This window comes from Rhinoderma darwinii, chromosome 2 (genome assembly GCF_050947455.1).
Source record: "Rhinoderma darwinii isolate aRhiDar2 chromosome 2, aRhiDar2.hap1, whole genome shotgun sequence".
In the NCBI taxonomy this organism is placed as follows: Eukaryota; Metazoa; Chordata; class Amphibia; order Anura; family Rhinodermatidae; genus Rhinoderma; species Rhinoderma darwinii.
Window position 1 is genome coordinate 120,568,726 of NC_134688.1, and position 144,179 is coordinate 120,712,904.

Genomic DNA, 144,179 nt, shown 5'->3' on the forward strand with positions numbered 1-144,179 from the left:
TCTAGAGAGTCAGAAAAGGGATAGCTAACTAACAGGTCTTTCAGGGCGTTCGACAGACCCAATCTAAACTGGCACCTCAAGGCAGGGTCATTCCAGCGAGAAGCTGCAAACCACTTCCTAAAGTCAGAACAGTACTCTTCAACGGGTCTCTTACCCTGACGTAAGGTCACCAGCTGACTCTCGGCAAAGGCAGTCTTGTCAGTCTCGTTTTAGATGAGCCCGAGAGCGGGAAAAAAAAGGTCAACAGAGGAAAGTTCAGGGGCGTCAGGAGCCAAGAAGAAGGCCCATTCTTGGGGGCCGTCCAGGAGCCGGGAGACAATAATACCCACTCGCTGGCTCTCAGAACCTGAGGAGTGGGGCCTTAGACGGAAATAGAGTCTACAACTCTCCCGAAAGGAGAAAAAAGTCTTCCGGTCCCCTGAGAACCGGTCAGGCAACTTGAGATGGGGTTCAAGAGGTGAGGTGGAGGGCACTAGCTGGTTAGCATCACGCTGGTCGCACCACTGAGCCAGGGCTTGGACCTGTATGGAGAGTCCCTGCATTTGCTGAGCCAGGGTCTCAAGGGGGTCCATCGTAGTAGGAACCAGGGTAGAAAAGGTATATGGGCCTGTGATTATGTAATGACGGGGTAGGGAGACAGACAGGTGAGCCCTAATCTACCCGCCACTCAGTCCCTGCCTACTTGCACGACTCGTCCTAGGCGACGGCGTAAAACTGGGCGACGGTCCCTATGCTTAATACGTGCAAGACAGACAAACTGACAAGGGTACACAGAAGGTAAGGGAAATTGGGCAGTTGCCCACGGCAACACCATGAACAACAAGAGTAGTGAACGAGCCGAGTCAAACCAGGAGTGTACGAGGTACCAAACGCAGAGCAGGAGCGTAGTCAGTAAAGCCAGGATAAAAATGAAGCAGAGATCAAAAGTAATAGGTGGAGCAGCAGAGCCAGGAAACAAGATAGAATCACAGGCAAAGACAAAAAGCAAATTAAGGTATACATAGACCGAGGACGGGAGCTAGAACCGTCTGGCAAGGCTGTGATAGGTTCTCCCACTCCTCAGCCTACCAGCCTGAGTGGTAGCTGATCGAGTCACTCTATCAGACCTAGGAGCAGATGCAGACTGATTAACCACGGGCGTCGACACAGAAGCTGTGTCTGGCAAATCCTTTACAGCTGTATGGCGTTATCTACAGGGGGGGGATTTGGTGCTGTATGGTGTTATCTACAGGGGGGCTGTATGGCGTTATCTACAGGGGGGCTGTAAGGCGTTATCTACAGGGGGCTGTGTATGGCGCTATGTACAGGGGGCTGTGTATGGCGCTATCTACAGGGGGCTGTGTATGTTGCTATCTATAGGGGGCGCTGTGTGATGGAATCTATAGGGAGGCACTATCTACAAGGGGGGGTTGTGTGATACCCAGCGGAGGGGGTGCCCCAGTCAAAAGTTTGCTATAGGGCCCAGTGTCTCCTAGTTACGCCCCTGCCAGCGATCGCTAGATCGCTTGCACGATATAGTGCAATACTAATGTATTGCAGTATATCGTGATTCTGACAGGCATCTATTAAGCAGGGCTCCAGCAGGGCTTAATAGGTGCACAAAGATGGCGGACCTGGGGGCCTTCATTAGGCCCCCAGGCAGCCAAAGCAACTATCACCCCCCCGCGATTGCATTGCGGTGGGCGCGATGAGCTGTTACAGGGGGTCGCCCCCCTCTTTCTAACGATTTAAATGCTGCGGTCGCTATTGACCGTGGCATTTAACGAGTTAAACGAGTGGGATCGCGCTCGAGCGGGATCCCGCACGTTACTCTGAAGTGTCGGCTGTAACAAACAGCCGACACCCGCATCGTATGAAGCGGGTCCACTCCGTGAGCCCGCTCCATACTTCCCCTACCCGACTTTGGCGTATGGATACGTCAAATGTCGGGAAGGGGTTAAACCAAAACCCAGACAACTCTAGCCGCTACTATCTCATAACCCACCCGAACAGACCCCCCTCCCCGGACAAGCTCCCCTTCTAGTCCCATTAAAAAGGCCCAATCCACCAACCCTACTCCCCCCCCCCCCCCCCGGATCGGAACCTATGCGTACGATAAGTATTCATCAGACTCACAGAAGCCTTTTCACTCCTTCCACAGTAAGCTCACCCTCCTAAATGACCCATCCTGTGGCTGCGTAGCCTCCTCCATTCTCTGCAGATGTAATATTTTCTGGAACCATTCCGTAATCGTGGGAGCACGAACTGTCTTCCAAAGCCGCGGTATAACCGTTCAAGCTGCAATCAAAAGGAAGCTAACCAGAGTTTTCATATATGTTTGAAGTGAACCAGGGAGCATGGAAAGAAGCAACACCTCTGGAGAGTTGGGCAACACCTGACCCGTAATTCTACGAATCAGGTCCACCACCCTAGACCAAAATGCGTGTATTAAGGGACACTTCCACCATATATGCAACATCGTACCCCCTGTACTCTTGCAATGCCAACATTCATCTGGCACCGCCGTATAAAATGCATGCAGCAGCATCGGAACCCTATACCACCGGGATAAGATCTTATAATTAGTCTCCTGAGCTTTACAAGAAATAGAGAATTTATGACACAGGACGAAAGCTTTCGACCAGTCAGCCACTGACGGGGTAGAGGCCAGGTCCCTCTCCCACCCCTTTACAAAGGATGGAAGAGCATCAATACTCAAGTCTTGTAAAAGATTATAAATGAGAGATATAGTCTTAACCGGTGCAACAGAAGCAGTACACAAACGCTCCAGGGGAGTGTGACCCCTATGTAGAACTACTGTCCCGTACTGAAAACATGATTACAGTACGGGACAGTTGTCCTGCAGAGAGGCAGGGACTCCTAGCATCGTATATAACTATGATGCTAGGAGCACGGCTCCCTGCACTGAGTTCGGTCCGGGACTTCCGGCCGAAATACGTCCGTCCATTACGGACGTTAATGTGCTCGTGTGAACCCAGCCTTCATTGGAGTCTATGAGAAACCGGCTCCAAAAACGTCCCAAGAAGTGTCCTGCGCTTCTTTTGACGAGGCTTTAATTTTATGCGCCGTCTTTTGACAGCGACGCGTAAAATGACAGGTCGTCGGCACAGTACATCGTAAAGTCCATTGAAAGTAATGGGCAGATGTTTGCCGACGTATTGGAGCCGTTTTTTCAGACGTAATTCGAGGCGTAAAACTCCTCCATTACGTCTGAAAATAGGTTGTGTGAACCCAGCCTTAGAGAGATTCATCTTATAATTACTAAAGTAACTATATGTTCGGATGGTTTTCAACAGGGACGGCAGAGATAAGTGTGGCTGCGTGATATAGAACAACAAATCATCCGCAAAAGCAGACACTTTAAATTGCAGCTCGCCCACCTGGACACCCTGTATGTCACCATTGTTCCTCTCCGCAACCAATAAATGTTCCATCACCACGGCGAACAACAATGGTAAGAGTGGGCATCCCTGCCTAGTGTCATTCCCTATGCTAAACGGAGCAGACAAAGACCCATTGATCCTAATGCGTGCCTGAGGATGCGTATAAAGAGACATTATGTGCGTCATCAACAACCGACCCACCCCCATCTGATGCAAAGTCGCCTCCAGAAATCCCCAATCCACCTGATCAAAGCACTTCTCAGCATCCAATGACAAAAGCATACAAGGGATGCTATTCTGTTTGACATGGTGTATCAATGAGAAGGTCTTGAGCATATTATCACGTGCTTCACGCTTTGGCACAAAACCCACTTGATCAGGATGGACCAGCGACCCCAAGAACACGCTCAGTCTATTTGCTATCAGCTTAGCGTACATTTTAGCATCAGTATTTATGAGGGAGATTGGTCTATAATTAGCACAGTGTTGTGGTACCCTACCCTCCTTTGGAAAGACCGTAATATGGGCCTGTAAAAATGAAGACAGGAATTTAGTGTGCTCAGAAACTGAATTAAACGACTCTAACAATGGTGGCACCAGCTCCTCCACGAATGACTTATAAAAACCCGCCGTATACCCATCCAGCTCAGGGCTCTTTCCGGCTGGCAGGGCCTTAACCCCTTCAGGACTGAGCCTGTTTTGGCCTTGTGGCATAGCCGATTTTTTCAAATCTGACATGTGTTACTTTATGTGGTAATAACTCCGGAATGCTTTTACCTATCCAAGCGATTCTGAGATTTTTTTTTTCTCGTGACATATTGTACTTTATGATAGTGGAAAAATTTGGTTGATAAATTCAATATTTATTCGTGAAAAACACCAAAATTTAGAGAAAATTTGCAAAAATTTGCATTTTTCTAAATTTAAATGTATCTGCTTGTAAAACCGATAGTAATACCACACAAAATAGTCACTAGTTAACATTTCCCATATGTGTACTTTATATTTGCATGGTTTTTTGAACATCCTTTTATTTTTCTAGGACGTTACAAGGCTTAGAACTTTAGCAGCAATTTCTCAAATTTTCAAGAAAATTTCAAAAGGCTATTTTTACAGGGACCAGTTCAGTTCTGAAGTGGTTTTGAGGGCCTTATATATTAGAATACCCCAATAAATTACCCCATTTTAAAAACTGCACCCCTCAAAGTATTCAAAACAGCATTCAGAAAGTATTTTAAGCTTTTAGGCGTTTCACAGGAAATGAAGCAAAGTAGAGGGGAAATGTACAAATTTCTTTTTTTTTTGCCGAAATTCATTTGTAATAAAAAAAATTGTGTAACAGAAGGTTTTACCAGAGAACCACAACTCAATATTTATTGCCCAGGTCCTGCATTTTTTAGGAATATCCCACATGTGGCCCAAGTGCCCTAATGGACTGAAACACCGGCCTCAGCAGCAAAGGAGCACCTAGTGGATTTTGGGGCCTGCTTATTTTTAGATTATATTTTAGGCACCATGTCGAGTTTGAAGAGGTCTTGTGGTGCCAAAACAGTGGAAACTCCCCAAAAGTGACCCATTTTGGAAACTAGACCCCTCAAGGAATTTATCTAGGGGTATAGTTAGCACTTTGACCCCACAGGTATTTTGCTATATTTATTGGAGTTAGGCCTCATTTACACGAGCGTAATATACGCGCGTGCGACGCGCGTGCTTTTCACGCGTGTCTTACGCACCTATATTACTCTATGGGGCAGTGCAGACAATGCGTGAATTTTGCGCAGCGCGAGTGCATTGCGTAAAACTCACGACATGTTCTATAATCGTGCGTTTTTCGCGCATCACGCACCCATTGAAGTCAATGGGTGCGTGAAAACCACGAAGGTCGCACGGAAGCACTTCCGTGCGAACTGCGTGATTCGCGCAAGAGCTCTCAAACTGAATGTAAACAGAAAAACACCACGTGCTTTTCTGTTTAGAAACATACGAACGGAGTGTCTTAGAGATGAGCGAACCGAACTTCACCGGGTTCGGCCGAACTCGTTTTGACCGAACCCGGCAGGAGACAGTCACTGTCCAGGGTGCTGAAAGAGTTAACTGTTTCAGCACCCTAGACAGTGACTTCCGATCCCAATATACGTGAACGTGTAAAAAAAAAAAGTTCTGACTTACCGATAACTCCCGGCTTCTTCCTCCAGTCTGACCTCCCGGGATGACAATTCAGTCCAAGTGACAGCTGCAGCCAATCACAAGCCAAGCACAGGCTGCAGCGGTCACATGGACTGCCGCGTCATCCAGGGAGGTGGGGCCAGATGTCAAGAGAGGCGCGTCACCAAGGACGCGTCACCAAGGACGCGTCACCAAGGCAACGGCCGGGAAGTTCTCGGTAAGTACGTACCTCTTTTTTTTAAACAGGTTACTCGATATGGTGATCGGAATTCACTGTCGAGGGTGCTGAAAGAGTTGCTGCCGATCAGTTAACTCTTTCAGCACCCTGGACAGTGACTGACGTCGACTAGCCTCATCTCTATGATGGCGGCTGCGCGAAAATCACGCAGCCGCGCATCATACACTGATGACACACGGAGCTGTCAAGTGCCTTTTGCGCACGCAAAACGCTGCGTTTTTTTGCGTGCGCAAAACGCACACGCTCGTGTAAATCAGGCCTTAGTCTGTAAAAATGAAAATCTGAAATAACATAGACATTTTTAATATTTACAAGGAATAAAGAAGTAAATTCACCCCAACATTTGTAAAACATCTTCTCCCGATTACGGAAATACCCCATATGTGGTAATAAACTGCTGTTTGGACCCACAGCAGCGCTCAGAAGGGAGGGAGCGCCATTTGGATTTTGGAGCGCAGATTTTGCTGGATTGGTTTTCAGTGCCATGTCGCGATTGCAACCCCCTGGAGGGAACAAAATAGTGGAAACACCCCAAAAGTGACCCCATTTTGGAAACTAGACCCCTCAAGGAATTTTTCTAGGGGCTTAAAGAGGCTCTGTCACCAGATTTTGCAACCCCTATCTGCTATTGCAGCAGATAGGCGCTGCAATGTAGATTACATTAACGTTTTTATTTTTAAAAAACGAGCATTTTTGGCCAAGTTATGACCATTTTTGTATTTATGCAAATGAGGCTTGCAAAAGTACAACTGGGCGTGTTGAAAAGTAAAAGTACAACTGGGCGTGTATTATGTGCGTACATCGGGGCGTTTTTACTACTTTTACTAGCTGGGCGTTCTGACGAGAAGTATCATCCACTTCTCTTCAGAACGCCCAGCTTCTGGCAGTGCAGACACAGCCGTGTTCTCGAGAGATCACGCTGTGACGTCACTCACAGGTCCTGCATCGTGTCAGACGAGAGAGGACACATCGGCACCAGAGGCTACAGTTGATTCTGCAGCAGCAACAGCGTTTGCAGGTAAGTCGATGTAGCTACTTACCTGCAAACGCTGATGCTGGCCTTCCCGGCAGTAACTGTACGTCCCTGTGCCTTAAGACACTGGCCGCAGGGACGTACAGTTGCGTCCTGGTGCGCCTAGGGGTTAATAACCTGAGACAACTCCTCTTTAGTAAAAGATGCATCCAACGCCCTAGCGTCATCTCCAGACACGGTAGGAAGGGCAGTAACCTGTATATAATCGGACAAAGAGAGCAACGGTTCTGAGGATGCATTGTCGGTAGTCGGCGAGGGTAGATTGTATAACGTGGAATTTTAAGCGCAAAAGGATGACGCTATGTCTTCCGTCTTATATGCCAATTACCCCTCCCCATTTCTAATAGATGGTATAAAGGAGACAGCAGCCATATCCATCATTGCCCTTACCAATGCCTTGCCCGCCTTATTACCCCATTCATAATAATAACGCGAACAAACCTGGCGCAATCTTGCCCCTTTCTTATCTAAGAGAAGCTGAATATCATGTCGCGTTCTAGTAAGCTCCCGAGTCTGTAACTGTGTGAGTAGAGTATCAAGCTTTGCACCCTGCTTCCTTTTAATACGAGCACCATGCTTAACCCCTTCCCTCTTTGGCCGCTTTTGACCTTCCTGACAGAGCCTCATTTTTCAAATATGACATGTTTCACTTTATGTGGTAATAACTCCGGAATGCTTTTACCTATCCAAGTGATTCTGAGAATGTTTTCTCGTGACACATTGGACTTTATGTTACTGGCAAAATTTGCCCGATACATTCAGTATTTAATTGTGAAAAACACCAAAATTTAGCGAAAAATTGCAAAAATTTGCATTTTTCTCAATTTAAATGTATCGGCTTGTAAGACAGGCAGTTATACCACACAAAATTGTTGCTAACTAACATCCCCCATATGTCTACTTTAGATTGGCATCGTTTTTTGAACATCATTTTATTTTTCTAGGACGTTACAAGGCTTAGAACTTTAGCAGCAATTTCTCACATTTTCAAGAAAATTTCAAAATGCTATTTTTACAGGGGCCAGTTCAGTTGTGAAGTGGCTTTGAGGTCCTTAGATATTAGAAACCCCCAATAAGTCGCCCCATTTTAAAAACTGCACCCCTCAAAGTATTCAAAACAGCATTTAGAAAGTTTCTTAACCCTTTAGACATTGCGCAGGAATTAAGGCAAAGTAGAGGTGAAATTTACAAAGTTCATTATTTTTTTCCAGAAATTCATTTTGAATCCATTTTTTTTTTGTACCACAGAATGTTTTACCCAAGAAATGCAACTCAATATTTATTGCCCAGGTTCTGCAGTTTTAGGAAATATCCCACATGTGGCTCTAGTGTGCTACTGGACTCAAGCACTGGCCTCAGAAGCAAAGGAGCACCTGGTGGATTTTGGGTCTCCTTTTTATTAGAATATATTTTAGGCACCATGTCAGCTTTGAACAGGTCTTGTGGAACTAAAACAGTGGAAACCCCCCAAAAGTGACCCCATTTGGGAAACTACACCCCTCGAGGAATTTATCTAGGGGTGTAGCAAGAATTTTGACCGGCCAGTTTTTTTGCAAAAATTTTTGGAACTAGGCCATGAAAATGAAAATCTACATTTTTTCAAATAAAATGTAGGTTTAGCTAATTTTTTTTCATTTCCAAAAGAACTAAAGTAGAAAAAGCACCACAACATTTGTAGAGCAATTTCTCCCGAGTAAAACAATACCCCACATGTGGTAATAAACGGTTATTTGGACACACAGCAGGGCTTAGAATGGAAAGAGCGCCATTTGGCTCTTGGAGCTCAAATTTAGCAGGAATGGTTTGCGGGGGCCATGTCACATTTGCAAAGCTCCTGAGGGGACAAAACAGTGGAAACCCCCAACAAGTGACCCCATTTTGGAAACTACACCCCTTGAGGAAATTATCTAGGAGTACAGTGAGCAGTTTGACCCCACAGGTGTTTTACAGAACTTATTGGAAGTAGGCCGTAAAAATGAAAATCTACATTTTTTAAAATAAAATGTAGGTTTAGGTATTTTTTTTTCATTTCCACAAGGACTGAAGCAGAAAAAGCACCATAAAATTAGTAAAGCAACTTCTCCCGAGTAAAACAATATCCCACATGTGGTCATAAACGGCTGTTTGGACACACGGTAGGGCTCAGAATGGAACTAACACCATTTGGATTTTGGATAGTGTCTGGGCGCCATGTCACATTTGCTGAGCCCCTGTAGTACTAGTACAGTGGAAACACCCCAAAATTGACTCCATTTGGGAAACTGCACCCCCTGAGGAATCATCTAGGGGTATAGTGAAAATTTTGATCCCAAAGGTTTTTTGCTGAATTAATTAGAATTAAGCTATGAAAATGAAAAAAAATTTTTTTTTCCAACAAGATGTAGTTTTAGATCAACATTTTTCATTTTTACAAGGAATAAAGAAGAAAAAGCACCCCAACATTTGTAAAGTAATTTCTCCCGAGTACGGGAACACCCCATATGTGGTTATAATCAGCTGTTTACATATATGGGAGCATTCAGAAGAAAAGGAGCGGTATTTATCTTTTGGAGCGTAGATTTTTCTGGAATGGTTTGCAGACGCCATGTTGCATTTGCAAAACCCCTGATGTACCAAACAAAAGTGACCCCGTTTTAGAAACTACACCCCTAAAGGCATTTATCAAGGGGTGTAGTGAGAATTTAGACTCCACAGGTGTTTTTCAGAAATGAATACGCAGTGGATGGTGCAAAGTGAAAATTGCAATTTTTCCACTGATCTGCCCATTCACCGCACAAGATGTTGTGCCCCTAGAGAATCTTACCCCATAAATTGTTAAGCGGGTTCTCCCGGGTATGGTAATGCCTTACTTGTGGCCATAAATTGCTGTTTGGGTACACTGTAGGGCTAAGAAGGAATAGACCGCCATTTTGAGCATGGATTTTGCTTGGTAGTTTTGTTTGAGTTTTGCTGGTTGAGTTTTGTTGTTTTTTTTTAATTTTTACGGTTTTTCCCATAATAAAAGACTTACTATGGGAAAAAAGTCAGTTTAGCTTTATTTTTATTTGAAATGTGTGTGTTTTTATTGTTTTACCACATTTTTATTAACTTTTTTTTACTTTTCTGACTTGTCCCACTAGGGGACATGAGGGCCTGATGCCCCGATCGCTACTCTAATACACTGCACTACATACGAAGTGCAGTGTATTAGCGCTGTCAGTTATTCACTGACAGCAAGCCTATGAGGACACGCCGAAGGCGGGTCCTCATCGGCTCCCGTACAAGGCAGACTCGGACGCCATTTTCTGGCGTCCGATTGCCACAGCAACCCAGCGATTGCATCACTGGGTTGCCGATCGGGTGAAAACCTATCAGATGCTGCGCTCTATTGAGCGCAGCATCTGAGGGGTTAATCTGCCGGATCGGAGAGTAGCTCCGGTCCTGGCAGTTACAGGAGGGTGCCAGCTGTATAATACAGCTGTCACCCCGCAGTGATGGTGCCGGCTCTGCTTCTGAGCCCGCACAATCACTGCGCCGTACATGTACGGCACTTTGCGGGAAGCACCTCCCGACAGCGCCGTACATGTACGGCGCATGTCGGGAAGGGGTTAATCAAAACTCCGCTAAGCACACACTTAAGAGCCTCCAATTTAACTGCTGGATCAGTCGTGTCCAGTGCATGATCCACCTGAAAATTCTCAGCTGACCTCTTCATCTCTGACATACACAAGGAATCCTGCAATAAAGGTTCGTTGAGACGCCAGGTGAACTCCCTACGCCGTATTGGGGAAAAACACAGCTCGTAGTGCACGGGCGCATGATCCGACAAAAACACTTTACCTATAGAGGAATCAACCACAAAAGAAAGTAAACTATGATGGACCATGATATAATCTAATCTACTGTAAGAGTTATGTGCAAACGAGAAAAACGAGTAGTCCCTATCCTCTGGATGAGATGAGCGTCATGCATCACACAACTGCATATCCCTGAGCCTCTTCCTTAACTTATTCAACTTATTATAAGCCAATGAAGTCCGCCCTGAAGAAGTGTCAAGTAAAGGGTTAATGGCCAAATTAAAATCTCCACACAAAACCGGAGTACCGGAAGAAAAGGCACCCAATTCGTCTAGTATTCTAAGGAAAAAAGCGACTTGGTGAGTATTAGGAGCATATATATTGGCAACCGTAACCATCCGATCCCCAATTTCACACTTAAGAAAAATATATTGTGCCTCCGCATCCATGAGGGAATCTACCACCTTACCCTGAAAGGATTTATGCAAAAATATTGAGACCCCTCTAGTCTTACCAGACGGATTACTACAATGATAGCCTATTGGGTAGTACTTATTTTTTATTATCGGTATATGATCAGCTTGGAAGTGGGTTTCCTGTAAACAGAGAACCTGGGTTTTACGTCTATGAAAAGAATATAAGGTCTGTGACCGCTTCTCTGGAACATTAAATCCCTTCACGTTCAGGGAAGCAATAGTAAAATCAGCCATTATCCAAGAACGTGAAGGAACCCAAAAATTGTCCAGTCAAAAAACAATGTCCGAGCAGACCAGTCGCCGCGATGCTCACCCCAACACAAATGACACAAATTCTCCACATCGTATGCCGTGTATACATGTCAAGTAAATAGATCAGCATAACATAAATGAAAAAAAGAAAAACATAAGGACATAAAGACAGGCAAAACATCCTGTCTAAGAAAGACTATTATATCGTGCTTCTAAGCACTCAAATCACTAATGAGAACCCAAGGATTCTCAGTGAAAGCCTATGTGGGGAACACAGAAGACTGCTGTCAAACAGAAAAAAATCCACTCAGAGCAGTAAGAATCGTGCATGGGTCTACACTCCTCGGCCTATCAAACCACTGCAACCTGAAAAAAGAAAAGTTAGAAACATACATTCCAAGGGACAAACCGGCATTACAATGATAGCTTCTAGGTAGAGGAAGCAAACGAGCCAGGCAGGGGGCCTCAGAAACGCCCTCATCCCTTAAAGTGTAACTAAACGTTCGACAAACTTCTGACATGTCAAAGTGACATGTCAGAAGTTTGAATTGGTGGGGGTCCGAGCACGGAGACCTCCACCAATCGCTAGAACGAAGCAGCTGAAGCACTCGTGTGAGTACTCAGCCACTTCGTGTCTGTTCGGCTTTTTCCGTTCTAGAGATTGGTGGGGGTCTCCGTGCTCGGACCCCCACCAATACAAACTTCTGACATGTCACTATGACATGTTAGAAGTTTGTCGAACATTTAGCTACACTTTAAGCACTAAGAGTCCAGCACCAAACCCCAGCACTATCAGAACGTCAAGACCAAATATCTCAGCCGGCGTCCCGCATCCCGAGGTAAGTGTCTCCCCAGCTCTCCAATCGGCCCCTCACTTGCCATGTCTGTCGGGATCTCGTCCATCCAATCTCTGGTCCCAGGGGACCCGGTCTGCTTCTCCAATTGAGCAGACTGTGCAGGGCTCTGCTCGGCACACACTGCCGGAGTGTGCAGTAATGGCGGCGTCGCTGTGAATCGCTCTCCCCCAGGTCGCCGAGCGACTGAAAAAAGTTTGAAATCGGGGTATCCGATCCCCCTGTCATCTGGGACCCTCTGGTAAGTTTTTTAGATCAGGTCTTCCCCATTTTGCCATGGGTTTGTCCCTGGAATGCCGAGGCCTAAGCGGAGCTCTCCTCACTCACGCCTGCTCTCCAGCGCGCCTAGCTACGCCCCCCTACATGCTACTTTTGATCACTTTTTATTACGCTTTTTGGAGGTAAAATGACAAAAAAAATGAAATTCCGGCATTGTTATTTATTAAATTTTTTACTGCATTCACAGTGCTGTATAAATTATATGTTACGTTTATTCTACAGGTCGATGCGATTATGGCGATGCTCAATTCATATCATTTATTTTATGTTTCACTACTTTTACACAATAAAACCACTTTCTAAATAATAGAAATAGTTTCTGTTTGTGTGTCAACATATTCTGTGAGCCATAACTTCTTTATTTTCCATCGATGGAGCTCTGTGAGTGCTTGTTTTTTGCGGGATGTAGTTTTTCTTGGTACCATTTTGGGGTACATACGACTTCTTTATCACTTTATATTCCGTTTTATTGTAGGCGAGGTGACAGCAATTCTGGCATTCTTCTATTTATTTCTCTTACAGCGTTCAACCGCGCGGAATAAATACCTTTAATATTTTTATACTGTAGGTCATTACAGATGCAACACGTGCGTGCTGTACCAGTATGGCAAATTGCGTAAACGCCTTTCCAGACATGACGTACCCATACATGGGAAGGGGTTAAAAGACAGATGATAACCACACTTGTCAGAGCAGCGGACAGGGGCATAACTATAGGGGGTGCAGAGGTTTTTTGATGCGGAACCGTGTCGGAAACTGTGCCAAAAAATTTCCGAAAACTCTTAACATTGATTTCAATGGGCGGCGGAGGCGTTTTTCTTCCCTGCAAACGGAAAAAAACACGGTAAAAAAAAAGCAACATGACCTATCTTGAGGCGTTTTCCACCTCAAAAACCCCATTGAAATCAATAGGATGGAAAAAACCGCCACAAACGGCCATAATATATTCTTACGCGTTTTTTAGAAAAAAATTCTGGCGGTTATTTGCTATGCCTGTTGAAGAAAGAGGTAAAAATAATAAACTCCTCAAAAAGCGCAGCAAAAAATGCATCAAAAAAAGCCTGTGGTGCAAAACCATTTCAAAAAAATCGGAGCTTAGTTTTCCAGGCAGAACTCTGTGTGAACTAGACCTTTGGGGGGACCAAAAAGTCTCTGCCCCTTATGCAGACCAGCAATATAAATCACTTGTCATAGTGGGGGGCCCTGTTAAGAGATTTTGCATTAAGGCCCATGAGCATCAAGTTACGTCTCTGGACTGATTCGAGGGCATATTTACTGACTGGCGTTTCATACACTGAATGTTGCAAATAGTGGTTCTTTTTCATATAGGAACCAATAGTGGTTCCTAAACAATATAATGGAAAGATTTGCACCTCTTCAGTGTTTTGGACCCACTCCTGGTTTTGGCTTACAAATAATCAAGCAAAACATACTGTGTGAATGAGGCCTTAGTGTAATATTTGCAGGGATGAAAACAGAAAAAGTGAGCACCAGTATTTTTTCCTAGATCTATCTTACTAAACAAAAATGACATAATCCGATTGGCTGAAGACAGTGAGCGCCTCCCCTCAGCACCAGATCACGGAACGATGAGAGCACCGCCCCTTTATCATTGTTACGCGCGACTAACAAAACGAAGCCATGACGTCACTAGTAGTAGCCGCCAGTTCTCCACACTCGCTGTTGTGACGTTCCAGAAGTAGGGCGGAGCTAGCGGTACCCTGCGTCAGTGCCGCCGGCTCTAGTGGGGACCTGTAAGGACATAGTAACAGCTGATGTGGGACCTCGGCGTCGATGACTACGGACCCTCAGGTTGGAGGTGCGGTCTGGTAGCGGTGAGTTGTGTGGAGGGTTGGCGGCATTGTTTATATACCCTGAAAGGTAACATGGAGTAGGTGTCGTTATTATCCCTGGTTTGGGCTGGGCTGAGCTGCAGCTGACAGATTAATCCTTGTTATTAATGTTCGTGCGAATAATCAACACATGCTGCGGGAACCACGTGATCGCTGTCGGCTTGCTCATTTACATGCGATCGTTCTTGTGGTTAGTACATGGTTTCCTGCAGACTTGGCGGTTGTCTTGTACGTGACATTGTTCTTCCTTCATATAGTGAATTACATTTGCTGGACATTATTTGTGGTTTTTATGTGTAGTGTCTATAGTGAGGTCATCGATAGTGAGGTCACTGTGGACTTGACACCTCACACATGGAGATGCTGACGGCGGGGCTGTATATTCCGGGCTGTAGGGGCTCCATGTGCTGCCACATTAGGGATATATTGTCCTCTGGTAGCAATGCTTCTAGGGAAGAACATGTCATCATCGTCCAATGTCACACGACGCTCTTTATGCTAAATAACCTGTTAACCCCTTCCCGCCGTAGCCATTTGTCACACTTTCATTTTCGTTTTTTCATCCCCACCTTTCCAGAGCCAACTTTTTTTTATGTTTTTGTCAATATAGCCGTATCAGGGCTTGATTTTTTGCGGGACGAGTTATAGTTTTTTTAATTTTTATTGTACCATATAATATACTAGGAAACCGGAAGAATAATTCTTTGTGTGGTGGAACGGGGGGAAGATGGATGGACGGACGGACGGACAATTCCTCTATTGTCTTTCGGGTTTAGTTTTTACGGCGGTCACTGTGCAATTAAAACGACATGTTAACTTTATTCTACGGGTCAATACGATTATAGTGATGCCAAATTGAACTTTTTTTTTTTTTAAAATATATTTTACTACTTTTACAAGGAAAAAAGCTAATTGTTAAAAATGCTGTTTATTTTTCTGTTTGAGCGTCACATGGTCTTTATTTTTTGTGGGACGAGTTGTCGTTTCTAATGGTACCATTTTGGGGTATGTGCAAGTTTTTGATCACTTTTTATTCCATTTTTTTTTTTTGTGTGGGATGAGGTGGCCAAAAAACAGCTATTCTGGCGTTTTTAATATTATTTTTTTAGGGCGTTCACCATACAGGCTACATAATGTTATATCGTGATCAGATTTACGGACCCCGCAATACAAATTTATATTTACTTTTTCTTTACAAAGCTTTAGGCTACATGCACACATTGCGGAAACCGCAGGTAAAATCTGCACGTTATAGTTTTTTTTTACATTTTCTTAAGAACTAGTCAGATACATTTTGCAAGTGGGAACGCAAGATAAATTGACATGCTTCGCATTCTAAAATACGCACCACAGGTAAATTTACGCCCACAAGAAATCCGCAACATGTAGATGAGATTTCTTGAAATCTCATTTACTTTTCTGGTACTGTATTACGCTGCGGATTTGCACAAAAAAATGCTTGGCAAATCTGCACGAAATACACATCATGTGTGTTTGGCCACAGGCTCTATTCACGTGACCGTGTCGGCCGATTAAAAACAACCGTTTTGGTCCGCTTTTAACGGCCGATTTTGCCCCGTTTTAAAAACGGATGAATTTAATTTGTAATTTTTTTTGCCAAACACTTACCTCTGCAGATACTGCCACGCACTGCCCTCTGTAGATACTGCCACACAGCCCCCCCTTGCAGATACTGCCACACAGCCCCCCCCTTGCAGATGGTGCCACACAGCGCCCCTTGCAGGTGGTGCCACACAGCGCCCCTCTTGCAGGTGGTGCCACACAGCGCCCCTCTTGCAGGTGGTGCCACACAGCGCCCCTCTTGCAGGTGGTGCCACACAGCGCCCCTCTTGCAGGTGGTGCCACACAGCGCCCCTCTTGCAGGTGGTGCCACACAGCGCCCCTCTTGCAGGTGGTGCCACACAGCGCCCCTCTTGCAGGTGGTGCCACACAGCGCCCCTCTTGCAGGTGGTGCCACACAGCCCCCCCCCTCTTGCAGGTGGTGCCACACAGCCCCCCCCCCTCTTGCAGGTGGTGCCACACAGCCCCCCCCCCCTCTTGCAGGTGGTGCCACACAGCCCCCCCCCGTCTTGCAGGTGGTGCCACACAGCCCCCCCCCTCTTGCAGGTGGTGCCACACAGCCCCCCCCCCCTTGCAGGTGGTGCCACACAGCCCACCCCCCTCTTTCAGGTGGTGCCACACAGCACCCCCCCCCATAAATGGCACCCCCTTACCTTTCTGTAGATAGCGCCACTGTAGGGGACCGTTCCAGGAGAAGTCCCTGACTTTAATGTCCATATACCGGCCACAGCGCTGGGGATTCCGCTTCAGGAGTAGGGGACTGCTCCAGGAGAAGACCCTGACGTTACTTTCCATATATGAACAGTGAAGTCAGGGACTTCTCCTGGAGCGGAATCCCTGGCCACGGCTTCGGCAACGCTGTGGCCGGGGATTATGGATTCCACTCCTACAGGGAGCAAAAAAATACCCTCCTCCTCCTGTGAGGAGGGGAAGAGAGCGAGCCTCAGAAAGCTTGGCCATCACTCGGATCACATCCGAGTGACAGCCGTACATTACACGGCCCCATAGACTTCTATGGGTGTCGTGCGGCTGGAAGAATGGCCGAAAATAGGTACATGGACAGTGACTTCTCCTGGAGCGGAATCACCGGCCACAGGGACGTCTGTGACCGGGGATTCCGCTTCAGCAGAAGTCCCTGACGTCACTGTCCATATATGGACTGTGAAGTCAGGGACTTCTAAGGGAGCGTAATTACCGGCCACAGCTTCAGCAACGCTGTAGCCGGGGATTAGGATTCCGCTGCTGCAGGAAAAAAAATCTCCTCCTTCTCCACCTCACATGCATTTCGCACTGTGAGAAGGGAGCGAACGAGTGGCAGAAAGCACGGCCGTCACTCTGAGCACATCCAAGTGGCAGTCGTCGTGTGAATAGGGCTTTAGGGTGAAAATGGGAAACGTTTTGTTTTTTTTTACTTTTAATATTCTTTTGTGAATTGTATCTTAGTCCTTTTTTAAAAAAAAATTTGTCCCCCCTATGGGACTTGAACAATTCAGGTTGGTTCGCTTGTGCCATTGTCTGCAATACTATTGTTTTGCAGTATATTGTGATTCTGACAGTCTGCTATTAAGCCCTGTTGGAGTACAAAGATGGCAGAACTGGGGGCCTACATTGGGCCCCAGGCTAGCTGGAGGCGATGTCTGGTCATTCTCCCGACACTCCAGTGAAGTTACTGTGGGAGCAAGTGACAGCACCGCGAGATCACGCTGCGCTGCGAGTACAGCAGGACATGAATGGAGAGAAGTGTATGATGCTGATTGGTCAGCGTCATAGACTTTTCTTTACAACGCCCACTTGGTTAAAACCTTAAAAACTCCCAGTTGAGCATTAAGAACAAATTTGCATAAATCTTAAAATCTTCATAACTTTGTCAAAAATAAGTTTTTTTTCTAATAAAAAAACACCCCCAATAGTTCTTTACATCAAAGTGCCTATTACATTAGGTAGGAGACAGGGCAGTTATAAACTGATGACAGAGCCTGTTCAGCACAGGAGCTGTCAGTGACACTGGAGCGCGCTCATAAGCCTTTTCTACAGCGACGCCAAGAGTTGCTGTAGACTCCAGACCTTCACCGTCCGCTGTCAAGACAGTGGGCGGTCCGGAATGGGTTAATAGGATTGCTATAGGAGGCTTTTATTAGTAATGTTTCATCAAAATGTATATCTAGGAGCAATGTTTTGAATCTTATTATAATATAAGTAAAAATTCTCCCAAAATGGGAAGAGTATGCAACCAGTGCTAAGTACAGCAAGACTTGACACTAAGGCCCCATGCACACGACCGTGCCCGCAATCACGGCCCGCGATTGCGGGCACGGCCGGCCGCTGACTGACAGCCGCATTTTCGGGCCGTGCTCCCATACAAAGTATGGGAGCACGGCCCGCAAAATGCGAAAGAACGGACATGTTCCATAATTCCCGGAACATTTCCACGGCACTGACACCCTTCCGTAGTGCTACGGAAAGGTGTCCGTGTTCAATGAAAGTGAATGGCTCCGTTTTTGCGGACCACAATTGCGGTCCGCAAAAACGGAGGTTTTTTGCTGTCGTGTGCATGGGGCCTTAGGCGCCGTGCACACGACAGTATTTTTCATCAGTAATTACTGACAGTAATTACGGACCCATTCATTTCTATTGGCCACGGACACCTTTCAGTATTTTTACTGATGGGTGTCCGTGCTGAAAAAATGATAGAACTTGTCCTATTCTTGTCAGTAATTACGGCCAGGACTCTCCTATAGAAGTCTATGGGAGCTTCCGTGAATACGGACGGCTACTGATGTGCATCCGCAAACCGTCAATATTTATGGAAGCATTGCTAGGCAACATGTTGATGACATCATTGCAACCTCCCTCTTTTTGTACGGGTCCGTATATACGAATGGAATATGGATGCAATACGGACCGTATTTACGGACACCCTTCCGTATATATGGATGAAATACGGATGCCTACTGATCCGTATTTACGGACAGTATATCGGGATAGATGAAAATACTGTCGTGTGCATGGGGCCTTAGCCTTTATTATGTTTTTTTGGTACCTCTCCCGTCAGGTTTCCGTTGCTCTTTGATGTCATGGACATGGGTTTTATTTTTTATTTACCGTTGTTGGTATAGTGCCAATATATTCCACAGCACTTGACTGGAAATGTCACCATGCACATCAGTCCCTGTCCCCTCCATTTCCCGATTTCAAACACACACAACAATTGTGTGAGCAAACCTGAAGAGAGACCATACATACTCCATGGAGATGTTGTCCTTGGTCGGGTTAGAACCCTGGACCCCAGTGCTGAGGCGTTACCAGCCTGGTTTTGACGTCCGTGTGTATGGGGCCTGTCAAGGCAGTTTTTTTTTTTGGACTAATATTGTAGATTCAGGACACTCTGTAACATTGCATGTCTGAAGTCTGATGCGATTTTCAGGTGCTGTTTCTGAGCACATCTTTGAACGTTACAAATCCTGCTCCTCGGAGACGTCTTCCTGTGTGTACTCCAGGAAGGAAGACGAAATTCTAGAAGGTCTCCCTGAAGATGCCAATAGTTCTATGTAGGATATCCTGTGTCAAAGGAAATGGGTTTAAATATTTTTTTCACGCACGTCGCACGGACCTATGCAAGTCAATGGGGCCATTCAGACATTCTGTGAAACTCACTGCATGTTCTATACTTAAGCGTTTTTTGCGCATCACGCACCCATTGAAGTCAATGGGTGCGTGAAAATCACGGACAGCACATGGACGCACATCCATGTGCTGTGTGTGATTCGCGCAACAGTTGCTCAAGAAATGATGGGAAAAAGAAAACCACCTCCTTCATTTTATTTTGTAAACGTCAAAACCGTGTGACACAAGGATGGCATACGCAAGAAAATAACGCAGACACGCACCAAACACTGATGACACATGGAACTGCAACGCGCGCAAAACGCTGCGTTTTTTCGGATACGTTCGTGTGAATTATGCCAAAGGGTATGTTCAGACGTAGCGTAAACACTGCGGATTTTCTGCAACGGATTTCATTGTGGAAAATCCACAGTAGCAGCAGAGTGGATGACATTCGATCAAATCTCATCCACAAGCTGCGTAAAACAATTGCCAAAAAAACGTTCATAAAATTTAATCCGTAGCATGTCAATTTATTCTTCGGAATTGCTTCTATTCTGTTGTGGGTTTTCTCCATTTGAATTCAATGGGAAGGTAAAACCGGCAACAAATAGCAAGTGTTGCAATTTTTGCAGTGGAAAAATGCGATTCCATCGGGGAGAAAAAACACCTTTTTTAAAAAAAAAAAAAATGAATGAAAAGGTTAAAACTTACCTCGGGTGTTGTCATAGTGAAGCTTTCTTCTGTTCTCCGTCCAGGCCGGCCTCCTGGGATGACGTTTTATCCCATGGGACTGCTGCAGCGTAATCCCAGGAGGCCAGGCAGCACGGAGACCATAGGGTCGCAACGCTATGACAACGGAGAACGAGAAAAACTGCACCATAATTTGTTGCGGTTTTCCAGCGGAATTCCCTGCGGGTTCCAGGATGATTACGATGTGTACTTTTACGCAGCGTATCCACCCTGTGTGAACATGGTCTAATTCTAATGCAAATGTAATAGAAGTTCAAGCAGAGTAAACCAGATGGTATAATCCATAAGGTGGGACAAAACTATGTCTGTGTTGCGGAGGGAGAGAAGATAGCCGTCTGAAATACAATGCTTATAGCAGCAAAAATGTTGACATGGTCACCAGATTCTTTCTCCCACATATAATATCGGGGTTGCAGTAACCAACGATTTTATCACTACTTGTGAGCAACCAAAAGTCACCTTGGAGTCTGCATAATTTTTTATTTTTATTAAACTTGCAGTTGGTTTTGTTTTTATTCAGTTGCATTAGATATAAAATAGTGTAAGTTTTTGATTACTGTCCTTGCCATATGATCTAGAGTTCTTCCATAATACAGCTTCTAACCCTAAACCCAATCTAAACAATCCGATCTGCCAGAGTTCTATCTTTAGTAGTTATGCCAGCACATGCATGGGTAACAGAGCGGGCGGTACAATCGATTTATTCCTTGTACCTGTATTAAGACCTCCTTTGGTTTTCGCTGGTGCAGGACTGGAAGCTGTCGCTGAAGAACCCCAGATGACAAGTAAAGTGTTTCAAAACAAAATCACAGATGAGGAATTTTCTTTCAAATGTCACCAGAAAAATAATGCCATACATTTCTTGTAAAAGGTACAAAATAAAAGAAAAATGTAACCTAAGAAGACTTTGTGCAAATTGTTACTAACGGTTTTTTCTTCTCTTTTCTAGACGTTTTTGGATGGAACAGCTAATATTTTTTTGTCAAGCAATGTTAATAATGTCTTATTGAATGGCTGCAACACATATGACCGTCCATGATAAACCGGTAGAGAACACAACATACAGAAGATGATGTCATGTGAGCTGCTGTCCATTTGAAGTTCAGACGTTGCAGGTATTTTCCGCTTCGGATTTCGCTGTAAATCTGCGTAGAATCTGCGGTACAATGCAAATGGTGAAATCTGCGGTGAAAATCCTCAACAAATGTTGCCGTTTTGAAAATCCGCAGCATGTCCTAAATTCCACACAGATTTTTCCTTTTAATATGGATTGAGTTTTGAAAACGGGTAGGCAGGGGATGTGCTGAAACCACAAAATAAGTAACACTCATCTGGTAAATCCACCACCGCTCCGGCGCTGCCACACCTGTGGTCTCCGCCCGTCTATTTACTTTTACAGGAAGTGATGACGTCCCCTTCCATCTATGTGCCTGCTGCAGCTAATGGCGCTGCTTTTTTGCCAGCATCACCGCTGAGGCCAGTTGTTATTTTCAGTTGTCACACGGATGGAACGGGAAATAATCACTTTTTGTAAAAGTAAACAGATCGGCAGGGAGCGGCGGCGCATTTACCAGGTGAGTATTACTGATTTTGTTATTTCAGCATGTCCACTTCCTTCAGCCAGCCTTTTAAATGTCCTGAAAACCCCTTAAGCCACCGTGAGGTAACTGTACGTCATGGTTTGGGTTACATTAAGCCACTAGAAGACACAGTTACGTCATGGTGGTGACGCGGGCACAAGAGCTGTGCTCCAGCAATCACCGCAAGAGACTGGCGTTAACTGACAGCCAGGCTCCTACTGCAACGGCCAGGATCGTAGATAACTCCGATCCCGGACGTTTAACCCCTTAAATGCAGTGGTTGCTATTGACCAATGCATTTAAGTGGTTTGACAGAGAGAAGGGCTCCCTCTGTCACCGATCGGTGGCCTGTAATCGCGGGCCGCTGATGGGTTGCAATGGCAGCTGGATGCCATGGCTGCATGCCTATTAGGCCGTGCCTCAATAGATTGCCTGTCTTTTCTGTGAGATTTCCAGCAAGGGAAACAAAATCTCGTTTACCTCGTAATCTCGCGAGATTACGCGCGGCTTGCTGGAATCTCACAGAAAAGGTTCAGAAGTGTCAGGATTCTGAATACACATGACGTCCAGGCTGGATGGTCATGTGTATTCACTATCAGGACACTTGTGTATGTGGCTGCACATCGATCTAGTAAGAACACTATGTGCTGTGTAAATGAATTGAGGAGTGTATGACGCTGACTGGTCACTGATTGGTCAGCGTCATACACGTAAACACGCCCAGTCAAAAACACAATACACGCCCAGTTGGACATACAAAAAAAACAACACCCAGTTGTCCATTTCAAAGCTCATTTGCATATATATATATATATATATATATAATATAAGCTCATAACTTGGCCAAAAATGAACATTTAAAAAAAAAAAAAAAAAGTTACTGTTCTCTACATTGCAGCGCCGATCACATGCAATAGGATATAAGGATTTGAGAATCTGGTGACAGAGCCTCTTTAAGCAGCTAGAAGCACTTGTGTGAGTGCTGAGCCGCTTCGTTTCTGTTTGGCTTTTCTCGGAAAGCAGAAGTAGCGGTGTGTGGGCTCAATAGAAAGTGTATGGGCCCGTACACCGCTACATCGGCTTTCTGAGAAAAGCCGGAGACAGAAGCTATGTGGCTCAGCGCTCACACGAGCGTTTCTGCTGTTTCGTTTTAGCGAATGGTGGGGGTCTCAGTGCTCAGACCCCCCACCGACCAAAGCTTCTGACATGTCACCATGGCATGTCAGAAGTTTGAACGTTTAGTTACCCTTTAATACAGTACAGTGTTGTACGGACTCTGCAGAACCCATATTACATGTTTTGCTGTACTTTAGCCCTAAGTCTACATTTTTTCTCACTTTTTTTTTTCGCAGAGACTGTCGCGAAAATGTTATTACGGTAATTTTGATACGTTTTTGCTCCAGTCGTAGTAAATAATTGAGACTTGATCGCACTGAATTTACCCTTACATCTTAGGGCTTATTCACCATGAATATGTCCGTGTGACAGCCGTTAAAACAGCCGTCACACGGACGCATTTATTTCAATGGGGCCGTTCACATGGCCGTTGTTTCAAGGGTCCGTTGAAAAATAGAACATGTTCTATTTTCTTCCGTTTCCACGGATCTTGTAAAACTCAAGTCTATAGGGATCCGTGAAAATGGGTCCTGCACAGGTGAAACTCAGACGAGTTTCCCTACGTTCGTGTGAATAAGCCCTTAGGAGCTCAGATGGCAAGTTTATGTATCTTCTATAAGTTGCTGAGCAGATGGAGAAAATCCTGGCATTTTACTAAGGAAAATCTGCTCCGAGAAGCATGGTCGTTCTAACCAGAAAGTAATCTACATGTTTTTTGTTTCAGGTCGTGGGGTTGTAATTTCGGCGTACACGAACAATGGTAGACGTTGGAAAATGGCCAATATTTGCACTTTGCACTCAAGAAGATCTAAAGTTTATAAGAAAGGCTTGTGTGTTTGGTTCTGGAAATGAAGTGTTATACATCACAAAAAATGATGAGGTACGGTTTCTGCTTAAACATAATGGTGGGATTTACTAGTGAAGTCGTTACTATATTTAGCGCTGTGATCAGCTTCATATATTCGTGCCTCGCTGACCGGTATTGCCGGGCTGTCTCCTCTCTATCGTTGCTCCATAGTCTGACTGACTGTCATCATGGTGACATAGGAACTACGATTTGTGCAGCCTTGATGAGTGATATTCCCCAACAGGAGTGGAGTTTTTTGGGGCATATGGCGCATGCTACATGGTAAATTCCTACTGTATAACTTGGAGTAGGTATACTAGGCTTTGTAACTCTCCCACTATGGGCATATAAAGGGAAAAACACTTCCGATAACATCCAATCTACTGATACACATCAGAGTATGATGGTCTGCCGGCTAAAAATACACCGCAGGCGAGATTAAAATGTCAATTGGTTGTCTGTTGGCTATTAGCAGACAAATGGTAGTAAAATTCTGAATGCTACTTTCCGGCTGACATTTCATGTCTATGGTCAGCTTGAAAACATGACCAGGGTATCCGCTAACCGGATACAAGCATCCGAGGACAGATCTATTTGTATTCGCGGCCTCGTCATCCTACAGGTTTCCGGTTTGCAATGTAAGGTGCCGTAGTAGTTATTAACGTACTTTTCCCAGTGAGCATTAACTCTTTAAACTTGTTGTTTTTCTTTCTTTACAGGTTTTCGTCATGGGTACAAACAGCAGCGGCTGTTTAGGAACAGGAGATGCGCAGAGTATAATTGAACCTAGGTGTCTTAATGTTCTCTCAGGGAGGAAGGTAGTCAGTCTGAGCTGTGGAAGTGGCCCTCATGTTGTAATTGTTACCTCAGGTAAGGATTAAAAAGAAAAAAGCTTGTGAATGGAAATAATCAAAGTCTCTTTCTGTCAGTTGAAGACCTTGTATGGATTCAAATCGCCATTATTAAAACAATCATACATTATTATTCACTGTATATTATACTTGTACACCTATAGCCATGTATTTAAGGCTATGTACACCTTTTTGAGGGGCATTTTTTTTATTTTTTATAAACGGGTCAGTCTGTGCCTGGTGTAACTTTCTAAATAGTTTTTATTAAAAATTAGTTTTACTTTTTGAGATACAGCTGCTTTGTATTCTCTATACAGAGCAGCTGTGTATTTAACCTGAATCCATCAGTCCCGCTGACCTGACGGGTTCGGTGTCAGCGGGTCCTGCATGTCTCTGACACACAGGATCTACCTGTAATCTATCACATCTAAGTTTTGAATTTAGATGTGATAGATTATGCGCGGATCTCTGACACACAGGACTCGCTGTCACTGAAGCCATCCGTTCCGTGGCCTGATGGAAATAGGATTTAGCGCTACATACAGCTGCTTCGTATAGAGAATACAGAGCAGCTGTATCTAAAAAAGTAAAACTCGCCTACACTGGCCTTCTTCCTGCTCGATCTGTGCGAGGAGCCACATTATCTATGTACCGTTACTCTGTGGTTTGCCATCTGGTGAATGCAGCTAGAGCGTGTACCCCGGCGCTGTGGAGACAAACTTGCCCTCCATTGATTGGTATGTGGTTCGGTAAGATCCAGGAGATTATAAGAATGGAGGATCTCACAGCATCCATGAGAGGGACCCATGCTACATTTCTCAAAACTTGGTATGACTGGGTCCGATTCCAATACTCTATCGAGTTCAGGAATATTATGGCTTCATGAATATATTTCTGAGGCATAGTGGGCATTGTGTGTTTTCTTCCCTCCATTTCCTCACTCTGTCTTATCATCTTTTTTGTTTTTCTCTCTCTCTGTCTACCCACGGACCTTTGTGCATGGCTGCGGGTTCAGGGTACATAGGGCGTCCGTTTCAATTACTGTATCAGATGTACGTTATTGTTCTTTTTTGCACTTAATGTGAAATTACACTGGCCTGCGAGCCGATGTTTGTGCTGCTGATGTTTGTTTATTGGAAAACGGAAAAATATAAGCATTAAAAAAAAAAAGTAAGTCTAAAGTTAGACAAAACACACTGGCTGACCTGTTTATTAAAACATAGCCTTTGAAATGAAGGCTTTATTCCAGGTATTTGTGTTCCAGAAAATAGACGCGTTGACTGGTACAACTGAAAAGGCCATAAACACTAGTAGTGTCATGTGGAACATTAATAGTCATACATATTTTGTAACTTGCAGATATGTCATGCATTTTTGTATCTGTAGATGGAGAAGTATATAGCTGGGGTCATAATGCCTACAGCCAGTTGGGAAATGGGTCTACGAATCAAGCTTTAATTCCATGTCAAGTGTCCACCAATTTGGTAAACAAGAAAGTTGTGAATGTGGCTTGTGGTTCACATCATTCTATGGTGACTACAACTGACGGAGAGGTAAGAATGTTTCCCGGTACAACGTGCTCCAGAATTTATTTCTGCAGGGCCCAACATTCTGATCCCTTAGAGGGGTTTTCTGGGACTTCAATTTTGATTAGCCTATCTGAAAGATCGGTCAATCAGAGTTTGATCTGAGCGGACCACCGCTGATCCTCAGGGTTTGAAATCAAAATTTAAGCCCTGGAAAACCCATTTAAGGGATCAGAAGGTCTAATGTCGGGATGTGGGTGGGGGTGGGGGAAGTTGTATGTTTCTTTTGATGTCATGATGATGTAGGCATAATAAACTTTTAATTTGGTTAAAATGTGCGTTTTAAGTGTGTTTTTTTTTTTTTTTTTACACTTGTACAAAATGGTTAAAATAAGGGGAATATATCTCCTATATATTTTTTTGTCTAATAATACCAGATTGGGAAACATTCATCTTTTCTTTTAATCTGTTTTTTATTTTTCTGATTATATAATTTTTTTTGTTCTAATTTTTTGTACGTTATTATGGGGCAGCCATCTTGCCGGATCTCCTATTAACAGCATTTAGAGATCTGCTTTACAGAAGCCACATGGACCATAAGAACTTGTTGTGTGGAGCTGACTAATTGACTTCTATGGAAGAGTTTTCTAGGCATGCTCTGTGACCTGTGCAGAGGTCATTGTACAGGAAGGGATAGGAGGGGAGCTGTGTCCACCTTATCAGTGGTGGATCCTGTGTTATCTATAGCGAGGTGTTACCTCTCATTGTAATCCTGCCTGTGATGATGAGATGTCTGAGAAGTGATCTCTACAGAACAGGAAGTGTCTGTCTATTATGAGGCGCAGTGGCCAGCGTGAAAACTGCAAGATTTCAGAATTATTTTTTAATATAAATACGAATTTTTGGTACTATTTTTTTTTTTCATTAACTCTGTTTAATATAAAGAAAACTTTATTTTAAACGATAGGTAATTTTCTGATGACACTATCCTTTCAAGAGACTTGTGTTTTTAAAATCTAAATTATGGTAGTCTGTATATACTACATATATGCTTTACTATAGCGAACATATTTCTTGACGTTAGTACTTACAGCGGTCTTATCATGGAGGAAACTCCATTTAATGACAGTTGTTTCCTCCATAATGTCAAAGGGGGAGGAGTCTTTGATGTACCCTGAGGTATTTCTGATCTGTGGCGTTCAGGCATACATGACCTAATTATGATTATTCTTTTTTCCCTCAAGGTAACTTGGCACCCAAAATGTGTCCAGATGCTTTTTTTTATATTAAAGCCTTGTTCACACGGCGCTAAAAAAAACCGACGTGTAAACGCGTCAAAAACGCTAGTGGTTTTGCAAAGCGCTTTTTAAAATACACGTGTTTTTGGCATGTAATTAGGACTCCCATTGACTATGGGAATTAGGCGTGTTTTACTCGCCAAGAATTGGCCTAATGTTTCTTTTTTTACCCGATGCGCTTTTTCAAACATTAGTGTAAAAAAAACTGCGTCGTATGTACTCCAATGCGTTTTTCCATTGATGTTAATAAGCATGCTTTTTTTGGCGCGGGAATTAAACGTCGTGTGAACAAGGCCTAATTGGACACGTGTAAATATCTTTATGTACTCCAATATCTTTAATAAAACACTTATCTTTATTACAAAAGGTGTATGCTTGGGGATACAATAATTCTGGGCAAGTTGGATCTGGCTCTACGGCAAATCAGCCAATTCCTAGAAGAGTAACTAGCTGTCTACAGAACAAGATTGTTGTTGGCATTGCTTGTGGTCAGATGAGCTCCATGGCTATAGTGGAAAATGGGGAGGTAAGAGACTTTTTGCTGCTTTTTATTTGCTATGCTCTGCTAATTGGCTTACATAGCTTTTACACAGATGATCTGCCCTCCAGCAATATGTGAAGTTGGGTGATAGCATAAAATATTTTTATTTGTTCTACAATAAAGCTCTGTAGAAGTACTTTCACAAAGCGCTGTTGTGACCTGTGGATTAATTTGTAAAGAAAGATGTAGCTTAAAGGAGTTGTTCACTTTTACAATTTGTTAGAAAGGTCCCATGGTGAGGGTGTCCCGCTTCTGGGGCCAGAATAATTAGCTGTAATCTGTGATGGTATCTGGCAGCAAGTGTCCTCCTCCAAAGGGTCGCCCACACATATTTTTCAGCGTGATACAAAAGCGAGAGCACTACCCCCCCCCCCCCCCAACTCTAGACCCGCTGTCATAACTGCTGATAAGATGCTTTTGTTGTTAACCCCTTCCTGCAATTTCACGTACAGTTACGTCATGGGAGATGGCCTATTCCCGCATCTCCATGTAACTGTACGTCATGGAGATGAAGCTGGCTCAGGAGCTGAGCCAGCGACATCACCGCCGGGTGACAGCTGTATGTTACAGCTGGCACCCTGAGGTATCGGCCAGGACCGGAGCTAGCCTCCGATCCGACCGATTAACCCCTCACATGCTGCGTTCAATAGAGATCGCAGCATGTGAGGAGTTTATAGCCATCGGCACCCAAGCAACGTGATCGCTGGGTTGCCGGTGGCTGCAAAGGCGATCGGAGGGCTAATGCTTACCTCCCGGTCCGCCAGCAACGGAATCCTCCTATGCCCCGTCGTCGGCGGGGCCCAGGAGGCTTCCGGTACCATCGGCAAGATGGCGCCGGCTCAGCTTCCGGCTCAGAAGCTGAGCCGGCGTCATCAGCAGTGGGTGTCCGCTGTATGTTACAGCGGACACCCCGATCTATCGCCAGGAACCGGAGCTAGCTCCGATTCCTGGCATTAACCCCTTCGATGCAGCGATCCATTGTGATCGCTGCATCCTAGAGGTTTGTAGCAAATCGGCAGCCTTGCCACGCGATGGCAAGGCTGGCGACTGCTACCATGGCAACAAGAGCCCTAACAATGGACTCCTGTCTGCCATTACGTAAGCTGATTAGGCCCCGCCCAGAGGCGGAGCCTGATCGGCTTGCTGTCAGTGAACAACTGACAGTTCTATTACATTGCACTACATAGGTAGTGCAATGTATTAGAACATCAAACAAACAGTTGGACCTTCAAGTCCCCTAGTGGGACTAAAGAAAAGTGTAAAAATAAAAGTTGTAAAAAATACAATAAAAGTTTCAAATAATAACACAAAACACAATCACCCTTTTTCCCTTAAGTCATTTATTATTGAAAAAAAAAATAAAGCCATACATATTTGGTATCGCTGCGACCGTAACGACCTGAACTATAAAAATATTATGTTATTTATTCCGCACAGTGAACGCCGTAAAAAAAATAACTAAAAAATACTGACATAATTGCTATTTTTTGGTCACTTTGTCTTCCAAAAATTGAAATAAAAAGTGATCAAAAAGTCGCATGTACCTAAAAATGGTACCTATAAAAACTACAACTCGCCTCGCTAAAAACAAGCCCTCATACAGCTCCGTCGACGAAAAATTTAAAACCGTTATGGCTCTCACAACTTGGCGACAGAAAAAATCCATTCTCTTTACAAAAGTTATTTTATTGTGCAAAAAGTTGTAAAACATAAGTGCTATAAATTAGGTATCACCGGAATCGGACTGACCCGCAGAATAAAGGTAACATGTAATTTATAACGCATGGTGAACGCTGTATAAAAAGAACTAAAAAAATATGCCAGAATTGCTGTTTTTTGGTCACCTTGCCTCCCAAAAAAAAAGGATAACAAGTGATCAAAAAGTCGCATGTACCCCAAATTGGTACCAATAAAAACTACAGCTCGTCACACACAAAAAAAACAGCCCTCATACCGCTACGTCTATGAAAAAATAAAATTAGTCAAGGCACCAATAAGCCAGGAAATAAAAATATGCAGTTGTGCCGGCCCGAGGGGAACATTTCTTCTGTTTCAAGTGGCGATTTATCAAGGCCCCTAAAATTAGGGATCCAGGAAGGGGAGGGCCCAAACATATCTGCTGGAAGTGAGGGCGCCCGTATTATACCAGGACAACACTTTCCCAGCAAAATTCCCCAAACTTCAAAGGCGCGGAGTGTGGATCAAAAGGGGGATAATAAAGGACGCCATATATCAGTGTGACACCGGCCTGTGCAGAAAGGATTGTGTCACAGCGTAACACACATGTATGGATTATTTTATTGTTTTTTTTACCCCACTATACCACCTGACTATGCCCCTTATATACTCCGCCCGCCTTACATGTGCCCCCACATTATAAACGGAAACACCAGTAAGACTCCAAACAAAACTACTACAAGCAAAATCCACGCTCCAAAAGCCAAATGGCGCTACCTCCCTTCTGAACCCTACAGTGTGCCCAAACAGCAGTTTACTTCCACATATATGGCATCGCCATACCCGGGAGAACCCTTTTAACAATTTTTGGGGTGTGTTTTCTCCAGTGGCACAAGCTGGGCGCCACATATTGGCATATCTATTGAAAAAAACATTTTCACTCTGCAACCTCACGTGCACACCAATTTCTGCCAATCACCTGTGGGGTTACTACACCCCTAGGTGAATACCTTGAGGGGTGTAGTTTCCAAAATGGGGTCACTTCTGGGGGGCTATCCACTGTTTTGGTCCCACAGGGACTTTGCAAATGCGACATAGCGCCCAGAAACCAATCCAGCAAAATCTGTACTCCAAAAGCCAAATGGCGCTCCTTCCCTTCTGTGCCCTACTCTGTGCCTAAACAGAAGCCGTACACAGGAGAAGTTGCTTTACAAGTGTTGGGGTGCTCTTTTACATTTATTTGTTGAGAATATGAAACCTTTTCAGCTAAAACGACGTCTTATTGAAGAAAAAGGATTTTTTTTATTTTCACTGCCCAATTCTAATAAAATCTATGAAACACCTGTGGGGTCAAAATGCTCACTACACCCCTAGATGAATACCTCTAGGGGTGTAGTTTCGTGAATCGAGTCACTTTTGGGGAGTTTCCACTGTACTGGTACCTTAGGAGCTTTGCAAAAGTGACATGGTGTCAAGAAACCAATCCAGCAAAATCTGTGCTCCAAAAGCCAAACGCCACTCCTTCTCTTCTGATCCTTGCCGTATGCCCAAACAGCAGTTTATGACCACAAATGGGTTATTGCCGTACTCCAGAGAAGTTGCTTTACAAATGTTGGTGTTCTTTTATTCCTTTATTTGTTGAGAAAATGAAAAATGTTGAGCTAAAGCTACGTCTTATTGGAAAAAAAGGATTTTTTTTATCTTCACTGCCCAATTCTAATAAAATCTATGAAACCCCTGTGGGTTCAAAATGCTCACTGCACCCCTAGATGGATTCTTCAAGGGGTGTAGTTTCCTAAATGGAGTCACTTTTTTGGTGTTTTCACTGTTTTGGTCCCTTAGGGGCTTTGCAAATGCGACGTGGTCTCCGCAAACCATTCCTGCTAAATTTGATCTCCAAAAGCCAAATGGCGCTCTTTCCCTTCTAAGCTCCGCCGTGTGTCCAAAAAGCTGTTTATGACCACATGCGGGGTATTGTTTTACTCGGGAGAAATTGCTTTACTAAAGTAGTGGTGCATTTTCTCCTTTTAGTCCTTGTGGAAATTAGAAAAAATTAGCTAAACCTACATTTTCTTTGAAAGAATGTAGATTTTCATTTTCACGGCCTACTTCCAAGAATTTCTGCAAAAAACCTGCAGGGTCAAAATGCTCACTATACCCCTAGATAATTTCCTCAAGGGGTATAGTTTCCAAAATGGTGTCACTTTTGGGGGATTTCCACTGTTTTGGTGCCGCAAGAGCCTTTCAAACCCGACATGGAGCCTAAAATATTTTCTAATAAAAAGGAGGCCCCAAAATCCTCTAGGTGCTCCTTTGTTTCTGAGGCCGGTGCTTCAGTCAATAAGTGCACCAGGGCCACATGTGGGGTATTTCTAAAAAGTGCAGAATCTGGGCAATAGATATTGAGTTTGCGTTTCTCTGGTAAAACTTTCTGTGTTACAAAAAAAATAGATGAAAAATTAATTTCTGCAAAAAAAAAAGAAATTTGAACATTTCACATCTACTTTGCCTTAATTCCTGTGAAACATCTAAAGGGTTAAGAAACTTTCTAAATGCTGTTTTGAATACTTTGAGGGGTGAAGTTTTTAAAATGGGGTGACTTATCGAGGGTTTCTAATATATAAGGCCCTAAAATCCACTTCACAACTGAACTGGCCCCTGTAAAAATAGCCTTTTGAAATTTTCTTGAAAATGTGAGAAATTGCTGCTGAAGTTCTAAGCCTTGTGATGTCATAGAAAAATAAAAGGATGTTCAAAAAACGATGCCAATCTAAAGTAGACATATGGGTGATGTTAAAGGGAATGTGTTGCCAGAAAAACATGTTTTTGTTTTTTTTTAAATTAAACATTTAGTGTGTAGGTGATTAAACATTGTTCAAATTTTTTTTATTTTTTTCACGAGTCAGGAAATATTATAAATTAATTCTAATTTATAATATTTCCCATTGCTGGTCACTAGATGGAGCTATTCCCAAAATTGCAGCATTGCAAAATTGGGTAAAAAGCCCTCGCTCTAGTGAGCTCTCAGCATCCCCCCCCCCTCCTTTATCCTGGCTAGTGCCGGGATAAACGAGGGGTTTGAACGGTCTAACCTCCTACACTGTGTGTCGCCATTTTTTGAGCGAACACACAGTGTAGTAGGTTTACATACAGTAGTAAACGTACACGAACATACATAGAAATCTCTTACCTGCTCCTGCCGCCGCGGCTCCCTCCGTCCCGTCCGCTCCGTCTGCTGCCGCTGGTCCAAGTGCACAAGTCCGGAAGCCGCGACCGGAAGTAGTAATCTTACTGTCCGGCCGCGACTTCCGGTCCACAGGAAAATGGCGCCGGACGGCGCGCATTTCAAATTGGACTCTGTGGGAGCGGCGCATGCGCAGTTCCCACATAGACGGCGTACATGTTAGTGGATGGAACGGGCCCCGTTCGCAGTCCCTATGGGACTGTGGCTGCCGTATTCCATGTCTGTATGTGTCGTTAATCGACACATACAGAAATGGGAAAAAAAATGGCAGCCCCCATAGGGAAGGAAAAGTGTAAAAATAAGAAAAAGTAAAACACAAACACACAAATAAATATAAACGTTTTTAATAAAGCACTAACATCTTTAACATATTAAAAAAAAAATTGTGATGACACTGTTCCTTTAATTAGCAACAATTTTGTGTGGTATTACCATCTGTCTTACAAGCTGATACATATAAATTTAGAAAAATGCTAATTTTTGCAATTTTTCACAAAATTTTGGTGTTTTTCACAATTAAATACTTAATGTATCGAGCAAATTTTGCCAGTAACATAAAGTCCAATGTGTCACGAGAAAACAATCTCAGAATCGCTTGGATAGGTAAAAGCATTCCGGAGTTATTACCACATAAAGTGAAACATGTCAGATTTGAAAAAATTGGCTGTGTCCTGAAGGCCAAAACAGGCTGTCTTGAAGGGGTTAAAGTGCCACTGTCTCATGCCGCCGCCAATTGGAACCCCTGAATCTCCTGTCTTGTCTAGTAATCTTGTCATCAAATTTGATATACAGTATTAATGTAATAATATTGTGAGGTATTATCAGCAAATTACACCATTTTAAACCGGTATTATTGAGCCCAAAAAAACGCATTATGTGGAAGTCCATCACAGGTCACACCTGTCTTTACTCCAACAGTTTCAAATCCACAAAAAAGGTGTATTCTTCAAAGTTTATACTTACTAAACCAGACTAAATTCAGCGTATATCTTTTTAAGGTATCCAGATATTTACTTTAACGTCCCCATATGCTATATTGGGCCAGACCTTTTGCCATACGTTTGACTAAGTCACGTTTGTGGTTTTTTTTGTTTTTTTTTCTTTAAATGTCACAAAGTGTAGGCAACTGGGTAAAAATACCTTCCTTCCTGAACCTGTCCAGTTAACTTCTTATTATACATATTCAACAAGGTTCTCAGATTATGGTACATATACACATGGCAGAAAGACTCTCCCTTGCCACAACCGCAAACGTGAGGTTTTTTTTTTGTTACGGTTTTGTCACAATGGCAGTTAATGCTTAGGCTACATTCACATGTTCTTTTAACTGCCATTTTCAGAACAATAAAGTTCTATGAGTATATTCACACGGCCGTTTTTTGTTAACGGCCCATGAATACTGGCTGTCAAAAAATAGGATGTCCTATTTTTGACTTTTCACAGCCCGACGCTCCCATGGAACTCAATAGATCCGTTTTTAACAGCTGTTTTTCAGGAATCAATCCTTGTAAAAACTGAGCCTGGCCGAGGACTTCCCGAATACAGCGCTACTTTGAGCGCTGAGCTCAAAAGCCCTTGATATTACTGTCCATATATGAACAATGAAGTCAGGGCTTTTAACTATGGAGTCCCTAGCCATAGCTTCGCAAGATCTCTGGCTGGGGACTCCTGTCTTGCGAAAATCCTTGACGTCACTGTCCATATATGTCCATATTTCCAGTCCATCTGTTTGTTTCTAATGGCCATTTGCCATCCATTTTTCATGGCCGTTAAAAAATAAATTTAATTTAAAAAAAATGGATTTCATTTGTCAGTGTCCATGTAGCTAGTGCTGCAATGTCCCTGCAGATAGTACCACAGTCCCCAATGTAGGTAATGCCCACATAGTGCTACAGTGCCCATTGTAGATAGTGCCACTGTGCCCATGTAGATAGAGCCACCATATCCCCTGTACATGGTGGCGCTATCTACATGGGTACTGTGACACTGTGTCCCCTGTAGATAGCGCCACTGTAGCTCACTGAAGGAGCGAAATCCCTCTGGCTGGGGATTCTGCTCATAGACGGAGCCCCTGACATCTCTGTCCATATATGGATAATGACGTTGGGAGAGAGATTCTGCTCCAGGAGTAACCCCTTGACGTCACACTTCATATATGTATAGTGAAGCAGAAGCTTCTCCAGGAGCGGAATCCCCCGCCAGAGCGGGGCCTGGCCACCAGGGATTCCGCTCCTACAGGGAGCTACAGTGGTGCTATCTTCAGGCAGGGGGGGGTGCTCTCTACATGGAGAGGTTCTATCTACAAGACTGGAGTCCCCGGCCAGAAAGCTTGAGATAATAAATTGTTTTAATCCTCCTCCCTTTCTGTTTAACGTCATTTTTACTGGTCTTGGTGATAGTTATTGTGGCTAGAATTGCCTTTTAAGTCTCTACCACCACCTGTGTGAGTACATTTTTATCTGTGCAAACATATTTTACTGTAGATCGTATATTATATTTTTATTTCATTCATTAAATATTAAATTAAAGTTAGTGGTAACAATGAATCCTACAGGGGGTGTAATATCAAAGATTTGGAATAATATCATTTTTCTGTAGAATTAGATCTTATGTGGTTCCAACAACCATTTAGACACAAGGGTAGAACTGCAATTCAATGATCCTCCTTGACTTTCTATCTTGTTGTACAATGTTTCCCACACCCAACAATCACCGCTGATCTGCTCCACATATAAGTGCTAAGAATGGCAGTTTTACAACTACTTACTGAACATGGTTATGGAATGTGACATATACTGAACAGCCTTCAGCTGCAAGTGTCAAAGCGCAAAGAAAACAGAAAATAACATTTTTAATTATTGTAGTGGCGTTACTGTAATAAATGTGATGCTGAGACATTACGGAATTGCTCATAGGCATTTTATATAATGCATATTTATTATAAACGTTAAGTAATAATCTTGTAACATTTCATACAGGGTAGGCCACGGAAAATGGAAACCTGTTTCCCTTGTGTGGTTTGTACAAGATAATGGAAGAATGATGTACTTGGCTGTTACAGGAGATGCTGGAAGTGGTTTCTGCCAGTGGCAATTCAAAGTTGTGCCCATCTTATGTTCTGGAACAGCTGCAACACATTCCATATTCCGACACAGGAATTTAAATTTTCTCTTCAGTTCAGTTCAGGCACTGGCCGGTGATTAGATTCATAAACTCTACCCTTCAGGGAACCCCACAGATAAGTCACACACCATCAGGTCTGGTGATCATGGAGGCCACTACCCTTTGCTCACCGCACATTTTTCTGCAAATGCCACGTGAACTCGGCACAGGGAGGCGTTCAACGTATAGCAAGTTTCCCCGTCTTGTTGAAAGAAACAATACTCCCGCTCGTCATCCGTTAATTGTGCATAGAATTGCTCGAAGATGTTCATGTACGCTGCTGTGTTTGCATTTTCATCAAAGAATATTAGAGCCACAATCTGCGTACCCATAACCGCGCACCAAACGCTGATTTTTAGATCCTGAAGCGTCTGTTGGGATACGATGATATCCAGTAGCCAATCCAATACGCCTCACGCCTTTGTTTAACCTAATCTTCTAACTCTCACACAACAGACACTCGTTCTGTGGACGTGCGCTTGCTGGGATAATTTTCGCTTCTCATAATCCCCTCCTGGATGTGTGCAACAACGACAGGTGTCCAAACATGTGGTTGTCTATTTTTTTTTTGTCAGCCTGTGTTACACCACTTCTGTACCAAGCCACGTATGCTGCTTTTTGCTGGAATAGGTAGGTCCGGAAAATGACCAGCCAAACAGGCTCATTCAAGGGAACACAGGACTGTGCGTACATAGGCCTGTTAGACACATGCACAACACAGCAGGAAAGGATACGATGGGCCTAATTTTTTTTAAAGTGCTCTGGTAAAATGAAAGCAGAGCTCTGATGGGTTGCTATCGGCAACAAAGTCCATTTTATTGTAAGACCGTGTTGATTAACAAGGCCCATTAGGTATTATCCTGTACAAACCACACAAGGGAAAAAGGGTTCTGTTTTTTGTGGCCCATCCTGTAGAAGCTGGGCAACTGCGCTCTCTAAATGCTACTATAACAAGTCTAAGGTGTTTCCCAGCCTCATAAAATATTTACCAATTCCTGGTCCCCCACAAGTCTTTGTTCACCCAATTCTAGTAATGATGTGTGACCACTGCAGCCAATTACGTATCAAAATGACAGGTCAACGATGGAGCCGGGTGAATAAAGACTGGTGGAGAAGCAGGCAACCAATGGCGAAATATAATGTCATACATATACATATGAAGCCCCTACACTCCGAACCACCCGACAAAGACAACGACAACCCTGGCACACGCCTCAATACCGCTTTCTTCAGCGGTGCTCGAGATGTGCTGAACATCTGTAGAGAAAATCTCATTTGGCTGCAGATTTCCTCCATTACGCGCCAAACAAGTCTATTTCACTTCTCTCATCTCCACACTATCTAATAATCCAAAACGCCTCTTTGATACTTTTCACTCCCTCCTTAGTCCTAAAGTGCAGACACCGATCACGGATCTCAGTGCTGGCCACTTATTTTAAAATTAAAATTGACAACATCCGGCATGATATTATCTCGCAGTCCCCTAGTAACATCGATCCCCTTCCCTCCCGCACTCCCTCTTCACTTTCAGCATTTAACCCAATAACCGAAGAAGTCGTCTCTAGGCTCCTCTCCTTGTCCCACTACATGTCCTAGTGATCCTATCCCCTCAGTCTCTTTCTCCAGCTGTCACTAGTCACCTGACTAAAATTTTTATCCTCCCTTCTTCTGGTATCTTTCCCTCTTTTAAACATGCCATTCTAAACCCATTACTGAAAAAAACAACTCTTGAACCATTCAGCGCTGCTAACTACCGACCAGTCTCTAATCTCCCCTTCATCTCCAAACTCCTGGAACGCTTGGTCTACTCTCACCTTATCCGCTATCTCTCTGCTAACTCCCTTCTAGACCCCTTACAATCTGGTTTCCGCACTCTACACTCCACAGAAAAATGCCCTTACTAAAGTCTCAAATGATTTCTTGGCAGCTAAATCAGATAGTAAATACTCTCCTGATTCTTCTGGATCTCTCTGCAGGCTTTGACACTGTAGACCACCAACTCCTACTTAACATGCTTAACTCTATTGGCCTTAAAGAAACGTCTCTCTTGGTTTTTCTCCTATCTCTCTGACCGCTCGTTCAGTGTGTCATTTGCTGTTTCTACTTCTCCTCTTCCACTTGCTATCAGGGGTTCCTCAGGGATCAGTCCTAGGTCCGTTCCTCTTTTCTCTCTACACCGCATTTCTCTCTACACCGCACCGATTGGACAAACCCAATTATATGCCTCTTCCCATGACATCGCCCCTACTCTAATACAAAACACCAGTGATTGTCTGTCCGCTGTCCCTAACATCATGTCCTCTCTATCTGACAGCTTCTGCAGAAAGTGTTGCAGCTAGATGCTGTTGGTGACTGCATCTAGCTCCTTGCATTTGTCACCCGTCCACTGAATCTGTGAGGGATCGTTAGCAAAAATGTATTAACTTTAATCAGAATGCGACATCTGCGCTAGGGCTCCGTTCCGTTGTTATGTTGGAGCTTTCTGTCGGAACGGAGCCCTGACCGACACCAGGTTCCGCAGTTTTGACGGAATCAATAGCGTCGACAACCGAGACAAACGGAAACCATTGGCATCGGATCCGTCGCCATTGAAATCAATTGTGATGGAAACGGAAACCTATGGTTTCCGTTTGCGTCTGTCAGGGCTCCGTTACCGACAAAGCGTCAGTACGGAGCCCTAGCACGGATGTGAATGAAAGGACCTCACAGCAGCACAATCTTTGTTTATAAAAGGATAAAATAAATACTGACCCCTTCATCAGTATCAGAAGAAACCTACAACACATTGGTGCACAACTATTTCCCTGAGCATCACTGCCCCTGCAGAAGCTGTCAGATTTCTTCTGCAGGGCTGAATTTCTCTTGCCCTTACTCATGGCACAAGAGGTGAGATTTACACTGAGCAGCTGCCACTCACGTAACTTCCTTTAGCAGTAGCGTACAGGTAAGTTAAAATTTGCTATTGTGACCGGCACTGTAATAGGCTCTGTCACCAGATTATAAATGCCCTATCTCCTACATAATCTGATCGGCGCTGTAATGTAGATAAGTGTTTTGCTCAAAATTAATCGTTTTTCAAAATAAGTTATTCACAATTTTAGATTTATGCTAATTACTTCCTTAATGGACAACTGGGCGTGTTTTTACTTTTGACCAAGTGGGTGTTGTAAAGAAGTGTATGAGGCTGACCAATCAGTGACCAATCAGCGTCATACACTTCTCATTGCTCCAGCTTCATTCACTGCACAATCACACTGTGCTGTGGATCATGCTGGGCTGGAACAATGAGAAGTGTATGACGCTGATTGGTCACTGATTGGTCAGCCTCATACACTTCTTTACAACACCCACTTGGTCAAAAGTAAAAACACGCCCAGTTGGTCTTTAAGAAACTAAATCTAAAATTGCTCAAAAATGATCATTTTTCAAAATAAAAACCACTGCTGTTATCTACATTACAGCGCCGATCACATTATGTAGGAGACAGGGCACTTATAATCTGGTGACAGAGTCTCTGGTAGTGTTGCTCACTCTGTTATGAGGGCAATGTGGCTGTCATTGATTTGGGAGCAAGTTGTCTGGCTCTGCTTCAGCTGTGACAAATGTTGTGTGTCTATATGTGTGTTGCTAAAAAACAGGACAGATCCTGGCTGAGGAAAGTAGATCTAACCCCAAAAATGTTAGGTTTGCTCCTAAAGTGGTCGGTCTCCTATTATCCACAGTGTTCTGTTCTTATGTATAATATGTTGAAGAAAATAAAGATCTTTGTAAGGACGTGTATTCAGGCAAGGCAAATATTTGGTCTGTATAAAGTGTGAATGCGTTTTCACTATCTCCTAGCACAACATGTGTAATATAAAAACAATAGGCGGCACGTGTGATTAGATTCTGCTCTTTCCTTTGTGTCACTTTATGGCATAAATATATGTTCACACTTCCCTCTACTACAACACGTATAGTGAGTCTCTAATGTGATGAACTGCAATCTAGGGAAATTCTACAGATTATGACCGATAAACTGTAAAAGGCGTTTGCACTTGAGCTGCGTTCTACCTCGGCATCTGGGTTTTGTAACCAACTTATAAAATAATGTAGTGATAGCAGACTGTTTTTAGTCATGGCTCTGCCAGGAATCAAAGGCGACACTATTTATCCATCTTTGTTTTTGTTCAGGTGTATGCCTGGGGATACAACGGAAATGGACAGCTGGGGTTGGGTAGCAGTGGAAACCAGCCAACGCCGTGCAGAATCGCTGCTCTTCAAAGTATTCGCGTGGAACAGGTGTGTTTACTTCGCTATTTACTAGAATCTAAAGAGATGGTAATATGTCACTGGTGATCAGTCATTTTTTCTCCAGATCTTATGCAGAAACATCGGAGGTAGGCAATATAATACATACCTAATCCAACCTGTAATCACTGCATGTGATTCCATTACTTGGACATTATAAGTAACCACAATATATCACAGAGCTGTACTCCTACAAGATGTATGAAAACCAATATAAGACAGTCTATAAGCGCAATAAAAATAAATACTTTAATTTCTTTAAAAATAGTTTAACAGTATATATATATATATATATATATATATATATCAATGAATCCACACTGATTAACAGATAAGATCGCCCCAGCAGGAAATGTCATGCATCAACACTAAAGAGAGCCATCTATTGTCAATACATATAACTACTCCGATATATGTATAGTGATATGAATAAAAAGAGACAGACTAGTATATCGGTGGCTAGCTGTGGGCATACAGATAACAATGTAATTCAAGTAACATGGAACTTACTCAACTCCCATTTGGAAATGGCCAATGTATTGCCACATATAAAGTGAAGAAGCTTATAGCGAACTCGCCACATTTCCCCCCCCCCCAAAAGTAATATAACCCACCACTAAGCAGTCATGTCTGATTCCCTGGAATGGTGTCCTATCCCGACGTGTGTTTCGGCAAGCGCCTTCATCTGGGGGTGGCGTCCTACACACACTACTCACATGATTGCTCAATGGCCTCATAAATGGTAAGTTTCACCACATGTGTCTAAGTTTGTTAATTACCTCGATCCAATGGCGGCATCATGCTTCACTTCCCCAGGGTGTGCCTCCCCATGAGAACAGCGTCAAGTGTCACGCGATACGCTCAGATGCATGTTACGTTTATTGCATCATGACGCATCACGTTCACATAGACAGACAATCATTCAAGGTTACCATGGACGCCTGAGCTAGAGCAGAAGACCTGGAACAGAGACACATGGGTGAGATAAAACCCGTGTCCAACAAGATTTGTTAACCGCATAAATGCCATATCATGCTGGTATAGTTAGAAACGCATAGGAATTACCTCACAAGAAATAGCAGCAACGTTCTAATGAACATTACAATCCCTTTCTAATAGAAATCTAAAGATCCATGCAATTAAATCTCCCTATATCATGTTATTAACAGTGCGGCTCCTCAATATAAGAATCGCATATTTGTTATATGAATATATTTGGCATTGCCGAAATGTATAATAAAATTTACATGTGCACGAAAATAGTAACTAACATAGTGAAAAATATATAAAGTAAAACAACCTATAAGCGCACGAGCGCCAGGGACATAATATCCCAGTAGAAACTGACGAAGCCGGTCGTGGGAGAAACGCGCGTCGAGGCGTTCCTGTGCCATTTCCCCTCATCTTCTGCTTCCATCATGTCGACAGGTATTTGCATGAGTTATGTTCTCAATATTATGTTCACCTAATATGTCGATATGTTAAGCACGCTATTTATTTCTTGCAGATTTATGACATGCACTCTTTCCATGTGGGTATTTCATTCACAGCGATATAGAGTCTCTCTGTCTCTGTTATTTTTGTCATCTGTGCTTTTTGTATGATCGCATTAAGATGTGGGGATTTTTTGGTTTTGTTTTCTGTGCTTCCCATGGTATTCTGTCATACTTACCGCTTTGTTACTCCTCTTGATATATGATCCGCCTTATACAGTTTTTTATACATCTGATATTGTTATACCATGTATTGTGATACATTAATAAAAGTATATATTTCCCTATTTTCCATGGTATTTACTTTCAGTTTCTACTGGGATGTTATGTCCCTGGCGCTCGTGCGCTTATAGGTTGTTTTCCTAGTTGGCTTGGGGTTTTTCCTCTGTCCTGTTGTACCTTTATTTTGAGGTCCTTTTGTAGGTTTACTAAAAATATATAAAGTATACATGAACATTGCTGTGCATATTCTCAAGTGACAATAATGTGCATATTACTGTTCATGTTACTAAATGGCAAATATTATATAAAATATATATTTTATAATCAAAATAAGTAAAAAATAATAATAAATATTATGAAGTTTTACCATATAGTGATAAGTGAAAAAATATACTATGTGTAACAGTAGAAGTGTAAAAATATATAGACTAAAAACACTGATCATTGCAACGCAAATGTGTGTATATATATATATATATATATATGTATATGTGTGTCCATATAAAAAAATATAAGCAATACATTTAAAACCAGTAGCTTTGAAGTCGACATTTAATCAAATACGTTAATTATATATTGGACCAGAATATTAGTGAACTATCTGTGGCATTAATTTTAATGATGTAGGGATATTTCTTAGATGGCATGTCCTTTATATATCATGGTCATTGGTATGTATACATTCATCCCCTATATTCAAGTAGAGAAAAATAGTGTTAAAAATTGTAACTAAAATTCCTTCTAGGGAAACCACAACTTAACAGTTTCAGCAATCAGAGAAATTAAGCAAAACGTGGGACTCAGTGAGTCCACACAGTTGTAGAGTCCCTAACCTCCAAATCCACTTACTTTCCAGACGTAGGAGTTTCTTCAGTGTCACCTCCTCTTAGATTAGTCTGGAGATGGTCAATCCCTTTTACTCTCAATTTCCAGTTACAGTTGTGATATTGCCTAAAGTGACAGGGAATAGTTCTTAATTTAGCAAGTTTTTCCATTTTGTGGATATCCATGGCTGATTCAATGTCCTTCACGTGTTCTCTAACACAAATTTTTAACTCTCGAGTGGTTAGGCCTACGTAAACCATAGGACATGGACATGTAGCGTAAAAGATTACACATCGTGTTGTACACATAAGGGGCCACACAATCTTAAAGGTCTTTGTGCCCTTGGAATTTGAAAATTCAGCAGATTGCTCAATGTTTGGGCATGAAATACACCACCCACAATGGAAACATCCCCATCTTGGTCCTTTTGGACCCCTATTCCTGCCCTCCACAAATAAAAAATTAACCAGAAATATAGTGTGTGTGTGTGTGTGTGTGTGTGTGTGTGTATATATATATATATATGTGTGTGTGTGTAACACACACACACACACACGTGTGTATATATATATACACACGTGACATATTTTTATATATATATATATATATATATATATATATCAAAACTTCGATACTGGTTCGATACCATGCACCCCCAATCTGTTCGATACCGTTAATTCATGTATTTCGATACTAAACTGTGCGGCCGCACAACTCAATATAGTAACACATGAATGTATGAGCGTGCGGCTGTGTAATCAAAACTGACCACCACCGCAGCATTCAAGAGGAAAGTGAGAAGGGGCAATGCCCCTTGGATCGCATCACTGGAATCCCTGTGACGCGATTTGAGGGACATACCATATATGGACAGACAGCCCAGGGTTCATTTGAAGGACCCCAGGGCTGTCTTACCATATTTCCTGTTGTTAGGGCATACTTAGGTATGTCCTAACAACTGCCTGTGTACTATCCGTACACAGGCTAATGCACTGGCATAGAGATATGCCAGTACATTAAAGTTTAAAAATAAAGTAAAAACATAAAGTAATGTTAATGAGGAGAAAAACAAGGGGGAGAATTTCCTCCAGCTCACCTAGTCACAGGTAGGGTGGTCAGCACACGGATCCTCGTGTCGGCACACGCGGGGGATATGGCAGAAAAAAGAAGGTTGGAACCAGCGCTGAGAATAGTGAATCTGTTTAAAACGGGAAACTATTTCCAAGTTTTAATATTAATTTGAATAAAAGCAATGAACAGAAAAGTGGTAATGACCGGCAGGTAATGTCCAAGAGTTCAGAGAGTGATGAGAAATAGGCGGTAGCCTACGCGTTTCAGACCCTATCTGGGTCCTTAGTCATGGCTTGTAATTTGAAATTACAAGCCATGACTAAGGACCCAGATAGGGTCTGAAACGCGTAGGCTACCGCCTATTTCTCATCACTCTCTGAACTCTTGGACATTACCTGCCCGTCATTACCACTTTTCTGTTCATTGCTTTTATTCAAATTAATATTAAAACTTGGAAATAGTTTCCTGTTTTAAACAGATTCACTATTCTCAGCGCTGGTTCCAACCTTCTTTTTTCTGCCATAATGTTAATGAGGCTCTGTCACCACATTATAAGTGTCCTATCTCTTACATAAGGAGATGGGCGCTGTAATGTAAGTGACAGCAGTGCTTTTTATTCAGAAAAACTATCTATTTTTACCACTTTATGAGCGATTTTTAGCTTTATGCTAATTAGGTTCTTAATGCCCAAGTGGGTGTGTTTTTACTTCAGACCAAGTGGGCGTTGTACAGAGGAGTGTATGACGCTGACCAATCAGCGTCATACACTTCTCTCCGTTCATTTACACAGCACTAGCGATATAGCTATATCGCTATGTGCAGCCCCGTAAACACACTATAACATTACTGCAGTGTCCTGACAATGAATATACATTACCTCCAGCCAGGACGTGATGTGTATTCAGAATCCTGACACTTCTGAATCTTTTCTGTGAGATTACAGCAAGGCAACGTAATCTCGTTTTAAATGACAGGTTACATCGTAATCTCGCGAGATTACTGTAAAGGATCTGCCAAGTACTACGTCTGTGTATACTCCCGGGATTAATCAGTCGACACCTGAGGCCAGACCTCTTAGACTGACACCGGCTCCCACCAACCAGGGTGGCAGGCTCAGGAGTGGGAGAGCCTATCGCGGCCTGGTCAGTCGGAGTTAGCTCCGCCCCCTGTCCATTTATACCTGCCGTGTTCTCTTCCTCAGTGCTTGTTATTCTTCTTGGATTCCTGGCTCCACTGCTGCCTTGCTCCAGCCTGCTTCTGCCGTGCTTCTGCCTTGCTTCAGTTCCGCTTATCCTGCTTCGCTTTGCCCCTGGCTTGCTTCCTGCTCCGTGCTCTCGTTGGTATACTCCACTACATCCTGATCCTGACTGGCTCATTCATCGCTCCGTTTCCTCGCGGCGTTCCGTGGCCTACTGCCCCTTCCCTTGCGTGTTCCCTGTTTGTACTCCCTTGCACTTAGACAGCGTAGGGACCGCCGCCAAGTTGTACCCCGTCGCCTAGGGTGGGTCGTTGCAAGTAGGCAGGGACAGGGCGGTGGGTAGATTAGGGCTCACTTGTTCCCTTCACCTCCTTCCTGCCATTACAATTACGTTTGCCTTGCTGTAATCTCACAGAAAAGATTCAGAAGTGTCAGGATTCTGAATACACATGACGTCCTGGCTGGAGGTAATGTATATTCATTGTCAGGACACTGCAGTAATGTTATAGTGTGTTTATGGGGCTGCACATAGCGATATAGCTATATCGCTAGTGCTGTGCAAATGAATGGAGAGAAGTGTATGATGCTGATTGGTCCGCGTCATACACTCCTCTGTACAACGCCCACTTGGTCTAAAGTAAAAACACGCCCACTTGGGCATTAAGCAACAAATTGGCATAAAGCTAAAAATCGCTCAATGTGGTAAAAATAGATAGTTTTTCTAAATAAAAAGCACTGCTGTCACCTACATTACAGCGCCGATCTCCTTATGTAGGATATAGGGCACTTATAATGTGGTGACAGAGCCTCTTTAAATAAAAAACAATACACATACACCTTTTTCACAATAAACATTAAAATAAGTCTCGATACATAAAATATCCACATTTGGTATTAACGCGGCCGTAATAACCTGCACAACTATTTTTTTTTCGTCATTTATGATGTGTACGGTGTAAAAAAATAAAAACTGCTTTCACTTATTGTGGGGCACGAGGTGTGATGAACTTATCCTCCATGTACCTCACATGAATAGTAATTAACCCATTATGACTGAGAAACATGATGTGGTTAATTACTATTAATGTGAGGCACATTCAAAATTAATCACACCTCGCGCCTCACATCACAAAATGGAAGAGCTTTTGGTTTTATTATTGTTGACAGTATCGTTTTGGTATCTAAATTGCAATACTACACAAAGTATCGGTATCGAAGTCCAAATTCTGGTATCGTTCTTGTGCCCTAATAGGGCATATTTACAGTTTTGTCTTAATTGGACAACCCATTTAAAGTCTGTTATCAACTCTTTCCTTACAGCTATGCAGTGGCATGTGGATTTGCTGAATTCCTTCCTCCTACTCCTTCTCTGTCCCTTAGTCCATAAGAGCCACTAAACGGCAACATGTTGACAGCAATTACACGGCAGTGCGTGAGCACTAGAAGTACTCACACTATTTAGTCTGTGTTGTTATTTGTTGAGAACCTTTTTATTCCGAACGCCTCATGCACACGACCGTGTGTGCCAGCCGAGTCCCGTCAGTGATCCAAGGAAAAGATTGGACATGATGTTCTATCTTTCCTCGGATCGGAAGCTTGGATCATATTTCACGGACCCGATTCACCCACTAAAGTGAATGGGTCTGTGAAGACTATTGGGTGCCACTCCGATGCCGTCACAAAATGTGTGTATAATACCACCTTAACATATTCTGTAGCTAATATCCATTGTCTCTTGCAGATTGTCTGTGGCTATGCACATACTCTGGCACTGACAGATGAAGGTGTAATGTATGCGTGGGGAGCCAACTCTTATGGCCAGTTGGGGACCGGAAATAAAAGTAACCAGTCCTACCCTGTTCAAGTATGTGTGGATAAAGAAAGGTATGTTTATTCAGGCTAGTATTTGGAGCGGTTTTGAAGAGTATATGATGTAATTGCGTTAATAGCCGTTCCAACATAAAACGTTACTATGCAAATTTCTTTCTTTCAGCACACAGGGCTGCAGGGTATTTAGAAAGTCACTGTATTTTAACGATATATATTGTGCTCCCACAAATATGAACATTTGAAAATTCACTGAAGTGATAAATGAGTAAAATGTATAATTTTTATTTCATAGCTATCTAAAAACAGGGGTACAATCACCACTGTGAAAAGCCCAACCGTGTATTTAAAAACTTATTAAACAGAATACTCCCAGTCCTAGTTCGTTTGCGAACCCTTTGTGACTGGGTATGTAAACAGAGATATCAAAATATGGAATCGGCGTATAACATTGGTAAAGCAGTGGTTTGGACCCTCGTTCACACAGGAGCCTGCGTTAACCGCACCAGATTCTCCCAATGTACAGATGCACAACAATGCCACTGCCCCCTACACAAAATTCCCTCACTTCACCCGACCCTACGCGTTTCTATACTTATCATCAGGGGTCTGTCAGTCTGACATCTGACGCCGCTGACATCTATGCGTGCATGCTTCCGTGTTGTGCAGTAGAATATCTGCTGCTGAAGATATATCGCTGGCATCCTGGCCAGACTGACAGACCCCTGATGATAAGTATAGAAACGCGTAGGGTCGGGTGAAGTGAGGGAATTTTGCGTAGGGGGCAGTGGCATTGTTGTGCATCTGTACATTGGGAGAATCTGGTGCGGTTAACGCAGGCTCCGGTGGGAACGAGGGTCCAAACCACTGCTTTACCAATGTTATACGCTGATTCCATATTTTGATATCTCTGTTTACATACCCAGTCACAAAGGGTTCGCAAACGAACTAGGACTGGGAGTATTCTGTTTAATACGTTTTTAAATACACGGGCTTTTCACAGTGGTGATTGTACCCCTGTTTTTAGATAGCTATGAAATAAAAATTATAAATTTTACTCTTATCACTTCAGTGAATTTTCAAGTATTTAGAAAGTCACCATATTTTCTCTGAAAAACTTTAAGGCCTTGCATGCCATTAACAGTCCTCGACTTTCATGGCATGTTGGCACGTAGCCTTTCACAGCAGCGGGAGAGCCACTGTTAAGCATATATGTAATGGAGAGAGGTTCAAGGGAAAAATTCCATAATCTGTTACCAAGGAAGAAATCCCAGTAAAAAAAACTCTGATTGTCCCCTGGTGCTGCTACTGTTGCATTGGCTTGTTATAATAATAATCTTTATATAGCGCCACCATATTACGCAGCACTTTACAATTTAGAGGGAACATAAACAGACCATATCAGACATTACATAGTGACAAAGTTAATTTACAATTCAAACATGAGGATTGAGGACCCTGCTCGCAAGAGTTTACAATCTATGAGGAAATAAGGGAGACACAAAGTGTCAGTGTTTGTTCTGTACAATAGTCCAGCCATCTTTTATACACCTGGGGTGGTAAAAAAGCTGCATCAGCCGGTCACCAGCCAGTATCCGTGTATGACGGACATGAAGAGGAGCTGTGTGAAGGACTTTTATTCTGATGACTAATAGGGAATGTTATCGGCCTGTCTAAAAAGATGTGTTTTCAGGGCACGTTTAAAACTGTGGCTATTGGGAATTAATCTGAGTGTCTGGGGTTACACATTCCAGAGGACTGGTGCAGCACGAGAAAAATCTTGAAGACGGGAGTGGGAGGTTCGGATTATGGAGGATTTTAATCGGAGGTCGTTGGCAGAACGTAGAGCCCGAGTAGGCTGGTAGACAGAGATGTAAGGAGGTGCAGCACTGTGGAGGGCTTTGTGGGTGAAAATAATCAGTTTGAATTTAATTGTGAAGGGGATGGGCAACCAGTGTAGTAATTGACACAGGGTAGAGGTGTTGGTGTAGCGGTTGGTCAGAAAGATGAGCCCGGCTGCTGAATTAAGGATAGATTGGAAGGGAGAGTTTAGTGAGGGGATAGCCGACTAATGATGAGTTACAGTAGTCAAGACTAGAGTGGATCAGAGCAACAATGAGTTTTGGCTGTTTATTCAGTAAGAAAAGGGTGGATTCTGGAGATGTTTTTGAGGTGAAAATGACAGCATGTAAGTGATTGAATGTGAGGAGTAAAGGTAAGATCGGAGTCAAAACTAACCCCGAGACAGAGGGCGTGCTGCCCAGGAGTTATGGTAGTGCCACACACAGAGATGGAGGAGACATCCGGTTTAGGGAGGTTAGTAGATGGTGGGAACACAAGGAACTCCGTTTTAGAAAGATTCCGTTTCAGATAGAGAGAGGACATGATGTTAGAGACAGCGGACAGACAATCACTGGTGTTTTTTGTATTAGAGCAGGGGCGATGTCATGGGAAGAGGTATATAATTGGGTGTCCTCAGCGTACAGATGGTACTGGAAGCCAAATCTGCTGATAATTTGTCCAATAGGTGCTGTGTAGAGAGAAAAGAGGAGCAGACCTATGACTGATCCCTGAGGAACCCCGATAGTAAGTAGAAGAGGAGAGGAAGTAGAACCAGCAAATGACACACTGAACGAGCGGTCAGAGAGATAGGAGGAAAACCAAGAGAGAGCAGCGTCCTTGAGGCCTATAGAGTGGAGCATGTTAAAGAGGCTCTATCACCAGATTCTCAAATCCCTATCTCCTATTGCATGTGATCGGCGCTGCAATGTAGATAACAGTAACGTTGTTTTTTTTAAAAAAAACTTTCATTTTTGCCCAAGTTATGAGCTATTTTTTATATATATATATATATATATATATATATATATATATATATATATATATAATGTATGCAAATGAGCTTTGAAATGGACAACTGGGCGTGTTTTTTTTCGTATGTCCAACTGGGCGTGTATTGTGTTTTTAACTGGGCGTGTTTACTTGTTTTACTAACTGGGCGTTGTGAATAGAAGTGTATGATGCTGACGAATCAGTGACCAATCGGCATCATGCACTCCTCTCCATTCATTTACACAGCAGCATCACGTTCTTACTAGAACAATGTGCAGCCACATACACAAGTGTCCTGATAATGAATACACATGACCTCCAGCCTGGACTGGATGTGTATTCAGAATCCTGACACTTCTGAATCTTTTCTGTGAGATTCCAGCAAGCCGCGCGTAATCTCGTGAGATTACGAGGTAAACGAGATTTCGTTTCCCTTGCTGGAAATCTCACAGAAAAGATTCAGAAGTGTCAGGATTCTGAATACACATCCCGTCCAGGCTGGAGGTCATGTGTATTCATTATCAGGACACTTGTGTATGTGGCTGCACATCGTTCTAGTAAGAACACTATGTGCTGTGTAAATGAATGGAGAGGAGTGCATGATGCTGATTGGTCACTGATTCGTCGGCATCATACACTTCTATTCACAACGCCCAGCTAGTAAAACACGCCCAGTTAAAAATACAATACACGCCCAGTTGGACATACGAAAAAAAACACGCCCAGTTGTCCATTTCAAAGCTCATTTGCATATATATATATATATATATATATTAGCTCATAACTTGGACAAAAATTAACGTTTAAGAAAAACAAAAAAAAACGTTACTGTTATATACATTGCAGCGCCGATCACATGCAATAGGCGATAGGGATTTGAGAATCTGGTGACAGAGCCTCTTTAAAGGGAATGTGTTGCCAGAAAAACATGTTTGTTTCTTTTAATTAAACCTTTAGTGTGTAGGTGATTAAACATTGTTCAAATTTTTTTTATTTTTTTCACGAGTCAGGAAATATTATAAATTAATTCTAATTTATAATATTTCCCATTGCTGGTCACTAGATGGAGCTATTCCCAAAATTGCAGCATTGCAAAATTGGGTAAAAAGCCCTCGCTCTAGTGAGCTCTCAGCATCCCCCCCTCCTTTATCCTGGCTAGTGCCGGGATAAACGAGTGGTTTGAACGGTGTAACCTCCTACACTGTGTGTCGCCATTTTTTGAGCTAACACACAGTGTAGTAGGTTTACATACAGTAGTAAACACACACAAACACGAACATACATTGAAATCTCTTACCTGCTCCTGCCGCCGCGGCTGCCTCCGGCCCGTCCGCTCCGTCTGCTGCCGCTGGTCCAAGTGCACAAGTCCGGAAGCCGCGACCGGAAGTAGTAATATTACTGTCCGGCCGCGACTTCCGGTCCACAGGAAAATGGCGCCGGACGGCGCCAATTTCAAATTGGCATGTGTGGGAGCGGCGCATGCGCAGTTCCCACACAAACATCGTACACAGAAGTGGATGGGACGGGACCCGTTCGCAGTCCCTATGGGACTGTGGCTGCCGTATGCCATGTCTGTATGTGTCGTTAATCGACACATACAGAAATGGAACAAAAGATGGCAGCCCCCATAGGGAAGAAAAAGTGTAAAAATAAGAAAAAGTCAAACACAAACACACAAATATAAACGTTTTTAATAAAGCACTAACATCTTTAACATATTAAAAAATAATTTGTGATGACACTGTTCCTTTTAAGTAGGAGTTTGTGGTCTACAGTGTCAAAGGCTGCAGAGAGATCCAGAAGAATCAGGAGAGAGTATTTACCGTCCGATTTAGCCGCCAAGAGATCATTTGAGACTTTAGTAAGGGCAGTCTCTGTAGAGTGGGGAAACCAGATTGGAAGGGGTCTAGACTGGAGTTAGCAGAGAGATAGCGTATAAGGCAAGAGTAGACCAAGCGTTCCAGGAGTTTGGAGATGAAGGGCAGATTAGAGACTCGTCGGTAATTAGCCGCGCTGGATGGGTCAAAAGTTTGTTTTCCAGTAGTGGGTTTATAATGGCATGTTTAAAAGTGGAGGGAAAGATACCAGAGGAAAGGGAGAGGTTAAAAATTTTAGTCAGATGACTAGTGACAGCTGGGGAAAGGGACTGGAGGAGGTGTGAGGGGATAGGATCACTAGGGCAGGTAGTAGGATGAGAAGAAGAGAGGAGCCTAGAGACTTCTTCAGTTATTGGGTCAAATGCTGAGAGTGAAGAAGAGGGAGTGCAGGAGGGAAGGGGATCGATGTTACTAGGAGACTGGGAGATAATATCATGCCGGATGTTGTCAATTTTAATTTTAAAATAAGTGGCCAGGTCTTCAGCACTGAGATCCGTGATCGGTGTCTGCACTTTAGGACTAAGGAGGGAGTGAAAAGTATCAAAGAGGCGTTTTGGATTATTAGATAGTGTGGAGATGAGAGAAGTGAAATAGACTTGTTTGGCACTATGAAGGGCAGAGTTGTAAGTTTTGAGCATAAATTTGTAATGTAGGCCAAATGCGATTTTCTCCACAGACGTTTGGCACATATAAGCACCGCTGAAGAAAGCGGGGTCGAGGCGTGTGCCAGGGTTGTCGTCCTTGTCGGGTGGTTCGGAGTGTAGGGGGGGGGGGCTGCTTCTTCCAACGCATTTTTGAGAATGTAATTGTAATGTTTGGTGGCCACATTCGTACAGCAGAGGGAAGAGATAGGGGACAATGAGGACTGCAGACTGTTTGAGTTGCTGAGTGTTAATGGCATGTAGATTTCTGTATGTCTGACCGGTAGGCATGAGAAGGCAGAGAATATTTGATAGTAAAGGAGAGAAGGTTGTGGTCAGGGAGCGGGAGAGGAGAGTTAATAAAGTCAGAAACTGAGCAGAGACGGAAAAATACCAGGTCCAGCGAACGCCCGTCTTCATGTGTGGGAGAGTTAGTAAATTGTGACAGACCTAGGGACGAGGTTAAAGATAAAAACTGGGAGGCAGATGGGGAGATTGCGTTATCAATGGGGATGTTGAAGTCACCCATGATGAGAGTGGGTGTTCTCCGGTCTGGGGGTATGAGAGAAGTGGAGACCACCATGAGAAGCAGGAGAAGCAGTGTCAGACAGGTGTAGCCATGTTTCTGTAAGAGCCAGAAGGTTGAGTTAGAAAGGAATAAGTCATGAATAAAGGTGAGTTTGTTGGCCACGAACCAGTTTTCCAGAAAGCACAGTTAAAGAGGCTCTGTCACCAGATTTTGCAGCCCCTATCTGCTATTGCAGCAGATCGGCGCTGCAATGTAGATAAGAGTAACGTTTTTATTTTTAAAAAACAAGCATTTTTGGCCAAGTTATGACCATTTTTGTATTTATGCAAATGAGGCTTGCTAAAGTCCAACTGGGCGTGTTTAAAGTAAAAGTCCAAGTGGGCGTGTATTATGTGTGTTACATCTGGGCGTGTTTACTTCTTTTACTAGCTGGGCGTTCTGACGAGAAGTATCATCCACTTCTCTTCAGAACGCCCAGCTTTTGTCAGTGCACAGACACAGCCGTGTTCTCGAGAGATCACGCTGTGACGTCACTTCCTGCCCCAGGTCCTGCATCGTGTCGGACGAGCGAGGACACATCGGCACCAGAGGCTACAGTTGATTCTGCAGCAGCATCGGCGTTTGCAGGTAAGTCGATGTAGCTACGTAGTTACCTGCAAACGCTGATGCTGCTGCAGAATCAACTGTAGCCTCTGGTGCCGATGTGTCCGACACGATGCAGGACCTGGGGCAGGAAGTGAGTGACGTCACAGCGTGATCTCTCGAGAACATGCTGTGTGTCTGTGCACTGCCAGAAGCTGGGTGTTAACGAACAGAAGTGGATGATTCTGATTCGTCAGCATCATACACTCCCATTCCTAACGCCCAGCTAGTAAAAGAAGTAAAAACGCCCAGATGTAACACACAATACACGCCCAGTTGTACTTTTACTGTAAACACGCCCAGTTGTACTTTTGCAAGCCTAACTTGGCCAAAAATGCTCGTTTAAAAAAAAATAAAAACGTTACTGTAATCTACATTGCAGCGCCGATCTGCTGCAATAGCAGATAGGGGTTGCAAAATCTGGTGACAGAGCCTCTTTAAAGGGAATGTGTCGCTAGAGATGATTTTTTATCAGTTAAACAATTAGTATATGTGATTACACATTGTTTTAATTTTCTCACAAGTCAGGAAATATTATAAATTAGATTCTAATAACCTTTCCATGTGCTGGGCACTAGAGGGAGCAGTTGCCAAAATTGCAGCATGGTCACTGTGGTAACGCAACCTCATTGATTTCTGCTGCAAATTTGGGGTTGACACACACTCCTCTAGTGTCCTCACACAATCTGGCTAGTGCCAGGAGAGGATGGGGTTTGAATGTCTTCAAACCTCCTACACTGTGTGCTGCTATTTTCTGAGCGACTGCACAGTGGTAGGAGGTTCTACACATCATACACTAACAAATTAGCTGCTCCTGCCGCCGCCTCCGCTCGTCTAGCAAGTTCTTGCCGCCTACGCTCCTCTTCCTTGCGCCTTTGCTATGTTGAACATATGGCCGGAAGCCGGGGGCCGGAAGTCATCATCTTACTGTCCGGCAGCGGCTTCCATTCCACATGAAAATGGCGCCGGATTTCGCTCTACGAATGAGCTTCGTTTTGGTCTGTGTGGGAGAGGCGCATGCGCAGTTCGCACACAGACCTCGCACGCTTTTGAGAATGGAAAGGCTTTCTCTTTTCTCTATGGGGTTGTATGTGCAGTATAGCATCTCTGTATGTATCGTTAATCGAAGTAAAAGTATGAATACATTAAAAAGTAGAAAGTGACAACACAAATAAATACATTTTTTGTTAACGTTGTATTAAAAGCAATATAATAAAAAATAAATGAAACATGATACCTTCCCTTTAAAGGAACAGTGTCATGATTTTTTTTTTTTTATTAATTTGTTTTTATTTAATAAAATATTATATTGGGTATTTAATTTTGCACACAGTTTTTTTTAATTTTTTTTATTGACTCTTTCTTACTGTACTGGGGGCTGCCATGTTTTATTTAATCTTTGTATGTGTCTCTTAACGACACATACACAGATGGAATACGGCAGCTACAGGGCATAAGACACAATGAACGTGAGGCGTTCATTGCTTCTGCTATCTGGCTCTACTGCGCAGACGCAGGTCAGAGTCACACAGCAGAGAAGCCGGTTTGGAGGGAGATGGCATGCGTCATTATGAAGACGAGCTGCACTGCAGGTAAGGTGTGTGTGTCTGTCTGTCCCCTCTCTCACAGACCCCCGCTCTTGTGACCCCCGGCGGCCCCCCCCCCCCCTGTTGCTAGATGTATTGTCAGTGTGGATGGTGTGCGGACTGTGATCGGGTGAAGAGGTGAAGTATCCGTCAGCAGGAGGTCGGGGAGGAGACTGTCAGCAGCAGATGGTTATTCCTATCAGAGAGGTGTGACAGTCTCCTCTACTGTGGAGGAGACGGTCAGCAAGATTGTATGGGGACGATGGAGGAGACGGTTAGCAAGATTGTATGGGGGCGATGCAGGAGACGGTTAGCAAGATTGTATGGGGACGATGGAGAAGACGGTTAGCAAGATTGTATGGGGACCATGGTGGAGACGGTTAGCAAGATTGTATGGGGACGATGGAGGAGACTGTTAGCAAGATTGTATGGGGACGATGGAGGAGACGGTTAGCAAGATTGTATGGGGACGATGGAGAAGACGGTTAGCAAGATTGTATGGGGACGATGGAGGAGACGGTTAGCAAGATTGTATGGGGACGATGGAGGAGACTGTCAGCAAGATTGTATGGTGATGCGTCCCCACCCAATCTTGCTGACAGTCTCCTCCAGCGTCACCATACAATCTTGCTGACAGTGATGCTGGAGGAGACTGTCAGCAGGATTGTATGGTGGCGCTGGAGGAGACTCCGCAAGATTGGGTGGGGATGATGGAGGAGACGGTCAGCAGGATGGAGGGATAAATACAATTAGCAGGAGAGGCATGTAAAATGCGCAAAAAAAACTTGTCAAATACAACCCGTGTGAAGCGATAAACTGCAAAGTCATTCACTTCACTTTCATCATTCTAAGGGTATGTTCACACGCAGTAAACGTCCAGAAAAACTGCTGAAGAATCGGAAGCAGAACGTCTACAAACATCTGCCCATTGGTTTCAATGGGAAATACGGCGTTCTGTTCCGACAGGGCGTTTTTTTACGCTGCCATTTTCCAATAACGGCACGTAAAAAGACGCTCGCCAAAAAGAAGTGCATATCACTTCTTGGGACGTTTTTGGAGCAGTTTTTCATAGACTCTATAGAAAAACCGCTCCAAATACGGCCGAAAAAAACACCGCCATAAACGTGAGTTTGATTAAAAAAAATGGCTGAAAATCAGGAGCTGTTTTCCCTTTGTTTACTAAGCGTGTGAACATACCCTTAGTCTTTTGGTGTGTCCTATAGCTTCTGCCAGCTGCATTTCAACAATCGCACTCAAAATGGCAGCCGGACACTGCTTAGCAATTTGAAGACACCTTTTCCTGGCTTGTAGGAGGGGGGGGGGGTGAGATTCCCTCCCACCTTTACGGCAGCTGTGAGTCAGGTTGCTTTGCCTAATTCACCTTGCTGTAATTCTGGGAAGTGCTCCCTCTGGTGGCCAACATAGGAAAACATGTCAAATTATTATTTAATTTAATACTTTCCACCATGTGGAAGAAAAATAAAATCCAGCAAAAAACGTAAAAATATAATAGAAATAAGTAACTTAAAAAAAAAAAAAAAAATGAGGTTTCATTCGCGACACATTCCCTTTAAGAGACAGGAGAAGACATACAAGAAATGTTGAGGAGATTTGCAGGGTTTCTATGTGTGGCAGCTAAGTGGTTGAGCTTGGCAGAAGAAAAGGGAGGCTAGTAGCGGGAGAATGGGGAGAGAGCAGATGGTTCAGTGATTAATGAGAGCGACCTTTGTGTTGAGCAGTGGGGTGAGATGGGTTAAGGTGATTCAGCAAAGTGAATAGTGCATGGGAGCTCTACATAGGCGAGCGAAGGAGAGAGGGACTGACGTGGTCAGAATTTACTAAGGGGCGAAATGAGTTGTAGGATTGTAAACCAACAGCAGCTACAATGATGAGTTCGGCAGCAAACATGTTGCGATGGTTTGGTCGTAGGAAATCGTGAAATTCTATAGCAGTAATTATAATGTATGCAAGTTTGTTTGTTTAGTCCACACAGCTTACCTGTAACTTACCATGTATAACTGCCTTGACACTTTGCCAATATGACACTTAGACAGAGATGACTGCTGCACGAGTGCCTTCCCCTTATGCTACATCTAAATTTATAGGGGAGTATATGCTTAGATCTAGGCCTAATTAAAGAGGCTCTGTCACCACATTATAAGTGCCCTATATCCTACATAAGGAGATTGGCGCTGTAATATAGGTGACAGCAGTTCTTTTTATTTAGAAAAACAATCTATTTTTACCACGTTAGGAGCGATTTTAGCTTTATGCTAATTACTTTCTTAATGCCCAAGTGGGCGTGTTTTTACTTTAGACCAAGTGGGCGTTGTACAGTGGAGTGTATGACGCTGACCAATCAGTGACCAATCAGCGTCATACACTTCTCTCCATTCATTTAGTCAGCGCATAGTGAAACTGCCTTGTTCACTATGTGCTGTCTTATACTGACATATTTACGTTACTAAAGTGTTAAGATAGTGACTAGACATTCCTTCCAGCCAGGACGGGATGTCTATTCACAATCCTGGCACTTCGTTAATGTTTCTGTGCTACTTACAGCAGAGCAAGCGTAATCTCGCTGTAACCTGTCATTTACAGCGTAATCTCGCAAGATTACGCTTTTCTCTGCTGTAAGTACCACAGAAATGTTAACGAAGTGCAGGGATTGTGAATAGACATCCCGTCCTGTCTGGAAGGAATGTCTAGTCACGGTCTAAACACTTCAGTAACGTTAATATGTCAGTATAAGACAGCACATAGTGAACAATGCAGTGTCACTATGCGCTGTCTAAATGAATGGAGAGAAGTGCATGAAGCTGATTGGTCACTGATTGGTCAGCGTCATACTCTCCTCTGTACAACGCCCACTTGGTCTAAAGCAAACACACGCCCACTTGGGCGTTAAGAAGCTAATTAGCATAAAGTTAAAATCGCTCATAAAGTGGTAAAAATAGATAGTTTTTCTAAATAAAAAGCACTGCTGTCACCAACATTATAGCGCCCATCTCGTTCAGCTGTTAATCAAATAAACTAGAGACATGAGGTGAAAAAACTCTGCAGAAACAAACAAACAAACAAACTAGCTGGTCTGGAGGGATCATAAAACTTAACACCTTTAACCCTTTCAGGACCAAGGGTCATCGATGCCTCAATCAGCAGCCCCATTTTTTCAAATCTGATGTGTCATTTTATGTGGTAACTCTGGAATGCTTTTGCCTATCCAAGCGATTCAGAGATTGTTTTCTCGTGACATATTGTACATTATGTTAGTGGAAAAATTTGGTCAATAAATTCATAGCTCATTTGTGAAAAAACGGCAAAAGGTAAAGAAAATTTGCAAAAATTATAATTTTTCTAATATGAAATGTAATCTACTTGTAAAACAGATCGTAATACCACACAAAATTGTTGCTAATTAACATCCCCATATGTCTACTTTTATATTTGCATTGTTTTTTGAACATTCTTTTATTTTTCTAGGACGTTACAAGGCTTAGAACTTTAGCAGCAATTTCTCACATTTTCAAGGAAATGTCAAAAGGTTATTTTGTCAAGGACCAGTTCAGTTCTGAAGTGGCTTTGAGGGCCTTATGTACTAGATAGACCCCATAAATCACCCAATTTTAAAAACTTCACCCCTCAAAGTATTCAAAACAGCATTCAGAAAGTTTATTAACCCTTTAGGCGTTTCACAGGAATTAAAGCAAAGTAGAAGTGAAATTTAAAAATTTCATTTTTTTTTGGCGAAATGTATTTGTAATAAAAAAATTTCTGTAACAGAAGGTTTTACCAGAAAAATACAACTCAATATTTATTGCCCAGATTCTGCAGTTTTTAGAAATATCCCACATGTGGCTCTAGTATGATAATGGACTGAAGCATCGGCCTCAGAAGCAAAGGAGCACCTAGAAGATTTTGGGGTTTTTTAAAATATATTTTAGGCACCATGTCAGGTTTGAAGAGGTGGTGCTAAAATAGTGGAATCTCCCCAAAAGTGGTTTTGGAAACTACACCCCTCAAGGAATTTATCTATGGGTATAGTTGGCATCTTGACCCGACAGGTCTTTTGCTATATTTATTGGAATATGTCTGTGAAAATGAAAATCTACTTTTTTTTCTGAAAAAATATAATGTAATTTTTACAAGGAATAAAGAATAAAAAGCACCCCAAAACTTGTAAAGCTATTTCTCCCGATTACGGCAATACCCCATATGTGGTGATACACTGCTGTTTGGACCCACGGCAGAGCTCAGAAGGGAAGGAGCGCCATTTGGCTTTTGGAGCGTAGATTTTGCTTGGTAGTTGTTCTGTTTGGGGTTTTGCTGGTATTTCAGGTTATAATGTGCGGGCATATGTAAGCTGGGCAGAGTACATCAGGGCATAATAAGAGGGTATAATAATGGGGTAAATAAATAATTCATAGATGTGTGGCCGGTGTCGCACTGATAAATGGTGCCCAATCTTATCCGCTTTTGGACACACTGTACAATTTCTGTCGCTATATTCTGAGCGCCAGTACTTTTTTTTTTTTTTTTTCTCCACCTGAGCCGTGCGAGGGCTTATTTGTTACGTTACAATCTGTAGTTTTCATTGGTACCATTTTAGGGTACATGTGATTTTTTTTTTTTGATCACTTTTTATTCGATTTTTTTTTGGGCAAGCAAAGTGACAAAAATTTTGACAATGTTTTTGGCTTTTTTTTTTTTTTACAGTAATCACTGTGCGCTATAAATGACATATTTTACTTTTATTCTGCAGGTCGGTACGATTACGGCGATACCATATGTATATAGTTTTTTTTAATGTTTTGTGGCGTTTGCACAATAAAATCACTTTTTTTATAAAAATAATTTTTTTTCTGTGTCACCATATTAGAGCCGTAACTTTTTTATTTTTTAGTCAAAAAAGCTGTGTAAGGGCTTGTTTTTTGTGGGACGGGTTGTAGTTTTTATCGGTACTATTTTTAGGTACATGCGACTTTTTGATCACGTTTCATTCTCTATTTTGGGAGGGGTGGTGAACAAAAAATAGTGATTCCGGTGTAGTTTTTAATTTTTTTTTTTTTTGGGATGTTCATCGTGCTGGAAAAATAACATTATAGTTGTATAGTTTGGGTCGTTACGAATGCGGCGATACCAAATATGTGTACTTTTATTTAACGTGTTCATTTTTTTCATATAATGAAAGTCTTTATTATAGGAAAAAAAGCATTTTTTGTTTATATAACTTATAACGTTTATCTTGACACTTTTTTTTTTTAAAACATTTTTATTACTTTTTTTTTATTTGTCCCACTAGGGGACATTTAGACTTGCAGCTTTAATCACTGCTAGAGTACATTACACTACCTACGTAGTGTAATGTATTCTGTCATTGTGACGTGACAGTCACACTGACAGGAAGCCTCGGAGGACCGGCCGGAGGCTGCTCCTCCGAGGCTTCCGTAAATGGCAACCCGGAGGTCATTGCGGTAATGGACTGAAACACAGGCCTCAGAAGCAAACGCGCACCTAGAGGATTTTGGGGCCTCTTTTTTATTAGAATATATTTTAGGCACCATGTCTGGTTTGAAGAGGTCTTATGGGGCCAAAACAGTGGAAACACCCCAAAAAGACACCATTTGGCAAACTACACCCCTCAAGGAACTTATAGAGTGGTATAAGGAGCATTTTGACCCTGCAGGTTTTTTTGCTGAATTTTGTGGAATTTGTCTGTAAAAATATATACAGCAAATGGAAGACAATTGATGATGTTTGTCCAAAAGAATACCATGTCTGTATATCCATGTAATGCACCTTTTTCTACTTTTTTATTGTTAACTACTGACACCAAAAGTTATATGAAAATGTTTGTTCATTATTCACTTGATTTGTGGATCATTTGGTCTGTGTATTTATATTTTTACTGCTCACTGACTTATGCTTGGTAAAGGCCCCATGGAGTAGGGCTGAAACGTCGTAGTGCTGTCGTGTTTTGGAGGAGATATATATATATATATATATATATGTGTGTGTGTGTGTAACATATATATAGATGGATAGATAGATAGATATCGTTAGATATCGAGATAGATAGATAGATATATCGATATATATATAGTAAGGCATATTGGTATATATATAGTAAGGCATATTGGTCACATTGCCATAGACTTTGTGCTGGACAATGTGCATTATGTTACCTATATAGTGATTTAAACGGGTCACATCCCTGCAATTTGCAGCTCTATCATAGTTCTTACTAGGCATGTATATGCTAAGTAAGGCCCCTTTCTTATCCCGTTTTTGGCCTATGTTTAACCCATAGACCGGGAAAAGCTCCAGTTGTATACATTAATCATAGGCTGTGACTGATTCCTTAACCGTGGCATCCATCACGATAGGCTATTATGGCACCTATTTAAACGTATACATCATGAACTCTCATGACCTTTTCTTGACATATATATTTTAAATGGTTGCCATAATAGCCGATGGATTACCGATACCACTTTTAGTATGTCCTCCGTTTAACCCCTTCAGGACTGAGCCACTTTTGGACCAAATGACAGAGCCTCATTTTTTAAATCTGACGTGTGTTACTTTATGTGGTAATAACTCGGGAATGCTTTTACCTATCCAAGCGATTCTGAGATTTTCTCGTGCCATATTGTACTTTAAGTCAGTGAAAAAATTTGGTCGATATATTCAATATTTTTGTGTGAAAAACACCAAAATTTAGAGAAAATTTGCAAAAAATTAGCATTTTCTAAATTCAAATGTATCTGCTTGTAAGACAGATAGTTATACCACACAAAATAGTTACTAGCTAACTTTTCCAATATGTCTACTTTAGATTGCCATCATTTTTTGAACATCCTTTTATTTTTCTAGGACATTACAAGGCTTAGAAGTTTAGCAGCAATTTCTCACATTTTCAAGAAAATTTCAAAAGCCCATTTTTTTAGGGAACAGTTCAGTTGTTAAAGAGGCTCTGTCACCAGATTATAAGTGCCCTGTCTCCTACATAATGTGATCGGCGCTGTAATGTAGATAACAGCAGTGGTTTTTATTTTGAAAAATGATCATTTTTGAGCAAGTTATGAGCAATTTTAGATTTAGTTTCTCAATAGACAACTGGGCGTGTTTTTACTTTTGACCAAGTGGGTGTTGTAAAGAAGTGTATGAGGCTGACCAATCAGTGAACAATCAGTATCATACACTTCTCATTGTTACAGCCCAGGATGATCCACAGTACAGGGTGATTGTGCAGTGAAAGAAGCTGGGCTGGAACAATGAGAAGTGTATGTCACTGATTGGTCAGCCTCATACACTTCTTTACAACACCCACTTGGTCAAAAGTAAAAACACGCCCAGTTGGGCATTAAGAAACTAAATCTAAAATTGCTCATAACTTGCTCAAAAATGATCATTTTTCAAAATAAAAACCACTGCTGTTATCTACATTCCAGTGCCGATCACATTATGTAGGAGACAGGGCACTTATAATCTGGCGACAGAGCCTCTTTAAGTGGCTTTGAGGGCCTTTTATATTAGAAACCCCCACAAATCACCCCACTTTAAAAACTTCACCCCTCAAAGTATTCAAAACAGCATTCAGAAAGTTTTTTAATCCTTTAGGCGTTTCACAGGAATTAAAGCAATGTAGCGGGGAAATCTACAAATTTCATTTTTTGGGCAGAAATTCCATTTTAATCCATTTTTCCTCTAATACTGAAGGTTTTTACCGGAGAAGCACAACTGACTATTTATTGCCCTGATTCTGAAGTTTTTAGAAATATCCCACATGTGGCCCTAGTGCGCTACTGGAATGAATTACCGGCCTCAGAAGCAAAGGAGCACCTAGAGCCTTTTAGGGCCTTAGAATTGGGCAGTGAAAATGAAAAATGACATTATTTTCCAATACCATGTATTTTTACCTCAAAATTTTTTATTTTTTCAACAAATAAATGAGGAAAAGCACCCCAACATTTGTAAAGCAACTTCTCCAGAGTACGGAAATGCCAAACATGTGGTCATAAACGGTTGTTTGGGCAAGCGGCAGGACTCGGAAGGGAAGGCACGCCATTTAGCTTTTGGAGCGCTGATTTTGCTGGATTCATTTCTCTGCACCATGTCACATTTGTAAAGCCCCTGAGGTACCAGTACAGTGAAAACCCCCCAAAAGTGACTCCATTTAGGAAACTACACCCCTTGAGGAATTCATCTAGGGGTGTAGTGAGCATTTTGACCCCACAGGAGTTTCATAGATTTCATTAGAATTGGGCAGTGAAAATGAAAAATTATATTATTTTCCAATAAGATGTAGCTTTACCTCAAAATTTTTATTTTTTTCAACAAATAAATGATAAAAAGCACCCCAACATTTGTAAAGCAACTTCTCCAGAGTACAGAAATACCCAACATGTGGTCATGAACGGCTGTTTGGGGAAGCGGCAGGACTCAGAAGGGAAGGCACGCCATTTAGCTTTTGAAGTACAGATTTTGCTGGTTTGATTTCTCGGCACCATGTCGCATTTGTAAAGCTCCTAAGGTACCAGTACAGTGGAAACCCCCCAAAAGTGACTCCATTTGGGAAACTACACCCCTAGAGGAATTCATCTAGGGGTGTAGTGAGCATTTTGACCCCCCAGGTGTTTCATAGATTTCATTAGAATTGGGCAGTAAACATGAAAAATTTCATTTTTTTCCACTAAGACGTAGCTTTAGGTAAAAATGTTTCATTTTCTCATCAAATAAAGGAGAAAAATCACCGTAACATTTGTAAAGCAACTTCTCCAGAGTACGGAAATACCCCATATGTGGTAATAAAGTACTGTATGAATACACATCCGGGCTCAGAAGGGAAGGAGCGTCATTTGGCTTTTGGAGAGCAGATTTTGCTGGATTGGTTTTTCTGCACCATGTCGCTTTTGCAAAGCCCCTTAGGTAGCAGTATAGTGGAAACTACACAAAAGTTACTCCATTTGGCAAACTACACCCATTGAGGAATTCATCTAGGGGTGTAGTGAGCATTTTGACCCCACAGGTGTGTCATATATTTCATTAGAAATGGGCAGTGAAAATGAAAAATTACATTATTTTCCAATAAGACGCAGCAATAGTTAAAAATGTTTCATTTTCTCAACAAATAAAGGAGAAAAAGCACCGTAACATTTGTAAAGCAACTTCTTCAGAGTAGGGAAATACCCCACACGTGGTCATAAACTGCTATTTGGACACACAGCAAGGCTCTAAAGGGAAGGAGCGCCATTTAGTATTTGGAGTGGAGATTTTATAAGATTAGTTTTTTGACACCATGTTGCATTGAGCTATAGTACCAGTACAGTGGTACCCTCCAAAAAATTACCCCATTTTGGAAACTAGATCCCTCAAAGAATTGATCTAGGGGTGTAGTGAGCATTTTGACCGCACAAGTGTTTTGCAAAAGTGAGTAAACAATAGATGTTGCAGATTGAAAATTGCTGTTTTCCACAAATATGCAATTTCAGTGCCCAATGTGTTGTGCCCAGCTTGCACCACCGTAGACACACATGCCATAAATTGTTAAGCAGGTTCTCCAGAATACCCCATATGTGGTCATAAATTGCCGTTTGGGTACACTGCCAGGCTCAGTTGGACCACCATTTGGCTTTTGAAGCGCAGATTTTGCTTGGTGTATTAGTGGTATTTCAGCTTCTAATGTGGGGGCATATGTGAGCTGGGCGGAGTACATCAGGGTATATGTAAGCTGGGCAGAGTACATCAGGGTATATGTAAGCTGGGCGGAGTACATCAGGGTATATGTAATATGCGCGGAGTACATCAGGATATATGTAAGCTGCGCGTAGTACATCAGGATATATGTAATCTGGGCGGAGTACATCAGGGTATATGTAATATGTGCGGGTACATCAGGGTATATGTAATTGAAACACCTTTTGCCAATTATCTCAGTTAAGACAGCGGCTTGCCTACTTTTTTTTTACCCTGCACTGTGGATGTTTACTCAATGTGCTCAATAAAAGCCATGAACAGTACAATTGTTTGTGTGTTATCAGTTATTTTAAAGTGAATGTGTCGCTAGAAAAAATATAATTTTTTTTTTTTAGTTAAACAGTTAGTGTATAGGTGATTAAACATTGTTCTAATTTTTTTAATTCTTTCACGAGTCAGGAAATATTATAAATTAGATTCTAATTTATAACATTTCCCAGCGCTGGTCACTAGATGGAGCAATTCCCAAAATTGCAGCATTGCATGTGGTAAAGCAACCACATTGCTTTATGCTGCAAAATTTGAGAAAACTCCCTCGCTCTAGTGAGCTCTCAGAATCCCCCCTCTTTTATCCTGGCTAGTTCCGGGAGAAACGAGGGGATTGAACGGTCAAACCTCCTACACTGTGTGTCACCATTTTTTGAGCTAACACACAGTGTAGTAGGTTAACATACAGTAGTAAACACGTACCTAACTTACCTGCTCCTGCCGCCGCCGCTCCCTCCGGTCCGTCCGCTCCGTCTGCTACCTCCGCTCCAAGTGCACAAGTCCGGAAGCCGCGACCGGAAGTGGTAATCTTACTGTCCGGCCGCGACTTCCGGTCCAGAAGAAAATGGCGCCGGACGTCGCACAGTTCAATGCGCCGTTCCCACACAGACGGCGTACAGCATAGTGGATGAAACGGGCCCCGTTCGCATTCACTATGGGACTGTATGTGCCGTATTCCATGTCTGTATGTGTCGTTAATCGACACATACAGAGATGGAAAAAAAAATGGCAGCCCCCATGGACAAGAAAAAGTGAAAAAATAAAAAAAAGTAAAACACAAACAAATAAATAATTTTTTTAAAATAAAACACTAAAAGCAAATTGATATAAAATTATCTTTTTTCGTGACACTGGTCCTTTAAAGGGAACCTGTCACCAGCATTTCACCTATTAAACCAGTATAGTGAATGCAGGTTTTGGAAAATAGTTGGGATCTATGTATGGCGTTATCTACAGAGGGGGCTGTATGGCGTTCCCTACGGGGGGGTCTGTAGGGAACGCCATACAGCCCCCCCTGTAGGGAACGCCATACAGCCCCCCCTGTAGGGAACGCCATACAGCCCCCCCTGTAGGGAACGCCATACAGCCCCCCCTGTAGGGAACGCCATACAGCCCCCCCTGTAGGGAACGCCATACAGCCCCCCCTGTAGGGAACGCCATACAGCCCCCCCTGTAGGGAACGCCATACAGCCCCCCCTGTAGGGAACGCCATACAGCCCCCCCTGTAGGGAACGCCATACAGCCCCCCCTGTAGGGAACGCCATACAGCCCCCCCTGTAGGGAACGCCATACAGCCCCCCCTGTAGGGAACGCCATACAGCCCCCCCTGTAGGGAACGCCATACAGCCCCCCCTGTAGGGAACGCCATACAGCCCCCCCTGTAGGGAACGCCATACAGCCCCCCCTGTAGGGAACGCCATACAGCCCCCCCTGTAGGGAACGCCATACAGCCCCCCCCTGTAGGGAACGCCATACAGCCCCCCCTGTAGGGAACGCCATACAGCCCCCCCCCCCTGTAGGGAACGCCATACAGCCCCCCCCCTGTAGGGAACGCCATACAGCCCCCCCCCTGTAGGGAACGCCATACAGCCCCCCCCCCTGTAGGGAACGCCATACAGCCCCCCCCCCTGTAGGGAACGCCATACAGCCCCCCCCCCTGTAGGGAACGCCATACAGCCCCCCCCCCTGTAGGGAACGCCATACAGCCCCCCCCCTGTAGGGAACGCCATACAGCCCCCCCCCCTGTAGGGAACGCCATACAGCCCCCCCCTGTAGGGAACGCCATACAGCCCCCCCCCTGTAGGGAACGCCATACAGCCCCCCCCCTGTAGGGAACGCCATACAGCCCCCCCTGTAGGGAACGCCATACAGCCCCCCCCTGTAGGGAACGCCATACAGCCCCCCCCTGTAGGGAACGCCATACAGCCCCCCCCTGTAGGGAACGCCATACAGCCCCCCCCCCCTGTAGGGAACGCCATACAGCCCCCCCCCCCTGTAGGGAACGCCATACAGCCCCCCCCCCTGTAGGGAACGCCATACAGCCCCCCCCCCCTGTAGGGAACGCCATACAGCCCCCCCCCCCTGTAGGGAACGCCATACAGCCCCCCCCCCCTGTAGGGAACGCCATACAGCCCCCCCCCGTAGGGAACGCCATACAGCCCCCCCCCCCGTAGGGAACGCCATACAGGCCCCCCCCCCCGTAGGGAACGCCATACAGCCCCCCCCGTAGGGAACGCCATACAGCCCCCCCCCCGTAGGGAACGCCATACAGCCCCCCCTGTAGGGAACGCCATACAGCCCCCCCCTGTAGGGAACGCCATACAGCCCCCCCCCTGTAGGGAACGCCATACAGCCCCCCCCCTGTAGGGAACGCCATGCAGCCCCCCCCCCTGTAGGGAACGCCATACAGCCCCCCCCCCTGTAGGGAACGCCATACAGCCCCCCCCCCTGTAGGGAACGCCATACAGCCCCCCCCCCTGTAGGGAACGCCATACAGCGCCCCCCCCCCCCCCGTAGTGAACGCCATACAGCGTCCCCAACCCCCCAAAAAAATGCGACCAACAGTGTGAAAAGACAAAAGACATGTATCCCCTATCCACAGGATAGGGGATACATGTGTGATCGCTGGCAGCGATAGGGAGAACGGGGGACCGAAAGTCCCCCAAGTTCTCCATGACTAACCTCTGACTTCCGGCGTCTGCGCTGCTCAATAAAAATGAAAGGAGCGCTGGTCACGCATGCGCACAAGTGTGACCGGCGCTCTATTTATTTCTACGGAGCTGCCGACAGACACCGGAAGTGCGAGGTTTGTGATGGAGAACTTCAGGGGACTTTCAGTCCCCCGTTCTCCCTATCAATGCCAGCGATCACACATGTATCCCCTATCCTGTGGATAGGGGATACATGTATTTTGTTTAATGGCAGAGCGGGGAGATGCCTCCCTGCTCTGCCGTAGTGTTCAGTGGCGTCCCGCTGTAGCAGCCATAGCCGCTGCTAGCGGAGCCTCCGGCCATGGTGGGGGCCCGTGCCGGCGTGCGACACGGGCCACCTCATGCCGCGGGCACCGTAGCAGCCGCTACGGCTGCTATAGCGGTAGTTACGCCACTGAGTGTATGTATACAGAGTGTTTAGCAGGGCAGCAGAGTGTACACTTGGAGTTGTGTAATGGGCCGCCAGTTGCCCACAACTGTTCTAGGATGTTGTCCATTATTAAAGGGAATGTGACGCTAGAAAAAAATGTATTTTTTTTTTTAGTTAAACAATTAGTGTATAGGTGATTTAAGCATTGTTTTAATTTTTTTCACGAGTCAGGAAATATTATAAATTAGATTCTAATTTATAATATTTCCCAGTGCTGGTCACTAGATGGAGCAATTCCCAAAATTGCAGCATTGCATGTGGTAAAGCAACCACATTGCTTTATGCTGCAAAATTTGAGAAAACTCACTCGCTCTAGTGAGCTCTCAGAATCCCCCCCTCCTTTATCCTGGCTAGTGCCGGGAGAAACGTGGGGATTGAACGGTCAAACCTCCTACACTGTGTGTCGCCATTTTTTGAGCTAACACAGTGTAGTAGGTTTACATACACTAGTAAACACACAGTAAAACACTTACATACACAGAAATAACTTACCTGCTCCAGTCGCCGCCGCTCCCTCCTGTCCGTCCGCGCCGTCTGCTACTGCCGCTCCAAGTGCACAAGTCCGGAAGCCGCGACCGGAAGTAGTAATCTTACTGTCCGGCCGTGACTTCCGGTCTACAGGAAAATGGCGCCGGACGGCGTACAGTTCAACTTGGACTGTGTGGGAGCGGCGCATGCGCCGTTCCCACACAGACGGCGTACAGCATAGTGGATGGAACGGGCCCCGTTCGCATTCACTATGGGACTGTAGCTGCCGTATTCCATGTCTGTATGTGTCGTTAATCGACACATACAGAAATGGAAAAAAAAATGACAGCCCCCATAGGGAAGAAAAAGTGAAAAAATAAAAAAAAGTAAAACACAAACACACAAATATAAAAGTTTTTAATAAAACACTAAAATCAAACTGATGTAAAAAATATTTTTTTCGTGACACTGTTCCTTTAAAGGGAATCTGTCAGCAGATCTCTTAATACTGCTGTCCGTGCTATTTACAGGACGGTGAGAGCAGCATAAATAAACCCAAGGTGTCGGTCATGCAGGTTGCATATCTATAAATATACGCTTCTCGTTAAAGTATTCACTGGGGGACGCATTACCATGGGTATAGACTGCTGACACCAGGTAAATATAAAAAAAAAAAATATGTGGCTCTGCCCAGTGGGCTATACCCCCTGCTGAGCACTCAGCTCCTCAGTTTTAGCTTTGTGTCCGTAGGAGGCAGTCATGTCCTGCACTGCAGGCAATTCTGCTAGATTTATTTTTATTTCTTTTTCAGGTGCGAGTCCCTCGTGTGTTCCACTTGGGGACTCCCCTGCGGGCGCTGGGTGAAATGAATTCCTACTTTTTCAGTGGATACCCGTCATTTTGGCAGATGCTCTTCCCACATCAGTGGGCATGTTTCTGGTGGATGTTCCCCGCCTTGATCACCCAGTCCCCTATTACTACTGCACCGGCGGTTGAGGATGCCGGACAGCCACACTACGTGTGTTCGTAGATTCTCCCATGGTTCGGCTTTATGAAAATACCTTAATGGTTGCAGATGCTTCCGCCTCCAAAGATCCTGTTGATGCCAAAGTGGAGTCTATGGCAAAAGCAATGTTCAGCGCAGCCGCGGCTTCAGTCAGACTCCCTCTTTTGCAGCATATTGGGTTAGCTTGGCTAGTATTGAACTAGATACTCAACTTCAGGATGCAATTGATTCAGGGGACTCTCGGGTGAATACTTCCCTTCTAGCTGCACAGCTTTTGCTGATGTCTAAATATATTTGTGTGGTCTCTGTCCTATCTGCCCAAAGGTTGACTAAGGCCATGGCTAATGCGATAGCTGTCCGCAAGGCCATATGGAGTAGGAACTGCAATACTGATAGTACCTCTAGGAAGAAGGTTTTCTCCCTTCCATTTGCCCAGTTTCTCCTTTGTAGGTCTGACCTGGTCCAATTAATTTCTGAGACTACATGAGGAATGAGCACTTTTCTTCCACAACATCGTCAAACTTGGACAGTTCCCTCAGTCAGAAGACACAGATGGTTTAGTTCATTTTGGTACTCAGCCCGACGTCCGAGGCAGAACACACGGGACTCCTGTCCCTTCCGAGCGCAGGGACATTCCTTCCAGTCTACAAACTTCTGGCAGCCCCACAATAGACCCACCCGACCTGCTCCGGCACAGTGGGCTTCCACAGCCTGAAAATTTGCCCTCACCCAAGCTGCTTCCTCTGGTGGGGGGACGGCTTCTCTCCTTCCAGGAGACATGGCCAGAAAACATTGAAGATGCCTGGGTGCAGAAGGTTGTGTCGACAGGCTACAAAATAGTTTTCTTCTCACCCTCCAAGGCGTTTTTTCCTGTCAAGACTCCCTCTGTGCCCCTCCAGGGCCCAAGCTTTTTCTCAAGCCTCAAAGTCTCCTCCATTGAGGAGTAATTGTCCCAGTACCAACTCTAGTACTGTTCAAAGGGTTTTATTCCAACCTTTTCACAGTACAAAAGGACTGATGTCTTTTGGATCTAAAATGTCTTAATATGTGAAGATTTAAAGTCACTTTGATCGGTAGTCTCTTCCTTGGAGGTCGACGAGTTTCTGTCCTCAATAGACACAAAGGATTCTTATCTTTATCTTCCCATTGCTCAAGTACATCAGGGTTTCCTGCGCTTTGCAGTAGGTTTCTGAGCATTTCCAGTTTGTGGCCCTCTCCTTCGGGCTAGCCATGGCTCTAAGGGTGTTCACCAAGGTCATGGCCATGCTCATGACTCTCCTCAGATCCAGGTGGATAGCGGTTATCCCATACTTGGACGATCTACTGGGGAAGGCACCTTCCAAACAGGAGAACTTGGACATCCTCAACATTACACTGGAGTGTCTTTGCAGATTCAGATGGCTGATCAATGGCATCAAGTCATCCTTCAATATGAAAAACGGGGAGAAACCTCCAGCTCACCGGTCTGCGTCTTCAAGCAGCGTCAAACGGATCCCCGCGACGGCCCGCGGTATGAAATAGCAAGGTGAAGGAGGAAATGATCCAGCGCTGATGTTGGTTAAAAGGGAAAAACAAGTCCCTTGTTTATTTCAGGAAATTCTTAAAATCAGAAGGGAGACGCAGTCCCAAGGCAGAAAGGTAGGAGTAGTTGGGGTGAATGCCCAAGCCTACGCGTTTCGAACGCGGTCTGCGTTCTTAGTCATGGCAAGAACGCAGAACTTCTCGGAGAATGAAGTTTCTAGGGCTGGTTCTGGATACTTAGACAGCCATGGTATTCTTACAGAGAGACAAAATCTCCACTCTGACAGGGAGTGTCAGTACTCCTCAGGAATGCTCCTTGCTCCATCCGCTTCTGCATGAAAGTCTTGGATGATAGTCTCAACCTTCGAGGCAGTCCCATTTGCTCAATTTCACTCCCGATCTCTACAGCTGGCGATTCTATCTCGTTTCGACAAGTCTCCGGACTCCTAGATCTGATTATCCGTCTGCCCCCTTCGGTCAAAAGGAGCTGCAGTGGTGGATGTATTTCACCAACATCTCACAGGGAAAACCCTTTACAAGTCTCCACTGGCAAGTCATCACAACTTACGCAGGTGTGTGTGGCTGGGGGGGGGTCTTCGGCTGCCTCACAGTCCAGGGCACCTGGTCCGACCCGGAAGCTGAGCTCCATATCAACATCTTGCTCAACCTGTCTCACTGGACATCTCATCTCCAGGGTCTTCCAGTGTGGATACAGACAGACAACTCTACAGCGGTGGCGTACCGTAATCGACAGTAATATGGGGATAAAAAAAAGACAGACACAGAGCGATACTGTAATTACAGGGTGGATGGTAATAGCACAGGTGTATATGTGAGTAATACACTCACCTTATGTAGTTGTGCTAGGTGGCCGGCACAACTCGATCATCGAGCATGTGGAGCCAATATGCTCCGTACCTAGGCAGTCTGCTGGCCCTAGTAGTGGACACCAGTGGCTGAGTGGTCAGCGGGAGCCGATGTGGAAAATAGGTTAAAAAAACGATCACTCTTTAAGGCGCTCCTGCACTAGCGTGGAAAATTTAGCTAAATCCCCAGTTATGGAAGAAAATATATAAAGAGCATTATTTCATTAAAAAAAACGTGTGGTGGACAGCATGTGTGTGTCTCTAAGTACAAGGAGCTATGCGTTTCGACCTAGGACTATGGGCTACATCTAATGTTTTGGTACTACAATCATCAGGGAGGTACAAGAAGCAGGACTGTATGGAGGGAAACCGCCAAGACCCTTTGATGGGTGGAACAAAATCTCCCAGCAATCTTAACAGTGCACATCCCAGGAGTAGACAACTGGGAGGTGGATTACCTGAGCCGGGAACGCCTGGATCCCAGAGAATGGTCTCTTCATCCAGATATTTTTCATCGCATTTTCCATTCGGTGGGGTTTCCTGGATGTGGATCTTTTTGCCTCTCACCTCAATCACAAATACCAGGGCTACGTCACCATAACCAGGGATCCCAGGGCCATAGGAGCCAACGCTATGGTTCTCCCCTGGGCACACTTTAACCCGTTTTTATCTCTTTCCTTCCCCTTCACTCTTGCCTGGAGTGCCGAAAAGGGTCAAGGACGCAGGTATTCCAGCTATTCTAGTTGCCCCAGACTGGCCTCGCAGAGCTTGGTACGCGGATCTCATGCTCTGTTAGCAGACGCCCCGTGGCGGTTTCCTCTGCGGCACAACCTCGTTTCTCAAGGTCCAATGTTCCACTCTGCTTTGGGTCTACTGCGTTTGACGGCCTGGCTGTTGAGACCGTGGTTTTGAAGTTCCATTTCTCTGATCCGGTCATTCAGAATATGATCAAGCCCCGGAAGACTCAATCCCAAAGGATTTACCATTGCCCTTGCTTGGCTTATTTTTAGGTGGTGTGAATCCCATCAGATCAACCCCCTCCGCTTCTCCATCCTGCAAATTCTGGCCTTCCTCCAGGTCGGTTTGGATCAGGGACTCAGATTGACTACTCCAGAGGGGCAGGTTTTAGCCCTATCCTTTTACAATTCATTTTGGATTTCCGCGCTTCAATTAAGACTTTTTTGCGAGGAAATTGTGCTCCACCTTATCGGTCTCCTCGGAAACCTTGGAATCTCAATCAGGTCTTTGACGCTCACCAGGCTGTACCCTTCTAACCTTTTGCGAGAAGTTTCTCTCAGGATCTTATCCCGGAAGGTAGTTTTCCTTGTGGCGATCACCTCCTATCCGTAGAGTTTCTGAGCTGGCAGCCTTGTCCTGCAAGTCCCGGTTTATGGTAATTCATAGGGACAAGCTGGTGCTACATCCAGCGCCATCCTTCCTTTCTAAGGTGGTTTCCCCCCTTCCATCTTAATTTAGTTTTATCCTAAACGTTCTCATCCACGTGAACATGCCTTACGTTGCTTGGATGTCAATAGAGCCCTTCAGGTCTACATTACAGCTACGAAGGCCTTCCGGAAGTCGGGATCCATATTTGTCATTCCTGAGGGCCGTTATAAGGATGGCCCGGTTTCAAAGGCCACCATTGCTAGCTGGATACGGTTGGCCGTTAAAAGGGCATACTTTAATGGTAGGGAACCTCCCTTCCGGGTCACGTCTCATTCTACCAGGGCAGTTGGGGCTTCCTGGGCGGTGTGGCATCAGGCTTGTGTCCTTCAGGTCTGTAAAGCTGCCACCTGGTTCTCGTTATATATTTTTTCGTGGTTTTACCGGATCCATTCTTTGGCCTCTGCTGATGCAAGTTTGGGTCGGATGGCGTTGTAAGCAGCCGTGGTTTAGGCTGCTCGCATGGCTGTCAATTTTTTTTTTTTTTCTTCCCCACTCTAAGGTCTTATTCACATGACCGTGTCCGTTTTGTACGCGTAAAAAACACAGAATTTTTCCTGCGTTGCAGTTTGTGTGACATCTGTGTACGGTGCGTGTCTGCGTTTTTTACGTCTGTATGTCATCCGTATGTAGCATGTTTTTTACGTCCGCAAAATAAACTAAAGGAGGTGGTTTTCTTTTTCTAATTTCTTTAGCAACAGTTGCGTGAATCACAGACAGCACACGGATGTGCGTCCGTGGGCTGTCCGTGATTTTCACGCACCTATTGACTTGAAAAAAAACGCACAAGTATAGGACATGCAGTGAGTTTCACGCAGCAGACACGCTGCGTGAAAAACACAATGTCTGAATGGCCTCATTGAATTGCATAGGTCCGTGTGACGTGCGTTGTTTTAACGCCCGTAAGATGGAAGTGAAATACGCTCGTCTGAATAAGGCCTAAGGGACTGCTTTAGGATGTCCCATCGTTCTGTGTCCCCCAGTGAATATTTTAACGAGATTTTAGCGGTAAAATCCCTTTCTCGTTGAATTCACTGGGGGACACAGGTACCGCCCTATTTCTTTGTTACATTTTTGGACTTCTTGAGGTTTCTTTTCTCATTTGAAACATATTGTATTAAACCCGCTCTGCTCTCCTACTGCTCTTGGTACAAACTGAGGAGCTGAGTGCTCCTCATAGCCCACTGGGTGGTGCCATACTTTTTATTTTTATATTTACCTAGTGTCTGCCTCCTAGTGACAGTGACCTATACCCATGATACTGTGTCCCCCAGTGAATTCAACGAGAAAGAGATTTAAAAAATACTATTTTTCATGTACCTGGCACTGTGATCGAAAGTTCCTTGGAGGGGGCATCTTTATGTTCCATGCTACAGGCTCTCTGCACTGATTGCCAGTTCCTCCCCTATGCTATTAGGAGCGTCTCTAGTGCCCGATCCTGACACCACTATAGCTGTTTCTCAGAGCAGAGGGGGCACTTACGGTAGTCATTGGCCTTTTTAGTTAGACTCAGTGTGTTTTTGAGAGTAGCAGTTCATTCAGTATAATAATAAATTGTGTTATCATACACAGTCCTGTATGTATACATATGTGAAGAATGCACTAGGAGTAAAATAAATACAGAAATTTTCTCCTCAATAAGATACCATGTTCTGTAAATTTTGTACCATGTTTTGTAACCCTACAGTTTACAGTGGATCTTTTGTGGCCATACATGGTCTAAAGCTCTAGAGGCATTATAATCTAAAGGGAACAATGTACATTATAACATTATATTATTTATGGCCACTCCACAACAAAGTGTTGCCTAGTCCCCAGTGAAAATAACTTTATCCCTCAAAGTGTGAAGATGCTACATTTACATATTTCTCAAACCATTCACTGTGTGAACATAACTTATAACTTTATGTCCCTGTCTGGAATCTGGCCATATATACTGTTGTGTACATGCCATTTGATACCATGGACTCAAGCCCAGTAAATTGAAAGTATCAGTTAGTAGAAGACAAGGGGCAACATTTGGCATTCTAATCAGCATTCTGATTGCTTATTATGTACTATAGAGATACCGAATTTAGGGTTCACTCTCTAGAGTACATCAGAAAATGGACATATCACCCCTCTGTACATATATGATTTAACCCCTTCCCAACGTCCGCTGTATATATACGGTGCACCTTTGGAGTATGGAGAGGGCTCCCGGGCTGAGCCAGCTCCATAGAACAAATGTGTCGGCTGTATCTTACAGCCGACACTTCAGTGTAACGAGCGGGATCCCACTTGTTTAACCAGTTAAATGCCATGGTCGATAGCAATCGTAGCATTTAAGTGGTTAGAAACAGGGGATGTCCCCCTGTAACATTGCAATACCCCCCCAAGGCGCGATCGCGGAGTGCAGATGATTGACATGGCAGCCTGGGGGCCTGATGATTTGTACTGCTATGAAGTCCTAACTCAGGCAAGTCTTCATAAGAGAGTGTCATCAGTATACTGATGTACTGCAATACATTAGTGATCCAACGATCGCTGGTTCAAGTCCCCTAGGGGGACTAGTAAAAAAAAAAGTTAAATACAGTGACTTTTTTTTTAATATATAAAAATATTATGTTAAACCCCTTTTTCCCATTTTTTTTCCCTCCGCACAATGTAAAAACAATAAAAAAATTAACAACTGGTATCGCAGCATCCGTAAAAGTCTGAACTATTAAAATATATCATTATTTAGCCCGCATCGTGAACGCCATAAAAAATTAAACCGCCAGAATCTCTTTTTTTTTGGTCACTTTATCTCCCACAAATTTTTTTTTATAAAAAGTGGCAAAAACGTCTCATGTACCCCAAAATGGTACCAATAGAAACAGCTCACCCTGCAGAACATAAGCCCTTGTACCGCTTAATCAGAAAAAAAAAAAGGTTGTGGCTCTCAGAATATGGCAACAAAACTCAAATTTTATTTTTAACAATCGGTTTTGTCCTTGTAAAAGTAGTAAAGCATAAAAAAACAATATAGATTTGATATTGTTGTAATTGCATTGACCCGCAGATTAAAGTTAACATTCCGTTTTTACCCCATGGTGAATGAGATTGAGGAGTCGCTATTTTTTTCCTATTCCAACCCACCATTTTTTTTCCAATTTCCCACTGCATTATATGCTACAATAAATGGTGCAGTGAAAATCTGCAACTCGTCCCTCAAAAAACAAGCCCTCAGTTGGCTATATTGATGGAAAAATAAAAAAGTTATGGCTTTTGGAAAGTGGGGAGAAAAAACCGAAAGTGAAAATCCAGAAAAATGTCTGCGGAAGGAAGGGGTTAATGCATTGTTTCTTTGTATATGTACCTAATAGCTGAACATTTTTAGCCCTGTTCCTGCTTAATGCCCACTAACAAATGACAACTAGAATCGGAGTAGTGCAGAAGATGCTGGACAATACTTTAAATTGTCATTTGTTGTCAAGCAGTAAGAGGGTGCACGGTTGATGTCAGATTGTACTGTTCTACATCACTTCCGGTTATCAACAGATCAACTGCCCAGTCACTCAGGTAGGACTAAAGTCCCGTTTATGCGCGCACACACACACACACACACACACACACACACACACACACACACACACACACATACACTTTTTGTGGTTTGATAAATCCTTTCCATCATAGCTATCATTAATGAATTTTCTCTCCCCATCGTTGGCAGCTCTCATGAGAACCTGGTATCGACAGTCGGTGGGAACTACTTAGAACTATATAGGAAGGGGGGTGCGCTTAGTATTCCTCAAAAAAACGATAAGAGCCGTGCACTAGACAGGCAATGTATTGTAAATGTCGCTATGAATGGCATTAACATTTAGGCTATGTTCATATATGCGTTGAGCCATTACGTTGTTCTGCTCCGACAGAGGAGCAGAACAAGGGATTGACGGAACCAACGGTTCCGTTGCACATCGGACACTGCCGCTTTCCGACGGAGCCCATTGACTTTAATAAGTTCCATCGGCTTTCTGTGGGGGTGTCCGTGAATTTACCGGACACAATAGCGCAGCATGCTGAGCCTCTGATGCAGATGTGAACAAAGCCAAACTCCTACTGCCACTAATTGATGGTGATCAATTTTTGTTATTGCTTATCGTTGACCTTGTAGTTTACAAGCCTTAACCCCTTCCCAACATCCACCATACATATATGGTGCTGTCGGGAAGGGGTTCCCGCAAACTGCTGTACAGTTACGTAGCGGTGATAGTGCAGTCTCAGAAGCAGAATCTGCACCATCATCACCGGGTGTCAGCTGTATGTTACAGCTGACACCCTGCTGTAAAGTTTCAAGACCGGATCTAGTCTCCGATCCAGCCAATTAACCCCTCAGATGATGTGCTCTAGAGAGCGCAGCATCTGAGGGGTTTTTAGCCTACCGGCACCACAGCAAAGCGATCGATGGGATACCGGATGGTTGGTATGGCAACCGGAGGTCTAACAATGGCCTCTATGGCTGCCATGAACGGAAGCGGGTCCTCATAGGCTTGCTGTGAGTGTATGACCGGCAGCTCTAATACACTGCACTATGTATGTAGTGCAGTGTATTACAATAGCGATCAGCAGTGCAGGACTTAAAGTCCCCTAGTGGGAAAAGATTAAAGAAAGTAAATAAAAATGTTGTAAAAAATAAGTTTCAAATTAAAAGAAACCAAAATTGCCTTTTTTCCCATAAGTCTTTTATTATTGAAAAAACAAAATAATATATACATTGTATCGCTGCTTCTGTAACGACCCAAACTATAGAACGATTACGTAATTTATCCCGCACGGCGAATGCCGTAAAAAAAATATGAAAAAACTGCCAGAATCACGGTTTTTAGGTCTCATCTCCTCCCAAAAAAATGGAATAAAGTGATCAAAAAGACACATTTAGCCCAAAATAGTACCAATAAAAATTAGCTTTGTCCATGCAAAAATAAAAAAGTTATGGATCTTGGGGTATGGCGACACAGAAAACAAATAATTTTTTTTTTTTTTTTTTTAAAGTGATTTTATTGTGCAAAAGCTGCAATACATGAAAAACCTATATAAATTTGGTATCGACGTAATCGTATCGACCCGCAGCATAAAGTTAACCTGTAATTTATGGTGCACGGTGAATGCTGAAAAACCCCCCAATAAAAAACAATTCCAGAATTGCTTGTTTTTGGTCATTTCCTCTTCCAAAAAATGAAATAAAAGGTGATCAAAAAGTCATGTGTCCCAAAATGGTACCAATAAAATCTACAGCTTGTCTGGTAAAAAAACATGCACTTGCACAGCTCCGTCAACCGGGAAAAAACAAATAATTTATGGCGCTAGTAATGTGGTGATGAAAAAACATCCGGTTGTGCATTCGTTCAGTTTCAGGGCCCTAGTATTTAGAAACTAGGAAAGGACGCCCCTATTATACCAGCGCAACACTTTCCCAGCAAAATTTTCCAAACTACAAAGGAGGAAAAGTCCCGAAAAGGTGCAGAGTGTTACAAAAGGGGATAAGAAAGGACATTGTTCATCAGTGCGACACCGGCCTGCGCATAAAGGATTGCTTCACAGCCTACTATACATCTATGCCGTTTTATTATTAACCCTATTATTATACCCTCCTATTATGCCCTGATGTACTCGGCACAGATTACATGTGCCCCCACATTATAAACTGAAATACCAGTAAAACTCCAAACAAAACTACTACAACGCAAAATCCACGCTCCAAATGGCTCTCCTTCCCGTCTAAGCCCTACAGTGTGTGCAAACAGCAGTTTACATCCACATGTAAGGCATTGCCAAACTCTGGAGAACCCACTTAAAAATGTATGGGGTAAGATTCTCCAGTAGCCCAAGCTGGGCACAACATATTGAGTGGTGAAGTGGCATTTCAGTGGAAAAATTGCAATCTTCACTTTGCATCATCCACTGTGTATTAATTTCTGAAAAACACATGTGTGGTCTAAATGCTCACTACACCCCTTGAGAAATGCCTTTAGGTGTGTAGTTTCTGAAATTGGGTCACTTTTTATTTTGGTACTATCTCGGATTTTGCAAATGCGACATGGCGTCTGCAAACCTTTCGAGCAAAATCTACGCTTCTAAAGTCAAATACCACTCCTTTTCTTCTGAACCCCCCCCCCCCCCCTCCATATGTCCAAACAGCAGTTTTTAACCACATATGGGGTATTACCATACTCGGGAGACATTGCTTTACAAATGTTGGGGTGCTTTTCCTTCTTCCCTATGAAAAATATTGATCGAAAACGACATCTTATTGGGGACAAAAAATGTTTTTCCATTTTCACGGCTTAATTCTAATTAATTAATCTATCCGTGTTAGTATTTTTTTTAATTTTAACCTGAACAAGAATTGCCCAAATGATACCATTACACTTAACCAGCTCTGTGGAGAAAGATTAGAAACCAGGCAGACAAATGCATTGCATACTCTGTATTAACCTCTTAACGCCGAAGGACGGATATATCCGTCCTCAGCAGCTGCTAGTTCGCGCAGGAGGACGGATATATCCGTCCTGTGATGGCGAGGGTACTGAGACTGTACCCACGCGATCAGCGGCAGGAGCACGGCTGTTATACACAGCCTGGCTCCTGCTGCAACTGCCGGAATCGAAGCGCGCTCCGATTTCGGCAGTTTAACCCATTAAATGCCGCTGTCAATAGTGACAGCGGCATCTAATGTGTTTGACAGAGGGAGCGAGCTCCCTCTGTCACCCCATCGGCGCCCCCGCAAACAAATCGCGAGTCGCCGTCGGGTTTCCATGACAGCCGGGGGTCTAACAAAGACCCCCAGGTCTGTCTTCAGCAACTGCCTGTTAGGCGATGCCGTAGGCATGACCTAACAGGTTGCCTGTCAGTTTTACACTGACAGGCAATAATGCTTTGGTATACTAAATATACCAAAGCATTATATATGCGATCGGCACATCGCATAGTGAAGTCCCCTGGTGGGACTAAAAAAAATAATTTCAATCCAGTTAAATAAAGTTTGTGAAAAAAAAAAAAAAAAAGTTAGTGAAAATCAAATAAAACAAATTTTTGCCCATAAAGTGGTTTTATTTTGTAAAAGTGTCAAAACAAATCACACATACACATATATGGTATCCCCGCGATCGTAACAACTTGACCAATAAAATGAACACATTAATTAAACCGCCGGATGAACGGCGTCCAAAAAAACTGCAAAAAACAACGGCAAAATTCGCTCTTTTCTCCCATTCCCCCCATAAAAAATTAAATAAAAATTAATCTATAAGTCCTTTGTACCCCAAAATAGTACTAATGAAAACTACACATTGGCCCGCAAAAATCAAGCCCCCATACGGCCACATCGACGGAAAAATAAAAACGTTACGGCTCTTGGAATGCGGCGATGCAAAAACAAGTAATTTTTTTCTAAAAGGCTTTTTATTGTGCAAACGTAGGAAAACATATAAAACCTTTACATATTTGGTATCCCCGTAACCGTGCCAACCCATAGAATAAAGTGAACATGTTATTTACGCTGCATAGTAAACGGCGTAAATTTATATAGTGAAAATCAATGCTGGAATAGCTGCTTATTTTCAATTCTCTCCTAAAATAAAGTTAATAAAAGTTAATCAATACATTATAAGCATCTAAAAATGGTACAATTACAAAATACAACTCGTCCCGCAAAAAACAAGCCCTTATACGGCGATGTCGACAGAATAAAAAAAAAGTTATGACTCTTGGAATGCGACCATGAAAAAGCAAAAAAATAATCCTTGGTCATTAACGTGCAAAATGGCCCGGTCATTAAGGGGTTAAACATAATTGATGCTATTGTAAACAGAGGGTTTTTCAGAAATATGCCAGAGCTGAAGTATGAGTCCTTTCACAGGTGTGGAGCATCTAATATGGCTACTACTGCAAATACAGAAAATACAGCTGCTTGTTGTCGAGCCTTTCTTTCATATGTGGTCCAGTGTAGCCCACTAATTGTATGCATGAGTACGTTTATATAATAATGTGTATATAATATTGAGGAGTATTTTTACTGCTAACAAATAGTAAATGGTATCCAGTAGTTTCACAAAGGACCTTCATATGTTAAAGGGTAACTAAACTTTCAGAAAACTTCTGACATGTCATAGTGACATGTTGGAAGTTTTGATCGGTGGGGGTCTGAGCACTGAGATCCCCACCGATCGCTAAAACGAAGCGCTCGTGTGAGCGCTGAGCTTCTTAGTTTCTAATCTGCTTTTTTCGGAAAGCTGAGCAGTTGGTGTACGGGCTCAAACCTATGAGCCCGTACACCAACTGCTCGGCTTTCCGAGAAAAGCCGATCAGAATCCAAGCGGCTCAGCTCTCACCCGAGCGCTTCATTTAGCGATCGGTGGGGGTCTCAGTGCTCAGACCCCCACCGATCAAAACTTCTGACAAGTCACTATGACATGTCAGAAGTTTTCTGAAAGTTTTATTTACCCTTTAAAATCAAATAGCCTGTTCCATTACATTAGGCATGCATATGTCCGAATTCATATGTTTATATTTTGATGATACTGAGCTGCAGATAGATGTATCACTACCGCGTCTAAAAATTGTGTTTTTCTCATCAGAATAGTGGAAATTGCGGCTTGCCACTCATCCCACACGTCTGCTGCGAAGTCTCAGAGTGGTCAGGTATTTATGTGGGGACAGTGTCGAGGACAAGCTGTCATCTCTCCTCATCTCACCCACTTCTCTTGCACAGATGATGTGTTTGCCTGCTTTTCCACCCCTGCTATAATGTGGCGCCTCCTTTCTGTAGGTGAGAAATCCTTAAACCATTACCTGTATTCATAGTTAAATGGAAACTTGAAAGACATTGACATTTACTTGTTGATTGTAGATTGACAGGTTTTTTACACATCAAAAGATTAGACTTTGTTCACATCTGAGTTGTGCATTTCCGTGCTTCTGCTTTGTTATAGGAACAGAAAACACAAATAAAAGTTTCCGTCAAACTGCCCATTGATTTAAATGGGTTTTGTATTCGCAGCAGCTGTGCTTAGTTATGCTCTGTACAGTCAGGCTTCCGTTTTTTTTTTTGACGGAACCAATAGCGTAGTCTGCGCCGCTATTTTTTTCTGTCCAAAATAACGGAAACTTAACAAAGGGGCTTTCCTTTCCTTTTTTAACATTGAAGTCAATGGATGATGGATACAAACAGATATTTTGCGTCTGCGTCGCTGCTTTCATTTGCTCTGCTCTGTCAGAGCAGCAGAACAAGGGAAAACTGAAAGCGACGGTTCCGTTGCACCATGGACACCACTGGTGGCCGACGGAACCCATTGACTTTAATGGGTTCTGTCGGCTTGTCCGTGGTATTACCGCAAAAAACAGCGCAGCCTGCTGCACTACCATTTCGGTAATCTCTGCTGGATGTGCAACGGAGGCCCCTAACGGAGCCTCCAACGCAGGTGTAAACATTATGTTTAACGGATTCGTTTCGTGACCAGCCCATTTTGGGTCCTAATGACCAAGCTATTTTTTTTGTTTTTCTATAGTCTCATTCAAAGAGCTATAACTTATTTTTTTTCCATCGACATAGCTGTATGAGGACTTGTTTTTTGTGGGATTAGTTGTATTTTTTTTTTTTTTTTTTATTAAAAATTTATTTTTTATTTTCTTCAAGTTATACAAAACCATACAACAAATAAGAGCACGCAGGCTCAAACATATTGAACAGTATTACCACAAAGTGTAATGTAACAAATAAAGAAATTGCACATTAGTTTGTATCAAAAAATTAAATAAAAATTATACATGAAGCAGTAGTAAGGAAAAAGGGGGGCAAACCCCTCCCACCTTCTCGGGAAGAGAAAATCCTAGTTTAGTTTGGTAAGAAATTCAGCTGTCCCACAAATGCAGACGACCCAGCGTACCCTTTAAGACTTCCAACAAGTACCATTTGGTGAGCGTGGAGGGAGACACCGCCTGTTTAAGTTCCGATTCAAATAAATGCCATATCATAAATGCCTTACATTTTATGGAAAATCTTTTAGTGCGATTGGTTTTCATACGTTCCGCATCTAATCGTTCTATGTGTAAACATTGCTTTAGTTGGTTCACAACATCTTGCATAGTTTGTATTGTCGATACCAACCATTGTTGTAGCAGTAGTTGTTTAACTACCAAACAGATCAGGTGAAACAGTTGGGGCAGGTGTCTCCCTTACGCTCTGCCACCATCCGTCGTCTCCTCCCAATAGTGGAAAAGGAAAAGGACATGTGACATTGGCAAAGTCAATCCCCACAGTGTACCCATCATGTCACGGACCTGAGACCACAAGGGCTGAATTGCCGAGCACTGCCATAAGCCATGGAACAGATCTGTTTTTTGAATATGACATTTAGGACAGGCTACCAGGCGGTCAGGCATAGCAGTGCCCGGCGGTATAGTAAAACCGAAGATTGCCCTGTGCATTATGGGAAACTGAGTATCCCTCCACACCTCCCTCATCACATGTTTCCGAACTGAACCCCATCCTATCAAAATTTTGTCCCTGAGGTCCCCGTCTCCTAATTGTTCTTCCCATTTTGTAAAAAATTGTTCCGGTGGAGTAACAATCAAGCTATCCCTAATTTTGCAGTAGATATGTGATACAGACAGCATTCCAGTATATTGAAAAATTGCTTTATCCGTTTTGTTTGCGATCACCTCTCGACCCACCTCCCTTAGCGCATTCCCAAAGGAATGCTGGACCTGAGCATATTGGATTCTTTGGAAAGGTCTCAACCCAAATTTGTCTATCAATTCTTGACCCGTAAGCCATCTCGGATCCGTGTCATGGAGTAGATGTTCCACCCTTAGAATGCCCCTCGCCCTCCATTCTGCAAAAAGACTACTATGTCTTCCTTGAGCGAATTCCGGATGATTCCATAGGGGAAGATATTTGGAAATTCGAAAAGATAAACCATAACTCCGTCTCATCGCCCTCCAAGTCATGAAAGTATCTCTACAGATCACCGATTGCGTTATGTACCCCGGCATGGCTGATAGGGACGAGTGTAGGAGCGTGCAGAGGTCCCATGGGGCACAAAAATGTGATTCAAGCGCGTGATCTGAATGATAACTAGTAGATTCCACCCAGTCTATGACGTGTCTTGCTAAACAGGCCAAATTGTACCCTTGTATATTAGGTAAGTTAATACCACCCCTCTCCTTAGTGGCCATGAGTTTGTCTATACGGATTCGAGTCCTCCTCCCTTTCCATAAGAAGTGACCAAAAGCCGACTGTAGTCTTGAGACATCTGTATGCTTCAAAAGAAGTGGCAGGGTTTGTAAAGGGTACAATAGCTTTGAGAAGCTCATCATCTTAAGAAGGTGATTCCTACCCAATAGAGAGAGTGGTAAACCATGCCACCTTTTCAAGTCATGTAAGATCTTCGTAAATAAGGGGAGATAGTTCAAACGATAAAGGGAGTCTGCTGTGCACCCAATATGTATACCCAGGTAGTATTTGATGGATCGTTTGGCCACTGGAATATTATGCAACTGAGTGGGTAACCCCCCCCCCCCCCCCCCCCCCGTGGGTCTGTGGTGCCCAGAAACAGAGCCTCACATTTTGACACATTCAGTTTGAATCCCGAAAAAACGCCAAAATCCGATATGACATCCAGTACTTTAGGCAGCTCTGTATCCGGGTGAGCCATAAATAAGAGGATATCATCCGCAAAAAGAGCCAGCCTCAGAGTCGTCCCCCCCCCCCGATCGAAATACCCTGAAAGGTCCGGTCTGTATCCAGGGACCGGGCCAAGGGCTCTAAAGCCAGATCAAATAGTAAAGGGGACAACGGACATCCCTGTCTCGTCCCCTTTAGCAAAGGAAAGGACGGGGAGATAAATCCAGGCGTATGTACACTAGCTTTAGGTTGTGTGTAAAGAACTCTCAGAAATAGTCTAAAAGCCCCCTGAAAACCCATGGCATCCAGCACCTGACCCAACCACCCCCATCTCAAATTGTCAAATGCTTTTTCTGCATCTAGGGTGATCAGGGCAGGCGGTTCTCCCCCTCGGCCATCTCCAACCTTATCCATTGCCAATAGAACTCTTCGGATGTTTGTCACGGCTGAACGGCCCTTTACGAAACCCACCTGCGATGGGCCTATCAGTGAGGGCAATATCAAAGCCAAACGGTTGGCCATGAGCTTAGACAATATCTTGAGGTCCTGATCGATCAGCGAAATCTGCCGATAAGAGGAGGGACAATCAAGATCTCGACCTTTTTTAGGTATTAGCTTGATGTAGGCTAAATTAGTTCGGAAAGCCCGATCCTGTCCTGACAATACGTTGTTAAACAGGCTAGTCAAGATGGGCGCCACTTGCGCCCCCTTAACCTTATAAAATTCACCTGGGTATCCATCAGGCCCAGGAGACTTGCCCGAGGGCAAGGCCATAATTACACTCCGCACCTCCTCCGCGGTTATCGGCGCGTTGAGCGCGTGTAATTGTTCCTCAGAGATTTGAGGTAAAGAGAGGTTTTGCAAAAAGGTCTCGCCCTCCGGCAGTTCCCCCGGGTCGTCCCGGTACAGCGAAGCATAATAATTCCCCAGTAATGTGTTAATGGACTTTGGGTCTTCTGTAACATTGCCTCCCGGGGATCTCAGGCGTTGGATACAGTGGAAAGGTCTCTTTCCCATAGCCAGGTTTGCTAACAATTTCCCAGGTTTATCTCCAAAACGTCTATAAATTACTTCCTGCTGGGTCCTAATAAAATCCTCCCGACGCTCAGCCCATATATCAAAGTCTCCCCTGGCTGATATCCATAAGGTTTTAGAGAGTGGGGTCTGCTTTACTAAAAAATCTGTATATGCCCGTCGCAACGCTGCACTTGTCTTCTCGTATTGTATCCGTACCACTTTTTTAAGTTTACTAACGTGTTATAATGCGTCCCCTCAAAACTGCTTTTGCCGTGTTCCAAAATAGCTGAGGATCGGATACATGCTGCTCATTCATAGCCCCGTATTCAAGCCACCAACCTCTCAGAAGCGTCAGAAAACTTTAATCCTTGGCCAAAAAGGATGGAAAGCGCCACAGATAAGAGTCTCCCTTAGGATGAGTATCAAGCAGGTCTATTAAGACAGGTGCGTGATCTGAAATAACGAAGTCTGTAATTGAGACCTCTTTGACCTTGGGAATTAATGCATGACTAAGTAATACATAGTCAATACGCGACCAAGAAGAGTGGGGGTGAGAAAAAGAGTATTCTCCCGGTCACCAGGATGAACATGTCTCCAACCATCAATCAAAGATGCAAAGGACAAAAGACCGGCCAAATTAGAGCCCGCGACAGGGGTCGTCAGATCTGTAGCTAGTCTGGACGATCTATCTTCCTGCTGCGACACTACCCCATTGAAGTCCCCTCCCACCACTATTTCCGGAGATGAATCAAGGAGTAAGGTGGCACGAAACTTATAATAAAAGGGTTTCTGTGAGCTATTCGGAACATACACATTACATAACCTCATCGTACCCTGAGGACTGTGGAGTTGGAGGTGTATCATCTGTAACTACATCAGTGACCGTATGAGGAAATGCCCTACGAATGAGTACCAAAACCCCTGCTTTCCGCTCCACTGCAGGGGACCCATACACCTACCCAACCCATAGTTTGAGCATACGCGGGAAATCTTCTTTAAGGAGTTGGGTCTCCTGCAGTAGGGCGACATCTACCCGAAGTCTTTTCAAATGGCGCAAGACCATCATACGTTTGGCTGGGGACCTAAGCCCTTTAACATTCCAAGTTACGATTTTCATGTCACAGGTGTACTATAAATATGAGCAACTGGATAGGTCATTAATACGCGGGCGCCAGTCCCTATTGAGGGGCCAAGATGGTGACAGCTAAAAGATATCTCCCGAGTGAGTAACTGCAGTCTAAAAGTGCAACAGTAGATTCCAATGGGAACTAATGCAGTAAAAGGCACATTAAACATAGTGCAACAGTGCATAGGAACAAGTAACAAGTATAGCCAACAATATGTGTCTAGGACTCCCATTATTCTGGTACTTAACGTTACACATCTACTCCCCTCCCTGTTGTACAGTTAAGAACAAGGGGAAACAACCTCAGAAGATAAACCCCAAGTCTTTACTTTTTGGGAGACCAGACTCATACCCTTCCCTCCCGCAGCAGTGTAACCCATATTGACAATTAGCTAGGTATACTCAAGTAAGTCCCAATGTTGCGACACAAAACCATCCCGCTCAGGTATAGTCCTCAGTCTGGCAGTCGCGATCCGCTTTGACGTCCTCGGTGTGTAGTGCGCTGCGACTTCGGACTACATGGGGACCCCTTTGCTTCGGTCAAAGAAGGAGAGCTTCGCGTCGACTGGGCCGACAAGGGTGGCCTGCGTCTAGGTGAGGAGATGGATGTCCCCGCATCCGAGATCACCGATGTAGTAGGTGAAGATTCAGAAGCAAGGAATCGGTCTGCTGCCGCCGGATCTCTGAACGTCTGGAAAGTTCCATCTGGGTGTTTAATGCGAAGAATAGCAGGATACAGGAGTTGAAATCGAATGTTCTTCCGAAACAGCAAGGAACACGTGGCACTGAAAGCTCGTCGTTGTCTTGTCACATCTGCTGAATAATCTCCAAAGAGGAGTATACGTGCACCTTGAAAGGTAAGTGGTTCCTTTCGGGTACGGTAAGCATGAAGGATGTCTTCTTTATCCACAAAATCCAAATATCGCATTATGACTTGTCGGGGCCGCTCAGTATTGCCAGCATTATGGTCAGAGGCAGGCGGTTTGGGTGGTGAGCTCGTTCCACCCGTCTGAGCCCTGATAAGCCCAGGGCCTGTGGTAAATCACACTCACACAGCTTTCCAAGAGCCTTAACTGGTATGGACTCCGGCAAACCGACCAGTCTCAAGTTGTTCCGGCGGGACCGATTTTCAAGGTCTTCAATGCGGTCGTAAAGCTGTTTAACGGTCTGATGCAGATCACTTGTCTGGGACACCACCGCAATCAACTCGTCGTCCGCATTAGAAATCCTCTGTTCAGCTTCGTTTATGCGGCCCTCATGCTGGGTAATGCTCTCTTGTAAGCGGTTTAAGGTGGATTGCACCGTCGATACCAGAGTGCTGGACAAATCCGGAGCTATAAGGTCGGCCACTGCTTTAGCCAATAATTTGTAATCCAAAGTTTCTTGCAAGGTAGGAAGTTGCGTGGGAGGAGGCTGAGTCGGCAAGTCAGCGCTGTCCCGTCTCTCCTCTAACGGCGCCATCTTGGGCGGCTGTTCCTCTATAACGTCGTCCCCCATGTCTTCCAAATCCGGTTTTCTGCTGCTCCTCCGCAAGTAACGCTCCATATAGGTAACGCCAGTCGTTTAGAAGTTAGGTCTTCTCCACCCCAGTGTATCTTGAGGAGAGATTTGTAAGAGCAGACAGCTTTGTTAGGTCTGGAGGAGCGGGAGCAATGTTACACGCGTCTTCACATACCAGCGCCGGAACCGGAAGTCCTGTACTTTTTAATGCCACAATTTTGGGGTACTTATCATTTTTTGATTAACTTTTATGAACTTTTCTTTTTTGGGGGGAATAGAAAAAAACCCTGAAATTCCTCCATTGTTTTATGCGTTTTAAATTGATGCCGTTCACTGTGCAGTGTAAATAACACGTTACGTTTTTATTCTATGGATCGGTACGATTAAGACGATACCACATATGTGGAGGTTTTTTGTGTTTTACGACTTTTGCACAATAAAAACTCTTGAACTAAAAATTATTTGTTTTTACATCGTTGCTTTCCAAGAGCCGGAATTTTTGCATTTTTTCGACAATGTAGTGATTTTTTTTGTGCTTGTTTTTTTGCGGGATGAGATGTAGTTTTGATTGGTACTGTTTTGGGGTACATGGTACTTATTGATTAACGTTTATTGACTTTTGGGGGACAATGGATTACAAAATTGCATTTCGCCATTGTTTTTTTTTGTTTTGTTTTTTACGGTGTTCACCTTGCAGTTTAAATTGCATACTAACTTTATGCTTTGAGTCATTACAGTCATGTTGATACCATATATGTGTACTTTTATTTTTTACACTTTTACTAAATAAAAACCACTTTTTATGGAAAAAAATGGTTTTCATTTTTTTTTTATTGTAATTTTTTTTCATTTTTATTTCACATTACTTATTCTTTTTAGTCTCACTAGGGGACTTTACTATGCGATCTTTAGATCGCTGCTATAATGCTTTGGTAAACTTAGATCGCGGCCGTTGGAGCAGGAGCCCGGCTGTCAGACAGCCGAGCCCCGACTCCAGCCTGCACGGAACACTCGTGAAAAGGCGACAACCTAGCCTAAGGCCCCTTGCATTGTATTGTATTGGTGGTCACTAAGGCGTTAATAGCCTAATAAAGATTTACAATATATAGAGAAAATACTTGGCTGTAAACACTTTAAAAACCATTTTCCTTTTTTTTTTCATTCTGAAGAGCCAGATGATCACCTGAGCGTAGCAGAGTCCCTGAAGAAGGAATTTGACAATCCTGAGACCTCAGATTTGAAGTTTTTAGTGGATGCAAAATACATTTATGTGCACAAAGTTCTTCTTCAGATTAGGTAAAATTTGGATGCCATATCGTCAGGTACATGTAGAGGGGACTCTATGTATGGCTATAAATTGAGTGTGTCTTATTTTCTCTTGTCTTCAGATGTAAACATTTTCGTTCATTCTTGCATGACAGTAATGAAGATGTAATTGAAATGAACCAGTTTCCTTATCCAGTTTTTCACGCCTTTCTAGAGTATGTGTATACTGATAATATCAGCATTACTCCGGAGGATGCCATTGGTAAGTATTGATATGCTGTGATCATATCCCTAAATAACTAAGCTTTGAGCCACAACTGACATATGCTTGTCATTAATTAATGAGGCAATGAATGGGCTGTGTCTGTTATTGCAGCTCTGCTTCATTCACTTGTATACTGACGTGCTGCAATACCGTACACAGCCTGTAGGCAAGAGTGGCGCTGTTTCTGGAGAAAAGCAGGTTTGGTTTTGATACATTATATGACCGTAGGCTAATGGGTTGTTTAGGCATCCGCAGTATTAATTCTTATAAAAATATTTTTTCTTTATTCCGGAGTCAAAAGTAATAGACAAAACAAAAACACAGCTGTATTGTACAATATAGAACACATATGCAAATATGAATCCTGAATTGTGCCCATAAAGTTCTCTAAACCTTAACCCTTATTGAAGAAGAGTTTGTAGTGTCAACCTGTCAAATCCATAGCGCCTAAATAAATGATAGAACCCTCTTCCAGTCCATGTATAATTCTTGCACCAAATGTGGCTAGTGAAGTAAATTTGTCAGGACTTAAACAGGCTCTGTTCATGATTTCTGTTTTTTACAGGCGGAGTGACGGATCCATTCTTATCAGTTATGACCGTTCCGTTTTTTCCCTGTAGACTTATAAGGAATCAGTCACGTTTCCGTCAGGTATGGCCCTGTTCACATATGCGTCGGGTCATTCCGGAATACCGGACGTGTGGTTTTACCGTAAACTATAGTGGCGCATGCTGCGCTATTTTTTTCGGTAATCTATGCCGGATCTGCAACGGAGGCCCCTAACGAAGCCTCCAAAGCAGATGTGAACAGGCCCTATGAGTTTTTTTTTTGCTTGATACAATACTGCAGCATGCTACTCTATTCTGACTGTGAAAAAGCAACTGAAGCCTGACAGAAAAGAACTAACGGAGTTGTGATTTAGTTATCCCTCTCAAGCTCATTAAAGCTGTGCTAATCTAATACATATCAGAAAGACATTACTTTATTGCTGAGCATACGTATAAGATGGTGCTCGGCTCTAAGTCCTTATTCAGACGTGTGTTTGGCCCGTGATATACGGACCGTGTGTCTGCCGTATTTCCTGGACCGACCAGAGTTTAGGGAGCCGGGCTTCTAGCATCATAGTTAGCTATGATTCTAGGAGTCCCTGTCTCTCCGTGGCAGTACTGGCCCATACTATAATCCTAATTTCAATGGTGAGACTGGGATATGTGGTTGCGCTTTTTTTCCAAGAGAACAAATGATTGGGTATGTTGAAATCCAAAATGCTTATCCCCCCCTGACAGCAGATGTCAGGAGATCAAACACATTAGATTTCTTGCTGATCATGGTGAGATCAGTGGGATTGGATATTTACCTAATGTACAGTGTGCTAAAGTTTTAGGTAGTTGTGGAAAAAAGCTACAATGTAAGAATACTTTCGATAATAGAAGTGTTATTTTTTATTTTATTTTTTATCAACTAACAAAATACAATTAAGTGAATGAACAGAAGATAAATCTAATTCAAATCAATATTTGGTGTGACCACCCTTTGCTTCAAAACAACACAAATTCTTCTAGATACATTTATTTTGTAGGTTTATAGTCAGGTGTATGATTAACCAACTATGCCAAACATGCGATAATCATCATTTTCATATGTAGGTTGAAACACAATCATTAACTGTAAAAAAAAAACAGCTGTGGTGGAGGCTTAAAACTGGGTGAGGAACAGCCAAACTCTGCTACAAATGTGAGGCTGTGGAAGACCGTTTCATGTCACAGGTCCACCATGGCAAGACTGAGCACAGCAGCAAGACACAAGGTAGTTATACTGCATCAGCAAGGTCTCTCACAGGCAAAGATTTCAAAGCAGACTGGGGTTTCAAGATGTGCTGTTCAAGCTCTTTTGAAGAAGTACAAAGAAATGGGCAACGTTGAGGACCGTAGACGCAGTACTCGGCCAAGGAAACAGTGCAGCAAATCAAAGACCCATCATGCTTACTTCCCTTCGAAATCAGAAGATGTCCAGCAGTGCTATCAAATCAGAAAGCAGTGGGACCCAAGTACACCTATCTACTGTTCAGAGAAGTCTGGCCAGAAGTGGTCTTCATGGAAGAATTGCAACCAAAAAGCCATACCTTCGGTGTGGAAAGAAGGCCAAGCGACACAACTCTGCACGAAAACATAGAAACTGGGGTGCAGAAAAATGGCAGAAGGTGCTCTGGACTGATGAGACAAAATTTTATATATTACTGTATCAGAAGGCAGTTTGTTTGCCAAAGGGCTGGAGAGAAGTACAATAATGAGTGTCTGCAGGCAACAGTGAAGCATGGTGGAGGTTACTTGCAAGTTTGAGGCTGCAATTCAGCAAATGGAGTTGGGGATTTGGTCAGGATTATTGGTGTCCTGGATGCTGAGAAATACAGGCAGATACTTATCCATCATGCAATAACCTCAGTGAGGCATCTGATTGGCTCCAAAATTATTTTGCAATGATCCCAAACAAACAGATAATGTCATTAAGAACTATCTTCAATTTATAGAAGAACAACGAGCCCTGGCAGTGATGATATGGCCCCCACAGAGCCCTGATCTCAACATCAGTCTGTCTGGGGTTACAAAAGAGACAGAAGGATTTGAGGAAGCCTACATCCACAGAAGATCTGTGGTTAGTTCTCCAAGATGTTTCGAACAACCTCCCTGCCGAGTTCCTTCAAAAACTGTGTGCAAGTGTACTTAGAAGAATTTATGTTGTTTTGAAGGCAAAGGGTGGTCACACCAAATATTCATTTGATTTCGATTTCTCTTGTTTTGTTTACTTCATATTTTGTTAATTGATTAACCCCTTCAGGACCAAGCTCATTTTGGCCTTCAGGACCAGACCCATTTTTTCAAATCTGACATATTTCACTTTATGTGGTAATAACCCCGGAACGCTTTTACCTATCAAAGCGATTCTGAGATTGTTTTCTCGTGACACATTGGACTTTATGATAGTGGAAAAATGTGGTCGATAAATTCAATATTTACCAGTGAAAAACACCAAAATTTGCTGAAAAATTTCAAAAATTAGCATTTTTCTAAATGTAAATGTATCTGCTTGTAAGACAGGCAGTTATACCACACAAAATTGTTGCTAATTAACATCCCCCATATGTCTACTTTAGATTGGCATCGTTTTTTGAACATCCTTTTATTTTTCTAGGACGTTACAAGGCTTAGAACTTTAGCAGCAATTTCTCACATTTTCAAGAAAATTTCAAAAGACTATTTTTACAGAGGCCAGTTCAGTTGTGAAGCGGCTTTTAGGGCCTTATATATTAGAAACCGCCAAAAAGTCACCCCATTTTAAAATCTTCACCCCTCAAAGTATTCAAAACAGCATTTAGAAAGTTTCTTAACCCTTTAAACGTTTCACAGGAATTAAAGCAACGTAGAGGTGAAATTTTCAAATTTCATTTTTTTTTGCAGAAATTCATTTTTATTCTATTTTTTTTGTAACACAGAAGTTTTTACCAGAGAAACGCAACTCAATATTTATTGCCCAGATTCTGCAGTTTTTAGAAATATCCCACATGTGTCCCTAGTGTGGTAATGGACTGAAGCACCGGCCTCCGAAGCAAAGGAGCACCGGCCTCCGAAGCAAAGGAGCACCTAGTGGATTTTGGGCCTCCTTTTTATTAGAAAATATTTTAGGCACCATGTCCGGTTTCAAGGGCTCTTTCGGTGCCAAAACAGTGGAAATCCACCAAAAGTGACCCCATTTTGGAAACTACACCCCTTGAGGAAATTATCTAGGGGTATAGTGAGCATTTTGACCCCGCAGGTTTTTTGCAGAAATTATTGGAAGTAGGCCGTGAAAATAAAAATCGTCATTCTTTCAAAGATTATGTAGGTTTAGCTAATTTTTTCTAATTTCCACGAGGACTAAAGGAGAAAAAGCACCACAACATTTGTAAAGAAATTTCTCCAGAGTAAAACAATACCCCACATGTGGTTATAAACGGATGTTTGGACACACGGCGGAGCTTAGAAGGGAAAGAGCGCCATTTGGCTTTTGGAGCTCAAATTTAGCAGGAATGGTTTGATGGTTTGCGCAGGCCATGTCGCATTTGCAAAACCCCTGAGGTACCAAAACAGTGAAAACGCCAAAAAAGTGACTCCATTGAGAAAACTACACCCCTTGAGGAATCCATCTAGGGGTGTAGTGAGCATTTTGCCCCCACAGGTGTTTCATAGATTTTATTAGAATTGGGCAGTGAAAATTAAAAAAATCCTTTTTCTTCAATAAGACGTAGCTTTAGCTCCAAATTTTTAATTTTCTCAACAAATAAAGGAAAAAAAGAACCCCAACGCTTGTAAAGCAACTTCTCTGGAGTACGGCAATACCCCACACGTGGTCGTAAAATGCTGTTTGGGTACACGGCAGGGCTCAGAAGGGAAGGAGCGCCATTTGCTTTTGGTGTACAGATTTTGCTGCATTTGGTTTCTGGTCGCTATGTTGCATTTGCAAAGTCCCTGTGGGAACAAAACAGTGGATCCCCCCCAGAAGTGACCCCATTTTGGAAACAACACCCTCAAGGTATTCACCTAGGGGTGTAGTGAGCATGTTAACCCCACAGGTGTTTTGCAGAAATTCGTGTGCACATGATGTGGGAGAATGAAAATGGGAATTTTTCCTTAGATACGCCAATATGTGGTGCCCGGCTTGTGCCACCATAACAAGGCAGCTCTCAATTATTATGCGGAGTTTCCTTGTTTTAGAAACACCCTACATGTGGCCCTAATCTTTTGCCTGGACATTCGACAGGGCTCAGGAGTGAAAGAGTACCATGTAAAATTGAGGCCTAAAATGGCGACTTATAAAGTATTGGTTCACAATTGCAGAGGCTTTGATGTGAAATAATAAAAGAAACCCCTGAGAAGTGACCCCATTTTGGAAACTGCACCCCTCAAGGCATTTATTAAGAGGTGTAGTGAGCATTTTCACCCCACGTGTCTTTTCCATAAATGATTGCGCTGCGGAAGGTACAAATTAAAATGTTTCCCTAGATATGCCAATTCAGTGTCAAATATGTCATGACCAGCTCGTGCCACTTTTTTTTTTATATACACCGTTCACCGTACGTTATAAACGACATGTTACCTTTATTCTGAGGGTCAGTACGATTCCGGCGATACCAAATTTATAGAACTTTTTTATAACTTTTTGCACAATAAAATTACTTTTGGAAAGAGAATGTATTTTTTCTGTCGCCAAGTTGTGAGAGCCATAACTTTTACATTTTTTCATCGATGGAGCTGTGTGAGGGCTTGTTTTTTGCGAGATGAGGTATAGATTTTATCGGTACCATTTTTGGATACATGCGACTTTTTGATCACTTTTTATTTAAATTTTTGGAAGACAGTGACCAAAAAAACAGTAATTATGGCAGTGTTTTTGAGGTTTTTTTTTACGGCGTTCACTGCGCTGGATAAATAACATAATATTTTTATAGTTCAGGTCGTTACGGTCGCTGCAATACCAAATATGTATGGCTTTATTATTTTTTTCAATAATAAATGACTTGATAAGGGAAAAAGGGCGATTGTGTTTTGTGTTATTATTTGAAACTTTTATTGTATGTTTTCCAACTTTTATTTTTACTTTTTTTACACTTTTTTTTACACTTTTCTTTAGTCCCACTAGGGGACTTGAATGTCCAACTGTTTGTTTGATGTTCTAATACATTGCACTACCTATGTAGTGCAATGTATTGGAACTGTCAGTTGTTCACTGACAGCAAGCCGATCAGGCTCCGCCTCTGGGCGGGGCCTAATCCGCTTACGTAATGGCAGACAGGAGTCCATTGTTAGGGCTCCTGTTGCCATGGTAGCAGTCGCCAGCCTTGCCATCGCATGGCAAGGCTGCCGATTTTCTACAAACCTCTAGGATGCAGCGATCACAATGGATCGCTGCATCGAAGGGGTTAATGCCAGGAATCGGAGCTAGCTCCGGTTCCTGGCGATAGATCGGGGTGTCCACTGTAACATACAGCGGACACCCACTGCTGATGACGCCGGCTCAGCTTCTGAGCCGGAAGCTGAGACGGCGCCATCTTGCCGATGTTACCGGAAGCCTCCTGGGCCCCGCCGACGACGGGGCATAGGAGGATTCCGTTACAGGCTGATCGGGAGGTAAGCATTAGCCCTCCGATCGCCTTTTCAGCCACCGGCAACCCAGCGATCACGTTGCTGGGGTGCCGATGGCTATAAACTCCTCACATGCTGCGATCTCTATTGAACGCAGCATGTGAGGGGTTAATCGGTCGGATCGGAGGCTAGCTCCGGTCCTGGCCGATACCTCAGGGTGCCAGCTGTAACATACAGCTGTCACCCGGTGGTGATGTCGCTGGCTCAGCTCCTGAGCCAGCTTCATCTCCATGACGTACATTTACGTGAAAAGGCGGTAAGCCACCGATTTTAATGACGTTTATATACGTGATCCGGCGGGAAGGGGTTAAAAAAAACTATTAACACGTTTATTTTTGAAAGCATTCTTACTTTGCAGCATTTTTCCACAACTACCTAAAACATTTGCACAGTACTGTATATAACTAGACTTTTTTTTTTTTTTTTTTTTTATTGTTCAGCAACTATCTAAATAGTATTCATTAAAAATGTCCTACTATTATGCTTCTGTAGAGTCTGTGTAGCTCCTGTAAATAACTGACTGTGCTTCTACTTCTAACTCTATTCCATCAGTCCACTTCTCCTGACGAGCTGATGTAATCTGCCCTCCTCTTACCTTCTCTCAATGTTAAATATAGCAGCAGGAAGGTTGTACACAATAGATCAGAGGATGGAGAGAGGAGAGAAAGCTTGAACGTCTTTGGGGATGGCAGAACTCAGGAAAGCAGAGGGAAAATCACACAGGCTAGTGTAGTGAGTAAGCTGTGCTGATAGATGACAGCTATTGAAGGCAGCAGCATACCTGGAGACACATACCTCACATCCAGCATGTATTACTAGGAGGGATGCCCACAGGAGAAAAATCTCAAACTAGGAGCAGGTTGCAAACGGAGTATCAACCTGAAACTTAAATGCACGGTATTGAACTCCAAGTATCCACTAACATATTTTTTTTTTAATTTTGTGCCCGATTTCTATAGCCCTTAAACCTGCAATTCCTGTGATCCTGTACTTTTTGTTAAGAAAGTTCATTACCAATGCAGATATTAAACAAATCTCTATGTGCAGTACTTGCCTCGTTACCAGTTATTTGGTGCAAGCGATTATCCTTAATGCTCACAAATCTGCTGCATGTCAATATTCCCTAATAACACTACATGCCCTGTTGTCTGACAGTTTATCGTTGTCATAGGGACAATGGGCCTCATTTATCATGGTAGTGTTAAAGGGCTCTCCACGATCGGACAACTGATGACCTATCCACCATATAGGTCACCAGTATATCATTGGTGCTGGTCTGATATGCGGACCCCGCACCAATCAACTGTTCTGGCTGGCTGCCGGATGTTTTGAACTACGGTATGCAGTAGTTGGAGCTGGAAGCAGATGGCTCCAACCACTGCATAGCGGCTCGTTCATCAGCTAATTGCATCATTTTAAATACATAAACTATTATCGTTATCCGCAGCACATCTGCCGACATGACGGAAGTGTATCGGGGCGAGCGATCGGAGTAACGGGCGCTCGTCCCCATAGTAGCTCCTTGTGAAGGGAGCAAATGAGCACCGATCAATGAGCTGTTTTGTCGGGCCGTGTAATACTACCTTTTAGTCTCAGATCAGTTAATGAGGTTTTGTCATAGACAACTAATTTTTCGCTAGAAGCCGGCTAGCTGCGGATCCTCGCTGGAGGAAACACTATACATTTCCCTTGCACCCTTGCTTGCCAACCATGTAATGCATGCACGCATTCCATATACACATTAGGACATATGGACAGGGGTTAGCTATAGGAGACAACCCCTTTTAACAGATGCAGTGGTAATTTCATTTCAACTTAACTGTTTGTTAAAGGTTATTTGCAACTAATTTTTTTTATTACTCTAAAGCAGTGTTTTCTCAAGCTTTTCATGCCAAGTACCCCCTGAAAACAAGAAGTTTGAACCTAGAAGCCCCAAGGAAGTGATCAGTTATAAACGTTAACTAAATAAGGATATGCTCACACTGCCATCAGATTCTCCGCTCGGAGCCTTCTTTTGGCAGATCCGTCAATTATGACAAGAAAAATAGCGCAGCATGCGGTGCTATTTTTCCTCATCAAAATGACAGTACCACGACTGAACCAAATGTACCCTTTTATAAGTTAATCGATTCCATCAGTGCTCTGTTGGTGTCTGTTGTGTAAAAGATGTGAGACACTGCGTTATGGGTTCTGTTCAGAAGAGGGGAATATGAAGTTGTGCGCAAGATCTTCCCTTATGCCCCACCCATTTTTAAAGGACAGGCCCACAACAACCGCATTTGAATCACAAATAGAACATATGGCTCAAGAATAAATACAGACCACACATCAGAGCTCTTAAATAAAGATCTAGACCCCAGGCCAGAACCCCCCCCTGTATACAGACCCCAAACTACTTAGATCAGAGGTTAAGCTACTTACCTCTCCTCGTTCCTGTGCTTCCCTCCGCTTCCGGTGAGATTTTCCAGACATTTCAGAAGACTTGATTAATGAGGTGCATTAAGTATGAAGCACAATTAACCCCTTGAGTACCCAGCTCATTTTGGCCTTGAGGACCAGACCCATTTTTTCAAATCTGACATGTATCACTTTATGTGGTAATAACTCTGGAATGCTTTTACCTATCCAATTGATTCTGAGATTGTTTTCTCGTGACATATTGTACTTTAGGTTAGTGCAAAAATTTGGTCGATAAATTCATTGCTTATTTGTGAAAAACACCAACATTTAGAGAAAATATGAAGAAATTATGATTTTTCCAATTTTAAATGTATCTGCTTGTAAAACAGATAGTAATACCACACAAAATAGTTAATAATTAACATCTCCCATATGTCTACTTTATGTTTGCATCGTTTTTTGAACATCCTTTTATTTTTCTAGGACGTTACAAGGCTTAGAACTTTAGCAGCAATTTCTCATATTTTTAAGAAAATTTCAAAAAGCTAATGTAATACATTTTCTTCTGTACCACAGAAGGTTTTACCTGAGAAACGCAACTCAATATTTATTGCCCAGATTCTGCAGTTTTTAGAAATATCCCACATGTGGCCCTAGTGCGCTAATGGACTGAAACACAGGCCTGAGAAGCAAAGGAGCACCTAGTGGATTTTGGGGCCTCCTTTTTTCAGAATATATTTTAGGCACCATGTCAGGTTTGAAGAGGTCTTGTGCCAAAACAGTGGAAACCCCCAAAAATGACCCCCATTTTTTAAACTACACCCCTCAGGGAATTTATCTAGGGGTATAGTTCGCATTTTGACCCCACAGGTATTTTGCTATATTTTCTGGAGTTAGTCTGTGAAAATGAAAATCTACTTTTTTTTTTTTTCTGGAAAAACGTAAAAAATTCTAATTTTTGCAAGAAATAAAGGAGAGCAAGCACCCCAACATTTGTAAAGCAATTTCTCGCGATTACGGAAATACCCCATATGTGGTAATAAACTGCTGTTTGGACCCACAGCAGGGCTCAGAAGGGAAGGACCCCCATTTGGATTTTGGAGCTCTGATTTTACTGGAATGGTTTTCGGTGCCGTGTCACGTTTGCAACGCCCTGGAGGGACCTAAACAGTGGAATCCCCCCAAAAGTGACCCCATTTTGGAAACTATACCCCTCAAGGAATTTTTCTAGTTGTATAGTTAGCATTTTGACCCCACAGGTTTTTTGCTGAATTTATTGGAATTAGTCTGTGAAGATGAAAAGAGACTTTTTTGGAAAAAAACACATAATTTTCTAATTTTTATAAGGAATAAAGGAGAAAAAGCACCCCAACATTTGTAAAGCAATTTCTCCTGATTACTGTAATACCCCATGTCGTGGAAATCCATCGCTCAAAATATATTAGACTGAAATTTATACGAGTCCAAACAGACTCTCAAGGCCAGACCCCATTAGTCAGTATCCTAATTAGGATATTTCACCGATATATATCGAGAGAGGAGAAGAAAACACACAGACACGCTGATATATGTTCAAAAATACTCCTCTGAAGGATTTATTACCAAACTCAAACTGTTAAACTGAAATTCAGAAGGGGTGTCTGCTTGAGGTAAACCAATCAGAGACAATGTAACAATATTTGTTATTCAGTAAAAAGCATACAATAAAATACATCCCAGATACATCATTATAATTCTTCACACATTTTTGCAGGCCTTATCTCTTTTGGACAGAATGTCCTCGTGGAGATGGGGGAGAGACCTTCCTTCACGCATACTTGCCACCCTCCCATCTCCCTCCCTGTCCAACTTCGCATGGGAACCAAGGTCAAAGATAAAACATACGAAATCAACATTACTTGTATTAAAGGAACAATGACTTTTTTCTATTCACTACAATAAAACCAAGATGGGAACTCCAGACAAGATGGCTGCTGCACGAAACTAAATCATTTAAACATTATCATCACTTTCACATAATACATATCTTAGTAATTCGGCATCGTGCTTGATAATTCACAATGTAATTTCATACAGAGAATATAAGCAAATAAATCATCCTTCACACCCATATGTGGTAATAAACTGCTGTTTGGACCCACGGCAGGGCTCAGAAGGGACGGAGCACCATTTGGATTTTGCAGCTCAGATTTTGCTGAATTGGTTTCTGGGGGCCATGTCGCATTTGCAGAGTCCCTGAAGTACCAGTACAGTAGAAATTCCCCATATGTGATCCCAATTTGGAGACTATACCCCTGAAAGAATTAAATTAGAGGTGTAGTGAGCATTTTGAGCCCTCAGGTGTTTTCTAGATTTTATTAGAATTGGTCCGTGAAAATGAAAACATTTTTTTTTCCAATAACCTGTAGATTTAGTTCACAATTTTTCATTTCCACAAGGAATACAGGAGAAAAGACACCCCAAAATGTGTTACACAATTTCTCCTGATTACGGAAATACCCCATATGTGGTTGTAAACGGCTATTTGGACATACGGCAAGGGTCTAAACGGAAAAAGTGCAATCTCGTTTTTGGAGTGGAGATTTTACAAAATTTGTTTTTGACGCCATGTTGCATTGCGCTGAGGTACCAGTACAGTGAAAACTCCCGAGAAGTGACCCCATTTAGGAAACTACACCCCTCAAGGAATTCATCTAGAAGTGTAGTGAGCATTTTGACCCCCAAAGGTTTTGCAGAAATTAGTGCACAGTGGATGTTGCAGATTGAAAATTGACATTTTCCACATATATGCTATTTCAGTGCCCAATGTGTTGGGCCCAGCTTGTACCACTGGAGACATACGCCCCATAAATTGTTAAGCGGTTCTCCAGAGTACGGTAATACCCCATATGTGGTCATAAACTGCTGTTTGGGCACACTGCCAGGCCCAGAAGGAGCGCCATTTGGCTTTTGGAGCGCAGATTTTGCTTGGTAGTAGTTTTGTTTAGTGTTTTACTGGTGTTTCAGTTTATAATGTGGGGGCATATGTAAGCTGGGCGGAGTACATCAGGGTATATGTAAGCTGGGCGGAGTACATCAGGGTATATGTAAGATGTGCAGAGTACATCAGGGTATATGTAAGCTGTAAACTAATAAAATACCAACAGACAGAATGCAATATAAATAATGCTCAAAAGTTCACCACTAAACTGTAAAGCACCGTTGCTAACTATATTGGCTGCACTATATTGAATCCTGAGTATTGACCAAGATATACTTGGTGCATCGATCAACGATTGACACAAGGAAGTACCAAAGAAAGATGATCGACTGAGGCACATGAAATTACAAAGAATATACAAATTTTATTAGATAAGAACATGAAAACAATTAAAAATGGAAAAGGGGATAAGTCACACAATAAAAAGACGTCAAATCAATCATGAACCAGATATGGTTGTTTTGTCAGCGTGTTCACAGTGAACATATTGTTGGAGCAGCGAGACAGGGTAAATATGGTCACAGATGAAACTATAACCAATAAGACCAAGCCAGATTACAGCAAATATATCCAATAGGATTCAACCAAAACACAGCAAATGAATGAATGTATGTTAGTAAGGTGGTGGCGGTTTCTGCCTTCGTCCGGGCAGTTGCCGAAACGCGCGTCGGGTACAGACGTCTTATCCACGTTTCACTATGTCCACTGGTATGTTTTACAAATCTTGTCTTGTTTAGCAGCTTGCATAAAACTTTGCTTGTTTTCCTCTGTCATCCTTTGACCTCATTTTGCAATTGGCCTTTAACACTGCCTTACATTTTCTACATACTGGTTGCGAGCTGTCGTTTTTATTAGTATCATTTTGGGGTACATGCGATAATTTGATCCGTTTTTATTCCATTTTTTCTGAGGTGAGGAGACAAAAAAACAGAAATTCTTTCACTATTTTTTTTATAATTTTTTACCGCCGTTCTCTGTGCAGTATAAAAAACATGTTTACTTTATTCTGCGGTTCGATACGATTATGGCAATACTAAATTTATATAGTTTTTATATGTTTTACTACTTTTACAAAATAAAAACACTTTTTTCTAAATAAAATGTTTGTGTCACCATATCCTGAGTCATAACTTTTTTATTTTTTTGTCGACGGAGCTTTGAGGGCTTGTTTTTTGCGTGACACACTGTAGTTTTTTATTGGTACCATGTTTGGCTACGCTCGACTTTTTGATCACTTTTTATTCCATTTTTTTGGAAACAACGTGACCAAAAAAGGAAATTCTGCCATTGTTTTTTATGGTATTTTTTTTACGGTGTTCACCGTGCGGGATAAATAATATGATATTTTTTTAGATCAGGCCAATATGAACGCGGCGATACCTATTATGTCTAGTTTTTGTCTTTTTTTTTTCATTTTTTTTCTAATTATAAAGGGCTTGATCAGGGAAACAAGGCGATTATTGTTTTTATTACGTAAAACTTTTATTTATCTAAAACTTTTTTTTTTACTTTTTTTCACTTTTTATTTTACACATACTAGGGGACTGGAAGATCTGATCTTCTGATCCCCTGTACAATGCACTGCACTACTTCTGTATGTACTTGTGTAGTGCAGTGTATTGTAACTGTCACTTTACAACTGACCGTTGAGCCTATTACGTCCTGCCTTGGGCAGGACCTAATAGGCTCCCGTACCTGGCAACCAGGAAGCCGTTGCTAGGCTTCCTGGTTGCCATTGCAACCATCAGAACCTCGCGATTTTTCGCGGGGGGGGGGGGCAATGGGGTGCAGAGGGAGCCCCCTCCCTCTGTATCAATCACTTAAATGCCGCTGTCGCTATTGACAGCGGCATTTAAGGGGTTAAACTACAGCGATCGGAGAGGACAGTGATCGCTGTAGTTGCAGTGGGATGTCGGCTGTATATTACAGCCGACATCCGATGAAGATGGAGCGAGCACAGCTCCTGTGCCCGGTTCATCCTCAGGGCGTTACTATACGCCCATTTTCGGGAAGGGGTTAATAAAAATAGTTTTTTTTTTTTTTTTTTTTACACCGCTTTCTCTGATCTCCTCACACAGAAATGAGGAGATCAGAGAAAGTGACAGGAGCTTTCTCCTGCAGACGACGTCACAGACGGCTGTGATTGGTCAGTCTTCAGAGACTGACCAATCACAGCAATCGCCGGCATTGGGGACTGCTAATTGGTCCCCAGGCCGGTAGCAGAGACGGTTAGCTGTCAATGACAGCTGCCGCCGCTGTTATGTCACTATGTGATTTCACATAGTGACAGTTTATTCCTGCACCGCAATAGTACGGCGAAGGTACGCTGCAATAAGCGGCCAGCGACGTACTATTACGGAGAAGGTACGCAAGGGGTTAATAAGGTACACTGAGGCACATTCCCTATGAGGTGTGTACTGTGAAAGCTGGGACAGGTGTCCAGTCCAATCAGGTGAATCAGTATAAGCCTCACTATGAATGTGCCTCATAGTTATAGTTTCATATGACCATGGCCTCTAGGCACACTAATACTAGTCAGCATTGTCATAGGAAACTATAGTAGAGCAGATTATTAGCTCAGTATCCTTATATCTGACATTACTATGGTTTCCAGGTAGAGGTAGTCCCATGGACTGGACTCAGCTGAGAGGACACCTGTCCCAACTTTATCTGCCCCTCCCTAGCTGGTCTCTCACCTCTTCCTGGACAATTTTTTCAAACATTGGCAACTATGGGACACTTTGCGTGGCACTGGGGGAGTAGAGGACTCTCAGGGGTCGGAAAGAGACCATGCTGTATAAAATCTTTCATCATGTAGCTATGGCTGCAGGCACACCTGTAATAAAACAAGCAGGGGATCATACAGGAAAACTCTCAATTAGCCCTTCAATTAGCAATGAGACATTGCTGGACGCTAGGGCAGTATTCGATTTTATTTCCTTTCGTTGTTGTGTTTTTTTTTACTCTCTTATCCTGCTCGAAATAATCTATAATCATTATCATGCAACTTTGTAAATAGTTTTAATTAAAATACTTCTACCTTTGCATACACCGCTCCTATGCAGCTCTAGGTCTACCCATAGTTCTAGACTATGAATAAACCCAATGAAGTCTGATCTTTCAGTTATATGTTATACTTACATCTGCCCAGTCTCCTATTGCCTGCCTATAGGTTGCAAAAGTGTACATGCCCTTTAAAGCCACAAAGTTCCATACAGGGTTTCCAGACAGACATTTGGTATCTACTCTTTACTGTATTTGCATCTATAAAGTGAAATAATTGCTTCAATTACTTTTTGCAATTTTCTGGTAATTTAATTGGTTGTTTAGTTACACTAAATGCTGTCATTCTCGCATTCAAGTGTTGTCATAACATGACCATTATGTGCAGGGAGTGGATTAACGTCTTTGACCTTATTTTTTTTTTGCAGGACTTTTGGAGCTAGCTACGTTGTATAGAGAAAATAGACTGAAGCAACTTTGTCAACAGACCATAAAACAAGGTATCTGTGAAGACAATGCGGTCGTACTTCTGTCAGCTGCCGTTAAGTATGATGCTCAGGTACAAGGAAATCTCTTTATATGTTGTATACAAAACAGAGCCTAACTTATCATCTGTATTATTTCACTTCATATTCAAACTACAATGGAGTGAAGTCAATGATTTAAAGGGGTATTGCAGCGCTAGACATTGATTTCTTGACGATAAGCCATCAGTGTGTGGTCAGTGCAGGTCCAGCAGTTAGGAATGCCTCCCCTTCCTAAAATGAAGATGCTATGGCCCTTATTGATTTCGATTTAAGTGAAAACCTAGAGTTATGGCTCCTTCATTCTAGGTATTGGAGATGTTGTAGAGGTTGGACCCTCACCGATTAGACATTTATGACATATCCTAGCGATAAGCCCTTTAACCCCCCTACTGATTACCCCAAGCTGTGCTTGTTCAGCACAGTTTCGGGCTACATAGAGAGCCTACTGAGGGCTCTAGCTCATGCTAGATTGTGGCAAGAGCCACGAACTTGGTCTTGTTTTTAAAAAATCTTGGCTTTAAAACAAAACCAGGATTGCGGCTCTAGCCGTGATCTAGCCCCAATCTGGGTTGAAGTAGGAGAAGTTTTGCAGCTTTTAAGAGACACTCAACAGTTTATCAATTCCCTATCTCCTAACTAATCTAATAGGCGCTTTGCTGCTGATAGCTACAGTGTGATTTAAAAAAAACACGTTTTTATTATTTGCAACGTTATGAGCATTTTTCGAAATATGTAAATGAGCCTTTATTAGACAACTGAGAGGTAACCGCAGCGATTCTCCTGAGGTGCAGCTACCTCACAACCTCTGACGTGTCCAATCAACATGAAGCTGCTTCACACAGTGTGAGAGACTGAGGCTGGAGGGAAGGGGGATCACTTCAAATAGCCACATCTCTGGCTGCGGACCACCTAGAACAGCGGAGATTCTAATCTTTCATATGACACCAGGATCACAGTTCTAGCTGTGACAGAACCAGAGGTATCACCAGTTGAATACACAGTCGGGAATGGAAGCTGTATACTATATGATGACGCTGTATTGCTGGGCAGGGAAGAGGGAGAAGCTGTAAGCTGATTGGACAGCGTCATACAGAAAACATACACCGCTCAGAGGGAAAAGAAAAAGTCACCTCCTATTTGGCTATTAGAGAAACATTAGCATATTTAGAACAATGCTCATAACTTTTTAAACAATAAACGCTTTTTGAAAACAAATCACACTGTAGTTATCAGCAGCAAAGCGCCTATTAGATTAGTTAGGAGATAGGGAATAGATAAACCGGTGACAGTCTAAGGGCCTGTTCACATCACCGTTCGCTTTCCGTTTCGGGGTTCCGTCAGAGGTTTCCGTCGGGTGAACCCCGCAACGGAAAGTGAAAGTGAAACCACAGCTTCCGTTTCAGTCACCATTGATAGCAATGGTGACGGAAACATCGCTAATGGTTTCCGTTCGTCACGATTCCGGCAGGTTTCCGGTTTTCCGACTGAATCAATAGCGCAGTCGACTCCGCTATTGATTCCATCGTTAAAACGGAAACCTGCCGGAATGGTGACGAACGGAAGCCATTAGCAATGTTTCCGTCACCATTGATATCAATGGTGACTGAAACGGAAGCTGTGGTTTCACTTTCACTTCCCGTTGCGGGGTTCACCCGACGGAAACCTCCGACGGAACCCCGGAACGGAAAGCGAACGGTGATGTGAACAGGCCCTTAAAGAGGCTCTGTCACCAGATCATAAGTACTATTTCCTACATAATCTGATCGGCGCTGTATTGTAGATAACAGTGGTTTTTATTTTTAAAAACGATCATTTTTGAGCAAGTTATGAGCAGTTTTAGATTTATGCTAATTCGTTTCTTAATGACCAACTGGGCGTGTTTTTACTTTTGACCGAAGTGGGTGTTGTACAGAGGAGTGTATGACGCTGACCAATCGGTGACCAATCAGCGTCATACACTTCTCATTGCTCCAGCCCAGCTTCTTTCACTGCACAATCACACTGTGCTGTGGATCATGCTGGGCTGGAACAATGAGAAGTGTATGACGCTGATTGGTCATTGATTGGTCAGCGTCATACACTCCTCTGTACAACACCCACTTGGTCAAAAGTAAAAACACGCCCAGTTGGTCATTAAGAAATTAATTAGCATAAAACTAAAATTGCTCATAACTTGCTCAAAAATTATCGTTTTTCAAAATAAAAACCACGGTTATCTACATTACAGCGCCGATCAGAATATGTAGGAGATAGGGCACTTATAATCTGGTGACAGAGCCTCTTTAAGCTTAGTCCTCGAGCGATCGGGCAGCTGCATGTCGGGTGCCTGGCTGGAGAGAAGACAGAAGTGTTTACTGCTGTGTATAAAATAGACTCTGCGGCAGCTATTGGCCCCAGTAATAATGTGACTAGTCACATGATCGCCAAGATCCCGGTAGTAGGAGGCTGCTGCTAATATACTTTATTATTTCAATTTTTTATTTTTAATATCCCCAAAGGTCTTGTCTGTCCTGTTGAGGGACAGACCATCATAATAATAACAAAGTAAAAATAAATAATTAACCCCTTAATTTAACCCCTTTAGGACACAGCCTGTTTTGCCCTTGTGGACACAGATGATTTTTGCAAATCTGGTGTGTCACTTTATGTGGTAATAACTCCGGAATGCTTTTGCCTATCCAAGTGATTCTGAGATTGTTTTCTCGTGACATATTGTACTTTATGTTAGTGAAAAAATTTGGTCGATAAATTAAATATTTATTTGTGAAAAACTTAAAATTTTACCAAAAATGTGCATTTTTCTAAATTTAAATGTATTTGCTTGTAAAACAGATAGTAATACCACACAAAATAGTTACTAGTTAACATCCCCCATATGTCTACTTTGTTTGCATCATTTTTACACATTACAAGGCTTAGAACTTTAGCAGCAATTTCTCATATTTTCAAGAAAATTTAAATAGACCAGTTCAGTTCTGAAGTGGCTTTGAGGGCCTTCTGTATTAGAAAGTCCCCATAAATCACTCCATTTTGAAAACTGCACCCCTCAAGGTATTCAAAACCACATTCAGAAAGTATTTTAACCCTTTAGGCGTTTCACAGGAATTAAGGCAAAGTAGAGGTGAAATTTACAAATTTCATTTTTTTTGGCCGAAATTAATTTGTAATAAAAAAAAAATCTGTAACACAGAAGGTTTACCAGAGAAACGCAACTCAATATTTATTGCCCAGATTCTGCAGATATTAGAAATATCCCACATGTGGCTCTAGTGTCCTAATGGACTGAAACACCGGCTGCCGAAGGAAAGGTGCACCTAGTGGATTTTGGAGCCTCCTTTTTTTAGGAATATATTTTAGGCACCATGTCCGGTTTGAAGAGGTCTTGTGGTACCTAAACAGTCGAAACCCCCCAAAAGTGACCCCATTTTGGAAACCACACCCCTCAAGGCATTTTTCTAGGGGTATAGTTAGCATTTTAACCCCACAGTTTTTTTTCAGAATTTAGTGGAATTAGTCTGTGAAGATGAAAATCACCTTTTTTTTTTCTTTGGAAACATAGAATTTTTTCATTTTTACAAGGAATAAAGGAGAAAAAAAACCAACATTTGTAAAGCAATTTCTCCCGATTACGGCAATACCCCATATGTGGTCGTAAACTGATGTTTGGCCCCACAGCATGGCTCAGGAGGGAAGGAGCACCTTTTGGATTTTGGAGCGCAGATTTTGCTGGATTGGTTTTCCGTGCCATGTCGCGTTTGCAACGCCCCGGAGGGACCAAAACAGTGGAAACCCCCCAAAAGTGACCCTATTTTGGAAACTACACACCTCAAGGAATTTTTCTAGGGGTATAGTGAGCATTTTGACCCCACAGGATCTTTTTTTTAGAGCTAAGGTGACCAAAAAACAGCGATTTTGGCGCTTTAAACTCTTTATTTCTTACAGTTTTACTTTTTTCTGCGGGTTGGTACGATTACGGCGATACCCTATGTGTATAGTTTTTTTTACGTTTTGCAGCGTTTGCACAATAGAATTGTTTCTATAAAATTTCTTTTCTGAGAAACCCTATTCTGAGCCACCCTATTCTGAGCCGTAACTCTCGTATTTTTTTCGTCAAAAAAGCTGTGGGAGGTCTTGTTTTTTGCGGGACGGGTTGTAGTTTTTTTTTATTGGTACTATTTTTGGGTAAATGCGACTTTTTGATCACTTTTTATTCTATATCTTGAGAGGGGTGGTGACCAAAAAATAGCGATTCTGACATAGTTTTCGGTTTATTTTGTTTGCGGCGTTCACCGTGCGGAAAAAATAAAATTATAGTTTCACAGTTTGGGTCGTTACAAACACGGTGATACCAAATATGTGTACTTTTTTTAATGTTTTCATTTTTTCGCTATAATGACTTATTATAGGAAAACAAAAACTTTCATTTTTAAACTTTTATAATACATTTTTATTCACTTTTTTTTTTTTACTTTTTACACTTAATTTTTTTTACCTACAGCTCTGATTGCTGCTAGAATACATTACACTACCTAGGTAGTGTAACGTATTCCAACGGTCAGTGTGACGTCACAGTCACTCTGACAGTAAGTCTACGGGGATCAGCCAGAGGCTGGTCCTCATAGGCTTCCATACATGGCAGACCCGGAGGCCGTTTCCTGGCCTCCGAATGCCATCACAAGCATCAGCAGCCCCCACAATTGCATGGAGACCTACTTTACTTAAAGTGTACTTTAAGGCTAAAATTTCACTTAGGGGTTAAAATACGCATTATTAAAATGTATTTTTTTTTAAAATAATGTCTATCAGCGTGTTTTGAGCAACTTTTTAGTAAAAATGTTTACTTTTTGAGATACAGGACCCACTGATACTGAACCCTTCAATGTCGCTGACCTGACCGATTTAGGTCTCAGAGCTAGATACAGCTGCTCTGTATACAGGATACAGAGCAGCTGTATCTCAAAGTAAAAATAATTTTGAATAAAAAGTAATTCGAAAGTTCACAAAACACGCTAAGACAGTTTTTTTTTTTAAATACAAATATTAAAGGTGTTCATAGCTTTTAAGGCATCTGCGTTATGTGCTAACTATATTTACATGAGACATCTATACAAAATCTACAATAATTTTTTTTTTCACTTTTAATGTGACTGTCAGGGTATGTTCACACGCAAACTCAAAAACGTCTGAATAAACGGAGCTGTTTTCAAGGGAAAACAGCTCCTGATTTTCAGACGTTTTTTAAACCACTCGCGTTTTTCACAGCGTTTTTTACGGCCATTTTTGGAGCTGTTTTCTATAGAGTAAATGAAAAACGGCTCCTAAAATGTCCCAAGAAGTGACCTGCACTTTTTCGTGGCCGTTTTTTTTATGCGGCCACGTAAAAAAACGGCCCGTCGGAACAGAACGCCGTTTTTCCCATTGAGATCAATGGACAGATGTTTGGAGGCGTTCTGCTTCCGATTTTTCGGGCGTTTACGGCCTGAAAAATGTCAGAAAATAGGCCGTGTGAACATACTCTCAGGGTATGTGCACACGTAGCGTTTTCAGGCGTATTTCGGGGCGTTTACGCCTCAAAAAATTCTTGGAAAAACTAAAGCAGAACACCTACAAACATCTGGCCATTGATTTCAAGGGGAAATACGGCGTTCTGTTCCGACGGGGCGTTTTTTTTACCCCTCATTTTCAAAAGATGCCCGCGAAAGAAGTGCATGTTACTTCTTGAGACATTTTTGGAGCTGTTTTTCATTGACTAAAGAAAAACAGTTCCAAAAACGGACGTAAAAAAACGCGAATGGCTTAAAAAACTTCTGAAAATCAGGAGCTGTTTTCCCTTGTTTTGTGTGTGCACCTTTTTACGTCATTGCATCATAATAAATATACAGAGCAGGGAGACGTTAAATCTCCCTGCTCTCAGCTACTAGAGATAGCTGAGGGCTGGGGGCATCCCTGCTCTAAGGGGCGAGATCGATATCAGTATCGACCTACCTGTTTATCCCCTCAGATGCGGCGCTCAATAGCGAGCGCCACATCGGAGTAGTTTTGGAGAGCGGGAGGGAGCTCACTCTCCCACCGACAACCGGCGATAAGATCGCCAGGTGCCAGTGTCTCCTATGGCAGCCGGGGGCCTAATAAAGGCCCCCAGGTCTGCCTGTAGTGTATGCCTGCTAGGTCATGCCTAGCTGATGCCTGTCCGTTTTACACGGACATGCAGTAATACACTGCAATACAAAAGTATTGCAGTGTATTATAAATGCGATCAGAGGATCGCATAGTGAAGTCCTCTAGTGGGACTAGTAAAAAAGTGAAGAGAAAAATAAATGAAAACCCCACTTTTTCCCCTTACAAAATGCTTTATTATTAAAAAACAAAATAAAGTAAAAAAAAGTTACACATATTTGGTATCGCCGCATCCATAACGACGCCAACTATAAAGCTATTACATCATTTAATCCGCACGGTGAACGTCGTAAAAAATAAAATAAAAAACAATGCAAAAATTGCTGTTTTGTTTGAATCCAGCCTTAAAAAAAAAAAAAAAATGTGATAAAAAATGATCAAATAGTCGCATCTACTCCAAAATGGTACCTAAAAACAAGTCGTCGCACAAAAAAACAAAACACTCGTACAACTGCATTGGCGAAAAAATAAAAAAGTTATGGCTCTTAAAATATGGAGACACAAAAACAAATCATTTTGGAAAAAAAAAGAGATTTTGCTGTTTAAAAGTTGTAAAACATACAAAATCTATGCAATCACAACTACCCGCTGAATAAAGTTATTATGTTAGTTATACACGGTAAACGGCGTAAATTTAGGACGCAAAAAAGTGTGGCGAAATTGCGTTATTTTTCTATCCCCCCCCCAAAAAAAAAAGTTGATAAAAGTTAATCAATAAATTCTGTGTACACCAAAATGGTGCTATTAAAAATTACAACTTGTCCCGCAAAAAACAAGACCTTATACAGCTATGTCAACGCAAAAATAAAGAAGTTATAGCTCTTTGAATGAGAAAATCGAAAAATGTAAAAAAAATAGCTTGGTCATTAAGGTCTAAAATAGGCTGCTCATTAAGGGGTTAAAGCCCTTTTACATGGGCCAATTATCGGGCAAAGGAGCGCTCGTTCCTGATTTATTTCCCTGTGTAAACAGGGCAACGATCAGCCGATGATCGCGCAAACGCACATTCATCGACTGATTAATCGTTTATACAACACAAAATATTATCACTGTCTGCAGTACATATCCCTTTGTTTATCGTACTAACAATAGCTCCGTCCCCATACATTACTGATCATAGTTCCTTGTGAAAGGAGCAAACGAGTGCCGATCAACGAGCTGTCTTGTTGATCGGCGCTTGTTTACACTGCCCATATCGGGCCGTGTAAGAGGACACATAAAGATTTTTACCTGATCTAACTCTGGAGCAGGCAACATACAATTGTCTATGCGAGAAACCATGGCAACTTCACTGATGGTTGAAACATTGAACCTGCCTGGATTCTGGCCAGGAGGTGCCTTATCTGCCCTGATAACCTTATGATTGTCTGAGGATATTTTTTCAAATGCTGCCTTCATCAGATTGACATAAGGTTTATGCTGATGTAGCATCTGCTGTAATTTAAGTATTGTTTCCTGCTTGGTTGCTGGGGAATTTCCAATGCGGGCATTAGCCTCTACCTGATCATCACCCATGAAATAGATCTGCAGAAATGCATTTTTCTGATTATCTACTGGAAAAAGAGATCCAATGAGATGGGATATCTGCCCTTCTATTTTAAATGTGGGCATGAAATCACTCTCTCTGACTTCAGTTGCTCCAAATGAAGTCGTGTGAAAGTAGTTGTTATAACATGGCTCTTGATTTGAGGAGTTAGCAAGTCTGTTCTCTGTACCTTGCCTTCAGAGCAGCACATACCTGGTGCCTCCTTGGGAAACTTTAAGGCACCACAGAAAGCGCATGGAATTTCCATTTTGCCAATGACAACCAATCTATGTTGGCCATAGTCCATGGTTGGATCATAATTGAAAGCAGCATCCTGCATGAAAGCCCACACATCAGCACGCTGAACATCACGATGTGCTCTATCAGTTTGTTTTCTGGCCTGGGTTTGGGCAGGAGTCCCTGCACTTATGAGAGCCGCCTGTCTGATCTCTTGCTGAGAAAGCCGGACCCGAATTTGCTAAGGAGTTTCAGCAGCTCGAGCAGTAGTATGACTCATTTGATGAGCTTGGAATCGGGCAAGAGTTTGCTGAGGTGTCCCTGCAGCTTTTCTCCTGGCCATTGGAGAATTGCTGCCAATTGAAGGAGTTCTTGTTGGTGGCATTTTGCAAATTGAAGTTTGGGGTTAGTTGAGTTCAAATTTGCTAAGTTTATATCCTGAAAGTGTAGTGGCTGGCTTAGAAGCCAAGTGCAATACACTCTGGCCATGAGATTTAGGTTTCACGTTTCTAGAGTGGCGTTAAAAGGCTCTGTCACTAGTTTAGTAATGCTCTATCTCATATCTAATCTAATAGGCGCTGTCACACTCATAATGGTAGTGAAAATTGTGTCCCAAAACGTTTATTATTTTAAGTTATGAGCATTTTTCTAAATATGTAAATGAGCCTTTATTATTAATGCGTTTTTTCGGAAGGAATATACTGCGGGTCCCAGGTCGGATACGCTGCACAGTTTTTACAACGCATATTTGACCAGTGGCAACCCGGCCTTAAAGAGGCTCTGTCACCACATTATAAGTGCCCTGTCTCCTACATAAGGAGATGGGCGCTATAATGTAGGTGACAGTAATGCTTTTTATTTTAAAAAAACTATCTGTTTTCACCACTTTATTAGCGATTTTAGATTTATGCTAATGAGTTGCTTAATGCCCAAGTGGGCATACTTTTACTTAAGACCAAGTGGGTGTTGTACAGAGGAGTGTATGACGCTGACCAATTGTATTGGCGCTACATTATAGCGCCAATCTCCTTATATAGGAGATAGGGCACTTATAATGTGGTGACAGAGCCTCTTTAAGGTTGTCTCATATAACCTCTGTTAGAACATTACTTTAAGGCTGGGTTCTCACGTCGTGGTTTGAATGCAGTTTTGCCACGAATCGCAACAAAACCCTGCCATTTTGCCATGCTTTTTTTGTAAAATTGCTGGAAAAAGGTGCCATTTTGCCGCACTTAGTGGCACAAAAAGGATTTAACCACTTGCTGACACATGCTGTGAATACCATCAGTACACAGCCTAATGTACTGGCATATAAATATATGCCAGTACGTTACAGTTAAAAAATCAAAATGAAAAATCCCTCTATGGGATTAAAAAAAAAAAGTTAAATTAATTTAAAAATAATAATAATATTAAATAAAAAAAAAAATAGTTCCAAAAATAATAATATAGACATATTTGGTATCGCCACGACCGTAACGACCTGTACAACAAATGTATAACATTATTTATGATCGGTGTATGGTATAAAAATAAAATAATAAAACTGCAGCGGATTTGTTTTTTTCTGCATTTTTGCCAAAATAAAAATGTATATAAATTAAACGATAATGTATTTATACCAAAAAATGGTACCTACATAAAGTACAACTCGTCCCGCAAAAAACAAAGTCTCATACAACTATGTCGTACAAAAAATAAAAAGGTTCTGAGCGTCGGGATGCAAAGAGGGAAATATAAAAAAAATTGTTCTGTCCTCAAGGCCAAAATTGGCCGTGTCCTTAAGGGGTTAAACTGCGATGTGAGAACCCAGCCTTAGGCCCCATGCACACGACCGTGCCCGCAATCCCGGCCCGCGATTGCGGGCACGGCCGGCTGCTGACTGACAGCCGCATTTTCGGGCCGTGCCCCCATACAAAGTATGGGAGCACGGCCCGCAAAATGCGAAAGAACGGACATGTTCCATAATTCCCGGCACTGACACCCTTCCGTAGTGCTACGGAAAGGTGTCAGTGTTCAATGAAAGTGAATGGCTCCGTTTTTGCGGACCGCAATTGCGGTCCGCAAAAACTGAGGTTTTTTGCTGTCGTGTGCATGGGGCCCTAGACAATAAGAGTTCTACCAATGGGTAGCACTGTATTGTTGTACCGTCATAGCCCCTCATTTCAGTTAGATAAGTATGCTTTAAAAAAAAACTTTTCCATTAACTAAATTTGCTTTTTAATGATCATTTATGCATTTACTACTAAGCAATTGAAATGTGGAATTTAAATTTGCATTTTTAATGTAACCCGTATGATTTAAAGGGAATGTGTCGCTAGAATTTTTTTATTTTTTTTTTCCGTTAAACAGTTGGTGTATAAATGATTAAACATTGTTCTAATTTCGTAAATTTTTTCACTAGTCAGGAAATATTATAAATTAGATTCTAAGTTATAACATTTCCGAATGCTGGTCACTAGATGGAGCAATTCCCAAAATTGCAGCATTGGCATGTGGTAAAGCAACCACATTGCTTTATGCTGCAAAATTTGAGAAAACACACTCGCTCTAGTGAGCTCTCAGAATCCCCCCTCTTTTATCCTGGCTAGTGCCGGGAGAAACGAGGGGATTGAACGGTCAAACTTCCTACACTGTGTGTCGCCATTTTTTGAGCTAATACACAGTGTAGTAGGTTTACATACAGTAGTAATCACACACTAAAACACGTACATACACAGAAATAACTTACCTGCTCCTGCCTTCGCCGGTCCGTCCGCTCCGTCTGCTCCCTCCGCTCCAAGTGCTTGCATTAGAACACAAGTCCGGAAGCCGCGACCGGAAGTAGTAATCTTACTGTCCGGCCGCGGCTTCCGGTCCACAAGAAAATGGCGCCGGACGTTGCTCGGCCGAAGACCTTCCATTTGGACTGTGTGGGAGCGGCGCATGCGCCGTTCCCACACAGACGGCGTACAGCATAGTGAATGGAACGGGTCCCGTTCGCATTCTCTATGGGACTGTATGTGCCGTATTCAATGTCTGTATGTGTCGTTAATCGACACATACAGAGATGGGAAAAAAAAATGGCAGCCCCCATAGACAAGAAAAAGTGCAAAAATAAAAAAAAGTAAAACAAACACAGAAATAAATAAAAAAAAATTCATAAAACACTAAAAGCAAATTGATATAAAAAATATTTTTTTCGCGACACCCTTCCTTTAAGTAACATTAAAGGGTAAATCCACCTACACGATGCAGGTTTGTTTTTTTTCTTTGTATCTTCTGACTCCTATGACTGGACATCAGGCATCTTTGAACAGACTGGTCCAAAAATACTGCTATGCTTATATCGTTACTGCTGCAGATTTATTGTACACTGCCTATAATCTATAATTTAATAACTCTTTTGCAAATTCACTTGTTTTTTTAATCCAAAAAAGTAGGCATCGGATAAACCCCTTATTGTGTTCTCTATGTTAAGTAATGTCTCTACAACAAGATGTTTGTTTCTAGGACCTGGAAGAGTTCTGTTTTAGATTCTGCATAAACCATATGACTATGGTTACCCAGACGGACGCCTTTGCTAATATGGACAATGATCTTCTAAAGATCTTTATCAATAAGGCAAGCAAATCTGGTGCCTTCAAGAACTGACTGGTATCTTGCAAGACTATGTTGCTTATTTTGTAGCTGAACCTGAATACAAGCAATTACTTTTTGGTCAGATAACAAATGTATCAAAATTGGATTTCTTGTAAAATAAATGTATTCTGATCATTTACAACCTCCAGGCAGTTGTGAAACCACCTCCTCTTCAGGACAATAGAGAATGAGACTTTTAATACTAATAATTGTCAGAATGCAAATGATTTTACACTCTTTTTAAATTTTGGATGGTTGGCAGTTTAGAAAGTAATCTCAATACGCTATGTAATTTGGAGCACTAAATATTTCATCAGTTACCTCTACTAGAGACTAATTCAGATGAGCTTTACATAAGCAGCTTAGGATGCTGGTTGACTTCAATTTATACTGCTTCATTTAAAGGCAATGTGTCGCTAGAAATTTTTTTTAATTTTTTTTTAGTTCAACAATTATTATTTGAGTGATTACACATTGTTATAATTTTTTCACAAGTCAGGAAATATAAATTAGATTCTGATTTATAACATTTCCATGTGCTGGGCACTAGAGGGAGCAGTTCCCAAAATTGCAGCATGGTCAATGTGGTAAAGCAACCTCATTGCTTTATGCTGCAAATTTGGGGTAGACACACTCTCTCTAGTGTCCTCACACAATCCCCCCTCCCTTATTCTGGCTAGTGCCAGGAGAAGGAGAGGTTTGAATCTTCAAACCTCCTACACTGTGTGCCGCCATTTTCTGAGCGACTGCACAGTGTAGAAGGATTAGATACAGGGCTCAGCAGACAGTATCACACGAACATACACGAACATAATACACACATCACATACACGAGCATAATACACACATCACATACACGAGCATAAATTACCTGCCGCCTCCGCTCCTATGCCTTGCACCTTCGCTTCTTTGAACATATGTCCGGAAGTCTCGGCTGGAAGTATTCATCTTACAGTCCGGCAGCGGCTTCCGGTCCACATGAAAATGGCACCGGATTTCGCTCTGCGAACGAGCTTCATTTTGGTCTGTGTGGGAGCAGCGCATGCGCCGTTCCGACACAGACGGTGTACGCTGCAGAGAATGGAACGGCTCTCATTCGCATTCTCTGTGGGGTTGTATGTGCCATATTCCATCTCTGTATGTGTCGTTAATCGACACATACAGAGATAAAAAAAAAAAATGGCAGCCCCCATAGAGAAGTAAAAAGTAGAACACAAGAACACAAATAAATAAAATTTATTTTAATATCATACTAAAAGCAATATTATATAAAAAAGAAAAATTTCATGACACCTTCCCTTTAAGTCTAAATATCCAGTAGAATATTGTGCAAGATGTAGTGTATTCTGCTCATTCTGAAAGCCGCAGAGGTGTCAAGGCAACAGAAACAATTGTTCTGTACTTGGATGATTGCATGGTGGTGTACTTCTCTCACATACAAATTGCTTCAGTGAGTCCTAAGGCCTCATGCACGTCCTCATGCACGTGAGCGTTGGCAAGTAAGGGTGCAAGGGAAATGTATAGTGTTTCCTCCAGCGAGGATCCTCAGCTAGCCGGCTTCTATTGAAAAATGAGTTGTCTGTGACAACCTCACTACCTTTAGGCTGGATTCACACGAACGTGGCATTTTTGCGGATGCAAAAACGCAGCGTTTTGCGCGCGCAAAAACCACTTGACCGCTCCGTGTGTCATCCGTGTATGATGCGCGGCTGCGTGATTTTCACGCAGCCGCCATCATAGAGATGATGCTAGTCTACGTCAGTCACTGTCCAGGGTGCTGAAAGAGTTAACTGATCGGCAGTAACTCTTTCAGCACCCTCGACAGTGAATTCCGATCACCATATCGAGCAACCTGTTAAAAAAAAAAAAAAAAAAAAAGACGTTCGTACTTAACGAGAACTTCCCTCCCGGCTGTTGCCTTGGTGACACGTCCTTGGTGACGCGCCTCTCTTGACATCTGGCCCCACCTCCCTGGATGACGCGGCAGTCCATGTGACCGCTGCAGCCTGTGCTTGGCCTGTGATTGGCTGGAGCTGTCACTTGGACTGAATTGTCATCCCGGGAGGTCAGACTGGAGGAAGAAGCCGGGAGTTATCGGTAAGTCAGAACTTCTTTTTTTTTTTTTTTTTTACACGTTCATGTATATTGGGATCGTAAGTCACTGTCCAGGGTGCTGAAACAGTTAGTCACTGTCCAGGGTGCTGAAAGAGTTAAACTATCTCCTGACGTCGCGTAGCGGAAATGTTTTTGCCGGGTTCGGCCAAAACGAGTTCGGCCGAACCCGGTGAAGTTCGGTTCGGTTGTCCGGGTTCGCTCATCTCAAAGACACTCCGTTTGGATGTTTGTAAACAGAAAAGCACGTGGTGCTTTTCTGTTTACATTCATCCTTTTGACAGCTCTTCCGTGCGGCATGCGTGGTTTTCACGCACCCATTGACTTCAATGGGTGCGTGATGCGTGCAAAACGCCGAAAGAACGGACATGTCGTGACTTTTTTTCAGCGGACTTGCGCGTTGCATGGACGTTTTTCCCGTTCGTCTGAATAAAGCCTTAGTCTCAGATCAGTTAATATCACACGGCCCGTCGTGGGCCGGGTAAACGAGTGCCGATCAACGAAACCGCTTGTTGATCGGCACTCATTTGCTCCTGTCACAGGGAGCTTGTATGGGGACGAGCGCTCGTTACTCCAATCGCTCGTCCCCATACATTATTATCCTGTCTGCAGCGCATCTCCCTGTTTGCTGCCAACAACGATATTTAACTTTTTTAAAACCATACGATCAGCAGATGAATGATCGTTTGCCTGATAATTGGCCCGTGTAAAAGATAACTGGCCCAAAGACTTCCTATTGAGCCCGTACATCGATTTCCGGAAAAAGTAAAACAGAAACTAGCGCTTCTGCCACTTAGTTTTAACGATTGGTGGGGGGGGGGTCTCAGTGCTCAGACCCCCACCAATCAAAACTTTTGACATGTCACAAGTTTGTCGAATACTTCGTTACCCTCAATGCAAGTCAGTAAGACGTCTCATGCGTAGTTGCCCTTGAGCCGTCCTATGATGCTGCACTGTGAAGTGTAGCTGTTGAGCCCTTATCAGGGCTTTCACCGTGTGTTTTCTCCGCAATCTGTTATCTCTTTATGTAAATAAAGAGATAAGTGTGGCCTTTTGGTGTAATTAAATTCCTCACTGATGTTAGGGCTCTCCTACCCGGCCCGAGTAAATGAGCGCCGATCAACGAGACAGATTGTCGCTTAGCGCTCGTTTGATCCTTCCACAAGGCGGTATATCTGGGGACGAGCAATTGTTACTTCGATCGTTCGTCCTCATACATTTCTATCATGTCGGCAGCACATTGTTTACACAGAGAGATGTGTTGCCTACAATGATATTTCTTGCTGCAAAAACGATGCAATCAGCTGATGAATGAACAAGCGCTTGTTCATCTTTGAACAGGGCAATGAACGGGAACAAACGGTCCTAGGGCAAACTAGAGTTCATATCGTTGGCCTATGTAAAAGGCCACTGAATTCAATATACGGCAAGCGATGAAACATGCTGTGATTTTTATATATTTCTTCTTAAAGAGGCTCTGTCACCAGATTTTGCAACCCCTATCTGCTATTGCAGCAGATCGGCGCTGCAATGTAGATTACAGTAACGTTTTTATTTAAAAAAACGAGCATTTTTGGCCAAGTTATGACCATTTTTGTATTATGCAAATGAGGCTTGCAAAAGTACAACTGGGCGTGTTTACAGTAAAAGTACAACTGGGCGTGTATTGTGTGTGTACATCGGGGCGTTTTTACTTCTTTTACTAGCTGGGCGTTAGGAATGGGAGTGTATGATGCTGACGAATCAGCATCATCCACTTCTGTTCGTTAACACTCAGCTTCTGGCAGTGCAGACACACAGCGTGTTCTCGAGAGATCACGCTGTGACGTCACTCACTTCCTGCCCCAGGTCCTGCATCGTGTCGGCCACATCGGCACCAGAGGCTACAGTTGATTCTGCATCAGCGTTTGCAGGTAAGTAGCTACATCGACTTACCTGCAAACGCCGATGCTGCTGCAGAATCATCTGTAGCCTCTGGTGCCGATGTGTCCTCGCTCGTCCGACACGATGCAGGACCTGGGGCAGGAAGTGAGTGACGACACAGCGTGATCTCTCGAGAACACGCTGTGTCTGCACTGCCAGAAGCTGGGCGTTCTGAAGAGAAGTGGATGATACTTCTCGTCAAAACGCCCAGCTAGTAAAAGAAGTAAACACGCCCAGATGTACGCACATAATACACGCCCAGTTGGACTTTTACTTTAAACACGCCCAGTTGGACTTTAGCAAGCCTCATTTGCATAAATACAAAAATGGTCATAACTTGGCCAAAAATGCTCGTTTTTTAAAAATAAAAACGTTACTCTTATCTACATTGCAGCGCCGATCTGCTGCAATAGCAGATAGGGGTTGCAAAATCTGGTGACAGAGCCTCTTTAAATGTGGACTTCACATGTGTTTACCACCATGGTGGAATACACAGATCCCAAATATGGACGCTGTATTCCTACTGGATCCAAAATATGCTTGAGTGCATTAGGCCTTTGGCAAAGTCTTCAATGCAAGAACCTAACGTAGTTCTAGTCCATTGTTTTAACCAGCTACATCTCGCACAATAATTAGTTACCAACAATGGTACATGCAGACCAGAGTATCTGCTTTCATTAAATATTTAGCATAATAAAGAGCAAACATATGGCAGTAATGTATTATGCATTTATTGTCCATAGGATCAGTTTATAGATTACAAACTTGGAATTATATGACCAGCCTAACCACATCTCTGAAAAGTTACATTCACAAACCCTATATATCTACATTGTAGAAAAAAAGGTCAGAAGAAAACGCTTCCTATAGTGAAAAGCAGCAATATATGGTCTGGTTTTCTGGACTATTATAACTACACAGACCGGACTGCATATGAGGAGTAATTGTGCAGTCCTTACAACCTGCAGTATTTTATATTGCACACGGATCAGATCCTTGCTGTTTTTGGACTTTGTTGTTTTGGAATAGTTCTTGCCAACATCTCAGTGTGTGGATGGCTAGCTTACAGAGGATCTGTCACCGGTTTACATGTTCATTTCATAATGAAGCTTGTTGGTCCTGCTGGCCATCTCTGAGGAAACCAGCTCTGGCTGTTTTACAATTGGGCTGGAATGAGCATACTACATGTGTAAAGTGTTTGCTGGTGGACGTAGCTCACATGCAGATGGGTAAACTCCTCACTGTGGAGCAGGCCAGGCATTCTCTAATATTATAAGGGTATATCCAGTGGTTAGGTGTAGGTAGCGCAGAACAGTAAATACATAATTTTGTACTGATGCTCCAGAACAAACTCAAGTGCACAGAGGGTTTGTATTTCTCATAGGACAGTGGATTTGCTTTGAATATTAAATTCTTTCTATTTTAGGGTCCTATATATTAGTTTAGTATTCTCTACCCTTAAGGGGGCTTTTACACTGGCCGATTATCGTGCAGGCGAGAGTTCATATAACGCTCCAAGCCGATAATTACCCTGTGTAAACAGGGCAGCGATTGGCAGATGAACGAGCAAACACTTCTTCTGATCATCTTCTGATCGTATCATTTTAAAAAAGAGAAATGTTATTGTTGTCGGCAGCACATCTCCCTGTGTAAACGGGGAGATGCGCTGCCGACATGATGATAATGTATGGGGACGAGCGATCCGAGTAACGACCGCTCGTCCCCATCCATAGCTCCGTTTGACAGGAGCAAACGAGCGCCGATCAACGATGTCTCGTTGATCGGCGTTCGCTGCACCGGCTGATTGTTGGTCGGAGTAAAAGGCCCTTTACTGCTCAGCATTGCCACCTAATAGGGCTATAACTGCCCACAACCCATGAACTGCATATTTATCAAGTGTCATGAAAGCCATGTTATCCTACTCAATGTATTGCATATATAGAGTTCAGAGGATTAACTGGACTGTTTATCTATAATTGACAGCAACATTGAATGCTTAATTTGCATTTGGTAAAAGAGAAATATTTCTAGAAATGGAGACCAGATCAGCCTGCATTGTATGATCTATATGTTAATATTGATTTTAATCATTTTTTTTTAAGACTTGAGAAAAGCTGTTGTGACACTTCTGTGATAATTGTTTAATTTCTATGTTAATAAAGCTTTGTCATAAAAAAATGCGGTTTCTGTATTGATCGAAATATTTTGCAGTACAAACTGCTGTATATGAGGTAAATCAACCTAAAAAAATTCAACAAGCTAAGGGCTTATTCAGACTAACAGGATATACGTCCGTGCAACGCGCGTGATTTTCACGCGCGTCGCACGGACCTATATTAGTCTATGGGGCCGTGCAGACAGTTGCGTGATTTTTACGCAGCGTGAGTCCGCTGCGAAAAACTCACATGTCCGTATTTCGCGCATCACGCACCCATTGAAGTCAATCCGTGGGACGCGCGTGATTCGCGCAACAGCTGTAAAACTATGTAAACAGAAAAGCATGTGGTGCTTTTCTGTTTTCATTCAAACATCCAAATGGAGTGTCATAATGATGGCGACTGCGCGAAAATCACGCAGCCACGCATCATACGGGGCTGACACACGGAGCTATTAAGTACCTTTTGTGCGTGCAAAACGCCATTTTTTTGCGCGCGCAAAAAGCACACCGTGTGAATCCGGCCTAAAAGTGGGTTATGCTGTGGATTTCACTCCAATACAATGGGTGAAATTTGTGCTATTTTCTTAGGGAATCCACAGCATGACCTCAAATACTCAGATTATTTTTTTCTGCCTGTGCAGATTATGATATGAAAGACGACGTGCAGGTCAATGTTATTCAAGTACACAGCAGGTTTTCAGTCACCGTACAATAGCATCTACTTTAGACTACATGCACACTGACCCATTCATTTCTATGGCCCCATGCACACTACTGTGTTTTTCACAGATCCTTCGTCCTATTTCTGTCTGTGTTTGGTGCTGGGCCTCGCCCATTCAAGTCTATGGCGCGGTGAAAATCATGGATGGCACATGGATCCCATCCGTGTGCTGTCCATACGGTGTCTGTGATTTGGCGATAAGTTGCTATGCGATGGAGAATTCAGCAAAGTTCTAAGGCCTACACCACACAGAAGAGCCTGCTGGAAACGTCAAAAAAAAAAGCAAGAGAAAATGGCACCAGAGAGATCATGTGACCTTTTTTGGGTTGGGACAAGCTGTTGATGTCATCTCTTGCCTGCTGTTTTTTTTATTTTTTGCAGATCTGTGAATACGGATGCAATATGGACTGTTTGCTTACAAAACTCTGGCACTTGCTTATGGTAGAAAGGAAGACTCCAGTGAAATTTTCTTATGACCCCTTTTTGGAAAGTACACCCGGTAAAAGTTAGCGCAGGCCATCCTCTTACCGGGTGCTTTGCTGCCAAACCATCTCTTCCGATCCTGGCCACCATTATGTCACGTGACAGCAACCGGAAATCTTTCTATATGCATTCCTATGAGACTCACATTGAGCATCAAATAGGAATGCTTAGTAAAAGTGACTTCCGGTCACATGACATAACGGTGGCCCGGGAGCGAAGCCTATTGTTTGGCAGAAAGTGCCCGGTAAAAGGATGACCTGTCCTGTCTTTTACCTAGTGTACTTCCTAAATGGGGGCCACTATAAAAAACAAACAAAAAAAAAAAAACACTGGCGTGTTCCTTTAACCTATTGTACTTTGTGCTCAAGAGTACATAATCATTAAAGGGGCTGTGCCATCAATGGAAATATATAAACTCAATATAGATTTTAGAGTAATGTAGTAAAGTAGTGTTATTAAACAAAAATTTTCCTCACAGAAATATGGCAATTATCTGCTTGTAATAGCACCTCCTGGTGTTCAAATGTGTAGGTCTCTGCACATCATTCTAGAAAAGCTCTGTTTCATCAATAAGAGCAGAAGCTGCACGTCTAAGGCTTGAGTCACACGAGCACGTTCGGTCCGTAAAGGACGGAACGTATTTCGGCCGCAAGTCCTGGACACACTGCAGGGAGCCGGGCATCCTAGCATCATAGTTATGTACGATGCTAGGAGTCCCTGCCTCTCCGTGGAACTACTGTCCCGTACTGAAAACATGATTGCAATACGGGACAGTTGTCCCGCAGCGAGGCAGGGACTCCTAGAGTCGTACATAACTGGTGCTAGGAGCCCGGCTCCCTGCAGTGTGTTCGGTCCGGGACTTGCGGCCGAAATACGTTCCGTCCATTACGGACGTAACCTGCTCGTGTGAATCCAGCCTAATTAGATAAGCACTACACTGCTTGTGGTGAATGATAGTTCTTATCTCTGTTTCTGATAAGGAGGAGAGCAGCATGGACTCTTGAGGTTATCGAATGGCTTTAACCCTTTCACGACCAAGGACGAAAATGCACGTCCTGGTCGGCTGCTAGTTCCCGCACCAGGACGTGCATTTTCGTCCGCATTTCAAACTGTCACTCTGTGTAAACACAGAGTGACAGACCCGCGCTGACAGTTGTCCCCGACAGCTGAGACATCAGCCTCGCCGGACAGCGGACCATCGCCGCTGATTTCGGCAGTTAACCCCTTAAGTGCGGCGACGGATTGCCGTCGCCGCATTTAAGTGGTTTGAAGCACATCGGCAGCCCCCACGAAGTGATCGTGGGGGCTACCGATGCTTGTCACGGCAATCGGAGGTCAGATAATGACCTCCGGGTTGCCATGCACGGAAGCCTCGGAGGAACAGCCTCCGGCCGTTCCTCCTCTGCTTCCTGTCAGTGTGACAGTCACGTCACAATGACAGTTAGAGTACATTACACTACGTGTGTAGTGTAATGTACTCTAGCAGCGATCAAAGCTGCAAGTCTAAGTGTCCCCTAGTGGGACAAGTAAAAAAAAGTTAAAAAAAGTAATAAAAATGTTTTTAAAAAAGTGTAAAAATAAAAGTTATAAGTTCTATAAACACTAAATGCTTTTTTTCCTATAATAAGACTTTTATTATAGAAAAAAAATGAACACGTTAAAAAAGTACACATATTTGGTATCACCGCGTTCGTAACGACCCCAACTATAAAACTGTAATGTTATTTTCCCCGCACGATGAACACCCCAAAAAAAATCAATAAAAAACGACGACAGAATCACAATTTTTTTGGTCACCACCGCTCCCTAAATAAAGAATAAAAAGTGATCAAAAAGTCGCATGTTCCCAAAAATAGTACCAATAAAAACTTCTATCCGTCCCGCAAAAAACAAGCCCTTACACAGCTTTTTTGACAAAAAAATAAAAAAATTATGGCTCTCTGAATATGGTGACACAGAAATTTTTTTTGTTTATACATAAGTCATTTTATTGTGCAAACGCTAAAAAAAAGGACCAAACCTATATACATATGGTATCGCCGTAATCGTACAAACACGCAGAATAAAGTAAAAATGTCATTTATAGCGTACGGTGAGCGCCGCAAAAAGAAAACCTAAAAAACGGTGTCAGAATTCCTGTTTTTTGCTCAGGATTGCAAAAAAATGGAACCAAAAGTGATTAAAAAAAAAATGGCATGTACCCCAAAATGGTACCAATGAAAACTACAGATTGTCCCGCAACAAATAAGCCCTCACACAGCTCCAGTGGTGAAAAAATAAAAAAGTTCTGGCTTTCAGAATATGGCGATGCAAAATGTGCAGAGCGTTCCAAAAGCGGATAAGATCGGGCACCATTTATCAGTGCGACACCGCCCACACATCTATGAAATATTATTTATTTACCCCATTATTATACCCTCTTATTATGCCCTGATGTACCCCGCACAGATTACACATACCCTGATGTACCATGCACAGCTTACACATGCCCCCCACATTATAAACTGAAATACCAGCGAAACCCAAAACAGAAAAACTACCAAGGAAAATCTGCGCTCCAAAAGCAAAATGGCGTCCCTCCCTTCTGAGCCCTGCCGCGTGCCCAAGCAGCAGTTTGCGCCCACACATATGGCGTCGCCATACCCGAGAGAACCCGCTTAACGTTTTATGAGGTATTTGTCTTCTGTGGCACAAACTGGGCACAACATATTATGCACTAAAATGGCATATCAGTGGAAAATTGCAATTTTCACTTTGAACCATCCGCTGTGCATTAACCCCTTTGCGTACTATGACTTAATTGCCTGTCATGGTGCGGGGGTTGATGTATGGAGCCGGCTCACGTACTGAGCCCGCTCCATACGCTGCGGGTGTCGGCTGTGTATTACAGCAGGCCCCCTCGGTACTAACGGACAGGTACAGCGATCGCTCTGTTACAGAAGCCTGTAAGAATAACAATATACTGCAATACATTAGTATTGCAGTATATTGTACCAGTGATCCAATGATCGCTGGATCAAGTCCCCTGAGGGGATTGATTAATAAAATGTGTAGAAGAATTATAGTTATTAGTAGTGAGAATTTTTTTTTTTAAAGTTAAAAAAACAAAACACCTTTTCGCATTTTTCTTCTAAAGTAATGTAAAAAAATGAACAAAATTGGTATTGCTACGTCCGTAAAAGTCCGAACTATTACAATATACCATTATTTAATTTGCACAGTGCACACCTTAAAAAAATGTAATAATTGAAACCGCCAAAATCGCATTTTATTTTTTTTTGTCACCTTCGCTCTAAAAAAAAAAAATGTAATACAACTTTTTAATCACTTTTCATGTACCAAAAAATGGTACCAATAAAAACTGCAGCTCCTCCCGCAAGAAATAAGCCCTCACACCGCTCTATTGATGGAAAAATAAAAAAGTTATGGCTCTTGGAAAGCAGGGAGTGAAAATCTAAACTAAGAAAGCAAAAAATGGATCAGTCCTGAAAGGGTTAATTCATTTCTAATGAAAAAACGTATGACCACATGTGGGGTATTTCTGTACTCGGGAGAAATTGCTTTATAAAAAATGGTTGTTTTTTTTCCTTCTTTAACCCTTGTGAAAATGAGAAAATGCAACATTTTAGTGGAAAAAAATTTGATATTAATTTTCGCGCCCTAATTCTAATAAACTCTGCAAAAGACCCGTGGGGTGTAAATGCTCACTATACCCCTAGAAAAATTCCTTGAAGGTTATTCCAAAATGGGGTCACTTTTGGGGGGTTTCCACTGTTTTGGTCCCTCCAGTGCATTGCAAATGCGACATGGCAATGAAAACCATTCCAGCAAAATCATAAATCCAAATGGCGCTCCTTCCCTTCTGAGCCCTGCTGTGGGTCCAAACAGCAGTTTATTACCACATATGGGGTATTGTCGTAATCGGGAGACATTGCTTTACAAATGTTGGGGTGCATTTTCTTCGTTATTCCTTGTAAATAATAAAAATGTATATGTTGCTTCAGAAAAAAAGTACATTTTAATTTTTACAGACTAATTCCAATATATTTAGCGAAAAACCTATATGGTCAAAATGCTAACTATACACCTAGATAAATACCTTAAGGGGTCTAGTTTTAGAAATGGGGTCGTTTATGGGGAGTTTCTATCGTTCTGGCAGCTCAAAGCTTCTCCAAATGTACAGTGGGGCCTAAAACATTTTCAAGCAAAATATGAGTCCTGAAAGCCTCCGGGTGCTCCCTTCCTTTGGGGCCCTGCCGTGTGTCCAAACAACGCATTAGGGCCACTATGTGGGTATTTTTGAAAACAGGAGAAAGAGGGTGATAGATTTTGGGGTGTGTTTCTTCATTTTCATGTTCGCTTTACAAAGAAATCGGTCTTCAAACAAATACTTTTATGAAAAAAGTGAAATGTTTTTTTTTTTCACCTGATATGCATTAAATTTAGCAAAAAACTGTGGGGTCAAAATACTTACTATACCCCTAAATAAATACCTTATGGGGTCTAGTTTTCTAAATGGGGTCGTTTATGGGGAGTTTCTATCGTTCTGGCAGCTCAAAGCCTCTCCAAATGTACAGTGGGGCCTAAAACATTTTCAAGCAAAATATGAGTCCTGAAAGCCTCCGGGTGCTCCCTCCCTTTCGGGCCCTGTAGTGTGTCCAAGCAATGCATTAGGGTCACAATGGGGGCATTTTTGAAAACAGGAGAAACAGGGTGATATATTTTGGGGTGTGTTTCTTCATTCTCATGGTCGCTTTACACAGAAATCGGTCTTCAAAGTGATACTTTTATGAAAAAAGTGTTTTTTGTTTTTTTTTCACCTGCTATGCATTAAATTTAGCAAAAAACTGTGGGGTCAAAGTACGCACTACACCCCTAGATAAATACCTTAAGGGGTCTAGTTTTCTAAATGGGGTAGTTTATGGGGAGATTCTATCGCTCTGGTAGCTCAAAACCTCTCCAAATGTACAGTGGGGCCTAAAACATTTTCAAGCAAAATATGAGTCCTGAAAGCCTCCGGGTGCTCCCTTCCTTTCGGGCCCTGTCGTGTGTCCAAGCAATGCATTAGGGTCACAATGGGGGCATTTTTGAAAACAGGAGAAACAGGGTGATATATTTTGGGGTGTGTTTCTTCATTCTCATGGTCGCTTTACACAGAAATCGGTCTTCAAAGTGATACTTTTATGAAAAAAGTGAAATTATATTTTTTTACGCCTGCTTTGCATGAATTCTTACAAAAAAACTGTGGGGTCAAAATACTTACAACACCCCTTAATAAATACCTTAAGGGGTGTAGTTTTCAAAATGGTGTCACTTGTGGGGGTTTCCACCATTCTGACACCTATGAGCCTCTGAAAACCTGGCTTGGTGCAGGAAAACAAAATGTACTTCAAAATGTATAAAATGATTACTAAATTTGTAAGTCTTCCAAATTGCTCAAAAAAAAATTTTTTTTTCCAAAAGTGCTGCCAAAATAGAGTAAAGAGATGGAAATATATATTTAATTAAAAAAATTGTACAGTATGTGTGTACATATGTGACATATTGCAGTTAAAAATAGGGAAAAATGATAATTTTTACAAAATTTCTTCAATTTCTCTATTTTTTAATTAATTTCCGCAAATCGTATCAGTCTACTTTTACCACTAAAATAAAGTACAACATGTGACGAAAAAACAATGTCAGAATTACTTGGATATTCAAAACTTTCACACAGTTATTCGCTGATAAAGTCAGACATACCAGATTTGACAAATCTGGCTTGGTCATTAAGGTACAAACATGCCCGGTCATTAAGGAGTTAAAGGGAAGGTGTCATGATTATTTTGAATTTAATATAATGTAAACAAAAATATTTATTTTTCATATTCAAAATTTTTCTTGATTTTATACAAAGAAATACACACACACAATCGGGAAAAATGTGTCCCCATAATAAAAAGAACATGACAAGAAGGGCGCAGCCCAAACAGGAGAGTGAACATCACAAGCCTTGTCAAGCGCAGAATATAACCACAGCAATCTGAGGAAGCTGAAAGGAAATGAGCATTGTAACAAAAAAAAAACAAAACGAAAATACCACCAATCCAACCCCCCAGACATCCTAAAATGCAATGATAAGTACATGTATGCACAATCCCAGTAAGCAAGGACCACTCACAATAGACACAATGAGGGAAGGAAAAGATAGAATGGAAAACAAAGACGGGCAAGGAAAAGAAAGGGAGGTTGTGGTGAACCTGGACTCCAGCACCTGAACATCCTAGATAAAATGAGAAGCAGCCATGCGCCTGTCAGAGATGATGGTAGAGCGAATAAAACCTAATACACCGGCCTGTAGTCCCCACAGTCATGAAATCTCCTGGGAAATGATGTTTTTCTCAGGCCACTGCATTGTGATAGGTGGGAGAAGAGAGAAACGTTAGCCAGTGAGACCAGGTATCCTTGTACCGTATAGAAGTGGCTGGGGAATGAGCCAGAAGGTGTTCCATGCACTGTATCAAAGCGACCTCCTGGAACCACTCATCCAGCAGCGGAGGGACCTCTGTTTTCCACTTACGAGGGATAACTGATTTGGCGGCTTGGAGGAGATGTCTAATTAAGGAACATTTGTAAATGGTAAGCGGCATAGGGAACATAAATAAAAAGACCGCCTCAGGGGAGTTAGGGACCGAAACCCCCGTCACTTCCACTATAATTTTAAGAACCACCTCCCAAAAACTTTGCAAATTAGAGCAACTCCACCAAATGTGTGACATGGAGGCCCCCGACGCCCCGCCAACACTCGTCAGGTACAGACGGGTACCATCTATGCAGGGCAGCAGGAACTCTATGCCACCTAGAAATAATTTTGTAGCTTGTTTCCTGGGCTCTGATGGCTATGGAGGCCTTCTGGGAAAGGGAGAAACACCGTCTCCATTGAGCATCAGAAAAGGTTGCGCCCAATTCTGTCTCCCAGGCCCTACAGAAGGATGGGAGATGAGGGGATCGCTGGGATAGGAGAAGTTTATAGAGTGTGGAGATGGCGTGCTCAGGGGACCGAGTGGAAACGCACAACCTCTCATAATCAGTAAGCGGCCGGTGAAGATGAGCCCTACGCTTAGTGACACTGTAAAAATGCTGTAACTGGGAGTATGCAAATATATGACGGGGCTACGGTGTATCATCTGGGCAGATCGTGGCCAATGGGAGCAGAGATACATCAGAGAGAACCTGAGAGAAATAGATGGGGTTGGTGGAAGACCTACCCAGGAAGGAGAGACGCGCCTCCCCGGCCGGAAAAGCGGGGTTGTCAGTGACGGGAGTCAAAGGACCCAATGGGTCAACTAGTGAGCCCGACTTCCCAGAGGACCGTAATGCCAAGAGGGTATGGAAAACTACAAAAGAGGCAGAAGTTGGTCTATTCCCAGGCAGGGTCCAAGGCAAAGTTGAAATGGTACGAGCACACAACTGTTGGGCTAAACGGACCCAGAGTTTAGAGTCATGATTGTGGAAAAAGTCTAGGACACGAGCATGAGTGGACGCTAAATAGTAAAGGCGACAATCCGGCAGACCAACCCCACCAGCACCCCTGGAGCGGGTAAGAATCGTCTTACTCAAACGGGGACGACCCACTGGCCATATGAAGGAACCGAAGCATTGTTGGATATGTAGCCAATAAGAGGATGGGATGGAGATAGGGATAGTCTGCAGGAGGTACAGCAGTCTGGGGAGAAATTACATTTTAATGATATTAATACGGCCAAACCAAGAGAATTCCTTTTTATTCCAAGAGTTCCAGGAGGCCAGGTCTGTGCGAAATTTGGCTAATAAAGGGATAAAGTTATTGGGGAACAGTTGGGAGAGATCAGAGCTAATGCACGTACCCAAATATGTTATGCCCCTAGCAGGCCAGGAGAAGGGGAAATTATGTTTGAGGAGCGATAGGGTCGAGGATGGAAGGGATACATTCAGCGCCTCCGACTTGAAGAAATTAATCTTAAAATTTGACCATACTCCAAAGCGGGACAGCTCGGACATCAATAAGGGAAGCGAGATATGTGGGTCCATGAGATAAACCAATAGGTCATCAGCAAAGGCAGAACACTTATATTCAGTCCCACCGATGACAACGGCCTTAATATCCGAGCTATTCTGAATGGAGGCCATAAGATGTTCCATAACGAGGACATACAACGGGGATAGAGGGCAATCCTGCCTCGTACCATTATAAATAGCAAATGGAGCAGAAAGGGACGGGCGGACGGAGAATGATAGAGGGCCATTATTTTACTCACAAGGGAAGGTCCCAATCCTATATGTTGAAGAGTTTGGTGGAGGGCAGGCCAGGATATCTTATCAAACGCCTTTTCGGCATCTAGGGACAAGATCATGAAGGGGATGTGATGAGTTTGGGCATGGTGGACAATATCAAAGGTTTTAAGAGTATTATCTCGCGCCTCCCGACCCGGCACAAACCCCACCTGATCCGGGTGAACTAATTCAGAGAGATGTTTATTCAGCCTGTTAGCTAACAACTTGGCATAAATTTTTAGGTCGACATTGAGCAAAGAGATGGGGCGATAACTGGGACAGAGCTGTTTTTTTTTACCCGGCTTAGGGATAACCGTCACATGGGCCAAGGTGGAGCCGGGGGGAACAAGACGTCAGGTGAGATCTAATTAAAGGCCCGGAGAAGAATGGGCACTAGACCGTCAGTCAATGATTTATAAAATTTGGCAGTATATCCATCCGGGCCGGGACTCTTTCCCCACGGAAGGTCCTTTATGACAGCAAGGACCTCCGAAGAGGTAAAGTCCGCCTCCAACCCCTCCGACACTTCCCTGGATAAAGGCGTGAAAGGAGAGGGGAAAGAGGCCCGATCCGGGGATGAGGAGTCAGTGGAAGGCCTAAGGTTATAGAGGTCAGAATAGAAGGCATGAAAACAGTCTGCAATCTCAGGGGTCGTATGGACCACTTGGCCAGAGGAAGATTTAATACTGGGTATATGGGATTGTGCCAATCTAGCCTTTAAAGCTCTTGCCAACATGCGTCCGCTTTTGTTGCAAAAACTTGCTCCGATACACCTGGAGGGCCCGCTGTTGAGCCCAGTCCAACAGATGACGGGCATCTTGTCGGGCACTTTGTAACTCCCGTAAGAGCGGCAGAGAAAGCGCACGCTTGTGAGCCAGTTCCAGGGAACTAATTTTTTGAAGAGCAAGTTTCAAGGAATGGGCCCTTTCTCTTTTGAGGCATGCTCCATGTTTTATAAGAACCCCTCGGAGTACACATTTAATGGCCTCCCACTGCATCAACGGGGATGTGGTATCATGAGCGTGATCGGATGTGAAGTGCTCCACCGTTTGCAACATTTCGGCACTGCAAACCCCATCAAGTAGCAGGGACTCATTAAGCTTCCAGGACCAAGGACCTTTAATGAGGAAAGGCAGGTGGAGGGTATAGTACACTGGGGCATGATCAGACCATAATATGTTGCCAATGGACGTGGAATCGGCCCATGTGAGGGCATGGTGTTGAAGTAGGATGTAGTCCAGGCGACTGTAGGTGCCATGCGGATGAGAGTAAAAAATATAATCTCTATCAAAAGGGTGTTGTAGACGCCAAGCATTACAGAGTTGAAGCTGCACAAGAGCACGTTTCACCCGTTTGAGAGCACTATACGAGATACTGGAACGACCAGTAGAATTGTCCAATGTCGGATCTAAAGTGAGATTAAAGTCTCTGCATAACATCACAGTCCCCCGCACCACCGGGAGGGCAATGTCGATGAATGAAGGAGGAAAGGGACCTGACCGATGTTAGGGGCATAGGCATTAATCACAGTGAACTCCCGCCCACCAATATTTAGTACCAATATTATATACCGAGCATCCGGGTCAGTGACAACTTGATGAGTGAGGGATTTATGAAGTGCTATGGCCACTCCACAGGATCTGGAAAGGGGATTGTTACTAAAATGCCAGTGTGTGTAAGTTTTATGTCTAATAGTAGGGGAATGACCTTCCTTAAAGTGTGTTTCCTGGAAGCATGCAATATGTACGTTGCGCTTATGCATGTGGTGCAGGATTTGCGCTCTCTTTTCAGGCGTATTCAACCCCTTCGCATTGAAGGAGGCTACTGTGAGGTCAGTCATAGACATATGCAGCACCGTTCTCTGAGACGCTCCGGAAGGAACAGAAAAGCAGGAATCCAGGATCACCACAAGGAGAAGAAAAGGAATAGGCAGGCTAGGGAGAGAAATCACAGCATTAAAGAAAAACAAAAGCATTAACAAAAAAGGCAGCAAAATGGAGACTGCCGCAGAGACGAAACAAAAAATTGAGACGGACTCAAAAGCGTCAATTGCACGCCTGTGGTCCAGTACCTACAGGGGGAAGGTGGCAACTACGCAGAAAAACAACCCGTGCTCCCCAGCGTATGATAACTGAAATATAACAATAAATGGCTATTATTATAAACATGTAAAATAGAGGCAAAGGCATGTTAATACATCAGGAAAAACAAACCCAAGGCATAGAACAATTGCGACATCCTACATTATATTGTAAACAAGAGATGACTTCCAAAACCTAGCAAATCACTGACAGGTAATCAGGGAAGTCCCATAATGTATAAGCAGAACCGCGTACAACCAAAACTATCAGGCTGAACGGGAAGGATCTCTAGGCGGCGTAGGCTCTCTGTCGCGTCCACGACCGGACCGTCTTCTGGGGCCCCTCGGAGGGCGACCCCCAGCATGCGGCGGGTGCGAAACAGGAGGGCGTCCTGTGTAAGAACCTCTGTCAGCAGAAGATAACAGCGAGGGCCATTCATGGATAGCGATAGGAGGAAGGCCTAGATCCCTCAGAAAGGCAGGCAAGTCACTCGGAGCTCTCAACGTGTAGATATGACCTTCTTGTCTAACCATGAGGGTAGCCCCATCTATAGATGATGCCTCGGTTACGTAGTACCTCTAGAAGAGGTTTGAGTGCTGATCGTTGCGCCAAGGTGTGTCTGGACAGATCCGGTAAGATATGAATCTGCGTACCGTGATGAAAGATGACAGATTGTTGTCTGTTTTTTTGCAGAATCGATTCTTTAATGGCGTAGAAATGAATCCGACAAATGACATCTCTGGGCCGCTGATCATCCAGATTCAGTGGGCGCAGGGCTCTATGAGCGCGATCAATCTCAATGTGCGTATTCGGCGGACGACCCAGTAAGTTATTGAAGATTGTAGACAGAGTAGAGAACAGGTCCGATGCAGGGATAGATTCAGGCAGGCCCCGAACCCGAAGATTGTTCCTCCGATTACGATTCTCAATATCATCCATATGTTGTTGCAGAGTAAACAGATGAGCCGAATGTTGTTGCAAGGTGGATTGCATAGATGCCAACGTGGCAGAATCAGTAACACGATCCTGAGCGAGAGTATCAATTCTCGTGGAGAGTGAAGAAAGTTCAGCACGGAACTGGGTGAACTCCGCTTTACATTCATCCACAATCTGCCTGGCAAAGGAAGACATATCAGCCCTGGTGGGTAACAGTTGAACCATCTGACGAAAATCCAAGAGAGTGGCCGGGCGATTTTCACATACAGGTACCAATGAGGAGTCCGGATGACTTAATCTAAAAACCGCTGGAATGTCGTCCGGAGCGTGAGCAAAATCCAGAACCGGGAGACTGGAGGAAAAAAGGTCTTGACGTGGCCCATGGGAGGAGGACAGAGGCCGCTGGCATGGGGGGGACCTCTGGGGCAACAAGGGCGGGGTGGTCGGCCGGCTAGGCGGGGGGCCACCGCACGAGGAGCCTGAGGGCCACGAGGGGTCAATTCCTAGGGGCATGGGGCTCTGATGCGTCTGCGGGAAGACCCGGGCCTGGGAACCTGAGGTCGCAACAGTGGGCCCAGGGCCGTGAGGTCTATGACCTTCGTACTCACAGTTCATGTGGAGCTGGGGTGAGGCCTCCTGGGAAGGAGCAGCAGGGAATCCAGGCAGGTCCTGATGGGCTGTAGCAGCGGATCCAGAATCCCCCCACCCGGAAGAGTTCGGTCCAGGTGCAGGCAGGTCGTTGGAGACATTGTAGAGACCGCATGCAGCGGAGGCCAGGCCGGCAGGGATGCGTCCAGCAAAAAAGGCCTAGCACTCATTTCCGGGTGCTGTGGCCCTGAGGAGTTTCGGCGGCCATCTTGAAACGCCTCACACGAGGCTGGAAGAGGAGCAGCGGCTCCCGAGTCAGGCCCAGCGACTGCAGGGCTATTCAGGGGGGTCCCCGCACTGTGGGCTACGCCCGGAGGAAGGGACATCCGGAGTACTGCGGCAGGCCCGTGGGAGGCTGCGACGGGATCCTGGCGGCCATCTTGGAAATCAGCTGGCCGGGATGCCCGGACCCCAGCTTCATCTGCGGCCCCAGCACCGATTCTGGAGCTTGCCTGCCCCTGCATTTCCTCCCGACAGGGCAGGGAGATGTCTGCCAACACAGGCAGCTCCTCCCCAGAGCCCTGGGGCAGCCTAGTTGGGGACGGCCATCTTGCCCACATGCGTCCGACCGGAGGACAGCCCAGGGCTGCAGCGGGGTCGGTCTCCCGAAAAACGCCCCGATGTCCCCTTGTGGGGATGCGGGACGTGAAGAGGATGCCGCCTTGGGCTTCTTGGATGCCTTCCCCATTGAGGATGCCAGATGTGAGCCGATGCAGGTAAGCCGGTGGAGGAGCTCCGAGAAACACGTCCTCACTCTCCCATAGCTGGCCACGCCCCGTAAACAAAATTTTTATTTATTTTTGTTGTCACTTTCTACTTTTTAATGTATTCATACTTTTCCTTCTCTATGGGGGCTGCCATTTTTTTTCCATCTCTGTATGTGTCGATTAACGACACATACAGTGATGGAATACGGCAGCTACAGGGCATAGGGCACTATGAATGTGAGCCGTTCATTGCTTCTGCTTTCTGGCTCTGTACTGCGCAGACACAGGTCAGAGTCACACAGCAGAGAAGTCGGTTTGTAGGGAGATAGCAGGCGCCATTATGAAGACCAGCTGCACTGCAGGTAAGGTGTGTGTATATGTCCCTCTCTCTCTCACAGACCCCCGCTCTCGTGACCCCCGGCAGGACCCCCCCCCACCCAGCGGGCCGCCCCCCCATCGCTAGATGTATTCTCAGTGTGGACAGTGTGCGGAGCTAAGCTTGTCAGATGTAGTAGAGCCGAGTGTGTGTGTGTGTCTGTGTAGTAGAGTGCGGAGTGTGTGTATGTAGCAGTGCTGAGTGTGTGTATGTGTTGTCAGTGTGGACGGTGTGCGGACTGTGATCGGGTGAGGAGGTGAGGTATCTGTCAGCAGGAGGTCGGGGAGGAGACTGTCAGCAGCAGATGGTTATTCCTATCACAGGAATCTCTACTGCGGAGGAGACTGTCCGCAAGATTGTATGGGGTCGATGGAGGAGACGGTCAGCAAGATTGTATGGGGACGATGGAGGAGACTGTTAGCAAGATTGTATGGTGATGCATACCCACCCAATCTTGCTGACAATCTCCTCCAGCGTCACCATACAATCTTGCTGACAGTGATGCTGGAGGAGACTGTCAGCAGGATTGTATGGTGACGCTGGAGGAGACTCAGCAAGATTGGGTGGTGATGATGGAGGAGACTGTCAGCAGGATGGAGGGATAAAGACATTTAGCAGGAGAGGCATGTAAAATGCGCAAAAAAAACGTGTTAAATACACGCCGTGTGAACCTGTCAACTAAAAAGTAATTCACTTCACTTTCATCATTCTAAGGGTATGTTCACACGCAGTTTTTTTTTTAGACGTTTTTCGGGACGTGAACGTCCCGAAAAACGGCTGAAAAATCGGAAGCAGAACGCTTCCAAACATCTTCCCATTGGTTTCAATAGGAAATATGGCTCTCTGTTCCGACGGGGCGTTTTTTTTACGCGGCCATTTTCCACAAACGGCACGTAAAAAGACGTCCGCCAAAAAGAAGTGCATGTCACTTCTTGGGACGTTTTTGGAGCGGTTTTTCATTGACTATAGAAAAACAGCTCCAAAAAGTTGTAAAAAACGCCGCCAAAAACGCGAGTTTGATTAAAAAATGGTTGAAAATCAGGAGCTGTTTTCCCTTTGTTTAGTAAGCGTGTGAACATACCCTTAGCCTTTTGGTGTGCCATATAGCTTCTGCCAGCTGCAGAATCTCACCCAAAATGGCAGCCAGACACTGCTTAGCAATTTGAAGACACCTTTTCCTTGGCTTGTAGGAGGGGGGGGGGGGTGAGATTCCCTCCCCCATTTGTAAACTGCCTGAAGAAGGAGCCTCTGTGCTCTGAAAGCTTGCATATAGAACTTTTATGGTTAGCCAATAAAGGTATCATACCTATTATACTTTTGTCTTTTTTGACACAAAAGTATTTAACATTTCATACTCCCACATTTACGGAAGCTGTGAGTCAGGTTGCTTTGCCTTATTCACCTTGCTGTAATTCTGGGAAGTGCTCCCTCTGGTGGCCAACATAGGAAAACATGTCAAATTATTGTTTAATTTTTAATACTTTCCACCATGTGGAAGAAAAAAAAAAAATACAGCAAAAAACTTACAAAATATAATAGAAATAAGTAACTTACTTAAAAAAAAAAAAAAGGTTTAATTCGCGACACATTCCCTTTAACCCCTTCAGGACCAAGCTCATTTTGGCCTTCAGGACCAGACCCATTTTTTCAAATCTGACATATTTCACTTTATGTGGTAATAACTCCGGAACGCTTTTACCTATCAAAGCGATTCTGAGATTGATTTCTCGTGACACATTGGACTTTATGATAGTGGAAAAATGTGGTCGATAAATTCAATATTTACCAGTGAAAAACACCAAAATTTGGTGAAAAATTGCAAAAATTAACATTTTTCTAAATGTAAATGTATCTGCTTGTAAGACAGGCAGTTATACCACACAAAATTGTTGCTAATTAACATCCCCCATATGTCTACTTTAGATTGGCATCGTTTTTTGAACGTCCTTTTATTTTTCTATGACGTCACAAGGCTTAGAACTTTAGCAGCAATTTCTCACATTTTCAAGAAAATTTCAAAAGGCTATTTTTACAGGGGCCAGTTCAGTTGTGAAGCGGCTTTTAGGGCCTTATATTTTAGAAACCGCCAAAAAGTCACCCCATTTTAAAATCTTCACCCCTCAAAGTATTCAAAACAGCATTTAGAAAATTTCTTAACCCTTTAAACGTTTCACAGGAATTAAAGCAACGTAGAGGTGAAATTTTCAAATTTCATTTTTTTTTGCAGAAATTCATTTTTATTCTATTTTTTTTGTAACACAGAAGTTTTTACCAGAGAAACGCAACTCAATATTTATTGCCCAGATTCTGCAGTTTTTAGAAATATCCCACATGTGGCCCTAGTGTGGTAATGGACTGAACCACCGGCCTCCGAAGCAAAGGTGCACCTAGTGGATTTTGGGCATCCTTTTTATTAGAAAATATTTTAGGCACCATGTCAGGTTTCAAGGGCTCTTTCGGTGCCAAAACAGTGGAAATCCACCAAAAGTGACCCCATTTTGGAAACTACACCCCTTGAGGAAATTATCTAGGGGTATAGTGAGCATTTTGACCCCGCAGGTTTTTTGCAGAAATTATTGGAAGTAGGCCGTGAAAATAAAAATCGTCATTCTTTCAAAGATAATGTAGGTTTAGCTAATTTTTTCTAATTTCCACGAGGACTAAAGGAGAAAAAGCACCACAACATTTGTAAAGCAATTTCTCCCGAGTAAAACAATACCCCGCATGTGGTCATAAACAGCTTTTTGGACACACGGCGGAGCTTAGAAGGGAAAGAGCGCCATTTGGCTTTTGGAGATCAAATTTAGCAGGAATGGTTTGCGGAGACCACGTCGCATTTGCAAAGCCCCTAAGGGACCAAAACAGTGAAAACACCAAAAAAGTGACTCCATTTAGGAAACTACACCCCTTGAAGAATCCATCTAGGGGTGTAGTGAGCATTTTGAACCCACAGGGGTTTCATAGATTTTATTAGAATTGGGCAGTGAAGATAAAAAAAATCCTTTTTTTCCAATAAGACGTAGCTTTAGCTCCAAATTTTTAATTTTCTCAACAAATAAAGGAAAAAAAGAACCCCAACGCTTGTAAAGCAACTTCTCTGGAGTACGGCAATACCCCACACGTGGTCGTAAAATGCTGTTTGGGCACACGGCAGGGCTCAGAAGGGAAGGAGCGCCATTTGCTTTTGGTGTACAGATTTTGCTGCATTTGGTTTCTGGTCGCTATGTTGCATTTGCAAAGTCCCTGTGGGACCAAAACAGTGGATCCCCCCCAGAAGTGACCCCATTTTGGAAACAACACCCTCAAGGTATTCACCTAGGGGTGTAGTGAGCATGTTAACCCCACAGGTGTTTTGCAGAAATTCGTGTGCACACGATGTGGGAGAATGAAAATGGGAATTTTTCCTTAGATACGCCAATATGTGGTGCCCGGCTTGTGCCACCATAACAAGACAGCTCTCAATTATTATGCGGTGTTTCCCTGTTTTAGAATCACCCTACATGTGGCCCTAATCTTTTGCCTGGACATTCGACAGGGCTCAGGAGTGAAAGAGTACCATGTAAAATTGAGGCCTAATTTGGCGACTTATAAAGTATTGGTTCACAATTGCAGAGGCTTTGATGTGAAATAATAAAAGAAACCCCTGAGAAGTGACCCCATTTTGGAAACTGCACCCCTCAAGGCATTTATTAAGAGGTGTAGTGAGCATTTTCACCCCACGTGTCTTTTCCATAAATGATTGCGCTGCGGAAGGTACAAATTAAAATGTTTCCCTAGATATGCCAATTCAGTGTCAAATATGTCGTGACCAGCTTGTGCCACTTTTTTTTTTATATACACCGTTCACCGTACGTTATAAACTACATGTTACCTTTATTCTGCGGATCAGTATGATTCCGGTGATACCAAATTTATAGAACTTTTTTATAACTTTTTGCACAATAAAATTACTTTTGGAAAGAGAATGTATTTTTTCTGTCGCCAAGTTGTGAGTGCCATAACTTTTACATTTTTTCATCGATGGAGCTGTGTGTGGGCTTGTTTTTTGCGAGACGAGGTATAGATTTTATCGGTACCATTTTTGGATACATGCGACTTTTTGATCACTTTTTATTTCAATTTTTGGAAGACAGTGACCAAAAAAACAGTAATTATGGCAGTGTTTTTGAGGTTTTTTTTTTACGGCGTTCACTGCGCTGGATAAATAACATATTTTTATAGTTCAGGTCGTTACGGTCGCTGCGATACCAAATATGTATGGCTTTATTATTTTTTTCAATAATAAATGACTTGATAAGGGAAAAAGGGCGATTGTGTTTTGTGTTATTATTTGAAACTTTTGTTGTATGTTTTCCAACTTTTATTTTTACTTTTTTTACACTTTTTTTGACACTTTTCTTTAGTCCCACTAGGGGACTTGAATGTCCAACTGTTTGTTTGATGTTCTAATACATTGCACTACCTATGTAGTGCAATGTATTGGAACTGTCAGTTGTTCACTGACAGCAAGCCTATCAGGCTCCGCCTCTGGGCGGGGCCTAATCAGCTTACGTAATGGCAGACAGGAGTCCATTGTTAGGGCTCCTGTTGCCATGGTAGCAGTCGCCAGCCTTGCCATCGCATGGCAAGGCTGCCGATTTTCTACAAACCTCTAGGATGCAGTGATCACAATGGATCGCTGCATCGAAGGGGTTAATGCCAGGAATCGGAGCTAGCTCCGGTTCCTGGCGATAGATCGGGGTGTCCGCTGTAACATACAGCGGACACCCACTGCTGATGACGCCGGCTCAGCTTCTGAGCCGGAAGCTGAGCCGGCGCCATCTTGCCGATGGTACCGGAAGCCTCCTGGGCCCCGCCGACGACGGGGCATAGGAGGAGTCCGTTACAGGCTGATCGGGAGGTAAGCATTAGCCCTCCAATCGCCTTTGCAGCCACCGGCAACCCAGCGATCACGTTGCTGGGGTGCTGGTGGCTATAAACTCCTCACATGCTGCGATCTCTATTGAACGCAGCATGTGAGGGGTTAATCGGTCGGATCGGAGGCTAGCTCCGGTCCTGGCCGATACCTTAGGGTGCCAGCTGTAACATACAGCTGTCACCCGGTGGTGATGTCGCTGGCTCAGCTCCTGAGCCAGCTTCATCTCCATGACGTACAGTAACGTCAAAATGCGGTAAGACACCGATTTTAATGACGTTTATATACGTGATCCGGCAGGAAGGGGTTAACCCTTACTGCTTGAAGTCTGTGTACTCCAAGGCTAGACATAGTCTCTTTGTGATGTAGAAGAAAGGCATGTCACCAGTTTATAACTGCCCTATCTCCTACCTAATCTAATAGGCGCTTTAACGTAGCGAAACTTTTTTTTTTTTAAAAACTTATTTTTGACCAAGTTATGAACATTAAGATTTATGCAAATTTGTTCTTAACCCCTTCCCGCCGCAGCCACTTTTGGACCAAATGAGAGCCTCATTTTTAAAATCTGACATGTGTTACTATATGTGGTAATAACTTTGAACTGCTTTTACCTATCCAAGCGATTATGAGATTGTTTTCTCGTGACATATTGTACTTTGTTAGTGGAAAAATGTTATCAATTTTCTCAGTATTTATTTGTGAAAAAAACACCAAACTTTCGAGAAAATTGGCAAAAAATTACCATTTTTCTAAATTCAAATATATCTGCTTGTAAGACAGATAGTTATACCACACAAAATAGTTACTAGTTAACATTTCCCATATGTCTACTTTATGTAGGCATCATTTTTTGAACATCCTTTTATTTTTCTAGGACGTTACAAGGCTTATAAGTTTAGCAGCAATTTCTCACATTTTCAAGAAAATTTCAAAAGCCAATTTTTTTTTTAGATCTGAGGTGGCTTTGAGGGCCTTATATATTAGGAACTCCCACAAATCACCCCATTTTAAAAACTGCACCCCTTAAAGTATTCAAAACAGCATTTAGAAAGTTTCTTAACCCTTTATGTGTTTCACAGGAATTAAAGCAAACTGGAAAGGAAATTTGCAAATTTCATTTTTTTTGGGCAGAAATTCCATTTTAATCAATTTTTCCTGTAATACTGAAGGTTTTTTTTTTTTAACCAGAGAAACACAACTAATTATTTATTTCCCTGATTCTGCAGTTTTTAGAAATATCCCACATGTGGCCCTAGTGTCCTAATGGATTGAAACACAAGCCCCAGAAAGGAGCACCTAGTGAATTTTAGCGCCTTCCTTTTCTTAAATTATATTTCAGGCACCATGTCAGGTTAGAAGAGGTCTTGTGGTGCCACAACAAAGGAATCACCCCAAAAAAGACCCCATTTGGGAAACTAGACCCCTTGAGGAATTCATCCAGTGGTGTAGTGAGCATTTTGACCAGACAGGTGTTTCATAGATTTCATTAGAATTGGGCAGTGAAAATGAAAAATTACTTTTTTTCCCACTAAAGATGTAGATTTAGGTCAAAATGTTTCATTTTCTCATCAAATAATGGAGAAAAAGCTCCCCCAACATTTGTAAAGCAACTTCTTCAGAGTAGGGAAATACCCCATATGTGGTAATAAACTACTGTATGAGTATACATCAGGGCTCAGAATGGAAGGAGTGCCATTTGGCTTTTGGAGAGCAGATTTTGCTGGATTGGTTTTTCTGCACCATGTCGCTTTTGCAAAGCCCCTA

General features: G+C 43.1%; 1 protein-coding gene across 4 annotated transcripts; it reads left to right on the forward strand.

The window, feature by feature from the left end:
* Positions 1-14,084: 14,084 nt before the first annotated feature.
* On the forward strand, positions 14,085-117,209 carry RCBTB2 (RCC1 and BTB domain containing protein 2). Of its 4 annotated transcripts, XR_012881390.1 has the most exons (14): positions 14,085-14,292; positions 21,197-21,362; positions 23,668-23,823; positions 24,510-24,660; positions 26,028-26,194; positions 27,833-27,991; positions 40,263-40,370; positions 46,930-47,072; positions 82,197-82,387; positions 90,056-90,182; positions 90,275-90,414; positions 90,983-91,068; positions 105,405-105,476; positions 116,935-117,016. XR_012881390.1 is itself a non-coding variant. In XM_075852240.1 (13 exons), the coding sequence occupies exons 3-13, from the start codon at positions 23,701-23,703 to the stop codon at positions 117,073-117,075; spliced, it is 1,581 nt and encodes a 526-aa protein (XP_075708355.1). In that variant the 5' UTR covers positions 14,085-14,292; positions 21,197-21,362; positions 23,668-23,700; the 3' UTR covers positions 117,076-117,209. The 4 variants fall into 4 exon arrangements, 3 of the variants coding, with proteins under 3 accessions (XP_075708355.1, XP_075708358.1, XP_075708356.1); XM_075852240.1 differs by lacking the exon at positions 90,983-91,068 and having other exon boundaries at positions 105,405-105,535; positions 116,935-117,209; XM_075852243.1 differs by lacking the exon at positions 90,983-91,068 and having other exon boundaries at positions 116,935-117,051.
* The last annotated feature ends 26,970 nt before the right edge of the window (positions 117,210-144,179 follow it).

Excerpts from the sequence above, each read along its gene's own strand:
- RCBTB2 (XM_075852240.1), top strand. The coding sequence starts at position 23,701 with ATGGTAGACGTTGGAAAATGGCCAATATTTGCACTTTGCACTCAAGAA. Across the intron at positions 26,195-27,832 it reads TGACTACAACTGACGGAGAG|GTGTATGCTTGGGGATACAA; the intron begins GTAAGAATGTTT and ends TTATTACAAAAG. Across the intron at positions 47,073-82,196 it reads GTATGTGTGGATAAAGAAAG|AATAGTGGAAATTGCGGCTT; the intron begins GTATGTTTATTC and ends TTTTCTCATCAG.